The sequence below is a fragment of the Sinohyriopsis cumingii genome, chromosome 7 (assembly GCF_028554795.1).
Source record: "Sinohyriopsis cumingii isolate HCF-2022 chromosome 7, ASM2855479v2, whole genome shotgun sequence".
NCBI lineage: Eukaryota > Metazoa > Mollusca > Bivalvia > Unionida > Unionidae > Sinohyriopsis > Sinohyriopsis cumingii.
Window position 1 is genome coordinate 52,277,073 of NC_142967.1, and position 143,061 is coordinate 52,420,133.

General features: G+C 35.7%; 2 protein-coding genes, 1 long non-coding RNA gene and 1 pseudogene across 5 annotated transcripts; 3 read left to right on the forward strand and 1 right to left on the reverse strand.

Moving 5' to 3' along the window:
* The first annotated feature begins 18,141 nt into the window (after nucleotides 1-18,141).
* Nucleotides 18,142-23,133, forward strand: LOC149795251 (uncharacterized). 2 transcript variants are annotated; one of them, XR_016422099.1, is made up of 4 exons: nucleotides 18,142-18,220; nucleotides 20,318-20,450; nucleotides 22,342-22,393; nucleotides 22,985-23,133. It is a non-coding gene; the product is annotated as an uncharacterized LOC149795251 (long non-coding RNA). The 2 variants fall into 2 exon arrangements; XR_016422098.1 differs by having other exon boundaries at nucleotides 22,342-22,389.
* A 14,357-nt stretch (nucleotides 23,134-37,490) lies between these two features.
* LOC149795252 (uncharacterized) lies at nucleotides 37,491-37,847 on the forward strand. Its single transcript, XM_089963770.1, has one exon. The coding sequence runs from the start codon at nucleotides 37,491-37,493 to the stop codon at nucleotides 37,845-37,847; it is 357 nt and encodes a 118-aa protein (XP_089819896.1).
* Nucleotides 37,848-39,605: 1,758 nt separating this feature from the next.
* LOC149795253 (adipose-secreted signaling protein-like) lies at nucleotides 39,606-68,848 on the forward strand. 2 transcript variants are annotated; one of them, XM_089964977.1, is made up of 4 exons: nucleotides 39,606-39,711; nucleotides 46,074-46,313; nucleotides 55,515-55,646; nucleotides 59,456-68,848. In XM_089964977.1, the coding sequence occupies exons 1-4, from the start codon at nucleotides 39,699-39,701 to the stop codon at nucleotides 59,557-59,559; spliced, it is 489 nt and encodes a 162-aa protein (XP_089821103.1). In that variant the 5' UTR covers nucleotides 39,606-39,698; the 3' UTR covers nucleotides 59,560-68,848. The 2 variants fall into 2 exon arrangements, with proteins under 2 accessions (XP_089821103.1, XP_089821104.1); XM_089964978.1 differs by having other exon boundaries at nucleotides 55,518-55,646.
* Nucleotides 68,849-104,656: 35,808 nt separating this feature from the next.
* On the reverse strand, nucleotides 104,657-107,206 carry LOC149795254 (tyramine receptor 1 pseudogene; annotated as a pseudogene).
* Nucleotides 107,207-143,061: the final 35,855 nt, after the last annotated feature.

Sequence of the window (143,061 nt, forward strand, 5' to 3'; positions counted from 1 at the left end):
TGGGACATCAGACAAAAGTGGCGCTAATAAAAATCCGTATGGCATGCTTCAGTTTTTTCCGTGATTTCAGATACATATCCATTTAAAATCTGGTTTGGAAATATGTCATCAAGTATGAAGAAAACCATTTTTGAGCTGTATCATTACAATGATAGATTTATAGTCTTTCAAAGACAATTTTACGATCTGTAAGATCACACGGTTCTCGAAAATGAGCTATAACACTCCTAGCTAACTTTTCTTCGTTTAACGTCCGCAGCCTTTCGTTTCACAGGAACGACTTTGCCAAAAACAAGACTGGTTATCCTGGAGAAATGTGGTTATCGAGTTGTCATAAATGAATGGTGCACAAAAGCGTTTCAGTCATCCTTTGCCCCAGCAAACAGTCTGTTTCATTTAGTTGAAGATCCTCATGCTGTTTGGCTATAATATTCTTTTTCTTTCTCCACATGAATTTAGAGCCACTCCATCCATTGTTCCTGTCATATTTGAAAGGTATATCATTATTCTTTACTAATAAAAAAAAAGTTTCTAAATGATGCTTCTTTAACAATATTTCAGAAATGCCTACAACATGTATATTATTTTCTAGCGAAGTAGCATAAGTCTTACTTGATCTGTGTTGCCCTAATTCCTTTGCACATGTTTACATCCTAACTTAATAGTTTGATCACTATATTCTAGATATCAGTTTTTAGACTGGGTACTCAATGATATGTCGTTACCTGAAAATGATGGACGTTAACAACATCCACATTGTTATTATCGTTCATCTTGTGCTCGTAAGTTTGCACATTGCAAAATATCATCACATTGATGTTGTGATATTGATCAACATTGTATTATTGTCAACAGTATGATCCGTTTTCATTCATTAATACATGCACACAGATATTATTGACATGTATTGTTTTGTAGATGGAGTCAACATCAGAGGGACCTATTCTATGGTTTACAATTATGTTCACGTTTTGTATAACATGTGCAGAAGGAGTAAATATAATATTGATCCAGTCAAATGATGTCAAAATGCAACATTTGCTAAAGTAATTTGTTTTATAGTCAGAACAAAAGTATGATTGAGTATTATATCAGTATATATTAATTGCTATAATTGTTTCCTTTTGTATCGTTTAGATTTAATCTCTCACACGCGCCTAGAGAGATGTCATCACAAACAGTAATCCATTAATTTTCATGTCATCCGCGTGATTTGCCAAGCCTCAATTGTCCATTATTATAATGGGTTTTATTTTTATTTATGGCCAAAAGCATGATATCTAGCGTTCCTGCCATTGGTGGGTAGAGTTTCACCACAGATGCTGCAGATGAAAGTAGACACTGTAGATACCTTGAAATAAATTGAAAGGAAAACACCTTGAGTGCGAGTACAGTTTCCTTATGACCTTTGAGTGTTTTTTCCATTGGTACATATTGCCACTGATGTGCTTACGTGTCCATAAGTTAATATGTTTACGTTGTAAGCGAGGGGGAAAAAAAACGGTTATCGTCATGCAATATTTTGAGGCCATGCATTTCATGACTGTGTGTATTTCCTTGTAAATATCCTTAGGATTGATTAAGGAATCTTGCACTTATCGAATTGTTACTTCTTTTGTCATTACACATTTTATATTTACGGACCTTCATTACGTCTTTATGTCGTATTAGTGAATACAGTGTTGACATTTAAATATAAAACTCTAAAATTTAACTCGCCCTTCAAAGTGCAAGAGTTTTCTTATTCATTTCTGAGATACCGAATATATGTTTCTTTTTGTAGTCATCGCTAAAACCAGTCAGTATATCAAACCAAACTGAGTTGTGATGGCCCCTAATAGTCCTTTTGGGAAGTATTTAAATTTGACTACAATGCAACACAAGAGGAAGAAGAGAAAGAATATTATCGGCATTTTGTTTCGTGCATCCAAGCCATTGTGTTCTTCGTTCCTATGGTAAATTATGTAAGCTTTTGATACATATGTGCATGGTCAAATATTAATTTATATCACATTCATCTTGCACTTCTGGTTATTTCCTGTCAAAAGTTGGTATGTACAATATCAAATAAACGACATTCATTTTGCCTCTGATCATTGTTTATAGGTCTTGCTATATTATAAAAATCTCTTTGCAGTTTTATTTCCCTTCTTGAGTATGTCGTTGTGTGAGTCCTAGTTAAATATAGCTTTATTTTTATTGAGTGTTGTGTATAATTAAGTCTGCATTATTTGCGGACTTAATGGGTATACCTTATGCACATCTGAATTCTGTACTTGACCTGGTCCAAACTCAAGTCCATGGTGTACCTGGCCAGTGACATTTATTTTGTAAACAGCAGAATGCATAGCTAAACGTTCCTCTTTAATTGTGGATTAAATATTCAGATCATTATTAATGTAAACATGTTTACTACAACTTGTGTTACAAAGCAAGTACTTGTTAAATTTTCACTTTTTATTCTAAGGGAAGGGAAGTAGCTTATTTGTTGAGGTTTACAAAACTTGTTGGCTCTTTTCTGATACTTAATTTAAGACTAGAGAGTCATAACAGAAGATTGGGGGCTCGTCCTTAGGCCACGCATTTTTCTAGATATATCAAAAAAATTCACTCTGTTTAAGCATATTTTAGAAATCTGTAATGAATCAGCAAGCTTTCACGATGTCATCTAAAGTGGAGAACGTTATTTTAAATCCTACCCAGGAATGGTTACAGTTCTTGAAGCAGGGTGAATTACTCCAGCTTGCCAGACAATATGATCTCTCGGAGCAGAAGGCTTCTTTAACAACGCTGGAAATAAATATTTTGTTCCAATATTTGGTGGGAAAGTATTTTTGGGGATAAAAGGGGGAGGAGGTTGGGGTTGGATTTTTTTTACTAGTGAATCTCAATTTGGCTCTGAAATGAAAGTAAAATATTTGAAATTAAAAAACATGATGGAAAAAAAAATCTCTGGTTTATCCCCAGCTGGTGCAGTTATTATAGCTATGGCAAAGAAAACTCATAAGAATGATTTTGATCATTTGATCAGAACATGAGTCACTTAACTGACATATGTATTCGTTTTGCTCTCTCTCTCTCTCTCTCTCTCTCTCTCTCTCTCTCTCTCTCTCTCTCATACACACACATACATTCATAAATAATACATACATACATACATAAATACGTACACACGTACACACACACATACATACATGCATGCATGCATACATGCATACATACATACATACATACGTACGTACGTACATACATACATACATACATACATAACTACCTGCCTACCTATCTACCCCCACATATATATATATATATATATATATATATATATATATATATATATATATATATATATATATATATATATATATATATATATATATATATATATATATATATATATATACTGTATACCTAACTTTATGAAACTTGTTTCATGTTTCACTGTCATAAATAAACTAATGTGCTTTAAGTTTAGTCCTCAAACTATGTTTATGTTGGAGTCATCAAACGAGAAAATTATATGCATCTCTGTTAGTACCACGCCTTTACCCAAATAAATGGTACTGTCAACTTCAGTTTACAATTTACTGGATTAAAATATATCTTGCGTATAGGTCATAGATAAACAGGTTTTTAGCACCCTGAATGCGTATTGTTATTCCGAATATTCATGGAATTTGGAAAGGGCATGTTTATTGATGAGTACTACACAATTGTTAAAAAGTAGGTCACTGAGGCTCCGATTCGTTTTTCATTGCCTTGGGTTCACTCTAAAGCACTGCTCATGCCAGAATCATCAAAATTGGTGATTAGCACGACACTAATACAGCAATAGATGGATGGATTCATGTTTAAAAGCTCATTGATAAGGTGCTGTTTGTGTACCAGCCATGAAAGAAGGTCGCTATGACCTACATTTTATACTTGACTAAGATTCAGTTTGTGTGCTTATTATTACGTTGATTTAGCAATGCTAGACCTATATACATCCTGGCCTTCTCGTGATTCCCTTTCTGATCACTGAAATTAGAAATAGAAATAAATATATTTATTCAACTGTAAACATCCTATATTATTGACTGTACATTGTACATTATTATATGTTGCCATCATTTGGTTCACTGTGTATAGCCCCTTTCGGCAACCTCATTATCTGCCCTTTCTTTTCGAGCTCTTTAGCATATGGGGGTTGCGCTATAAGCATTTCAGGTAGGTATTGCCGTTTGGAATCGGGTCGCAATTAATACATTCAGTTCAGTACCCACGAATGTAGTTCTAGTCTATGTTTAGAACATTTTTTCCTCTCTCATTTTGTTGGTGATATAACAGTTTTATTTATGCTTTTTTGGTAGGGATTTAAAGGTAATTGTTTATTCTTGAGAATATGACCTCAGGGTGTTGTTGTTTGTGTGTATTTCGGCGGAAGTGAAATCTTCTATTCTGCTTGTATGCTGCTATGTTGACAGTCCAGCATCTCAAAAAAGAGCAGGTCAACCTTTGACGAGAACTTCATCGTGAAGTCATCTTTGAAGGTAATTTAGATTAACATATGATTTGTATTGATTGTCACACAGTGGAAAGGTCAGTACTGAGAAACAAATGAAGAGAACATATAGTAAAATTAATTGTGTTCTATGTCCGTTTGTCGACATTAACTGATTGTAAAACAAAACTAAGTGAATGAAATGAATTTTCTCGCCACGGGCAAGCTTTCCAATTAAACACCCTCAATAAATACGCGATAAAGTGATTAACGAATAATTGTTAGGCATAATGGATGCAATCATATAACAGTGGGTATGTGGATAACCTGTGCAGATACTTGCAATTGATTTTTTTTTTAAAAATGCAGAAGATAACTTGGGAATACTAAAATAGTGAACACACAATTCCTTGGCAAATCAACAACAATAACAACACCAACATACAAAAACAGAAGAGTTACAGTTAAAATGAAAGTTGAAAGTATCATTTTATTTAAAGCAATTATGAACCTTCATTCTTGATTATGTTCTATATTATACAAAACGCATAGGCTATTCATCTGACGATGAAATCATTTTGTTAACCTTCCTTAATTAAACAAATTGTTTACAAATAAAATAAAATAATAATTTGCACTGTGTACTTTATTTCCACTGCGTTAAAGCTTTATACTATAAAAAAATTCGGCAATGAGCTTTGTTTAATGTGACAGTTTCTATTTGCATACGATGATTGCATACTTTCTCAAAAGGGCACGTATCACACAAATATTATCGGCAGTTTTTAAAAATTAATTCTTTTTTCTCTTGTGCAATTCAAACAGATATGTATGCATCTGATGATTAAAAACTTCTTTTGATTTTTTAATGAAAATATTATAAACGAAAATAATTTCCATTGCTTATTTTATTTCCATTGGGTTCCATTTTTCCGTTGCGCATTTTCATTGCGTATTTTAGTCATACATATCTCTAATCCACTGATCAGCGAGCGTAACGTGACTAATTTAGAGGACTTATACAGGTCCTTCTTTACGTTATGTTTCTACGGGGAGGGGGTGTAGTGTAACGTGACTAATTTAGAGGACTCGTGCAGATCCGTCTTCGTGTCAATTTGAAAACTACCCGAGGCTAAGGAACTTAAAGATATATTTTAAACACTTTAATTTATCAAAATAAATTATAAACTCCTGATTGCTCCATCACTTCCGCAAACATGTACAGAGGCAGGCTTAATAGTGTTGGGATCCCGAATTCTCCTTCTGGTTGAGTTCACGTCGTACTTCTATTGAAATGTATATTACATTAATTGGTCAGGTCCGTTGAACACTTGACTTACTCCTTTAACCCAGGTTTGACCATAACTGGTAAATCACTGGCAAAAATATTCGTGTTTTTATTTATTTACTTATTACTTACAATTGTATTGCATTTCATGGGCAACTAGATGAACGTCATTACATATGCGTCACCACCGTAACATGTACAACTCCGCTTAGTATAAAGTAAGTCGAAATGAGTACCATACCAGTCATATCCCGCTCTATGCCATAAACTCTCACGGTATATCGGCAGTTTCACAGGTTTACTATGTGAGTGTAATGTGTTTCAGAATTGTTTTTATTTTGATTGTCAAAAATATTTATATACTCGTATTATTGTATATTTACGAGAAATTGATCGCCTGCAGTAATTAAGTGTCAGAAATTAACAAAGCTGTCTTACCTAGCTATGGATAATGATTAAGTAAATTGCAGATAAATGAAATAGGAACCATTTCGGTCATTAATGTATGCGCAGATTATGTAATATAGTATTCATCGTCCCTGTTAAATTTTACGTCGATGATGAAGCTGTGAAAAGATATAGCAGGCTTAGTCAAGATCTGTATGTGCACAGTATCTTTCATTTACAAATTATATATATATATATATATATATATATATATATATATATATATATATATATATATATATATATATATATATATATATATATATATATAGTTACGGCTGTATGGTCTTTAAATAAGTAAAAGAAAAGAGCGAAACCAGCAAGTTTTGTAAGAATCCCTGTGATCAATGCATCCTGAATGACTTGTATCAGGAGCAAAGGTAATCCCATCTAAAGCTGGACCAAGAAATGGGTCAGCTAAAGGAATACTTTCCTAATCAACACTGTTTGCGAATATGTACAATTTGTAATAATAGAGTCAAATGCTGTGTGTGCCATTTCAAATGTCAGCATTTTTTTCTCTCCGAAATTAGGAAAATATTTATCTACTTCTTTTTCTCTAAAAGGGGATACTAACCTAATATTTCTAGTAACACCAAAATACTGAACTTGTGTGTCAAGGTGGTGGGTGGGGTGTTTTCCACGTGCCAGCTCTAATTCTTGTAATCTTAAAGTCACCATTTACACAATTCCTTGCCTCTTTGATTTCCCCATGTACTTGCATCAGTTTTGTTTTGCCTCAAGCTGTATATTTCTCTCCTCAGCTCTAAGGTTCACCGTACAATATGTCCCATAACCTTGTTCCGAAGGACAAAACACAAAGTCTCTAGAACAATTAAAGCTGAGATTGTCTGGCAAGCTGAAGCAATTCATTTTTAAAGGACTCTAACCTTTCCTGGACAGGAGTTCCAAAAAAAAGTTCTCCACTTTATATGAAATTGTGAAAGCTTGCTGGTTTCACTGTTGATTTCTCAAATATGTAAAATAATACATGGGAAAGAAAGCGAATTTCAATTTCAAAAGCAAAGTTTTCTGAAATATTTTAAATAATTCGTATCCTTTGGACGAGCCCTCAGTTTTCTGTTACGACTCATAGTCTTAAACTAAATTAAAGAAGAGACCAAAAACCAACAAGCTTTTTAAAAAAATTCAACAATTAATTTATTTCCCCAGAATAATAAGTGAAAACTTAAAAAGAACTTACAGTAATGTGAAAAATTAAATCCCAAATCGTCATAAAAGTTCTATCACAAGTCTTCATGTATAAAGTTCCAACTAAATTCCAGTGGTTTTCCAAATATGTTCCAATATTGAATATGTTGATGTACATGTAATCTCCAACGTCGTAATGTGTCAGTGGCCTGAAGTGTGATGATTTGCTTAGAGTCTTTTGAAATATCACAATAACATAGTCCCAAATAGTCTTGTCTGCATTCTCTATAATTCCAAAATAATGTTCCAGTCGAAGAATATTACTGATGAACATTTGTATTTCCGGTGAATAATAGTTTGAATAAATAATTACACCCCAAATTAAAAACTGAGTACAACAACAAGACTGATTCTACTTCAAGATTTTAAGGCAAGAATATTTTTTTAGATGAACAAGATTATAAACCTCACTACTTGATAAAGGTCATAATTACCATTTTCTGAAAATACTGCATACTTCAGTCCTAGAGGTTTTTATGTCAGAATCAAGACTGTGTCTTTTAATTCAAATTCAGGTAAACATGTTTACATTAATAACATTAATAATGATCTGAATATTTAATACACATCATTGAGAAAAGTTTAGCTACATATTTTGTTGTTTACAAAATAAATGTCGCTGGTCATGTGCACAGTGAACCTGATTTTGGACAAGGTCAAGTACAAAATACATATGTGTGTAACATATAATCATTAAGAAAAGCCAACAAATAATACAAATTAAATATTCATAAAAGTATATATGGGTTTATGATATAGGATCTGTGTGCTTTGACTGAATATGTTCACAGGCGTATAGCTATATTTTCTCAAAAAAATCAAACCAAGTATATCATGAATCATAATAAGAAATATTCAACTTTTGTTTTATGATGCCCTGACGTAACTATTATACAAATGTGTATTACATTTATATTTGCTTTTCTTACATATATATCATAAATTTATTTGTTCGTTTTTCAATGTGCAGCTGGATTGCTTGCAATATAATTATTTTAGAAAAATAATGTGTTCGTAAACAATGGGAATGATTATGGCATATGAAGGGTTCCTTTTTCACCTACATATGCTATATAACGTATGTACCAGTCTATCTAGTTATGTATCAGTTTCTCTGTCTGTCCTCTTTTTCATCTGTCTATCTCCCTATCAATTCGTAGAGCGTCGGATTTGTAAAACATGGATTGCAGGCTTGATACCCGCCCTGCAAGCCTGCGCATGCAGCCTTGTATACATGACAGTCAGTATAAATGGTGGAGGAAGAACCCGGAGAAACCCCGATAAGAACAACATGCCCACGGGAAGTTACTGGCAAGCTTTCTCGCATACCCACATTGGCCGAGCGCGAGATTCGAACCCACGCGGACATACGTGAGCTTGACGATGTAATGTAGAATTCAGACAACATTGTAAGTTACAGAACTTCATTCCTCGTTTCTAGTGGCGACAGATGTTTGGAGACCGCAAGTGTATCAATAAAGATATATCTTACACGTGACTACTGTTATGATATGTCTTACTTTGAGAATCAAAGTAAACTAAATTTTGCGTAATAAACAGTTAATTAACAAGAAGTATAAAGACCGATCCTTTCATGGGTGGGGGGGGGGAGTGGCGGGGGGCGCGGAGGAACGGTGATATTTGTTTGTACTGCAAGATAATTTTTTTTTTCATCTAATATAATGGATACAACTTGTTTGTTTGGTGCTTATAAATCAGAGCAATAATATTATGTTCAAGGTAGCCGAGAGCCGAGAATGTTAAAACCTGGCCTGCCCCTATCCGAAAATGAAATGTTCGGTCTCTTAACATATCACTTTTAAATATGAACCTTTCGATGCCATTTTATACATTTGTAACCATAATGAAATGTTCCGTCTCTTTATCATATCACTTTTAAATATGAACCTTTCAACGTCATTTTACAAATTCGTACAAAAAACGGCAATTGTTCCAAATAAACGTCTAACAGTACATTGTAAATATTGATACACAGTATCTACACAATCCCAGCGGCCCTGAGTTATGTGAAGGAACCATACAATGCACTTAGAAAATAACTGTCACCAGATTGTAGTGGATTTCAAATAGGCTTTCTTACTATCCCAATAAATATTTATTAACATTTTGCTATTATTAAATTTGACCCGTTAGGTTCTGCTTGGTCCAAGGGTATAACGGTCTCAGTGTGAAAAGGACTTGCAGTGAAGTAGAAAAACAGTTCGATTCACGAATAGCTAATACATCTATACGTTCATACTCAATGCATGCATGGTCAAAAAGTGCAAACAGTAAAAACAGACGGGTAACATTACCTGTATACGGTGGTGCTCCTCTTTAGTTACAAAATGTATCCATAGCCCAAGGAATAGGAAGTTTTCATTTTTAACACCCATAAAAATGAAACGTTTTTACTCATAATACTTCCTCTTAATTTGACATAATTTAATTTTGCTATACAAGTAAAGGATGCGTTTCCGGTAGGAGGAAACATTCGTTTTATTCTGTTATGTACAGTAAACCCTTACAACCTAAAACAACTTGACTATTTTAATAATGCTCAGAAAATTGGAAAGGTACATGCTTGTATGCTTTTCATAACACAGCTTAATATATAAGTGAAGGAGCTGCGTATAACTGAAAATGCTTTGTATACTTTACTGTGGTCTCCATTATAATCAATACCAACTGCAGTTTTTTTGCAGAAGTGATCTTGCTGGTGACTTTCTTATATTATCTGAATGTGTTTGTTTGAGAAGTGTGATTATTTAATTTGGAGTAACAAGGTTAAGAATGTAAAATCTCCTTTTTAGTTTTCTTCCTCTCGAAGTGTTTGGACGTTAAAAAGTCATTTTGTTTAAATCTAACTTTTCAGTTTCTCTCGATACTTCAAATATGTCTGGTCGCTGCAAGAGTCTATTGTTAATCTATTTCCACAAAATCTCTCTACTCTTGCAAACTTTTGAGAAAGTACCCTTTACAAGGTGAACACTCTATTGCATATTATTTTATATTGATGTTTACAATACATTATTTAACAGCAATATGCGTTTATAATTTACTCCCCATAGTCATTCACACAGGATGATGATACGTGTACAGAGTTTATTCGGTTAGTAGAACACTTTAACAGCACATGTTTACATTGAAAACTTTGTTTTGATCATGCGCATGTTTACATTGAAAAGTTTATTTGGATCATGCAAAAGGTCTACAGACGCATATGACCCTGTTAGACCGTATGCCTGGGGAGCTTAATGTGTTCGGGTCATTAGTTCATTTTCGGGTTTGGTTTAGCTTTGCAGCTTTTATGTCATTTCTTAGCACATTTACAGGGAATAATTGTGGTCAATATACTTAGTGGAGGAAGTCTAGGAAACTACAAAATACAAACACCGCTGATATTGCTGCCAATTCCCGTAACTCAAAGCACGGAACAACAACCCCCCCCCCCCCCAGACCAGTATTCTGCAAAGTTAACAAGACAAAAATAAGTATTGATCCGGGTCAAATAAAAGTCCTATTTCCAAGAGTTTTAGTACGGTCTAGTTTGTACACGTGATTCCGTGCCACGTCACAAAAAGTATGACTTATCAATGCTGTAATAGATAAATAATAGGAGGCCAAACAATATATCTAAACCTTAGAACGTTTACAGCTGTCTCGAATGAGAAGCAACTATCCCGCACCGGTGGTTATCAAGACAAAGCTTATCTTTGAAACATGATTCTGTGAAGTTTAATGCACCGTAATAAGCCTAAAAATTTACAAATGTTGACAAAATGCAAAACCTTTGGTAGATTACCAGAATAATAGTTTTGTTTTAGCCTTTTTCAGTGATATCTCAAAGTGCAAAGCTCTGCTTACTCTTTGATCGTATTGCACCCCATCACATGTTGTAGCACTGATTGTTTTCATGAAGTTGCTGTTTTCACATATGACTCTGGCACGACTATTCTACTCTGCAGTGCAAAACATGATCTACCGGAATTTAATAAATGTTGATGAAGCACAGGTAAACCAAGATAATTTTATTTTGGACTTGAATATATCTAACAACTTATGTTGATCTGAAAAACTATGGAGGCAGCATCTTTTATCTTGGCATGAAATGCGTCTTTAAATACTATTTGACTCGGCACATTAAAACTAACAAGAGGTCTAATCCAAGCATTAATATTTCTTCTTCATCCAATCCAGTTCTTTTCGTATTATCTATCTTCTCTTTTCATTTATCCAATCCAATTGTAAGTATATAAAAATGTTTATAACCATTCCAGGGCATACTCCAGCATTAAATGACTATATAGTTTTCTCAATGGCAGTACATACTCCAGTTTTGAATATATACGTCGCATTCTTTTGCTTAAGTCGTCCATGTTGCCATGTGTTATGTATATTTAATTTGCTTTGTTTGTTAGTTAGTTTTATTTTATTTTATTTCATTACATGCTATTGTAATGTAAGACTGTATGTTGGAATTGACCTTGTCCAAAATTGAGTTCATTTCTGCTTGACCCAAATCGACATTGTACTTTTATTCATTGTAAATAACTAATACACAGCTAAATTATTCTTTATATGCATGGGTTTAAAATCATCATTATTGTTATAAATAGAAGTAAATATGTTTATTTGGGTCTAGGTTTTGGAATTTCCTAAGTGAATTATACATGAACAAGGTAATTGTTTTGTAAACATCAGGATCATTTTAGATGTTTTTCCCATTATGTAATGTTTTTTATATATAGGAAAATGCTAATTGTGACCTGATGTAAAGTAGAGAACTATATAAATACAGTGTAACTGAGAGGATTTTATCAGCTGCTTTAAGATCTAGCACCTTGAAATTGTATTATATGATGTGTCCAGTATTTGGGCTAGAAATTTCATTTCTTCAAATTATTGAATTCAAGTGATTATTTTCTCTGGAATTACAAAAGTACTCTGACAAATTCTTGGATAAAGACAATCACTGGAATTTATAGTGTATTCACACTTGGAATTATATTTCAAAAGGACTGTTGGAACATTAACACTATAGGAGCTAAAATAGACGCATCATCGCCTTCAGGTTTTGGATTTATTTGGGACTTCTACTGAATTTTATTAAGGACTTAAAATTACTAGGACATTTTTCTGTAATTCTTGGACTATATTGGGATATAATTCGGAATGCCGTAAGTCCTTTTTTATTTTTACTTTGTATTCTCGGGAAATAAATTTTTAAATTAAATTTTACAAAGCCTGTTGTATTTCACTCTTTACTGTTACTTATTTTAAGAGCATATACTCGTAACAGAAAATTGTAGGCTCGTCTGGGATACGAATTTAGTTTTTGAAACTTTGATTCACCATGCTTTTCTAAATCCCGGATATTATAAAAATGCAAAAAGAGAGTGAAGAGAGAGAGAAAGACAATGACAGAAAGAAAACGAGAAAATGCAAATGCAAAGAGAAAAGGAAAATAGGGAATTTCAAATTAGATTAAAAGAATTAGAGCTGGTAAGTGAAAAACACTCCTCCACTTTTGATGTTTTAAGAAATATCAAGTTAATATCCCATTTTCTAGAAACAGAAGTAGATCAATATTTTGTTCATTTTGAGAAAATTACTAAAAACCTTAAATGGCCAAGAGAGTACTGGATTCTATTATTACAATGTGTACCTAATGTCAAAGCCCGTGATATTTACATTTCATTGTCACTACAGCAGAGTGCTGATTATGACGTGATTATGGAATGTATCTTAAAGGGTTGTGAGTTAGTGCCTGAGGCTTATCGGCAATAGTTCAGGAACTATAAAAAAGTAGCTGACCAACCTATGTCGAATTTGCATGGGAAAAAGCACGACAGTTTGATAGGTGGTACTCTTCTAAAAAGGTTAATAAAGATTACAAAATCTCAGACAAGTCATATTAGTTTAAGAGTTATAGAAGTGCGTCCATAGTGACGTTAAGACTTATCTTGATGAGTATCTAATCAAAACCTTAGAAAATGCTGCTCGTACTGCTGACGAGTATTCCTTAGCTCATACAGTTTCTTTTGTCACTAAGTCTTCCACTCAGCAGTCATCTGGTTAAACATTATCTCAGCCTAATACGAGCCCTTTCATATCTCAGTCTGGCACAACTTTTAGAAATCAAGATTCTGATATGATTGATCAGAAGTCCATATCTCTTCCTACGTGTACCTATTGCAAGAAGAAAGGACACGATATTTCTGATTGCTACATAATGAAAAATAAGCAGCATAACCAAGACAGACCTATTCCAAATGCTCTTATTTCTAGGAGGTAAAGGTCACGGTCTTGTATTGAAAGCAATACATTTGTTGGGTCTAATAAACCCCAGTCTGATTTTAGTATGAAGTATTATGAACCATTCATGTTGAAGGGTTCTATATCACTCATAAATGATTCGGCCAGTTCTATCCTTATTAAAATTTTAACGGACACAAGAGATTTTTGTTATCAGGTACTTTGCCTTTTTCTGATAAGTCTTGTTCAAATGAGAGTGTTCTTATTTAGGGATTAGAATGTGTTAATGTTCCTCTCCACTGTGTAAAGTTGTCATCAGACTCTGTCTCAGGGCCTGTGACAGTCGGAACAGTGTAGTCTTCACCATTTAAGGCAATCATTTATTCTTAGACAAAAACCTAGCTGGAGATAAGGTTGTGGTTGATTTGATCCAATTGTAACTAGCAATCATTGTTTGGATCAGAAAGTCGATCCTATTGAAAAAGAATTCCTCCACAAGCTGGATTTTATTTTTATTTGTAAAATCACTTTTGCTTTAAGGCTCTTAATTATATGTTCAAATGATAAAAGGTGATACATTTAGAGATATTACTTAACATGTTATAAGTTGAAAAGATTTTAATGGGAACTAATTATTTAATATTGGTGTCTTATAGGTTTTACGAGTCTAGGCTCTTACAATAAATGAGTGAATTAGGGTTACAACATTCTGCTTTCCGAACTATTCGCTTAAAAAATCATTTGAAAACGAGCGGAAATCAATAGAATCAATTACTGATCATCTCCAATTTGCTCAACGCTAAAACTATGTTTCAGACATACCGTTTAGATCTATTTATTTTCCATATTCATCGTTTCTAATTATAATTATTCTATTTATAGCACCGCATTGTAACTGCTTGTAATGATCATTTATACTGTAAGAAACGAAGTCCCTACGAAAATAATTTATAACATGTAGAGACTCAGGCAGACATAAACTATAGCCATTTGAGTCATCTTTGGTGTTACTGATTTGATACCATAACGTAAAGCTATTTTTGTTTGAGTGTGGGTGGGTGGGTCCAAAGCCAGCAAACTTTATCTGATACAACAAGTACATGCATGAAGATGAAGTTAGGATATTGTATAATTCTTATTTATAGTATAGCATTGAGAATTTTAGCACTGCGTTTTCGATCATTCAATATGAATACTTTATTTAGTGTCATTATTAGCAGTAATTCCATTTCTGTCTTGCTTCGTGAACATTTCAAGTCTGAAGAAACCATCAGGGAATACAACGGTCCCTGTTTCATCTTTGTCATTGATGTAACAAAATATTTGTCTGTTTTAGTTAATTTAAAGTATTGGAAATCAAAAACACTGTGATCTGTAAGGAAACAAATAGGTTAGTATTCCTCTTACGAAATTAGATTCGTAAATAGATTTATTTCTCAGATAACCATAGTATTGCAATATAGATTTCTATACGTCTTGCAGCAATCTAAATAATCGACAACTGAAACTTGTCACTTCAACTTATATTCTGTTTTGTATAATCTTATCATAAACTCTTACTCCTTTTCTTCGTTCCTTCCACTGAAAGATATTTTTCAGCTCTCTAGTGTTTTGGCTCTGGGCGTTCTTAATTTATTCATGACTGCAGTCTTAATATCTTTGTATATGTTATACTCGCTAACTATTAAATTACTCGTGACTGATATAACTATCACTTATTTCCCAGCTCACTATATCATCAATGCTGTTTAACTCCCTGATAACAAAGCTCACTGTTTCATAGTATTTTAAACATTTGTTATATGGCAACGTTTGATTAATTTTTTTTTAGCAGCAAATCCCCGTAGAGTTGCTCCAAAGTCAAACCCAAACCAAAAGGATAATGAACCATATCTCTCTTACTGTTACTCCTCAACTTGCAACAATTCCAGCGGAAATAATCGCCATGTTAATCTCTACCAAATTCAAAATCTTATTTGCTGCGTTGTATTTCTTTCTGACGCCTCTAAAATATTCGGTCTTATTATCCAAATTATTATTGCTTTTGATATTTTGCAGCCTTAAAGTAATAACGTTTCCTGTGTATAATACAAAGGATGTGCACTTGCTGTTTTCTTGTCATTCTATATGCAGAAAAGAGGCTAAACTTGGGACTAATAACCGATATACAAAATTTCACCTTTGGCTCTGTGACACGTTTGATTTTAGCACTTTCATTTGTTGGCTTTCTAACATAGAAATTTAATTATGCTTAGGTCCACTAGTTCTAATTTGATTAGCTTATTATTTGCCTGGTAGAATATCATGTACTTGTAGATAGTTAATTTCAATCGTACTAAATTAAATGGGAAATATTAGCTTTATGCCTTCATCGAATTCCCTAATTATTTGTGAAAATTTGTTGGTATGTTAAATATCTGTTCAAAAGCCAACATTAAGACCTGAGTTTAGTGCTGCATGGCAAATAGTATTTAATAATTCTCAGTTACAACTTATCACCTAATTTCAGTGTATTCAAGTATTTGGATTTGATTATTCGTTTGTTACAGTAATTCAATACTTGCTTTTAAACAGGTGTCGGAACAGAGTCAACTTCGTTGAACACGAAGAAAACGACTGTTTGAACTTATTTTAGTTTGGCTTTTAAACTACTTTCAGGCAAAAGTTGATTTCTCTTCTTCCTGTCATAACCTCTCTGAAATGGCGTTGTAACATTTCTTTGAACATTCATGACTTTGTGTACCTAATATAACTCAATAAGGACAGTTTGACTTGTGAGAAGACTTTGTTATGGCTTGTTTTCATAAGTGTGTTACACTGGTTATCTTCAATTTATTTCTAACACATTTTCATGCCTCATTTAAGTTCTTAACTAGATCACATTCACTCACATGTTTCTCGTTTTCTTGTTGGTTTGTTTTGTTTCTTTTCCTCTTCTAACTGTTCGCATAATTTATCTCCAGCTTTTTTCTCTCTCCGTTTCATATATTCCTTTTTGTCTTCCCCAGTTTCCTTTCCTATCTTAAGACCTTCTCCCACATAATTTTAGTGCTCTTTTAATTTACGATCTTGGCCAAATGATATATATTTTTTATCGCTGTTACCCGCATCGCTTATCCACAGTCATTTTTGCACTTTTATGACCACTCTCTACATCCTTTGTACTTTTTCCACGTTTCTCCACACCTTCCATGCACTTCTCTCATTTGCAGCTGTCGCATATTACAGTTTATATTTGTAGGTTTATAGAAGCCGATGTTGCAGAAATTGGTAATAGATGTAATATTGAATTATTATTACGAATAGGTATAATAACAAAACACTTTCGTCCTACTGGAAAACTTTGTTTTTAAGAGACTTTGCTCTCGTTATAAAGTAGCTTTACTGGTCGAAAGAAACTGGCTGGGTGTTAACACTGGATTCACTTTACTTTTTCGCGTCGTGCTGTGTTATGTTGAGTGAAAACTAATCGAAGGGGGCATTTGTTGTCTTTCGTGGTTTAATGCCGGCAGGGGTGAAATTCGTGGGGAACTGCTATACCCTTTCCATTTACACCTCAACCAAAATTGTAGTTAGCGCAGTTGAAATTTTCATCTTATTCTGTTGTTTTAAAATGAGTACGGTATAAATGTATTGAAATATTAATTTCCAATCATTTCTTAACGCCAGTTTTAATGAAAAAATGAATTGTTTGCAATAACTTTAAAACTGAACTTTATGCAACTTTTGTATCATGCCGTTTTTTGAAGAATTATATTTTTAATACTGTCTATACCAGTGTGGATAAAAAAAAAGTTTAGTACCAGATGCAGTTTTTCTTGCATCCTCCATTCTTTCCTTAGTATGTGCACTTTCTAATTTATCCTCCTTGGCAATTACCAATCGCTCTTGTACCCTATCTGTACGAAATCTAACACAGTCAAATTTTATTTTAGTCCAACACTTCACCCTCAGTAATTAAAACGGAAACAAATCTGAGTTGGACCCATCCCTTTTCGCCCCACACACTTTAAAACGTGTATCATACGTGTCCATATTTTCGTCCATCGAAAAACAAAACGTTTACTTATGTGCAGATGATTGCACTAAAACTAGATCATTTTAAGAAATAGTAAACTAAAGGATGGCATATTAGGCTAAAATGTTATGTCAATAAACGTTTTAAAACGTCTTAAGGCCCAAAACAGAAGCAAAAACGTAAAATGCTTTTAAATATGGAACTAGTGAACCAACAGCAAACTACGATGAAACAATTTGTCAGACCATATGTATATACAAGAAGCATTTAAAAATAATTTAATGACAAAAATCAGAACTATATAGGCTCTTAGTCAAGTAATAAAATATTTCTTTTTCATTTCCTGAAAGGTGTGTTCCGATTGGACAGGCGTGGCAAGAAAGCTCTAACTTCCGCATTTGGTAGCCACAAACTTCCTTTATATAAACGAGATGTGTTCTCGCTGTGCGGTATCTGCAAAAAGGAAGATTCTCACTGAGATCCAGGATTACCTGGGAAAAGGAAGATGATCAAGGTAACCAATTCAATACTTTATTTGTTTTAATTACCAATTTTGTCACGCACTTATAAAAGTATAAGAGAACACGTGCATTTTGTGCGAACTCTCTACTTCGTTATTGTTTATACTATTAGTTGCCAATATTGTCAAGAAAATTGGAAATCGAAACAAAAAATAATTCGTGTTAAATTCCATGAGGAATGAATATTTTTGAAGGTCATTTTGTAGCCTTTTTAGACATCGCTGTTAATTTTGTTTAACTTAATGTGTTGTAAGGTGATCACGCCAAAAATAACCCATTTTTACTTATCAAGGATGAAATACAAATTGCAATATAGTAATAATTTAGTTCTTTCAAATGATAGTTTAGGCTCCCATTTAATGCACTCATTATCTATTAACACAATATTTCGCTATGTTCTACTTGACATTTCCTGCTCTTAGTTGACTTTCATAATTTATAATGCAAGAGTTTAATAAAGATATATGTTTGCTGTTAAAATTTCTGAACCCTATCAAAAGAGACGTATTATTTTTAATAATTTTAGCTTGAAGTACACATAACCCTGTGGAGTCAGTTTAATGGTTTCGTTCTAGAACAATTTGGATTAGCAAAGACAACCTCGCAAGTTTTAGAATTGAAGACAGGAAAAATAATTAAAGCAATTGAAAACACATCTGTATCTTAGTTACCTTCTATAATATAAAAAAATCAGTATGCATGGTCTTTTAGTCAACTTCTTTCAGATTACCATCTCCTCCCCCTGTACATCTTAACGGCAATGCTCTTACGTATGTCAAAAGTTATACGTATTTGGGTCATATTTTGGAATCCAATCGGTCAGATAATGAAGATATGAAGAGACATTACCGATTTTTGTGTACTCGAACAAACATGCTTCTACGTAAATTTAAGAATTGTTCATTGAATATCAAAATTAGATTATTCAAATCTTACTGATGCACTTTGTATTGTGCTCCTCTGTGGACAAACTTTAGTGACTGTGAGAAAAGAAAACTAGTTATTGGTTATAATAATAATAGTCTTCGTTTTCTATTAGGTCTTTCTGGATGGAACAGTGCCTCCAACATGTTTGTAAATTATAATGTATTCAGTTTTGATGAGAAAGTATGTATTCTCGATGATGACAAGAATATCTAGTTGTAAGAACTGTTTATTGAAATCTCTTTGGAACTATGGCATTCATTTAAATTCTCATATTATTAGCAAATGGAACAAATTACTCTTTAAATGTGCCCCTTAATTTTATTCTTAACAGTGTAGGGCGCAGTTAATTTTTGTAGATGTATCTGTATTCTTGTATGTATGATATATATGTTCTTTTATGAATATTTACGATGTTTTTACTTTATATCTATATTTTAATTTTGATGTATAGTCTATGAAGTATGAAATAAAGAATTCTTATCTTATCTTAACTAATTTAAATTTTGATTCTTGGTCAGAAAATATTCTCATCATTCCATTTACAGATATATATATATATATATATATATATATATATATATATATATATATATAAACAACACTTAAATCGTTTCTTTAAAAATCTTAAACATTTTTATTCAAAAACTACTATAGGAACTAACCATTACAGTTACATAGAAAAGTTTAATCACGGTCTGGTAGAGCTCGAAAAATTGCAGACATGAAAGAAGCCACAAACTATTATGGTTTTCTCTTCCTGGTGCCCTGGAATCTTTTATGCATATTGAAATATTTTTTGAGCTAGACCGATTATGCTTGGGAATGATTTCGAGAATTTATCAATATAATATTGTCAGATTAAATATTATAAAAATCACTGATAAAGCAGACATTAATATTTTCGTCGACAGCAAGGAAGTAATTAATTAAATAAGTAAGTATTAACGCAAGTCTCAAAGAAGGAGCATATATATATATATATATATATATATATATATATATATATATATATATATATATATATATATATATATATATATATATATATGAGTAACTACCCATAACATTATTTGGATAGACATAAGATTTAAAACTATTAAGACAGATGAAAAATTGACAAAAACATGTAGACATTACTGTACGATCTTCGGTTCTATTTTTAGATGAAGCTGCTCTTTGTGATTTCGCTGGCCGTTTTGCTTTTCGGGACTACTTTTGCCGCAACGAGCAGTAGCAGCATAATTAGCTCGATACTTCCTCTGATAATCTTAATCTTCATCCTTCCTATATTCTTTGGTAAGTTAATGTATGCATACCATATTTAATGGTTCGATCAAAAAATGGATAATTACTGCGAATATTATTTCTTTAACAATTTATCGGTAACTTTATATTCTTTCATCATCAGTCTGGTTTTAGGTGGTATAACATCCGCTCATAAATATCATAATTGTGACTATTATTTAAGTATACATATTTGTGTGTCTTAAAAAAGGGAAAGGACTCCTAATTTGTTTTTATTTGGTTTATGATTCACGTGGTAAATAATGCATGTACAGAGTATTAACAATCATATCCGACTTGTTTTATAAAAATAGATTCCTGAGTACTCAAGACATATTTGGAACGCTAATGCTTTGACCGCAGATCCTTCCAACATGTTCTTTGATACCCGGCCAAAATCAGCAAGGCAATTTCATAGGCCGGTAACTAGTAAAATCTCTGTCTCCCGATTAGTTGACTGTGTTATGGAATAAGGAGCAATGAACCAGACTAATGGGAGCGATGCGTCATAATGTAACATGCACGACGATTCCGTCCTTTAAGTAAGTTAGTCAAGTACGGTCTCATAGGGTCGGGAAGTGCGGTGCACTTGTCATCAAAACCCCTCCTGCTCAAGCTGACCTTTGCGTACAATATAATCGTGTAAAATCCGTTTGCAGTTTTTTAATTGGTCACAGAACTTAGTTTTATTCAAATTTTTCATATCAAGACACTGGCTTTTAAAGTTATTCTTGGTCATACTTCTGCGTAATGTTTCAATAATTTTTAATGAGTTTTAACCATTTTATCCCATAAATCAAGATTTTAAATAATCTATCTAGACGATTTAGCACAGGTGTTACATAGTGAATTTACAAGCACTATGACAGGGAGCGAGTAGCTACTAGGCATGTTAACATGTCTTGAAGGGCATATGATAGTAGCACTCTGCTCCATAATCTGACAATTTACTATCCAATTTTGGACATTATCCTTACGTCGAGGAAAACATAATTATGATACGATTATAACAAAATAGTTCAAAACACCTGGTTCCTTTAATTTGTTTGTTGTGATGGCTTGCCAAAGTAATTGAAATATGTCTCGGTTGTAATTTTTACAACGTAAAATTCGTCGAAAACGTGTTAACAGAAGTTTTTACAAAACTAAAAAAAATTGTTATCAAATCTTGGTATCAGAGATGTGTAGTTTTTGGACGTTGTCCAGATGTTCAGTTTCAGAGACATGTCAATCTTGAATGTAGTCGAAAAAATCCATAATGCCTAAATAAAAGCCACATATTTTGAAAATGCCAGAATTTATGACGTTTGAGGACAGTAGTTGTGGTCATATCCACTCAAGCATTTCAGCCACAGAAAGCACATAATTATTAGTATTAGACCCCTGTAATCCCTATTATTGGCTGATCTTACATATGGACAGTCAGATGTGCAAGATACATATGAAAAAAAATTTCAACTTGAAATTGTAAAAATGGTAAATGTACAGTCCGAATATATCCTTAAAATTCAACTCGATCAATTATATATATATATATATATATATATATATATATATATATATATATATATATATATATATATATATATATATATATATATATACACGGTCAGTCTTTGTATATCAAACTAAATTTTATGATCCCAATATTTTAATACAAAAGTTTTTATCCAAACCAATCACGATCTGGATCTACCAGATTATTCAGGGCCGATCTGACCATAAAGGGTGCCGAGTTTTAAAGGACGGTTAATTAGACGGAGGTGAATTTTTTTCGGAGTCGGGTGGGTTGGTGAATCGCCAAAGTCATAGTTTACCCAGGGCGCGAAAACATTGATCCGACCCTGCCTATATCTATCTATCTATCTATCTATCTATCTACCTATCGTTTTGCTCTTTACAGGTGCAGTGGGAGGCGTTGCAGGTGGCATTGGAAAGTAGGATACTTTCAGTAAGTAAGTGTGTGTGTATATATATATATATATATATATATATATATATATATATATATATATATATATATATATATATATATATATATATATATATACAACAGTATGTATGTATATATGTATGTATGTATGTATGTGCGAATGCATAAATGAATATATGTGAATATATGTGTTGGATATCTTTGTCTTCATGTTAATATGTTGGCAATTATGTAGATGGGTAGGAGGGGATGGCTATATATATAGTAATAGAGGGATCAAGTAAAATGGCATTTATGTTACTATGCACTACATGTATATGTCTTCTTGCATATAGGCACAAGAGAACAGATTAGTGAGAAATTGCAAACATTGGTACGAATGTCGAAACTGTATTGAATAAAAGCACAATTAATTCAAACGGTTTATTTTATTGGCTGAGAAACATGTATATAACTTATGATAATATACACTGAAAATGTAACGCTTGGATTTGAGAAATTTAATTTATGACTAAGAGACAAGCTTGAAAAGCATATCGTCTTAAGTCCTCCAAACGCACCTTTGTACAGGTGTGTTTTAATAAAATATATTATTTATTATTTCTGTTTGCAGTACGGGCCTTGTCAAGACTTCTCGTTGAATGCGCAATAACTAAACGAGAAAAAGACTTGCAGAACAGATCTGAAAATAAATGGTGCTTTTTAAGATCAATATATTACTATTTGCCCATAACAAATGAAATAAATATTTTCGTTCACTTCTTCGTGAGTTCTTCGTTTGTGTTACTTTTGGGGGATTTGTTATTTATTCGCACGCGCGCGCGCGTGTGTGTGGGTGTACTGTCTAAAGATTTGCAAAATTCTGTTACTGTGTTTGTGCCATTCCTCTAGAATCCACTTATATTTCCCTCAAAACCTGATCCAAAGGTTCTAAATATAGTTTGAAGTGTGGTTATTTCCAATTACCTTTATCACTTTATTTACTTGTTTAAAACACAGTTTCATCAAAGATCACCACATTTTGTTTTATAGACGTTCTAATTCGGAATTTGGAGGTTCATTTCATACCCGATTAGTAATCACTTTCCCCCAACTCCTCACTAACAGCCCCCCACCCCACCCCACAATAAAAGGAAAACACTAGTGGTTCGACGCTAGCGATGGAAATGATACCCGCTCAAGCTATGAATGCATTGAAAGGCCTAGGTTTTTCTGTAGCATCAGGATGGAGCTTGAGAGCTCAGGATAAAATTACAACCTTACTTCTTATATGGGGAAAACCTAGAAGAAGATACAATGGCGTAAACAACATACGAAATAGTAGAACGACTGTGCCGCAACCTAGAGAGCTGACAGCAAAACAACTTCGAGCAAACCGTCTACAGTCGCCAAACCAAGACAAGAGCCGTACAGCAGCTGGAAATGTCCGTTACACCACCACCGAAGACGAAACAAAAGATACAACCCACTCAACTGCAAGAAGGGTCTACGGCTGTGCAAGATAAACGACTGCAACACCAAAACAGCTTGAAGCAGTGACTAGAAGAAAGTTGACTTTAACTCCATCACCGCCACCACCACCACCTTCAGCACCACTGCCAACATCATCCCCGTCAAATCAACTGGAACCTGCATTAACTTCACCACCCAAGCCGACAGGACCGAGTGTGTATAAACATGACTTGTATCAGGCAAACAGACATGTCGCCTAGGGATATTCGGAAGACTACGGTTTGAAAAACCTGTGGCACAATGTAGCAGAGGCCCAAATCTTTATGGACGAATTAACACCCTCATACTCAGCAAATGGGAAGAATCTCCGAAGAACATAACCAGACCCAGTAACTCCGAATTAAAACAAGCAGTGGCTAAATTAAAAAAATGAGAGGGGAAATACTACAGGAATGTCCAGCCAACCTGTCTGTCATGATTGCATCCTTACTGAGAATACATCATGGGCTGGACGAGCCGTCAATTTGCTTCCCACTTCTAACGCAAGACTGGATACTAATGGATCTGATAGAACCTGGGCCGCTGAAAGATCGTCCCCTGAGACACTACTCACCTCCATCAGAGTATATGTCAGTGGGTGGAATTCAACTAAAATAGTCCTTTTAAGGACTACCAAATTGCCTGTTATCATGAGGTTTTCATTTTGGAATTAAGAAAACCTCTATCTTAAACCTAATTCGATTATTTCGATACCGCCATCAAAATTTTACATACTGTGCATTTTGTTTTATTCCTATGCGTAATAATTGTCATTTTGACTTACACCGATTGGTATTATTTAAATTTAGAGGAAAAAGTACACTTTGTACATAAAATTCCAAATCTTACTATTTATAGGAAAATTATTTTAACTCAATTGATTCGGCTAATTGCATAGGTGGCTTACACATTGTTGGGATTCTTTATTGTCCATTAGTAACAACTGGACTTAATTTGAAATAAGTACGGGTTGGCGTTTTGGGGAGTACACGTCATCCATGGCTGGCTTGCCGAGTTCCTTGCCTCCTTGCCGCACTCGGACATCTTACACTGACGGATATGTGGAATCATTTCCACCCGTCAAAAAAACAGGTGTCCTGATGTGACGTCATCGCTGCCGACCAATCGTGGCGGGCGTTACATTCTGCTTGGGTTGACACCTGGTGCCTTCCATCTCAGCTGAATACCAACTTTTTTATCATGAGTGCGTGTTGGGTTCATTCTCACTCATGACGGACCTACATTCAGGACGTTAGGGACTAATTAGGCCCACGATCTGAAGGCAAAATTAATTACTGTTCTGTGAACACCTAAATGCCTGCAGGATGAGGCACTAATTCCTTCACCCAGGAGTAATCAAACAATCAGCTCTAATTTTCTTATCACGGGTTGGGGCATTAACATCTGTCTGGTTGTTCTATCACGAGCATGGACTGGTGCATTATCATATGTCGGGAAGTTCTATTCCAAGCATCGGTTGGAGCATTGTGATATGTCGGGAAGTTCTATCACAAGCATCGCTTGGAGCATTATCATATAATTGGTGACTATATGACTATCATGATTTGGGGCGTTGTCATCTTTCTGGTGGTTCTATCACGGACATGGGTCGGAGCATTAACAATATATTTCTGGTGGTTATATCACGGGTTTGGGTTGTGACAATATCATTTATCTAATGGTTCTATCTCTAGCATGATTTTGTTCATTATCATATATCTGGTGGTTCTATCATGATCATGAATTTGGGGCATTTATCATTTTCTGGTGATTTTTATCACGGGCACGTGTTCATATATAGGGTGGTTCTGTCACGAGCATGGGTTGGGGCAATATCATCTTTCTGTTAGATCTTTCCCTCTCACTATCATATATCTAATAGTTCTATCACTAGCATGGATTAGGGCATTGCCATCTTTCATGCGCTTATATCAGCTGCATGGATTGAGACAATGGCATATATCTGGCGGTACCGTCATCAGCATGGACCGGGGCGTTACCATCTATCTAATGGTTCCACCACCAATACGGATTTGAACATTATCGTCTACTAATGACTCTAGTATAACAATTATTCGGGTGGTTTTGTGTAGCAAAGGTTGCGACAATAGCATATATTGAGCGGTTCTATCAGCAGTATGGACTGGTACATGAGCATATATCTAGTGGTCCTGTCATAACATGGGTTTGGGGTATTAACATCCACTTTGTGTTCCTGTCAGGGTCTGCATCTTTCTGTCTGTCTGTCTGTCTGTCAGTCGTTCATGATTGTAGATTTTAAGGGTCTTTTATAAACAACGTATTCCATTACCAAAGTTTGCTCATTATTGTAGAGTGAACCTTAAGATAATGTTTGTAAACATGTTTACATTACCTTTTGATCTTAGGAGGCTCTAGAAGCGAATTTATTAACCACATCCTGGTCATCTTATTCGGTGTTAGGTTTGTATATAAGGTTAAAAATGTAAACAAGGTTTTCATTCCTACTATAAGTTCAGCTGTGTTTAGATATAATTTGAGATGACTCGTTTATTTAAAATTTATTCATTAGAATCACAAAGTTTCCATTGACATTTTGGTCTAAATCACTATTTCAGGATTACTATGAATAAATTCAAGGGCATTCTAGATTATATATTTGTGATACATCTTGACTGTCGACATATCTGATCGTCCGAAATTTTGGACATCAGCACATTCAATAACTGCAATTCATTCTGAACACTCTTTACTTGTGGACTTGTGATAGAACTTTTGGGATTATTTGGGATTTGATTCACAATGCTGAAGTTCACACTGTAGTCCAGCTAGTGCAGCTTTCATGTGAATGTGGACTTAGGCATCAATTTGTTCCGAAAATCCAATGTTTACGAAACCCTTTTTCTGCCTCTTTGCCTCGGAATAGCAACTCAACAGATATGTGGAGAAACGACGTAAAGCTGGGTACACTGTACCATCGAGCCGCTTATAGGTCGATTCCAACAGCAAACTTCACATATCCAGATTTGCCTTAGCATCATATAGATCCGAGTCTAAGTAGTTTGTTAGAAGTAATCAGTAAAACCGACCACATGGACCCTGATATACTGACACATTGTACGACAACAGATCAAGGTCTGTGTTGTTTGCAGTAGGACTCATATTATAATCGAGAAAATAGGTTAATTCATTTGCAATCTGGAAATTAGCACACATATATAAAAGGGAGCAACACTTACAGATTGATTACAATAATCTAATTAATATACAAATGTTGGAGTTAATAAAGCTCTTAAAACTGATGTCGATCAGGAAAGTATTCCTTTAACTGACACATGCATTGTTCAGACTTTTGATGAGGTCATTCTCAGGGATAAAAGTGTATGGTACATAGATGAAATAATCTTTTGATAAATGCCAGCAATGTTTTCAAGCGGGTCATTCCTGTGAAGGTGTATTACCTTCATATTTCGTTGTTATATATTTTTCTTTGCATAATTGTTTGTTTGCATTCTCTGTTTTGTTGGCTGTGTCCTTTAAATTGCTTCTTTAAAACTATCAATGTTTCTTCTGAAATTATTGTGTATGGTAAAGAAGTATTGCGATTGCATATTTTCAAACTCCATTTGTGTAATATAATGTTCCTATTCATCTTCATTCATAAAAATTCATTTTTGTATAATTAAAAATACCCTATTTCGAGTAGGCGGCGTCCTAGCAGCATTTACAGTATTTTCTTGATGGACGGGGAGGGGAGAGACCTCTGCGTTAACTTTTTGGCGAAAGTTAGCAAGCTACCTATTGGTTTTCTCATTTAGGAGAGTACCAGTAGCCTTTGTCAACCGAGTTTTCCGACTTCTAGTATTTCTAATTCATTTATCAGCATGGTACCAGTCTTGAACGGGGAAATGAGTGCAAACTTTGGGGAGTCGGGGTGGGGATGGAGAGGCAGATGAGAATGGGATGCTCGGATACCGTCTTTAATACTTCGAGACTAGGGTGGTTTAGGTGAAAATATGAGTATGGAAGTTTATTTCAACTTTCTGAGAGTTTATATCAGTTCTTTTAACTTTTACATGGATTTTGTGTATGCAGTCAGGGCGCTCGCAAGATATATATCTATATCTATATCTATATATATATATATATATATATATATATATATATATATATATATATATATATATTATTTTTGTTGGGGGGGGGTAAGTAGTTTGTTTTGATTATTAAGTCTGTATCAGACTCCAACATAAAAGTAAACAAATTAAAATTAAAACACAAGATGTAATTAGAGTTAAGAAAGCTTGAACTTCAGAAAGAGGAAAGAGAGAGGAGAATGAAACTGGAGAAAGAAGAGAAGAAAATGCAATTAGATGAGGAAAGACATAGAAAATGCTATTGGGGAAAGAGGAGAGAGAGAAACAAACGAAAATGCAATTGGAGAAAGAAGAGAGAGAGAGAAGAAGAAAAAATGCAGTTTCAGAGAGAAGAGAAACAAATGCAGTTACAGAAAGAAAAATAAACGAATTCTATTGGAGAAAGAGGAGAGAGAGAAATAAATGCAGGTACTGAAAGAAGAGAAACAAATGCAAATGCAAGTAGAATTACAGAGAGAAAGAGAGAAGGAAGAAGGGAATATCAATTTAGATTAAGAGAATTAGAGCTGGCAAGTAAAAAGCACATCTGCACTTAAAATACAGATTTAAGTTTTGATGTTATTAGGAATACTAGGTTAGTGCACCCTTTTAGAGAAAAAGAAGTAGATAAATATTTTCCTCATTTTGAAAAAAATTGCTTAATTTTCGAAATGACCATGGGAGCATTGGACTCTATACTTACAGAGTGCACATTTTGGCAAGGCCCGAGACATCTATGTATCTCTGTCAGTAAAGCAGACTGCGGACCATGATCTGGTTAAAGAATGCATCTTAAAGGGCTATAAGCTAGTCCCTGATGCTTATCGGCAAAAATTCAGAAACTTTGAAAAAAAACGAAGCGGGACAAACTTATGTCGAATTTGCAAGAGAAAATGAGCAGTTATTTGATAGGTGGTGCTTAGCCAAGAAAGTTGATCAAGATTATGAAAATCTAAGGCAACTCGTATTACTTAAAGAGTTTAAGAACTGTGTCCATAGTGACATTATAATTTATTTTGATGAAAATAAGATCGAAACCTTGGAAAATGCTGCTCGTAATGCTGACGAGTATTCCTTAGCTCATAAACTTTCTTTTGCAAGTAGGTTTTACACTCAGTCGTCGTCTGGTAAAATAGTATTTTAGCCTAATACGAGCCCTTCCAAATTTCAATCTGGCACAACTTTTAGAAATCAAGTTTCTGATAAGATTGATCAGAAATCCGTATCACTTCCTGCATATATCTATTGCAAGAAGAACGGATACGATATTTATGGTTGATATAAATTGAAAAATAAGCGACAGAATCAGGACAGACCTATTCCAAATGCTCTTATTTCTAATGTTCCTCTCCACTGTGTAAATTTGTCATCAGACTTAGTTTCAGGACCTGTGACAGTCGGAAGAGTGACGTCTTCACCCATTGAGGGCAATCATTTATTACTAGGCAATAACCTAGCTGGAGACAAGGTTGTGGTTAATGCCCTTGTAACTGACAAGCCTTGTTTGGATCAGAAAGTCGATCCTATTGAAAAATAATTGCTTGATTTATACCCAGCTTGTGCAGTTACTAGGGCTATGTCAAAATAAAGCTCTTAAAACTGATGTCGATCAGGAAAGTATTCCTTTAGCTGACACATGTATTGTTCAGACTTTTGATGAGGTCGCTTTCACTCCTTGTTTTGGATCAATCAAAACGTATTGATCACAGTGATCCTCTTTTAGCTACTCATTCTATTTATTCTAATCAGGATGACAAACGACAATCACTTGTCGTCGAATTGGAAAAAGATCATGAGATCTCCTGTTTGCTTCAAAGAGTCATTAATGAAACTTAAGTCACAGAAGTTACCTGTTCATTATTTCATTAAAAGTGGGATTCTTATGAGAAAATGGTGACCTCCCAAGGTATCTGCTGGTGACGAGTAGTAGTGAACTATCACACTGTAATTCCAAAATCATACAGACAGGAAATTCTCAGTCTGGCTCATGAAACTTTTTTGGCTGGTCATTTAGGGATTTATAAGATTTATCACAAGGTCTTGAATCACTTCTACTGGTCAATACTCAAAAGTGATGTGTGATGTTTGTAAATACTGCAGATTTTGTCATACTTGTCTAATGGTATAAACAAGCCATTCAGAAGAGCCTCGTCTGCAACCTATTCCTTCATTTGACGAACCATTTAGCAGAATAATGGTAGATTGTGTCGGTCGTTTACCTAAGACCGAGTCAGGTAACCAATACTTGTTGACCATAATGTGTGCGTCAACAAGATCCCCAGAGGCTATTTCTTGGAGGAATATTAAAATTAAAACAAATAGTAAAACTTTGATAAAGCTTTTTTTTATAAAAAAAAAAAAAACTCAGTTCGGCCTCCCCAAATCTGTCCAATCTGATAAAGTATCAAATTTTATGTCTGAAATTTTCCAGCTAATTATGCTTGAATTTGGCTCTCAGCAATTCAAGTCAAAAGTCAAATTATGGTTTGACAGAACTACAATGGAGGGAAAGTTTGAGTCTGCTGATAGAGTTCTGTCTCTCTTGCTTATTCATCACAGTTTTCTTCAGATTATGTATTTCGGCCCTTACAAAGGTAAGAAGAAAATGAATAAGTAAATTATAATAATAGTAATTCCGGGGTGAAAAATAATTACAAGGAGTACCAGTATGTTGAGAGAGATAGCCAGGTTAATCATGAAATTATTTTAGTTGTACCTGTACCACTCAGAGAGGATCTATGCGAAGGAATGCAATCGGACTCTACTGACTTTGGAGTAATACATCTTCGGAATTCAGAAATTATGAAAAGTCTGGACCAGAAACGTCCACCTTTGCAACAACAAAAAAAGAATGCACTAAAACAATTATTACACACCTGTGAAACAACACCCGTACAGGATGAAACCTCTCAAACAGGAATGCTTGAAAAAGAAATTCAGTATTTGCTGGAGAACGATTTCATAGAGCAAAGCAAAGGTGAATGGAGTTCACCATGTATACTTGTTCCGAAACCAGAAAATAATTTCTGCATGTGCACTGGCTATAGAAAGGTGAACACTGTGACTACAACAGGTTAATTTCCATTACCAAGAATCGATGACTGCATTGATAAAATCGGAAATGAAAAATATGTCACCAAATCTGACCTTCTGAAAGGATTTTGGCAAATTTCACTGACGGTAATGGCAAAGGAAATTTCGGCATTCGTGACTCTAGATGGACTTTATCACTATAAAGTGATGCCGTTTGGGATGAAGGGTTCGCCAGTTACTTTTCAACGTTTAATGAACATGATTACATCTGGTGTAGATAATTATGATGCTTACATCGGTGATGTCATCATCTACAACGACACATGGAAAGAACATTAGGCGACAATTCGGAAATTTTTTGACAGACTTACTGATGTTAGTATGACAATTAATTTATCCAAAAGTGAGTTTTGCCGTGCTTGTGTAACATTTCTAGGACATATCGTGGGACATGGACAAGTTAAACCTATATATGCTAAGGTCAATATTATCTCTGAATTCCCTGTGCCTATCAGTGACAAGCAACTGATGTGATTTTAGGGCATGGCTGGATACTATCGGAACGTTTGTTCCAATTTTTCCATAATTGCTGAACCCCTGACAAATTTATTGAGTAAGAAAAACGTGTTTCTTTGGAATGAAAATGTCAGGAGGCTTTTGACAAAGTTGAAAACCATACCTAAAAGTGCGCCAGTTCTTAACAGCTCCAAATTTCAACCAATCATTTAAACTGTCTGTTGGTGCAAGTGATGTTGGGGTTGGAGCAGTTTTGAGTCAAGAAGATGAAAATGGTATTGATCATCCAGTGTGCTATTTTTCTAAGAAATTAAATAAGCACCAAAGAAATTATTCAACAATTGAGAAGGAATGTTTGGCTTTGATAATGGCATTTCAACATATTGAAGTTTACCTTAGGTCAGCTCCTTCTTCGATTATTGTGTTTAGTGACCACAACCCCCTTACTTTCAGCAGCAAGGTGTAAAATAAAAATCAAAGACTATTAGGGTTGAGTTTGTTGTTACAGGAATGTAAGCTTCACATCGGGCACGTTAAGAGAAAAGATAATTTAATAGCAGACGCACTTTCCCATGCATAACAATATATTATTTCATGCACACTGTGTAATTTATACGAGAAATTTATTGAGGAAGAAAATTAAGTTTCATTGTTCTGACACATGTCAGGAGGCTTTTGATAAGATAAAGGCAATACTTAAGGATGCACCAGTTCTTACAGCACCAAATTTCAGCCAATCATTTAAACTGTCTGTAGATGCTAGTGATATTGGGGTTTGATCAGTATTAATTCAAGAAGAGAAAAATGGTGATGATTATCCAGTGTGCTATTTTTCTAAGAAATTAAATAAACTCCAGAGAAATTATTCCACAATCGAGAAGGAATGCTTGGCTTTGATAATGACATTACAGCACTTTGAAGTTTACATTATTTCAGCTCCTTCTCCGATTATGGGGTTTAGTGATCACAACCCCCTTACTTTCATCGGCAAGATGAAAACAAAAATCAGAGATCATTTAGGAAGAGTTTGTTGCTGCAGTAATGTAATATTTTTTATCAGGCATATCAAGGGAAAGGACAATTTAATAGCAGATGCAGGTGTTTAGAAATATATCATTTTTCATGTATACTTTGTGTCATTTATAAGATTTCATCGTATTATTTTACCACATGTGTATTTGACTAATTGTAAAAAGAAAACTTTATTGCGTAACTTGTTTTCTTTATTAGGGGAAGTGTTATATATTTAATTTAATTGTCTCCTGTTAGTTTTAAATTTTGTTTATTTCATTACATGTTATTTTAATGTAACATTGTTTGCTGGACTTGACCTTGTCCAAAACTGAGTTCATTTCTGCTTGACCTGATTGAGGGGCCCCGAGTGGCCGAGTAGTCTAAAGCGATCACCGTTACGGATCACTGCCATTCACCTTTGTCTGCTTGAGTTCGTGTCTCGGTTTCGGCTGATGTGGTTATGCGAGAAAGCTTGTCAGTAGCTTCTTGTAGGTCGGTGGTTCTTTCTGGGGTTTTCCAGGATTCTTCCTCCACCAATTTTACTGGCCGCCATATATAGCCTATCTTGTGCTAAAATGGCGTATAAATCTATAGAAACAACAACATTGACTTGATTGATTTTTATATTTCATTTATATAAACATCTAAAAATAGCTTCATAAAGCTCTATTTATATGTGCTTATTAACCAAATTATCATTCAGGTAAACAAGAAGTGGTAACTATGTTGATCAGGATCAGGGTTTAGGAGATTCCCACATGTATTTTATAGGTTATTGTGTTGTTTGTAGAAAAAGCTAATGTGACCTGATGTCACACGTGAATTTTATAGGTTATTGTGTTGTAAGTAAACAAGGCTCGTTAGACCATTCTAGAAAGTTATTTTCCGTTAGGTAATGGTAGTTTCAGCAAATGCTAATGTGATCTGAGATCAAGCAGAAAACTATATTATCTTGTGCCTGTGAAGTTTTTACCAGTCGTCCTTTAACATCTAGCACTTTAAGTTGTATTATTTTGTGACCAGTTTGGATTGAATTTTATTTTCTTCAAATTATTGAATACAAGTGATTCTTTTCTCTGGAAATACAAAAGTGCTCTCACAAAATTCTTGGATAAAGAGATTCATTGGAATATATACTGAATTCAAACCTGGAATAATATTTCTGTGATTCAACAAGAGACTGTTGACACATCTGCACTTCGCTGACCATAACATACATGTTATCGGCTTCAATTTTGGATATTATCAGAACTTGAACTCAATTTCATTCATGACCTTTTATTACTAGGACTCGTGTGTTTCATTCTTGGATCATTTTTGGATTTAATTCGCAATATCGTAAGTTCTTTTTTCTCATTTTCACGTTGTATTCTTTGGAAGTAAATTATTTGTTAAATTTTACAAAGCTTGTTGTCTTCACGCTTTTCTGATACTTATTTTAAGTGCATAGACTCGTAACACTAACGATAACATTTCCTAACACAAATTTGCAATTCTTTGCTGATAGGATACGGACAATTCCAAAGGACCTCAAAACATAACATGCTATCGTTGTCTGTCAGAGGTACTCATAGGACTACGGAGATCTGAGATTGCGTACAATATTGAAGTGTATATCTATATACTAAAAAAGATTCTGAGCATCTAACGATTCACGTTATTTTCCAATAATCCAATGTCACATATTATTGCTGTGAAACCAATCTGCTGATGCACATTTTCTGCATACTGCATATAACATAGAAACACGTGTCCAGCACGGGGAAAATCTGAAAAAGTGTCAAGCTTCTATGAGACATATAGGTACATACAAACGCACATTTTACAGTTTTAGGTTCAATGTTCAACAAGGATGTATTTTATAATCATTTTGATGTGCATCTAATACAACTGGTTGTCTGTACGAAATAAATAGCCAATGACATGGATTACTCCGTCTAAAACAAGTAACCCATATGCTTTATGTTGGTAAATTGGTAAATTGATACAATGGTTGAGGCTAGCACTACAGCCCAATGTAATTCTTGACAGGTTAGTCTTGGTGTCAACCAATCGGACCATTTCTATTTAATATTAAATCTACTCAATAACACGTGTGAGATAATTCTTAGAAAAGTTTAATTTGTGAATTTGGAATGGTGTATTGAACATCTATTTGAATATTTATAAATATCCAGTTTTGTCGCTAGCTATTTCTCAGTTGTACTCCTTTTCCAGCACATTATACAATCACTAGACACAGAGTATCTCAGACCAGCAGTATATAATTGATATCAAATTAAACCACGATTTTTCCGCTGGCTGTAAGTTTTATCAAAGCATTTGTTCCCATTATTTTAACTCTTTAGAAAGATTTTAATCGAATCACTTTATTATGTGGTGGGTGGCGCAGAATTAAACTGCTTACGATGTTCTGTCTCTTAAATTTAAATACAAATTTATAACCTTGATTCACTTATGTCAGAACATTTCCTAACCACTCATATTTTCAAACGCTTCAAATTTTCTTGGAGCATGTTTTCATAATTACAAAAAATACACTCAAGTGTCCAGACCGTATGGTAATATCTGGATTGTGCCTTGAATAGAACGGAAATAAATTCAAATGTCTTGACAACACGTATGATGTCACAAAGCTATATTGAGTTAGACTCAACAATTTCAGAAAAGTGATAAAATATTGATAACACAGAGCCAACTATAACAGCATAATGAGATAATATGGTTTATTTGCAAGTTCGGATGGTATAAAAGTTTGATCTAAGTTAGTTGTGTTACAAAATAAAGTTCAAACAAGAAGCATACAAATGTTGATTTCTCCATTCGAACATAAATATGATGCCTGTAATATTGTAGAAAGGATGAAGATTTACATATTACTTATAATGATCATAACACCATGACAAGCACCAACAAGCGCCTTTAAGGTCTAACCAATCTAACCAATCAGAAACTATGACAGTTTGATATTTTACGCTATATATTTCATCCTTGGATGACGTGATATTTATTACATTGTTCCATAAAATAGATCATGGAACTTATGAATGAAATAGTACAGAAATATATGACTCACTCTAATTCTAATTTTACAAACATCCATAGGATCTTAGAATTAAGAACGTAATTAACCAAATGACACCATATGGGGTGTATGGTGTGTTCGGGGAGGGGTAGCACCTCTGGTTGGGTGAAGCAGTCGTACTCCTTCAGGGTAGCTCGCCCACCTTTGGTCCCCACTTGGCACTCAGCTCTCACTTGTGATTCCAAGAAGCTGTGGCGTGCGCAGTGGCCATATAACGGAAAAATGTCTCGACTGGCGAGTTATGCTTTGTCTACCTAGCATGTGAAGACTGGATCCGGCAGCCTGCTCGAAGCAAACACCAGCTGGTCAACGGGCAGAAAGGCGACTCCAAGCAAGGCGCCAAAGAGCGCTTAAAGAGCTCGAGGAGACACGTAGGACGTCCTGGTCATCCACTGCACTCAACTCCGTCTCCGGCCGTCTCAACTTTGTCATGCTGATGAACTCAGATGGCTTTTGGCGAGAGAGGTCGACGAATTGCACAACTCTTCCTCACTTAAAACAAAGTCACCGCGCAAGTCACTCTTGTTATCCACCTATCCCATTTCATCAACCCGAATGAAGTAAAGGTCAGATTATATGAGGATCTTCACTCCGTCATTGCTGACGTTCCAATGGTAGATATGCTCGTCATTCTTGGCGACTTCAGTGCATGAGTAGGCTGTGATCACGTTGCCTGGGATGGAGTGTTAGGAAAGCACGGAGTGGGCAACTGTAATAGCAACGGTCTCATTTTGCTCCAGACATGCGCTGAGCATAAAATGCTGATCACCAATACAGTTTTTCTCCTCACTACCCGTAACCAGACGTCATGGATGCACCCTCGCCCTAAGCACTGGCATCTCATCAATTACGTCAATGTCAGGAAGAGAGACAGGAAGGATGTGCATGTGACCAAGTCCTTGTGCGGTGCCGACTGCTTGTATACCTCCGCCTCATCATCACCAAGCTCAACACCCACATTCAGCCTAAAAGACGCCCACAGTGAACGAAGTCTCCTTAATGACTAAGCGTCACCAAGCTGAAACGCACCAGTACCAAACAGTCTCTCGTGGATGCCTTGGAAGAACGTCTTAAATCCACCCCACTGGACAATCAGAATGTGGAGACCGACTGTGCGGCATTCAGAGAACTGGTCTACTGCACAGCTTCGGAAATCCTAGGACCCACAACCAGAAAGCACCAAGACTGGTATGATGAGAACTGCGACGAGGTCAAGTAGCTGCTGGATGAGAAACACCGCCTCTTTCAAACCTACCTAAACAACCCCAAATCCACCTCCAGGAAAGACGCGTACAACAATATACGTAGAACTCTACCGTCAGATGCGAGGCACATGGCTGAGCAATCCAGTGCTACGTAGACAGGCATGACATGAAGAACTTCTACAACGCAATGAAAAAGTGTATGGACCTACATCCTTTGGATCATCACCTCCTTCTCAGCGCAGACCGGAACAGGTTAATCTCTGACAAAGAGAATATTCTTCAATAGGCTAATCACTTTGACAGCGTCCTTAATCGCCCTTCAGCCATCAACGGTGAAGCCATCAGTGGTCTCCCCCAGTTACCCATCAACGAAGCACTGAATGACCCTCCAACCTTGATCGAGACACAGAAAGCGATATGTCTGCTCTCCAGTGGCAAAGCCCCTGCTTCTGGCACCAACACTGTTCAGTCTATTGTTCTCCGCCATTCTGACTAATGCTTTAATAGATAGAGATGATGGAATCGGAATCAAGGTACCGTACATATGGAAAACTGGTCAACCCCACGAGGCCTCGAGCGAAAACCAAAGTTATGACAGACACCATCAAGTAATTCTTATTTGATGATGACTGTATCCTCAACGCTGGCTAAGAAGCCGACATGCAATGCAGCTTTGACAAGTTCTCTAGCTTCTGCACAAGCTTCGTTCTAACCATCAGTACAAAGAAGACTGAAGTCCTGCATAAGCCGGCCCCTGGAAAGCCCTACGTTGAGCCCAACATGACCGTCAAAGGCCAAAAACTGAACGTAGTGAACCGCTTCACCTACATTGGCAGTACACTGTTACAGAGCGTCACTACTGACGACGAGGTAAACCCTCGCAATGCCAGAGCCAGCGTAAGTTTCGGCAGACTGTATGCCAACGTCTGGAATAGAAGATGCGTCAGCATCCAGACCAAACTAAAAGTCTACAGAGCAGTTGTACTCCCCACACTGCTTTACTCATGCGAAACATGAACGGTGTACCAACGCCATGCCAGGAAGCTGAACCACTTTCACACCACAAAACTCAGGAAAATCCCCAGCATCAAGTGGCAGGACAAGGTTCCAGACACTGAGATACTCGCCCAAGCAGATCTCTCAAACATCCACACCATCCTGATGCAGTCTTAGCTACTCTGGGCGGGACATGTTGTACTCATGCCAGACCACCGGCTGCGTAAGAGACTCTTTAATGGCGAGCTACAGCAAGGACAGCGATCCCACGGAGGTCAGAATAAACGCTTCAGAGACAATCTGAAAACTGCATTTAAAGCCTTCAACATAAACACTGACTTCACGGAGCGAACAGCAAGCGATCGAGTCACTTGGCGTTCCTCCGCGCACAAAGGCTCCAAGTTGTGCGAATCTAACTGGACAGCAGCTGCAGAGCTGAAGAGGAAAGCCAGCAAATCGCGTGCCATCAATCCTCCTGGAGATGTCCCACTCATCCCTTGTCCCTTATGGAAACGAACATTCCGTGCAAGGATTTGCCTCATTAGCCACCTGCGCACGTACAGAACAGAACCAGCCCCTCCAACCCTCGGATGACTTGAGTGATCCTCGTCGACTCGACGACGACAACCTATTTATCTATCTATCTATCTATCTATCTATCTATCTATCTATCTATCTATCTATCTATCTGTCTGTCTGTCTGTCTGTCTGTGTGTGTGTGTGTAATTTTTTCCATTTCTAGGTATCATACCTAATGCTATCTAATGCTCCAAACCGAGAACAGCCACAACATAATACAATTCCTGATGATTATCGACAGCTCCACAACGCAGTACAGAATTTACATCAACATATTGAACAATTTGTCCTTGTTCTTTGTTGTTGCTGTTGTTTTGGTGTCTTTTCTTTCTTTGTTTTTTGTTTTGTTTTCTTGTGTTTTTTTTTTTTTTGTGTGGTACATGTATGATAATGAATGTTACAAAAATTTCTTGAAATATGATTTAAGCAGTTATGTGCAGTTGGTATATTGCCACTCCTCTAGGATATTCCATTCTTTTTATTGATCTTCCTCGTACCTACTTTGTGTGGTGATTTACTTCAATTAAATTTAAGGAATATCTGGGAAGAACTTGATTATTTAGAAAGCCTAGCTGAATATATCTCACGTTTATGTTATAGTGAATGGCTTTTAAATTCTGCAATCCGTATGGATAGTTTAAAGCTTAATGATTTCAAAAGATCCTATTAGAAATGGTTTATGTTTCTGATATACTAACTGCTAAACGCCTGAGCGATTTGAATTTTAGCTGTCATGACATTAAACTTACGCTGAAAAAGAAATTATAGATATTAAAATCCGTTCCTGTCAGGAAAATACTGGGCCTGACCGCGTAAGTCACATAGTGCTTAAAGACACCAATAATTGAAGTACCGCAATAAATTCATTTTAATATGTCGTTGAAAGAATATAATTTTCTAGATAAATGAAAATTAGTGCATATTTTTCCCATTCCTGTAAAAGTAATAGTGATTAACATGAAGTTTCCAATTATAGATCAATATCGCTACCTATCTGTGTCGCAGACATGTGTTAAAAGATGCATTATTTTAGTAAGAGTTAAGAAAAGACAATATTTGTATTTTCTATTTTTATTTTTAATCTGATGTCAAATTTATCATCGGTACTATACTTTTGTTCCGGGCTTTAAAGAAAACCTTGCTTGCTGACTGGTTTGCAGTTTTTTTCTGATAACAATGTAAACAATTTCGTGATGGACAGTTCCAGTCAAGTGAATCGAAAGTAATGGCAACGTTAATGGATGTAACCACACTGCATTGAACCATTAGACTTTAATCGACACAGGTCAAAGAATGAGTGCATCAGGTATCATTTAAAGTCATTGATACTGTTTTATTTGATTTATCCCTTCAAAATATGTTAAACTGTGTATGTTTTGCCTATTTTATGCATCTTATAATCAATAATGACGGCGGTCCAGTTCGAAAAGGAGTAGAAAAGTACAACTATACGGGTCATGTACTCCTTCAGTATCGACTGTTTCATTAATGGCTGTAAATTCAGAAAATATTTTTACGCATAATTTTATAAGGCGATTATTCACTTTGTTTCGATCATCGTGCATCCATATCCCTTGGGGAATGCTTGCAGTTTCAGGCTGAATCTGAATCGGATATGTACAGTGCAGGGCCAGTTATAGTCCTACATGTAAGACCTTGACGCTGATATTTATGTTTTGGGCGTCAGGGTCTTACTGCCTAACTAACAGCGCTATGTAGTGTTTTGATGTCGACTAAGATGGTAATGAAGGTCAAATTTTCAGGAATGTCTCACACAACTGTCAATTAAAATAACGACGCTTTTCTGCAAAGTAAAGTTATAATGTTTTAGTCAAACTTTACTTACTCTGATGTCTTTTCTCTACTAAATTAAAATTCTCACAAAAGAAATGGACCTGTTTTCAAGTTTCGTTGGCCTACATTTCAGTTGACTGGAAAGCGATGAAAGCCGGGAATGCCGAAATTGGGTTATGTTGACATATTATTCTTTAACGAAATGAATAAAAGTATATTATGCCTATTGGAACTGTAAAGCAGTGTTTTGTTTCGTTCAAGAAACATATCTGCCACATGAACCTACTTAAACATACTTTGGCACACCTCAACTACTGTTGCATTGCACCAATTTCAGATGTATGTCAGCGGCGCATGAAAATGCGTCCATTTGCTAGTGTCATATTTTCATTCTGCCAGGATAAAGACAGCACAATAAGTATATTAATTACACATAAATTAGTGAAAGAGTGTTGATATATGCTGCCAAATGTGAGATATTCCTGAAACTTTTGATTACTTGTTCTGATGTCAATAACATTGGAACACGCTATACAAGGCTGTTATTTGGATAGTAAGACATAGCAATAAAACAAAACCACCGTGTGCTATGTCTTACATTGTAGGACTAGGCCAGTTACAGCATAAATTCACCAGAAAAGAGAGAGCCAACTAGAAATTCTGCAGTATTGTTCAAGAGTTGTCTTGAAGCTTCCCACTGATTGGGCGCACACAACAGTCACTCAGTAGATTCCAGTCCACCATTGTTTTTATGAAGAAAGAATTTCTAAATTGTTCTGCTATTGTACTATTTTCTGATACTAGTATTTCTGCAATGTTTATACTTTTAAAATTTGGAAAAGATTTGGCTTTAATCTCGTGTTTATTTCTTAATGGTTTTAAAAATATATTTGGTGAGAGAGCTGGCAATAACCCCTCGACTACTTTACAGAGATATGTAAAACAATTCGTACTAAGCCTGTCTTGGAGTGTTGATAGACTCAGGTCAGTTAACATTTTGGTAATGCATCCTGCTTCTCTGATTTTGTAATCACCAGATATAAATCTTGCTGCTTGGTAATGAACCTTCTTGATTCTTTCAATATCCTTAATGTAGTACGGATCCCAGACAACACAACTATATTCTAACATGGCTCTGACTAGTGCTATCTAGATAGGTAGTTTACCTACATGTCTGCAGACAGTGTCTGAGGTTTCATTTTAGAAATGTTATTGTAATGTTTGCTATTTGGTCAGTTTGATAATATGCAATTCCCATGTGATGTCCTCAGATAGTGTTAGTCCAAGATAGAGTTTTCACTGACATGTTGTAGTATGCGGTTATTTAAGGTGTAGAAGTGAGATGATTTTGCTGTTTTACTGGTCATACACATGAGTTAACATTTAGTGGTTATTGAAATTCATACCCCAATCAGATGTCCATTTTTCGAGGGCTGTGAGATCATCTCTATGATGGTCACTCTGGTTTTGAATTGTTCTGTAAAGGAGACAGTCATCTGCAAACAGCCTGACCTGAGATTTCACACAGTCTGGAAAGTGATTAATATGGCAAAGGAAAAGGAGTTATCCTAGTATGGTTCCCTGATGGACACCAGAGTCTACATTGACTGCCTCAGATGATTCTCTATCCACCACCACTTGCTTGGCAGTTTCAGCACACATTATGGGTAGTCCTACAATGTAAGATATTGACCCAGATCTTTATGTTTTGGGATTTGAGGTCTTATTGTCTGTTTAATGGCACTGTGTGGCATGTTTTGATGTAGACCAACATCATAATGAAAAGTAAAATTTTCAACAATATCTCACACTTGGAAGCCCATATCAATGCTTTTATGCAAATTAAAGTCATAATGTTTTAGTTGGACTTCACTTGCTCAGTTTTTTTTCTTCTAATAAATTCAAATTCTCACACAAGTAAATTAACCTGTTTTCAAGTTCTGTTGGCCTATATTTCAGTTGCATGGAATGTGATGGAAGCTGGGAATGCCAAAATCATATTAAGAATTCCTTTTAACCAAATTCTGTATTCCCAGCTTCCATTGCATTCCAGTGACTGAAATGTGAGACTAAAACATTACGACTTTAATTTGTAGAAAAGCATCACTATGGACTGCCAAGTATGTGAGATATTCCTGAAAATTTGACTTTTTGTTCTGATGGCAATCAACATTGGAACACGTTACACGCTGTCATTATTTTGTCAGTACAACCTCAACCCCAGAACATAAATATCAGGGTCGATGTCTTATTTTCTAACAAGGACTATATCACTAGGAACTGACTAAAGCTTGGGATGGTGCTGTGGCTAGGTTGGGCCATCACAGCAGAATTTGAGTTGATAGAGAGAGAAAGAGAGAGAGCATGTCAGAAACCGAGATAAGGATAAATAACTTTTAAAAAGTAACAATTCTAAGATATCAGTGTGTGCAAAATAATAATTATTATTGTTATTATTAGCAGTATTTTCAGCAATATTTAATAATATTTACATTAATGTTATTGAATAGCAGACATACACACATACATGTAATGTACATACATATATGCATAATTTTACATATGTTAGTAGTTACAACTTCTAATAAGATTATTTTTAGCATGAACATTATCAGTATTGTTTACAGTGGTATGCATCAGTACAAGAGAATACATGCAGGCACATACATACATTACATGCATACATACATACATTTTTACACCCCCCCCCCCCGCATACATAAACTGGATGCACCCCCACCCCCAATTCTATAGAATGGCCCATATTTAATCCATGCAGAAATGATGAAGGATTAATAATATTAGCATGTTTAATAAAATATAGTCCACCGATGTTGAATGTCTGACTGCATCAAAGAAATAAGCTGCATAACTTTAAAAAGTTTGTCTAGTGTCCGCTAAAATTCAAATACCCAATGCTCAGTTTTGTCATCATCATCTTTAAATACCCAATGCTATATTATGACATAATCTCATAATTTTTGACATCATCTTAAAATATCCAATGCTTCATTCTGGCATCATTTCAAAGTACCTGATATTTTTTGGCATCATCTCAAAATACCCAGTGCTCGATTTTGCATTATCAGCAGACTGATGGTGGGGAGATCACACTGTCTAGCTTATCACACTGTCTAGCTCAAAAGAAGCTTCCTATGGTGTTTGAATTAATCATCCAGTAAAGTCTGCAACAAACCATTGCATAATGTTTTCTTTAAAAATCAGACAAACTTAGACCATTCTTAGAGAAGTAGATATGGTAATTAAGATTTGATTTTAAGGATTTATAAAGTTTTGTGAAAAGGTTCCATATTTTCAGTTTGACATACATTGTGTTTATGAAACAGTTTTAATAAGATCAGAATTTTTTATTGGATCTGCATGTGTATAAAGACCACCACTCCAGTGGCCTAGTGGTTAGAGCATCTTTCTCAGATGCAGGAGGTTGTGGGTTCAATCATCAGCCGAGTCATACCAAAGACTTAAAAAAATGGTACTGACAGTTGCCTCGCTTGGCGCTCAGCATTAAGAGGTTAGTATTAGGACTGGTTGGCCTGGTGTCAGGATAAAGTGACTGGGTGGGACATGATGCTACATGTCTGCAGTGCTGGACATCACTATAAACTGCCACACTGCAGACATCGTAGCGATATGACTGAAAAGTTGTTAAAGCTACGTTAAAAATCCTAATCACACACACATATAAAGTGGGCTCATGAATAAAATGGTTGCACAACAATGATTCACACACAGTCCTAATCACACACTGTATAAAAACCAGGGATGGTGGTGATTGTGGTTGTTGTTGTTTTGTTGTCTTTTTTGCTCAGTTTTTTAGTATAGCATGGGGAAAAAGCAACCGCTATGTGGGCTTGTACCATATTTGCCAGCCTATAAAAATCGATGCGGAATATAAGTTGAATGAGCAAATTTGGCAAATTTTCCATCCTTCATCCATATATAAGTCGATACTGAGTATAAGACAAGACCAGATCAATAACTCGGCTTCATCTTTTTCACTTTGTTCCTCACAGCATCCGAATTTTATCCGATCTGTAACTCAGTAACCTTTCCGGTCTGGATCAATAAATGTAGCTAAATGTACCTAATTTGTTTCACAAGGAGTATTTTAAATGTATTATGTACTTTTAGCTACATACAGTGATGCTGACCTGACAATTTATCGAGTTACACATAGGATAAAATTTGCGATGCTGTGTGGAATTAAACTATAATAACTTCTGGTTTCATAAGTACTAAAAGTATCAATCAATGTATGCTATTTCCGATTACAAGCAATAGGGAAATTGCATCACTGATGCTAAAATGTTTTGTCCACATTTTTTTTGGGGGGGGGAGAGATACAGAGAGGTGCATATTTATTCCTTGACAATTTTCTTCTTGCACTCATGATCAAAATAAAATATGACCCGAAATACATATGAGAGAGAGAGATTCGAGGTCTTTTGGGTTTTTTCATCACCTTATTGATCTCATTTAGCTGAAGCTTGTGTGTGAGAGAGAAAAAATTTATAAATTTAAAAGTAAATGTAAACTATAAAAATACATACCATACCCTTTCCTTTAATTATATGGTACCATATTCATAATACCCATGGTTAGCCTCATTTCCCTATTGGTAGCCTCACTAATCTGATCTGGTCTGCCAAATCTTGACCTCAGACAGGTGTTAACTTTGGAAAATCTGACAACAGCAGTAGCACATTTAATAAGCATGTACATACCACTACAAAGCCATGTGGATGATGGAAGTGATAACTATAACTAGAAGGAATTACTTACCTAGTGGTATTACTTGATCAGGGAATATGGTACTGCACTTTTGTACATGAGTATGATCACAGTCGTCAAGTAAGCCACAATAAAAGATTACCGTACATCCATCCATCCATTCATCCGTAAATACATCTCTCTCTCTCTCTCTCATAATGGGGCATAGTTTTTATTTGATCATAACGTGTAGTAAGAAAATTGTGGGAATTCTTTTTTAACTTCTAACTTTTCAAGTCTAATCCACCTGTGTCAAATTAAAACAACATACGTTACAAACAATGTACATTACTAATGCATGCTGCTTTAACGCAGTTACATCTAAGTTAATTTTAATACTGACGATCATGTAATTGTTTCAGATCCTCAATGTGGAGTCCTGTATTTTTTATACACAATCTCTTCCCCAAAACGAAATGTTTGTACTCAGTATTTTTGCGTACTTTTAGAGAATTTTTTCTGTACAAAAAGTTATGTGACATACAATAAAGTGATTTGGATGACAAAATCCACATATAAGTCAATTCAGAGTATAAGACGAAGCTAAGATTTTGTGGTAAAAAAGTATCGTCTATAGGCTGGCAAATACGTTACTTACAAAACCCAGATTTACAGATAGTCCTTATAGATAAAACCTCTAACCGCTGTTCACCATGGACCTGATAGTCCTTTTAGACTAAACCTGAGACCGACGTTCTTGAAAATTCAGCCATTTAATGTTCTAGAACAATTCATGGATAATTCAAGAATTATTCATGACATTTTCATAGGGGAAAACTCTAACCCACTTGGCCATGTTGGCCATGGACCTGACATACCTCACAGATATCCCCTGTAGTCCAAACCTCAAATCCACTTGGCCATGGACCCGACATACCTCACAGATATCCCATGTAGTCCAAATCTCAAATCCACTTGGCCATGGATCCGATATACCTCACAGATATCCCTTATAGACCTTTCTATTATGGATGCTTATACTTCAAAGAGCTGAAATTTTTGGTTGCTTAGCTTGGACACTGTTTGTGCAGTGGGTCCTTATTTTCTTCATTTTTCTAAGAACATTTTAACTTTGACCTTCAGGCACACATGAAGCTGATGGATGTCATGTTAGATTTTCAGCAGCTGAAGTTAAGGCCCATGAGTCAGAAATTCAGCTTAAGTATTCTGAAGATAGAATTGACGTTCACCTGGGATTTTTACAAATAAATCGACGCTATGAAATTCAGCTAAAGATAGAGGATGATTTGAGTCAAGAAATCAAGAGTGATCCACTGCAGAATCTCCACCTGAAGATGAAATCATACTCTTTTACAGAAGATGGTAATGTATTACATATACTATATAGAAGTAGAGTATCAACCCACATTGTAGGAATGTATTACATTTCGACCCACAGTGTAGGAATGTATTACATATTGACCCACATTGTAGGAATGTATTACATATTGACACACAGTGTAGGAATGTACTACATATTGACATAGTGTAGGAATGTATTAATTATTGGCCCACAGGATTTAACAATCTGTAGATTGTTATGTTTTTAGCATAGATGCTTTTAAAACCTATTTTCAGATCTGTTTTTTATTTTTTTCGACCCCATAATTATGTTTGATTGGAAACATTTATGTGCTAGAGATCTTGTGCAGTTTTTTCTTTATATTTTTGGATCTATACTTAAAGCCAGCATTGTGGAATTGTGCCATTAAACTCTATACCTACATGTACACAGACACACACACACACACACACATGCACTAAAATGAGAATTAAGCACATTTATTCTTTCACCATGAATGAGAAATGTCTTTCTCTTTAATGTAAAGAGCTAAAATTAAGTAATATAGTTATCAGAATTGTATCTGTATACAATAACTGATTGTAATTGTCCGTTCAGTATATGATATTTACAACCCCTGGCCATGTTTTAAAATCTCTTTATTTTCATGGATAATAAAACCAGATGGGACAATCCTCTATTATGAATGTGTAATTAGCCCTTAAGGGAAGTAACTTGTGATTCAAGGATCTATTAATCAGATGCAGTGTTCTCCCATGCTATCCTCTTTCTCTCTCTCTTGCTCACACACACACACACACACACACATTTAACAGTACTTTCACCTAACTGAATAATTATATTTTGGCTCATTTAGAATTTTTTTTAGCCATGGCCTCTTTCAGATATTTACTGAAATGTGTATTCCAAGTACTTCTGTAAATGTAAATTGTTTGTTTGTGGAATAAACAGTTACAACCATGCCTACGTCCCATGATATGGACAGTAACATATTTTTCTTTAGCGAACCGTTTTTATTTCATTCCAAAGAGATTATGATCTATGAAAAGAAAAATCTGTGCATGTTCCTTTTGCATGCTTTGTAGACATCAGTTGGCCATAGCAAGTGACAGTTTCACTGCAAACTTGGGTCGTATATTTTATAACAAAGTCAGTTAGTCCAGAGCTCACCAGTAAAGGAAATTATATACCATTCAGCACTGGTAAAATGCAGCTATTTTGCTTACATCCATTTGTACTGGCAGGCCATATAAAATGTTGTGCATTATATTTTGAAACCAATTTTCAGTTAAATTCTCATATAAATGTATGTACATTTTCATTCATTTTTATCTTGCCTCTACCAAGTAGAGGGGAGCTATTTTTATTGTCCCTGGAGTTGGTGTCCGCATCAGCAGGCACACCAGTAATGTGTAGTCTCATTGCATCTCTTGGTCAGTTGTGAGTGGGTTTCAGAAAACTTACCCCCAAGGAAGAAGGCTAAGGGGCTGACTTTGTATATTCTCAGTTCTGGTTTTGCATTTAGCTCATCTTTTTGTACCCCATATATATTGTATCTGAAATCATGAAATTTGGTGAAGGGTTGCATTTTTTGACAATTACTATATTTGTGTTTTAAGTTTATTGTCAAGCTTGTTCAATGCTAGATGCACACTCGCTCAGCTTAACTCTTTTGCATTAGTTTATGTCTGCAGTAGTAAATGATGAAAACTGGGAGTGTAGGATTTTGAAATTTTTTCATTGTGACAGTTGTCCATTTTTGGGCCCTGAGGATACCTAATCACATTATGATTGCACACACTTATATAGATATATTGTTTGATGCCACATCAACACAATGCTGTCCATATAGTGCCCATTTAGGTTATAAAAATGTAAATATAACAAAGTTGAGAGAAAAAAAACCACTATTTAGAAAAAGGGTCAATGTTTAATTACAGTGTACTTGAATCTCAATCTGCTCAATCTGTGGGTGGCAGTGAGACATATTTCTTCTGTCAAAGGTGAAAAATTAAGATCAGTGCAATGTACATAATTATACATTATAATTTCAGTATTATATACTGTAGTGAAATCTATGACCATACCTGCCTATAAGAGGAACCATGTTATAATGAAGGTTCTTATAATAAGGGAAGACTAACAGGAACAATGTAATAATGAAGGGCTTTATACTGGGCGTGTGCTGTGACAGGAGCCATGTTTGTAATGAAGGGCCTTCAGGGATGGTCCTGGCTTTAAAAAAGCTGTCGCCAAAAAAATCGCCAACCTCAATATTTTGTCGCCAATTTTCAAAAAGTGTCGCCAGAACAAGTAGTGTACATTTTTTCAAGTGTTAATTTAGTCTATTAATATAACAGGCAATGAAAATTACAAAAGATGGGTTAGTTAATACTCTAATTACAACAAGCATTAACAAAATGTTACAAAGTGTTACATGAAGATCCATCACGATTTTAGGGCTGCCCACTTGTTGAATGTAGTTTCAAAGTCTAAATTTTCACATCTGTACATGCTGATTCTCATTAAATTCTCAAGAGATGAGATGCAGAGTTTATTTCTGATGTCAGTTTTTATGAGGTTCATCTTACTGAATCCACGTTCACAGTCTACAGTGCTGACAGGTGACACCAGTAGTCTCTCAGCAGCCCCCCCCCTTATGGCTAGCTTCACAAAAGTTGTAGTGAATTGCTTCCTAAATCCCAAGAATGATCAATGAATGCTGTATAAATTTTCTGGACAAGCAAAATAGGATCTCCATTCCCACAAATGAAACTTACATGAGTCAACACCTGGCAATATTGGACCGTATATATAAGCATAAATTCACACCCAATTTAGGGATTCTTTCACTCTTGTATTTTGAGAAATAAATAATTATTATTAATTATGCAAAACCGTTTTTTTTTTTTTTTGCTGTTTCTTCTTGCGGAATTTAAGTCTGCAGCGGTAACACGGATTGATGGCAAAAGGAAAAGATCAACGAGTAAAATGCTGTACTGGCGACAGATATAATTGTGATTGAGATTTTTTCCATTTGCTTTGTATTTATACACAGTAGTCAGTACTTCAAAGGTAATCAGTTTTCTATGAATTTTCAGCAAAACTACTGTATTGGTATATGTAAAAAAAAGAAAAAAAAAAAAGAAGGATTAGCCATTCAATTAATTGTATCTGTTCTATTCGCGTCTTCAGAAGTCGGTCAGTTGTAGGTATAGTTCGGTAGCATGATTGACTGTATCACAGCATACAGTACTCAGCTCAGATGTCAGCATAAGCAGATTATGATGTAACAATGCACTGTAAAGATGGGGTTGTCAATACGAACAAAGGATCGTTTGTGTAACAGATTGATTCCAATGCATTGCTTAGTGAAGTTTGTGGCTTCCTTTCGTTCTCCCTTTTAATTTATCCAGTCCAAATCCATGATTGTATGTACAAATTAAATAACCCAAAAGTATGTCGCCAAAAAAATCGCCAGATGGGATATTTTTGTCGCCAATAAGGAAAAAAAATCGCAATTTGCGACATTGGCGAAGCCCAGGACGATCCCTGGGCCTTATATGGTGGATTGTTGTACCATTAACCATGCTATAATGAAGGGTTTTATACTGGAGGAGTGCTGTAACAAGAACCATATTATGATGAATGGTCTTATACTGGATGATTGCTGTAACAAGAACCATGTTATAATGAAGGGCCTTATACTTTGGATTGCTGTAATAGGAACCATGTTATAATGAAGGGTCTTATACTTGGGTAGCACTGTAACAAGAATGGTGATATTTTTGGAAGTGCCTTATAGTGAGGGGGTGCTGTATTTATGAACATAAAACAAGCATGCACATACTGTATGAATGCATTTAGAGACCATATCTAACATGCTAGAGTCACATATAACAAGTATTTATAAAGAGAATATAATATATACTAACATACCTGTACATGTAGCAGTATAAGAAAACAAATAGCCATAATTGCTGTATATATTACAATACAGCAATATGCCTAAATTTGTATATAACAATACAGTAACATGCCTAAATTTGGTATGTAACGATACAGTAACATGTCTAAGTTTGGTATGTAACAATACAGTAACATGCCTAAATTTGGTATATGACAATACAGTAACATGCCTAAATTTGGTATATGACAATACAGTAACAAGCCTAAATTTGGTATATGACAATACAGTAACAAGCCTAAATTTGGTATATGACAATACAGTAACATGCCTAAATTTGGTATATGACATTACAGTAATATGCCTAAATTCATTGTCAGCATACACATTTCAATCTTGGCATGCCATGTAGGAGTGAAGTGGTCAATAAAAGTTGTATAGAACATTAAAAGTTTCTGGAAACATACAGCCTGGCAATTCGTCACATCGTAACATTGAGGGTTACTGTAAATTAGTAAATATAACATGCATTCAGGTATTACATGCAGTTTTTATATTGTTGTGTTAGAAAAAAAGATTACCAGCAGATATATTTAACCCACAGGTTGAGAATAATGAACTACCAAAATCTGTGTTGGCTTCTTTTCATTATAAACATAGTTTAAAATACTAGGGTATAGTGAATCATCTTTTCTATTTTCCATTGTACCACATTCAAAGCCATTTTAGCCAAACAGGGTCAATTCATATTTAGTTTCCTCAACTTGAGTCCTCTCAAACATTCCATGATGATACCACATGCTCTCATTGTTCAATGCAGGACCTGTCCACTACCAGTAATTCAAAATCAGTAAAATAGTCATCTACCTGTAAATGGTCACCAGGTGGTTTGAACTGCTATTCACAATTGTTTCCGGAAATGTGAAATTCTTTTGGAAGTTGACTTGTCCAGGGATGGTCCTGGCTTTTGAAAAGCTGTCGCCAAAAAAATCGCCAACCTCAATATTTTGTCGCCAATTTTCAAAAGGTGTCGCCAGAACAAGTAGTGTACATTTTTTCAAGTGTTAATTTAGTCTATTAATGTAACAGGCAATGAAAATTACAAAAGATGGGTTAGTTAATACTCTAATTACAATAAGCATTAACAAAATGTTACAAAGTGTTACATGAAGATCCGTCGCGATTTTAGGGCTGCCAACTTGTTGAATGCAGTTTCAAAGTCTAATTTTTCACATCTGTACATGCTGATTCTCATTAAATTCTCGAGAGATGAAATGTAGAGTTTATTTCTGATGTCAGTTTTTATGAGGTTCATCTTACTGAATCCACGTTCACAGTCTACAGTGCTGACAGGTGACACCAGTTATCTCTTGGCAGCCCCCCTCACCCCCTTATGGCTAGCTTCACAAAGCTTGAAGTGAATTGCTTCCTAAATCCCAAGAATGATCACTGAATGCTGTATAAATTTTCTCGACAAGCAAACTTGGATCTCCATTCCCACGAATGAAACTTACATGAGTCAACACCTGGCAATATTGGACCGTATATATAAGCATAAATTCACACCCAATTTAGGGATTCTTTCACTCCTGTATTTTGAGAAATAAATAATTATTATTAATTATGCAAAACTGTTTTTTTCTTGCTATTTCTTGTTGCGGAGTTTAAGTCTCTGCAGCCATAACACGGATTGATGGCAAAAGGAAAAGATCAATGAGTAAAATGCTGCACTGGCGACAGATATAATTGTGATTGAGATTTTTTCCATTTGCTTTGTATTTATACGCAATAGTCGGTACTTCAAAGGTTATCAGTTTTCTATGAAGGTTCAGCAAAACTATTGTATTGGTATATGTAAAAAAAAAAAAAAAAACAACAACAGAAGGATTAGCCATTCAATTAATTGTATCTGTTCTATTCGCGTCTTCAGAAGTCGGTCAGTTGTAGGTATAGTTCGGTAGCATGATTGACTGTATAACAGCATACAGTACTCAGCCGAGATGTCAGCATAAGCAGATTATGATGTAACAATGCACACCAAAGATGGGGTTGTCAATACGAACAAAGGATCGTTTGTGTAACAGATTGATTCCAATGCATTGCTTAGTCAAGTTTGTGGCTTCCTTTCATTCTCCCTTTTAATTTATCCAGTCCAAATCCATGATTGTATGTACAAATTAAATAACCAAAAAGTCTGTCGCCAAAAAAAATCGCCAGATGGGATATTTTTGTCGTCAATAAGGAAAAAAAATCGCAATTTGCGACATTGGCGAAGCCCAGGACGATCCCTGCTTGTCTTTGGTAGCTCTGAATCCAACTACGACAGCAAATCAGACCCATCAATGGCAGTTTAAGATTTTAGTAAAAACAGCAACATTGCCGCTCTTCATAAATTAGTAAGTTATTAAATTGAAGATACCGATTTTATTATGTTTATCTTGTCTTCTTGCTATTATATCATCTTTTTACTTAAAAAAGTGAAGCTGAATATGAATAAGTAACATTAGACTCATTTAATATTTTGAACTTGGTGTGTTGTTTGAAATTGGCATTGAGTCTTTTAAAATATTACTGCATTACTGCAGGTTGGTAACATAAGTAAAAATCAAATTGTATAATATGTATGCATATATACCCAGCAAGGGGTGGTGTGTGGTAGGGAAAAACTTAGATAACCTGCATGTTATATTTGCTAATTTTTGGTAAATCAATCTCAAAAGCTGATCTTAACTTCATTAGCACAACCTTGTTGGGAGAGAAAATGCACTCAAAGTGAAGAGCGCACAACATAGCCAAAGGGAGATAACTCTTCTAGTCAGGACACAGTGTGATGGGAACCCAGCTTTTGACGTAATTGGTGTACATTGATTATGGTCAGCTTTTTTGATTCTCTGGGATGCTGAAATACACATAGAAATAAGTATTTTGGGTGCATGAAAAGGCCAACTACTGAGTTATTAGTTTGCAATTGGTTTTTTGGTGAACTTATCTTTTGTTGGACCTGATTTAACAAAATTGGATCCCATTCATTTAGTATCAGGTTATCAAAAAGAGTAAATAATTGTAAATGGATCAGCTGAAGTCATATAGAACAAATCTTAGTGAAAAAGGAAATTAAAAACACATTTATTTATTGTCCATGCCTTATTAATGCTTTGGTCAATAGAATAATTAGATGAGTTTTTGTGTGCTTTTTCAACTTTTATCAGTAAGCAGCATTCATACACTTTAATCGATGGTACCTTAAACTTATCTATGATGTTTGTAACAAAGTGTATCATAAAACACAGGAAAATATTGAAAAGATGTTTTGATTTTTCAACATTTTCTCCATATAATATAATTGAGTTATTTTGTTTATATATAATAACTCCAGTGTGATCATTATTAAATTGACTACCAATGAGCCTGATGCTTGTGAGATTGGTCAACAGGTAGTATGTAATTGATTTAATTCTGATGTAATTCAGATGTAGAAAACAAAAAACTTAAGAAACTGAGAGATTCGCTGAGTGAATCTTGGATTCTGTCATTTCCATGAACCACAAAACGAGAAAGCAATGGGGTATTATAAGCATATGTTCTTGCAACTTTAGTCTCTAATTTGTTTCCTTCTCGCTTCATACTGAGTTTTGAATATCACAGAAAAGCCACTGACAATTATTATAATGGTAACATGACAGACAAACACACTTTTCACAGTTGTCAGTTGCCTTTGATTTTCATTATTTTATGATAATACAGAACTTCTCACAGTGAGCAAGCAGTGTCAGTCACATGACATAATAATGACAGAACAACATGGACAGCATGCTGTGTAGTTATTGCAAAGATAATATATTTGTTTCATTATTGAAATTTCAGTTTTGAGGGCTGAGAATCCAACATTATTTCAATGACAGAATCCTGGGACTGCCATCTTTCTGTTTAGAGCTCTCGAATTCTTAAGTTTACCCAAATAATACCACATGTACTTGCTTAGAAATTGAATCCAACTGCAAACAGCATACACCCTTATTTGCCATTACATAATGTGCTGTGTCTATGCAGTTTGTTAGGAGTCATCAGTAAAACAAACAACATGGACCCTGATCTACTGGCACATTATGTGATGGCAGGTCAGGTCTGTGTTGTTTGCAGTTTGACTCAACTTAAAAGCAAGTATTATGTTAATTGTTTATAGTTTGCTTTATGGATATTACATTATGGCATATTGAACTTGTTGCAGATCAACTTAAAAATTATCAATTATAAAATCTGTTTTGTTTTATTAAAATAATATAAGCTGGTTGTTGTTGTTCTTGAGTTTAACGCCATATTTCAGCACATGATAGGCTATGCATGGCGGCCAGTATTAATGGTGGAGGAAGAACCCGGGAAAGCCCCGGGAAGAACCACCGACCCACGAGAAGCTACTGGCGAGCTTTCTCACATACCAACATTAGCCAAATCCTAGATTTGAACCCACGCAGACAGATGTGAGATGGCAGTGATCCGTAACAGAGAGTGCTTTAGACCACTCGGGGCCCCCAATGTAAGCTGGTAATTCACTACTCAAATAATGTATGGAATAGCTCTGTGATGTATATACTGGCCTATAGTCAGGACCAACTTCATGCAGCAGAGACCCTGATCTGCTGTCACATAATGCACCAGCAGGAAAAGGTCTGTTTTGTTTACTTATTAGTCCTAACAAACTATAGACAGCAAGTCATGAAACTATCTGAGCACAAAATTTGAACTTGTTCTCAAGTTTCAGGAATTATGATCTGCTATAACTACATGCTAAAAGTGGTTAGAATTATAAAATAGCTTAGGATATACAGATATTTTATATCTCTGTATACATGGCAAATTTCATTGAAATTGAACAATCATAAGTATGATTTTTCAAAATATTTTGGAGTTGTTTCTTTATGAGTTCTGAGAGTGTTGTGTCTTCTATTTATGGTAGATTCCATAATCTAGAACTTTGGAGAATATGACACTCAACCAGAAAGTCATTACCAGTTGAAATTTGGATATATATATGTACATCACAAACTTAAATAAAGAATTTGAGAGGTTTTCAACTCTAAATTACAAAAGGGGCTAGGAGCTTGAGCTCAAAGATTCAATACTTAAAACGCTTTACAATACATGTAAAGTTATATCAGACAAAAGCCCTGAAATATTGGGTAGTCTTATAGGTGAATTTTACATGAGGGCAAGCATAGAGTGTATGTATACACAAACAAAAATGCCAAAGTCCAATCATATTTGGACAGAATTTCATTATTGTATGTAATTGTTAAAATAATGTTTCTTTTTTTAGCAGGTCAAGGTCATAATATCTTATTGGAATTCCATGCTCATAAGGAGAAGCTTGTACAGGAATATATAACAATTCAGGGATGTGATGATACAAACAAGGAATTGTTCTTGGTCTTGCATGCAAGGGTTTTAGGTACGTACAATTATTCTGTTTCTTGGATTATAAATCTGGCACCTGGCTACACGGACATTTTTCCGAATGTATGTGTTTAGTACTGTTTGTGACGATCATGTTATTTATGACAATTAAATTTTCAGAAATGGTATCGCTTGGCCAAATTACTACCATATATACTGGTTTATAAGATGCATCAAACTTCAGACTGCACAGACCCTGATCTGCCAGTGCATTATGCACCAGCAGATCAGGGTCTGTGCAGTTTGTTAGGTGTACTAATATGGCATGCAACACACCTGTTTTTTCTGTTTGGTACAGTTTTGACATTTGCATTTTGACGATGACGAGAGGAGAGGCACTAGTTCCTCATTTTATAGGATATGGGCTTCCAGAAAGAATGAAAGGTATATAAACATAAAACAGTAGACAGATTGTTACAAGTGTTCCACTTGCCTTCATCACACTGTCAGCATCATTTCTGTCAAATGACCAATTAGAATTCATTTTAAAATCAGCTTCTCACGTACTTTACGAAAAAATTCTTGCTCTCATGATTATACATAAAAGAACCTATTACGTCCATTGTATTAGTTGAAGAAAAAAAATATCTTGAGGTAAAAGGAAAAAAAATATTCAGGTTCAGTAGAAAATCCCCCCCCCCACTATTGAACATAAAACCAAACCTTGACTACAAGTACACAAATTGTTTAATGTTCAATTTAATTATGAAACGAGGTAATAAGCAAATTTCAGGTCTGATAAATATAAAAAATACTTTTCGTGTGTATTGATTGGGAATCTGTTCAGACATGACATTGAGTTGTTGAAATCTGTTTTCCTTTTTAAAGGAACAGCACAATGCATACTTGTTTATGTACATAAGCAACACACATGTACAAATAAAATAAGCAACACACATGTACAAATAAAAAAAAACAAAAATAACAAAACAATACAAGACATTCAAAATGCAGCAACTGAGCAGTGGCAAAGTACTAAATCTATGCCCCAAAAGGACCTTCACTCACATATTTTTCTAGCTTGGGTCATTTATATAGCTTCTCTGTCTGTCTGTCTGTCTGTCTATCTGTCTCTCTCTCTCTCATATATCATGGATACTCTTAGATGACTTTATGATCCACCATTTCACTTTTGGAGGTGGGTAGGTGGTAGAGGACACAGCTGCTCAGTTGGTGGAGCATTGGAAGATTGCAGTTGAGATACCTTCCCAGGCCACAGCCTGGGCCATCTGTCTCAGGTGGGATACCTTCCCAGGCCACAGCCGGGGCCATCTGTCTCAGGTGGTATACCTTCCCAGGCCACAGCCTGGGCCATCTGTCTCAGCATTGTCCATCTGTCTCAGCATGTAATTAATAAAGGCACTTTGCTTCCACTTTCTTGGCATTATGTAGCCATCAGTGTCTACATTGTGCCATTAACATTGCCCCCCCCCCAGCACTTTTGGACCACATTAACATGTAAGTAACCAGGTGAAATTGCAGTATTTTAAAGAAAATACTTTGAGAGTTATTTTAACTCCTATTTCAAACTTTTGATGACATTTTATGACATTTAGCAAACACATGTAACAAATAGAATGTAAGATAAAATTAAAGAAATAATCTGAGCAGAATATTCATTAATTACAGAAGGCAAACTAAATTAAAACTTGTATTAAAAGAAAAGATAAAAAAGAAATACAAATGTCTGTGGTGGGGCTTGAACATATACTCTCCAGTATATTATTACGGTAAACGATCCCCGGCCTAGTCATACCAAAGACTTATTAAAAGGGTTCTAACAACTGCCTCACTTGGTGTTCAGTAATAAGAGGTTAGTTTTATGACTGGTCAGCCTGGTGTCAGGATAATGTGACTGTGTGGAACATCATTCTACATCGTCTGCGGCATGATGCCCCAGTGCTAGACATCACTATAAAATGTCATGTTGCAGACATCGTAGCAATATGACTGAAACATTGTTAAAGCTGTGTTAAAAATCCAAATCACATCACACACACTATTGGTAGCCTGTCTAATCTGATCTGGTCTGCCTAATCTTGACCTCTTGGAATGACCGAATACAGCCATAGCATATTAGCATGTAAATACTGCTACAGAGCCCTGTGATTCTTTTCATAATGGAAGTGGAAACAAAAATTAGATTGAATCGCTTAGCTAATGGTATTAATTGATAATGGAATATGGTACTGCACTTGTACACAAGTAAAATCAGTCATCAGGTAAGTGAACAATACAGATTTACAATCATGAATACATCTCTGTCTGTCTCATTGGAGCATATGTTTTATTTGATCATTAGGTGCAAGAAGAAAATTGATGGAATATTCATCTTCTTTGTAAATTCTAATGCACATATATGTAATTAAATTTAAACAACATATATTACAAATAATGTACATTACTGGTGCATGCTGCTTTAGCGCAGTTGCATCTGATTTATGTTAATTTTTAATACTGACAATCATGTAATTGTTTAAAATACTCACAGTGGGATCCTATATTTGTTCATATATGATCTCTTCCCCAAAATGAAATATATTTTGCACATTATTTTTCATACTCTTGGAAAAGTATTTTCCATACGAAAAATGTGATAAAGCGATTTGGATGACATAATCCATATATAAGTTGATTTGAAGCTAAGATTTTCTGGTCGAAAAGTATCGTCTTATAGGCCTTCAAATACAGTACTAAAATAATTCATTAAAATTGAAACAGATGAAGAGGCATACTAAAGAATATTGCATTTTTACTGGTTTCTTTGCTGATTTTCTAAGTTTAATTTATGTGTGTGATTCACATCATTATTCCTAAAAGCCAATATCTTTGAAATCATAGTACAGTATATTATAAATAATAAATACAACTTAATATGGTCAAGGTAACGAAAAAATACACAAGCATTTTTTAAATTACCAACATTCTCTTTTTTCAGACCATTTTCATCAAAAATAGCATTATCGGCTGCTTCTTTTATTGCTTCGAATATCATTGCTCAATGGACTTCTTTAGTATTTGACTACACTCATTGAAATTTCCCAGTTTTGATTTATGTTAAAGAATTACTCAAAATGCAACCAGGAACACAAAGATAAAAAGAAATACATGTATATTATTCCATACAAATAGCAATTGACATTTGAATGTCAGTTTTGTTTAAAGAAACATTAAATGGATTTTTTGTTACAGTGAAGTGGGTCTTAAGTTGTATGGTGATGGACATGAAAGGCGCTCTGAGAAACACATTTTGCCTTCATGTTTCTGCTTATTAATAATGACCACAAATTTGAACATGTATATAATTTTCATATGTGTTAGATGGTTACAAAAATCATCTTCTATCAAAATATCAAATATTTTTTCAAATTGACTAAGTTCAGGGAGGCAGACATATGGCAAACTTTGAGCTTTTCATTGAACACAGACCTATATAGGAATAAAATTAGCCATTAATTTCACTGTTTCATTACATCATGTTTACGTATATTTTATTGTGAAGCTGAGAGTAATTCAGGGAAAGCAAATGAGACTATTTGCTTGGGATATAAATTATAGCTAGTTCCCACTGAAACAAAACCAGGCCAATATGTAAATTGCTAAAATGTATATCAGCTTTTTATTGGACAAGATTGCTTGATCTTAGAACAACAAAAATAACCTGCTTTATTGTGTATATGAAATTAGAATATAGTGTAAACATTGATTATTCAGACTTAAAAACTTAATAATGACATTTATAGATACCTGAAATTGACCTTTTTCACTATAATTTTCAAAAAGACATTTTTCTTCTCATTGCAGGGAAAGGGAAAGGTACACCGGCATTACGCAATGGAATCAAAAGGATTAAAGTTGATGAGGATGAAGATTCTGATACAGCAAGTGACTGGCAAGGGTTTGATTGATTGAAATTGACACATATTTATTATGCATACTGTAACATTGAACTTGACTGTAAGTTGCAACAGCATTATTAATCCAGGTTGTAATTGTACGCGATCCTAGTGATGCACCTCTTTGAGACCATTTTGGTTGATGCAAAAGTACCATATTTAACCTGCTTATAAGACAAGTCCAGCTGCAAACTGCACTGACCTTGAACTGCCATTGCTTTATATGCTTTCAGATCAGGGTTTGTGTAGTTTGTTAGGAGTAATCAGTAGATCAAACAACACAGACCCTGATCTGCAGTTGCATTATGCTACTGCATATCTGGATCTTTATTGTTTGCAGTTTGAGTTAACATATAAGCAAGTACAGATGGTAAGTTCTGGATTTTTTTATGTGTAACACTGTAATATTGCAACTTGAAATTGCAGCACTAATTTGCTATAGTTCACTGGGGAAGGTTTTTGTGGCTGTAACCTAGATACTGGGAAACATTTAACAGGTTGACAGTATTTGGAAATTTTAAAATTTGAAGTCCGAATCTAAGTAATAATTAAGAACTGTGACATTGTGCAACAAAATTTACCTTTCATTTACACTGTTTATCATAGTAATTAGGTCTGTGGTGCCTATTGTTTATGCCTGGCAAGGAAAATTAAACAATGTTACATAACAAAATATGGCCGATGGGACCTTTTCCAAATAAAACTGAGTCAAATGTAGGTAGTAAAAAAATTATTTATTACTGGAATAGCTAAAAAAAATATTCTTTTCATTTTTGCCCAAGCAAGTAGGTTTCCTGCTATTTTTAGAGGAATCAGTGGAAAAGTTAATACATTCTGAAACTTTGGAGAAGTTTTTGGTTGGCAAAATAGAAAAATAAAATTAGCTGTGCTACTTTTGCATGAAACCCTAAACAATCTAAACAGCACTAAAATTTAAGGTAATCTACCATCCTTCTAAATAGTAGGACTGTAATTTTATGAACACCATACTTTCAAAATTCGTAACAATTGTCAGTAGTACATAAAACTATTGGACACCAGGTGTGTTTACTAAAGCGCCTCTGCCCCCTCAACCCATAAAGTTGGTACATAAATCAAAAATGCTTTGCCCATTTTCTAAAACGAGGTGTTTGAATAAGTAGTCATCTGAAACTGCTTTGATACCCATATTATAGCCTGAGTTTCAATGGCCCATTATTCTTTAGCTCTACTGGTTACAGACCAAAAGAGTTTATGGGATGGTCTGTTGTCCATCATCTGTCATCTGTTCATCGTTTGTCTGTCCATTAGCAAAAGATTGTTTTCAGTACTTCTTGGATGATTGCCACAAATTCATCCCATTGGTCTAATTGGTTCTATATGAAATTGGTGGTGCTTGGACATCCAGTATGGCCACCACAACAGTCATCTTGAAAGTCTTATCACTATTCTGCTTCAGTAAATGGTCATATCAACATGGGATTTTCATTAAAAGACTTATTATGATGTATAGTTGATCCTAAATGAAAATGTCCATCAGATGTCCAATATTGCCAACATGGCAGCAATCTTGAAAATCTTTGTTATTGCTATTACTCCTGACTGGGTGGTTATGTCAACTTGGAATTTTCACTGAAAAACTTTCTGTGATTCAAGTCGGTCAAAATGAAAATGGTGCCAGTCTGACATTTAGTATGGCCGCTAGGGCAGCCATCTTGAAAATATTGGTATCAGTACTCTTCCTGAATGGAGGTGGTCATATCACAGACTTGTCAACCCTTATGATTTGATCCTTAAAATATCAATTTATCAAATAATAGCGTGGGTGTGTGATTTGGAATTATAACATAGCTTTAACAATTTTTCAGTCATATCACTACGATGTCTGCAGTGTGGTAGTTTATAGTGATGTCTAGCACTGGGACATCACAGTGCAGACATGGAGCATGATGTCCCACCCAGCCACATTATCCTGACACCAGGCCAACCAGTCCTAACACTAACCTTTTAATGCTGAGTGCAAAACGAGGCAGCTGTTAGTACCATTTATATAGGTCTTTGGCATGATTTGGGGAGGGGATCAAACCCACAACCTCCCGCAGTCGAGGCAGATGCTCTAACCACTAGGCCACTGGAGCATTAAGAATAATAGCAAAAATTATGGAAATATGATTGTCACGGTCAATTCCAGATACTGGTTTTTCGTGTTTGATTCAGATCCAGATTCATATTAGATTCAGTGAGGTTGGACAGGTAACCAGTCTAACTATGCAGGAGCACCTCAGTCACTTTAAACAGCAAATATATTCATTAGATTCAGTGAGGTTAGTAAGGTAACCAGTCTAACTATGCAGGAGTACCTCAGACACTTTAAACAGCAAATATATTCAGTAGATTCAGTGAGATTGGTCAGGTAACCAGACTAACTGTACAGGAGTACCTCAGACACTTTAAACAGCAAATATATTCATTAGATTCAGTGAGGTTAGTAAGGTAACCAGTCTAACTGTGCAGGAGTACCTCAGACACTTTAAACAGCAAATATATTCAGTAGATTCAGTGAGGTTGGTCAGGTAACCAGACTAACTGTACAGGAGTACCTCAGATACTTTGAACAGCAAATATATTCATTAGATTCAGTGAGGTTGGTCAGGTAACCAGTCTAACTATACAGGAGTACCTCATACACTTTAAACAGCAAATATATTCATTAGATTCAGTGAGGTTGGTCAGGTAACCAGTCTAACTGTGCAGGAGTACCTCGTACACTTTAAACAGCAAATATGATCAGTAGATTCAGTGAGGTTGGTCAGGTAACCAGACTAACTGTACAGGAGTACCTCATACACTTTAAATAGCAAATATATTTTCATGCAAAACATCTGCATAGTCAAGCTGTTGCTGATAAAAGTTTCTAAAAATGGCATCAAATAAATGATGCATGCTAAAGAAGGGACAATAAGTCTGTGAAATTGAAACAAATCAAAAGAAAATCAAAGATAGCAAGAAGCCATTGAGCTCAAAAGACTTTGGAACTACAGCTTGTGAAATTGTACTGGAAGTAATTAAAGTTTAAGTGTACTTACAAGCCTTTTAGCTGAACATATTGTTTATCATTGCTGCACCAGTCTCTGATCACATTTCTGAACTTTTTAAATGCACATTTTCCATGTTGACAATAGCAGTACATGATATTTGTTACACCTTCGTGAAAATTGGTCTAATTTAGGAAAAATATTGACTGCCTTACTGAGAAGGTCGTGTTATAGTTGGTTGGTTTTCTTTAAAAGACTTTTTATGATGTGTAGTTGGTCAAAAATGAAATTGGTGCCAATTTGGCATCCAGTATGGCCACCATGGCAGTCATCTTGGGAATCTTATTATCACTATTCCTTCTGAATGGATGTCATGTTAAAAGACTTCTTATGATGTCTGGTTGGTCCAAATTTAAAATGATAATGATCTGGGATCCAGTATGGCCACAGTGGAAGCCATCTTGAAACTCTTGTTATCACTACTCCAGAATGGATGGTTAAATGAACATGTTGTTTTCACTAACGACTTTTATTGTTATCCAGCTTGTTCTAAGAAAATATGGTGCCAATCACTGTGGCCTCCATGGTAGTCACCTTAAAAATCTTGTTATCATAACTGTACTTGGACAGAAAGTCATATTGATGTGGTCATTTCACCAGAAGATTTCTTCTGACATCCAGTTTGTCTGAAATGATTTGAGGCTGATCTGACATAGAGTATCATCACCATTGCAAGGATCTTGAAAATCTTGGTATTGATACTCTTCCTGGATAGAAAGCATTATCTTGAAAATATTTTCTCCAATGACTGCCTTGAAAATGTTGTTACTCCTTCCTTAAATGGATGATCATTATGACATGGGTTTTTACCATAAGACTTCTAATGATGTCTTCTTTTGTCCTAAATGAAAATGGTGCCAAACTGACATTTGATATCCGTAACCTCAGCAGCTAATTTGAAAGTCATGTTATTACTGAAGAATTTCAGTGATGGTTACAACACTTGACAAGGAAGAAATTGTCTTATCTTGAATTCCTGGAAATTCTTTCTTCCCACTAGAGCATCAGTCCCTCTGAAGGATCCTGTCATTTTATCTTTCTACTGGCCAAGAGCACCAGGGATGAACAGGCTTTAAATCTGTATTTCTCCAGGGGATTACAGTATGTTGTCTTAACTAAAGCATTTCAAGTAGTGAACTGCTGTGCAGAGCTGGTAATTTTACTTTCAGTACCTACTATATTAACTGTGCAGAGCTGGTAATTTTACTTTCAGTACCTACTATATTAAGAATCAGACTATACTTCCTTTCATTTGTAGTGGAAATCATATTTCAGAGTGTTTGCATTGCCATTGGTTTGACTAGGTACATGATTGCATGAAAAGGGGCCTCTCATTCATACCAGAAAAGGCAACTCAGTTGGAAATATATATCTCAACTAATTCTCTGCAAACACTTGTCTTGAATGGCAGTATAACAAAAGTAAAAGAATAGAACTGCAGTTTGTATTCTTTTTTTAAAAAAAGAAAACATAAATATTTTCATGTAAGTAACCTCTATTTGCACGCAAGGATGTAATGTATTATATATTAATTTTATTAGCAAGATATTCATGACAATAATTTTCACACTAATTATTCAGACAGAAAGAAAAGTAATTTTGTAATGTCCTAAAACTTAGGTTTTATACTTTTCTAATAATTTGGTATATTCAGTAGTTGATACTCGGATGTCCCTTTTAGTCAACCACCTTACCAAGAGCCGACTTAGCCCAACAAACCAAACTATCATTATGCATCAGAAATGCTCAAAAAGAAGTAGTTATATGAAAACAAGTACCCCACCCATCTAACCTTCTAATGCAGCATGTGAAAAAGAGGTGTCATGAGTAATTGCCATTAAAAGTAAAGTCCTTGTATTTGTTAATTAAATGTAGTATGTATGAGACCTGTCTTTTATAATCTCTAAACCATAATTGAATTTTGTTTTCTTTCTATGAAATAAATTACTTGAAAGTACCATATTTTATATTTTGGCAGTCATTAGAGACTATGTGACATCAGAAAGTTGGTTCGTTTTCATTGGCTACATGTATATGCAGTTAAAAATCATTGGTTACAGTACATGCCACACAGAATAAACTTTTTACTTGCTAGCCAGACATTCCTGATGCTGTAGATAAAATAGGTAATGATGATTTGAATTTTTGGCTCATATCACTTCCACTAATCATTTTATTATCTTTTTACTTTTACCATGTTGTAAAACATCACTAAGTAAAGTACTCATTGTTAATCGATGGCACAGTTGAATTAAATGCCAGCATAACTCAATGCTTAGCATGGTTACATATTTGATTTTATGAGATATTTCAAACACAGTTCTTAGCTGTAGTATATACAGTACTGCCTTGAACACAAACTGACCTCATACTTTCATATCATTTATATGTTTTACCTCTATAATATAGTGGAGCCAAGGACACATTGTTTGCTTTGCTGTATACAGTATAAATGACAATATGCAAATTATGCCCTGTCTTGCACATCTTCACAAAGTCTGTCATGTTGCAATCACACTATTCCGACTTGAAGAGGCCATTTGACCATTCAGGCAGAACATCAGGTCATTTAGCTCGAAATTAGGTCAGACTAACTGCATGTTTGTCTTTAATATCTGTGTAAACATTTATATGTTAGATCGTACAGAAGGAATGTAAATTGGCATCATTGTATACTTGTGAAGATATAACATCTGTATTCTATAGGGTAGAGAACAGTTATGTCTTAGGTAAAAGCTTGTTTTAATTATGCATTGTACATCACACCACCAGTGCTTTATTTTATTGGTTGTACACTTGATATTCAGTGTGTTTTTGTCCTTCATCTTTATATTCTTTCATGTATTTTTGTATTAATATATTTTTTGGAAATATAATGTAGAAATGCATTGAATCATAATTTTGTTTTCCATATATCAGATATTTATCTTTTTCTTTTTGAAGGTAGAAAAATGTAGCATCTAATAATTTAAAATATTTTAAAACAGTAAGCAGTGCAAGTATTTTTTGTTGAATCGATAATATTTTGAATCTGCCTTTTGTATCTCTAATATTGAAATGACAGATCAGTGAAAAAGAGAGTAAATGTTTTGACGTTTTTCTTTTTATGACAGATAAATGTTTTGAAAAAGAATAGCTTGTTTATTAAGTTCATACAGCCAGCAGATCTTATGATTTGGCCCTGTGTATTTTATGCAGAATACATAGCGTGTTTAGTGGCTATGAACAGTTGCTGTTTTAATTTCTTCTGAAAATGTCTCTTGACAGTTAATTTTTTACTGTATTGCAAGTGGTATCTGCAGTTTCAGATAACTAAATTAACAGTGAAAGATAGTTCATTTTATATGAGCATACAGCTGAACTAATTCATACCATATTTTCCCATTTTAACACAGTTTGCATTGAACTTACCCTCAGTATCAAAGGCCTTCTAATTTTAAAATTGATACCATGTTGTCAAATAACACTAAAGTACAAGTTAGTGCTCTAAAGTATCAAGGTAGTGCATCATAGTGAACAAGATCGTGTACATGGCAAAGTAGGTTGTACACCTGAAACATCCAGATAGACATTACCTGAGATATCACAGGTAGTTAGGATTATTGTAAAATAATATTTTCATATGAAAAATAACATATGTATTTGCATATAAGTCAAGTTCAACTGCAAATTACACAGACCCAGATTTGCAGTTGTGCAATGCACTGGCACATCTGGGTCTGTGCAGCTTGTTATGAGTAATCAATAGAACAAATAACATATACAGTACCCTGATCTGCATGCACATTATGCAATGGCAGATCAGGATCCTTGTTGTAGTTTGACTTTTTTTATAGGCGTGTATATATGGTAATGGTTGATGTCTGTTGGCTTGTCACTCTCAGGCAAAGGGTTGTAGAATTCAAACTCAAGTCCTACATTAATATAAATAAAAATAAGTGTGGACTTGCTGTGCACTGACATACTTTAGCAACTTGTTTTAGTTGCTTTTGAGATAATGCATATAAATTTAATGATAAAGTTGTTGATTATCACCATAATTACTGCTGTAATTGCTGTAGTTTATATTATTGTTATTATTATTGTCAGTGTAGTTTTTGTAGTAGTAGTAGTAACAGTTGTAGGAGTGGCTGTTGTTATTGTTGTTGTTGCTGCTATCTCAGACCCGGCATTATAAAATGCAGCATCTTTCTTTCATAAGGGCCCATTATTGAGATACGAGAGTCTTGTAGTAATTGCAACACATCTGTCTCGATCTGTCCATCTGTCTGTACACATTTCTTGCAACTGTCATAGCTCTGCAAACCTTAGACATGATTGGATGCCATTTGGATTGACTGAGTTCTTTTTTCATCAAAATTATATCTCCTTGACATCAGGTCCTATTAACCACTATATCTCAGGAACCATTGATCATATTCTGATGTAGTTTGGTGTGTGCAATGTTTCATAGACCAAGATGTGCCTTCCATATGTTTTATCTTACTAACTCCATAGGGCAGAAGAATTTATGTGATGACTTATTGTCCATTGTTCACTCATCTGGTTGTTATTATTATTACTCCTCATAAACTAAAGCGTTCTCCATTACGGATCACTTCCATCTCACCTCTGTCTGCGTGGGTTCATATCTCGGATTCGGCTAATGTGGGTATGTGAGAAAGCTTGCCAGTAGCTTCTCATGGTTCAGTAGTTCTTTCCGTGTTAAACCATACAACAAAAACAACTTATTATGATTACTCATAAACTACTTATAAGATTACTGTATAACTCTGTACATGCATTTGTTTTCCATGGTATTGTTTGTCTTAAATGAAAATGGTGATGCTTAGCCAGCCAGTATGGATGCCAAGGTGGCCATCGTGAAACTCTTGTTATTACAGCACCTCCTGAACAGAGGATTATGTCAACATAGCAGACTGCTTAAGATGTCTAGTTGCAACTAAATCATGGTGCCAATCTAATATCCAATATGGTCAGCATAGTACCAGTAGTTATTTTGAATATCTTGTTATCAATATTTCCAAAGATAAAGCCATATCAGCATGGGGTTTCACCAGCACACTTCTTATGATGTCTAGTTTACCTTAAATGAAAATGGTGCTGATCTGATTTACACTATGGATGTTATGGCGAAAACCCTGAGAAGAACCAATGACCCATGGGAAGCTACTGGCAAGCTTTCTGACATACCCACATTGTTTGAACCAAGACTTGAACTTTTGTGCATAGAGATGAGATATGAGTGATTTGCAGAGTGGCCATTCGACCACCTGGGGCACACTTTCCTATGCGATGTTGCTTATAATTGACATAGTTAAAAAACCATTCAGCATATTCTTACTGACATTTGCTTTATGTTGGTTGGTCTCTTTAGAAGAATGGTTGCCCAGTGATTGCTCAGACTTTGCTTTCACTTCATATCTTAACCAAGCTTTATTATATATGCCATCAAGATTTTAAATGTGGCTCTATCGTGATGGGACAATGAATGAGTTAAATTTCAAGCATTCCACAATAGCATTTAAAGAGTTATGGCCCCTGTTTGCCCATTCTCCTAACTTGGCTTTCCATAATCTAACTTAGCTTTCCATAACATAACTCTGCTTAAGAGTATTGCATATGAGTTCAATTAATATGTGCCTTTATAGTGATGAAACATTGAATGTGTGTAATTTTGAGGCATTTCACATCATCATTTAGAAAATTTATGTGTGTGTGTGTTAATATATTTATGTATGTAATTTATGTATGTTAATTCAGTATGCATGTATGAGCATATGTTTATGATGTTCATGCAAGTAATTTTATTGTTATCAATGTTTTGTATGTTTGTCTTCAAAGTGCATGTTATTATTTGAATTATATTGGTCTTAAAATAATGTTTTATTATGTAAGCTATGTATCAGTGCATGGTCTATATGCTTTCGGTGTGATATTTAAAAATAACTTTTGTAGCTTTATCTGTATCTGCTTTTAGCTGAGTGTTTTTTGGATTATGACCTCATCAAAGCTAATATTATTTGATGCAAGAAAAACATTTTATCATATTTCTCAGTGTCCTGATTGCCCGTCTAAAACCTTTGCTTTTCCAGCTGATTTCTTTTCCCTTCTGAGCAGATTGTAAAGAGCAGGGACATTTGTGATGCACACATTTATGATAGGTCTAGTTGTTCTGGTGGTGGTGATGGTAGTGATTTTAGTTTAATAAATATTATTCATCCTGATTTTAAATTTTGTTTCATTTCTTCTTATAATTTAATGAAAATTTATCATTTTTATCTCAACTGGTCATTAATTACAAATGCTTATACAATAGCCTGTTATATATTGTCCTTCATCTTCTATCCATTAGCAAACATGTTATTGTTCTTCCTCCTAAATTACTGTGTGCCGTTCGGAGATCTGGTAGAGCCACAAAATTAAGTGGCCATCTTGAAAATCTTGTTAACTTGCAGTTTTCGTTTACAGACTTCTTATGGTCTTCTGATGTCTGCTTAGTCCCAGATGAAAGTGTGTTGATCTGATATCTAATATGGCTTTATTAGTTATTCTTAAATCATACCTCCCATATGTCAACTAGTATCAGACCCTTAATTATTTTATCGCTAGAAAACCAGCCTACTGGCGGGGGACAAATAAGGTACTAAATATTTAATAGGTATCCATTGGCTGGTTAATGGATGAGGTTTTTTTCCATTATTGATTTAAAAAAAAATTTTATATTGTAGTTGACAACACATTATTTGTTTATATTTTGATATTCTGTATTTAATTTCCAATTGACACAATATCACACAAACTCTTAGTGCAAGGTTATGTTGTTAGGTACAGACCAGTAGGTCCCCCCCCCCCTTTAACAGCACTAGGATCAAAAAAGCTCAGTGGAACATCTGCTTTTCAGGCTGAAAAAAAATCACCTTGCAACAGATTAACTATTCTCATTTTATGTCAGATCTTTGCCATATCTTTACTGTATGTACTCATCTCACTGGACCTAACATAGAAATATTAAATGTATTACCCTTTTTGTCACATTGAATCTAACATTTATCATGTTTCTGGTGCTTAATCTCTAATTTACAACTCTAACAGTCAAGGTATTGGTTTGGATTGGTTGTCTCCACTAGTCCATTGTTTGAAACTAAGTTACATGCCCGACTTTTAACACTAAAATGGTATTTTGGATTCTTTTATATTAGTTTTTTTACTGTCTGAAGAGCCCAGACTGTCAGAATAAATGATCTTTGTGAATATATTTTGTCGATGAAATTTTATTTTCTGTTCATATTTGTTTGATACCTACTGTTTTGATTAGCTTTCATCATGAATTAGTGCATGCAAAGTAGCAAGCAAATATATCTTATATGCGTTGATGTCAGTCTACATTAGTGATTTCGTCATGCATTGGTTGTTTTGTTGGAATGTATTTCTTCATTTTCTTATCTTGGAAAAGAGAACTATTAGACTTTTTGTCAACCGTCTCAACCGCACTTATACTGGAACAAAGGTCAGTCCATATTTTTGCCTCTACTGACTTCCTCCTAATTGAAATAACAAGCTGGCTGTTTTGAGAGCAGTTTCTTAACTTCCAGGAGTATGGAAATTCAGTTGGTGGCAACCTGGTTATTCTTGGAGATTCGAGCTTCAGTTTAACTGCCCTGGAAACCCATGCACATTAAATCTCCTAGATTTTATTCACATTTTCAACCTTAAACAGTCATTTTGCCACCCCACCCATAAACATGATCTCATTTTAGACTGGATTGTTCGCAGACCTGATGATGATATTTTATAGTTTTCATTGGCATCCCATGAATTTGCATCAGATCGCCTCTGTGTCTTAATGGCATTTCAATGTATCAGTCCCTTACCCTCCATTTCTGTTTCTACCTAGAGAAACCTCTGTATGATAAATATAACCCAACTAATGCATGCCATCCAAGCAAACCTAACAACTTCATTACCTCCTACTGCAGTACAACTTGATTAGTGCTTGTGTTCATTGCTCGACAAACATGCCCCAGCAACCAGTTGCAGTATTAATTAAAAAGTGTTCGCAATGGTTTAGTAATGTTAGGGATCAGTTTTGCATTGCTGAAAGAGTATGCCGTAAGACAGAGAGGATTGGGCTTTCCACCATCCTCACTAATCATAAACAGAATTGAGAATGTCCCAAACATACTCCATAGAGCAAATTCAGCCAACTACAGCACTAAGATCACTGAAAGTTCCTGTTGCAGAGAGCTCTTTCAGATTATGAACAAGCTAATGTCAAGGAATAAATGTACACCACTAAAACCACTTTTGCAAATTTCTTTGGTGACAAAGTACAATCCTTTAGGGACAAACTTGACAATATAATGTCAATTGACTCATCATTGCCATACGTATGTGATACAGTACTGAATATCAGCAGTGTCTGTTTCTGTGGATTTGGTACATACAGTTATGATGATGAGTACACCAAAGTCATGTGAACTCAGTCTGATTCCAACATCACTGCTGTTGAGTGCTTAGATTCAATACTGACCAATGTTGTCAATACCTCTCTCTCATCTGGGGAATTCTGACCATTTCTCAAAACTGCCATTGTAAAGCCTCTTTTGAAGAAATTGAGACTTGACCATGCCAGTTTAATAGACTATCAACCTGTTCATCTGAATTCAAATAGCCTTTTTAGCAAAGTAAAGTCTTCATATCACCCTTATCAATATACTGAAACTGCCCTTCTGAGAGTAGTTAACAACCTTCTCCCTACTTTAGATAGTGGAAACAGTTCAGTCCTCACCATCCTTGACTTGTTTGTGTCATTGGACACAATAGACCATGATATATTGCTTCACCATCTCCAGCATGTATTCAGCCTTACTACATAGTAAATAGGATTCAAATTTGTACGTAAATTGAAAATATTCCAGCCCAATTTAAAACACTACAAACCTGTTTCTAGCCTCACATTCATGTCAAAAACCTTAGAAAAAGTTGCTCTATCCCAACTTGTATCTCATCTGAATTCACATAGTCTTTTTTGCAATATACAATCTGCATATCACCTTAGCCACAGCTTTGAAATTGTTCATCTGAGAGTAGTTAATGACCTTGTCTCTGCTTTTTAAAGTGGCAAGATTACAGTCCTCACCTTCCTTGACTTGTCTACAGCATTTGACACAGTAGACAATGATATATTACTGCACCATCTCCAGTATGTATTTGGTATTCACAATGTAGTCTTATTATAGCTCAAGTACTGCTTGGTCAACAGGACACAGATTGTGTCTGTAAATGGAAAACATTCCAGCCTATTTGATCTATATTTTGGTGATCAACATGGCTCTGTTTTCAGCCCCATTCTCTTCATTCTATACTCTCAGCCACTTCCAAGTGTCATAGAGTGACATGCATTGTCTCACCAATACACTGATGATGTTCAAATAGACAAATCTAGCTGCCAAACTGAAGTTGAGGCTACCATCCAAGGCATAGAGAGTTGCATTTCTAGTATGAAGTCATGATATGACATGTAACAAGCTGTAGATGAATGATGATAAAAGTGAAGCCATCCTGTTCGCCATGCAAAGGCTTTCTATTTCACATCCTTTACCTCAAACAATAAGTATTAGCAATACCAACATTAAATTCGCATAGTATGAAACCTAGGATTCACTTTCGATAGTACTCTCTCATTATTCCTACATGTCATAAACATATGCAAGGCTGCAAATAAGAAGCTGAAACTCGTCAGCTATAAACTGTCACACTGGAGACATCTTAGCGATATGACTGAAAAATTGTTATAGCTACATTAAAAATCCAAATCACACACTCATCTGCTCTGTTAACAATTTTCTTTTAGTTGATGCCACTAAAACACTTATGTGTTCCTTAATTCTTTAAAAACTGGACTATGATAATTTACTTGTATCTGGTTCACCTCAGTATCTACTATAAAAAGTTAAGAAGTTCAAAACACATATGCTCAAAATAGCCTTATTTTTATGAAGAACTGAGCACACCTCCCCCTGCTCTGTAACCTCCATTTGCTACCTGTTTTATCCAGAATCAAACACAAAATCTGTTCACTATGCTACATTTCATTGACAGGCTCCAGCCCAGTATACCTATTTGACCTCACCCATGTGTACACCCCACCATGAAACTTACACTCCTCTTCATACACTTGTATTCTCATTGTTCCCACTGTTAAAATAAAGTCATATCGACATTCTTTTGTGTGTAACAGGGCCCACAAGGAGACTGTGATCTCACTCATGGGTGCTTTTAAAAGTCACCTATTTTGACAAGAACAGACTTAATGTTTACTTTGGAAATCCTTAATTATTGTCAGCATGCTTTTTTTTAATGGTAATTGCATGGTGTTTGTTCTTGTAATCTTCTTCTTATATTTGTTTTTATGTATTATCTAATATTGTAGTGCACTTAGAGCTTCTAAAGATTAGGCCCAGTACTAAATTATTATGTGTGTGTGATTTGGATTTTAACGTAGATTTAAAAAAAACTTCAGTCATATCGCTACAATGTCTGCAGTGTGACAGTTTATAGTGATGTCTACTAGCAGTGGGGCATAATGCCGCAGACATGTAGCATGATGTCCTACCCAGTCACATCATCCTGACACCAGGCCGACCAGTCCTAACACTAACCTCTTAATGCTAAGCGCCAAGCGAGGCAGCTGCTAGTACCATTTTTTGTATGTCTTTGGTGTAACTCAGCTGGGGACCGAACACACGAGCTCCCACATCCAAGGTGAATGCTCTAACCACTAGGCCACTGGAGTGGTACCAAATTATTATTATTATTATTATTATTAAATTAAATGATACTGCTTTTTTGTACAATTGAAAAATGATGAATTTCTTTTACCTCCTTTGTATGGCGACACCAGCATGCAGATCAAACAGTAAATGTTTGGTATTTGTCAGCCATGAGAACTTGTATTGCATGAAAACCTCCTCACTGTCAGTACCAGATTCTGAACCTTTTTTTATTGTTACAAGACTGGACTTTTAATTGAAAAATCTTTTATATTGTATTGTTGTGATATCCCTCTTTGCATTTTTCTCACATGTTCCACTCATGTTATGGGGAATTTTTCCTGGTTTGAAATGAAGGTGTACTCTGTTAAAATAAGTTTTGGCTTTTCCTCTTTACTTGTGTCATTTTTGACAATATAGTTTGACTGTAATTTTGTATTAGAGTTTAAATTTTTTACTGAGCTACCTGGTTTGTATTCTTTGAATCATATTCTTCAGTGTTGATGTTATTTCTTTGCACCAGTGGTAGCAAGGTTTTGCTGACCAATCATCCTACAACATGTTCAGTTGGTCATGTTTCTTTGGCCAAAGTTAACAGTTATATAAAATTATGTTAAGACATTGTTGAACATTTTTTCATTTGCCTCAAAAAGCCCTTGATGGATTTTCTTCATACTTGCACTGAATCATTATGAAGCTTACTAGACAGTTCATTCAGTTAGACAGTTCATTCAGTGACCTGTATCTTTGCCCCTTTCACCTTTGGGTCAAGGTGACAGTAATGGAAAATTTACATAAAGATTTCGCTAATTATCTTTTATAAATCCCGTGATGGCTTTGTGTCAAACATGAATTGATTCATGATGAAGGTAAGACAATTCATTCAGCAACATGTCAGCTTGTCCATTTGACCTTGTGATAAGAAATTTGCTTTCATGGTTTGATTCGAGTTTAGATCTGCTTATTTCAGGTCAAGGTCAAAGTCATAGAAAAAATTGTAATAAGATGTTGGTTTCAGTTTTTTGTTTGCCAGATTTGCTAAACCCCAGGTTATTTTTTTTTCATACATTGGATAAATTCTTGTGACATTAAAACAGTTATACATGTTTGTAAACCTGTTAAAATCCTGAAGTGTGCATATGATAGATAGGATGATTGGTTTCAAAGATGCCCAATGAAAGGAGACATTGGTGACCTTGAGGATGAAAATGATATATCTGTGAATTTATATGAAATTGAATAGAGATCAGATAAAAAAAGCTGCATGAGGGAGGGAGAGTCATATGGTTATGCAGATTGTATATTGAAGAAGTTGTCACTAAGAGGACATTCTGATTTCTAGATTATTTTTGGTTTATAGGACAATCATTAGAATAACTTACAGAAAATGTAAATGATCACAAATTCACTTCTATGACCCTGAATCAGATATGGGATGAAGTCGAATTGTTGCAAAAGATATGAGTAGAGATCATTTGATATTCCAGGGCATGTGATGCTGCAGTGCTGTTAAATATCTGAGAACAGTATCACTATTACAATAGATTGGAATTCCTCAGATTCTCTTCAGCTTTCAAGCTAGGGGTTGCAAAATGGGATTTAATTCGGTTGTGTGCTTGGAGTGACATCCAGGCAGATTTAATGTAAGCAACTAACAGCAGCAACATTCGCCATAAGAAAGAGCAAGAAATCCTAACCACAAGATGGACAGATGGACCCAGATATTAAGAATTTGTTGTCTCCAGGAATTGACAAACAAGAGAAAGCAGACAGACGCCTCCAACAGTGTTAACAAAGGATCAAAATAAATAATAATGGAGGGAATAATGCAATGTAATTAATCAAATGGGATAAATATATAAACAAATATCTTGAAATAATATTAGCAGGTCTAATTAAGTATCATTTATAATAATGAAAGTTGCAACATTAAAAATTTTACTTTTTTTCCTTAATAAAATGTTTTGTACTTATATTAATAATGTTGATTTTTGTCACATCTTCAATGTAATACTGGCGTGTCATAAATTGAAATTTATTTAACCTTTTGACTTCTAGCAATAATTTTGAAAATGAATTTGTTTAGAATCATAAGGAGATCTGACAAAAGACAAAATATTTTGAAACTGCTACACCTGGAAAAGAGTATAAAATGATTTGCATTGAATATAAAATTTATACTTGTATCGTATCTCACAATGTTTGATATTTTGCACAATCTAATAACACGTTTTGCTCGTAAAAGTAAAAGAGCTACTAATTCCCATATGATTTTCATTAAAATGTATGTGCAGTTCTCCTGCTTTCTTAAAATGTGGAAGAATATTTTTGTGCTGTTTTGAATGGGTGTATTAATACTTTTAGTCTGTTGCATGTTGTATTTTGACATGATTGACTTTTACACCCTCTGCCTGTGTATGTTTGTTTCTCACGCTCAGCTTATGTGTTTATGTGAGAAAGCTTGCAAATATCTTCCATTGGTTGGTGGTTCTTTCCAGGGTTTTCCCTTGTTCTTCCTCCACCAGTTATACTGGCCTCCATGTAGTATAGAATGTGATGAAAAATGGTGTTAAACTCACAAAAGAGCAACAATTTACCCTCCAGACCACAGTGTTTTGAGACGATTGTTTCACCATACTTTGACACCCTCTAGACTTATCAATAAACAGTATTACTTTGCTAAAATAGTAAGTAAATGTACATGCGATTGGTTTAATGCATTAAAATTGATTATTATGGAGATCATTTAAAATGCAACAATTATTTTAAAACAAATGAATAGTGATGTAGATTTTGCAGAGAAATACAAATAATAGTTGTACCTCATATATACTAGGATCCTGAAAGTCCCACTGCAACACAAATATCAATCATTCGTGGAAACAAATTAAATGGAACAAAACGAATAATAAAGACACTGACTTAAAACCATGCCTAACTCAACAATCTACTCGTACATTGCACAAGCATGCACAACAAATTTACATAAAATTTATTTATATTTTATGGATGCCTAGTGGTGGTCATGTTGGCATTCATGCTGAGGCAAAATACAACAGTGGATACAGATATCTGGACAATAATAGATGTCTTTTCAGAATAACCTTGGGATGAGAAAACGATAGAAAAGGGAGATGACATAAAACATGACCATTTCAGTGAAATGTTTTATATATATAAAAAGGAAAGGATGAAAAAAGGAAAAGAATTGTACAACTGAAAGGTTACAGAAATACTGAAGAAAGAAAATATATACTTTTCACCATACTCTGATAAGAAAGCAACTGGAAAAAAAAAGATTTAATAGAATATGGAAATATTTTACCCAAAGTGAAACTAGAAAATGGATAGATGTATTGTATAACATCATCAACGAATATCATAATAAATATTAGAAATCAAATGATTTGACTTAATTGTAACAAGCAACAAGCAAGGAAGACAATAGATCTAAAATACGGATACACTTAGTTGCTTATTAGACATCCAATACATATGCAATGCCAAGGTGTAAAATCGTTTAGGATGCTAGGATCTCCAAATATAAATTCAGTTTTGAAAACAGCTGTCCTAGAGGCTTTTTAATTGCTGAAGATATACATGGAAATAATTTTTGGGGTATACATCACGAGTGTTTAATTATTTATGAAAAACAAAACAGATGTTTAAAGGTAAAATATATTCCAAATATGAAGCAAGTGTGTTTGTAAAATCGATAGAAAATGATTCATTGAACAGTTAAGGCTGCAGAAAATACAGTGTCTCTAAAAAATAAATGGATCATAAAATTGGCTACTCTAAAATTAGAAGAACCCTCTCTGAATAAATTCAGACAGAGCACAGTAGTGAATTAACTTCGTGCAGTCAAACTTGTATCATACTAAAGGAAATATTCTGATCAGAGGAAACGAGAGCAAAAGAATTGCTTGCGTGGAAGAACTATGATTAATGGATCAATGTCTAATCGCAACAAAAGCAATTTTGTACTAATTTTAATTTGAACATATAATACTAACATAAATAGATTCTAAACTTGACGTTTTAAAAATACCTATGTATGAAAAAGAAAATTACAACCACAAAAAATTCATTACATATAGAAAATCATGAAAATACAAATCTAGTATCTATTGGCTTTAGGATTTGTTTGAAAGAGCTTTAAATAAGTATTGATTTTATGGGAAGACTATTGTGATTTATATTTTTTTTTTTTGATAATGTCGAACCACACCTTAAACAAATAGGACCAGATTTTGGTTTTGCAAGAGTCTAACTCGATCGGCGGAATAAAATCAGAAAGGAAACAGTTGATTTAAAGAATTTGTATTTAGAACTAGCTTCAACAGAAATGTAATGGATATGATAATTGATTGAATTTGGGAAGGAAATAAGTAAATATACAAGCAGTAGGACACACACACATACATACATTCAAGCAACAAATGTTTTGTTATTGCTGTAAAATTAATGAGTCATTTATGGAAAACACTATGAACATTTACTGGACAACATTTTAGATTTTAATGGTTAAAATTCTCAGAGAAAAGTGATTTTGAAAAGAAACAGATGTACTTCAGTCATTGATGCTTAGTTTTTCTCCATAATTACTTTTTCAGAGACATTTTGATGAAGTTATAGAAGCCTATTCAAAACACTCTATATGTTTCCCTGCCTTTGATACAAAGCTTTAAAGACCTCGGACAGCAATCGTCTTGCTCTACTGAGAATGGATCACTATCTTTAATATGGTAGTTTGAAAATAAGTAAAGTAGACACACAAGTATGATTGGCTCTGGAATTAGCGGAGGAAGTAGAATGGCATTAATTAGATATTGTAAAACAAATCACTTGATGGTGATGATGCCACCTTGGAAGGTAAAATGAAAGTTCATTTGATTGGGCCATGTGCCAATTAATGCCAGTTAGAAACCATAAGCAGGCAACCAAGGAGAAAATCAAATTCATAGCAGATGGTCCAATGATTTCAAATAAGGGGCACAGCTTTTGTAGTATCGTAAAATAAACATCATATGTATCAATACGTTTACACCACTATTTCATGACTGATCTTTATCACCTGCAATCGTAACTCTACAACAATGTGATACATCACCATTACAATAGCTATCAATACAGGAATTGAACCCCATTATAACTTAAATGATTGAACGTGCTGAAGAACATGAAAGTACACACTTAATCCGATATAGTAATTTGAAGTTGCATGTTCAGCTAGGTTTTAAGCCAGATTAGATACAAAGAGACGAGTTATTCGATTATGGATCAAGTCTTACATAAAATTGAATATAACTTTAACGCAAAATGTAAGCGTTGACTTTAACAAGGGTTTCTTCAAACTCATTAAAATTATGTGTGAGGTCAACAGATGAACAATTCCCGGAAGAGAAAGAATGTTACAAATATGTACTGACGAAAACATATATTATAAAGTAAAGAAAGAGTTTGTTAGTAGAAAGGAGAGGCAGCGAACATTTTTTACCTGACAAATATAATAGCATTCAGGTTCTTGACACAATTGATTACAGATAAAATATTCATTGTTCCACAAATGAAAAAGAATGTAATAGTACTTGCCAAAGATGAAGTATGTGGTGTTCCTATATAAGAGCTAAGAGTCACTGAAGTCAGATACATGCTTCTAGAACTAAAGAAGATGAAAAGAAAATATGCAGGGCTATACACCAACTGTAATCAAGCAGAATCTACAATTAGAGATGAACAAAGACTGTCTATTTAACCAAACTCTCTATTACCAAATGCATACTACGTGGAGTAATGATGCATTAAGTTGTTACGATGACAATATATACTTAGTTGATAAAATAAATGCTCTTCCATATGGCGATGTTCGATACTTGTCTACCTTGCTATCATCAATTTTGTATTCCAACCGCATTAAAAGTTGCCTTGTTGGGATATTTTTATTTTTCCTTTGGTTTTTGTTTTTGGCTTTTCAACCAAATGTTCTCTTCTTACCACGTGTTTTCTTCATACAGTTTCCGTGGGCTTCTTATTTTTGGAGAAAAAATGACATAAATATGCTTCTGTACTATCACCCACACAAACTGGACAGAAATATGTTTCGGTACTATCACCCACATACATATGACAGAAATGTCTATGTACTATCGTGGCAGACACAGAGGATCTCAAATAGGTAATGATTGAATATTGAATTTATGAAACTAGTTGAGTAATGTCCAGCTTTAGCGACCCGTACCTGGACATTATTCAATGAGTTCCATACATTTAATATTGAATCTTTACCCATTTGAGATTCTTTTTAATCAAAAAATGTCCACAATTTCATTGGAAATTATTTAGATAGAAAGAAGAAAGAATAATTTCTCTTATTCTGATAGTCGTTGCACCTTCCATTTGTTGTGCGTAAAAAATAGTCCCAACCAAAGTAGAACTAGTACTGACGTTTAAAAGTAGATGATACTTTTCTTATAAAGCGTAAATTTACGAAGTCATTTTCAACACAGAATGTCAAATGTGTGTGATGTCGTATTGTTGGATGCACTACCCGTATAGCTGACGATCCATGTTTACACAACCTTAACGTGTCACTTTCGCAACTAAACATTACACTGATATTGTGATATTTGAGTGAAAGAAGTTTTACTGGATGCAGAAATTTTACTGGAATGTATTTGTGACCTAATATTTGCAGTGTTTGATTTGGAACAGTAGACTAGAAAATGCAAGCGAATTTAATTTTTACTCGAAATTTGACAAACTTCTGTCAATTTGGAGACCGGTTTGTGTCTACATTCTTCTATGAACAGATCTGAGTTTATTTACTTTTGTAAGTTATTTCTTTAATCATGCTTGTATATAGCGCGGATTCTATGCTTCAGATATACTGCGCCCCTCAACCCTCACCCCACACAAGCAATACCAATAGTTTACCTTGTTGTGATTGTTTTTGTCTTGTAGTTTTAGCCATTTTTATGTTATGATATGTTATACATGACATAACAATCCCCTGTGGGTAAATTAGCCATATTAAAGCAGACGAGACCATTTTCCCCCCGATTCCGTTTCGTGAGTCAATTCAAAAAATGGAGGCCAAAAATGTTCATTGAAAACAAATAATTCCAGAAGGCGGGGTTAAAAAAGTTTCGCACAATCTCAGCCAATAAATACAGAGAATACTGCGCAATAATTTCTTCGGCTCTTCTTGGACCAATCAGAATCACATAAAGTGATATTTTAACGCGTGGTAATATCAAAAATATGAAACTGCACACACTGTAGAAGAACTCTACCTACTATGTGATAAATATGCTTCTGAACTATATCCCATACATATATGACAGAAAAATGTTTCTGTACTATATCCCATACATATATGACAGAAAAATGTTTCTGTACTATATCCCATACATATATGACAGAAAAATGTTTCTGTACTATATCCCATACATATATGACAGAAAAATGTTTCTGTACTATCATCCTCATACAAATGGCATAAATGTTTCTGTATTATCACCCACAAATATGGCAGTGAAATGTTTCTGTATTGGCATACACACAGATATTTACATTGTTTTCTACAAGACCCATTAGACTAGTTTGTCACCAACATCTATCACAATTACATTTTCGTACCTAAACGTTATTTACATTAGAAGTGGTAATCTCTCGCACAGTAATCATTATGTTTTCTATCACTGGACTAAAATTCTTTTCCATTATAGTTTATCCGTCTTTCTTGTGCCGTAGCAAGATTCAGTTCAGAGGTAGCCACCCAAATCTGTACCCAGTTTTTAAAAAGAGGGGAAATGTTATATTCTTTCTTGTAGTATTTGCTGACACCTCTGTAATGTGCAGACTCTTTAACCAAATCACTGTAACTGTTAGTGATCTTCATAACTCGAAAGTTGTATCATTTTATGTTGGTGGTGTAGTTAAAGGCGGTTTAGGATATCATGGTTTTGTACTTGGTACTTGACTTTCAACGTAAAGGTTCGAGTAAGACAGCTAAATCTTAGGCATATTTTGCTTATATTTGAGATTTATATTTGCTTTTCTGTTGTTCTGTTGCCTGCTTAAATTTTACGAATTTTTACGTTTTACATTTTCAGATTGAAATCTTTCATTTATAAATTCATTAATGTTCGTTTGTTTTACGCTGTTTATTGCGTGTGATTTTATGCCCTTAACTATATTGGAAGCAGTGCATTTGCTATTATTTATTCTACTGTAAATGAGCTCATTGAAATTGGCATAATAAACTCTATGACTTTCCAGGTTTCATAGAGGCCCCGAGTAGCCGAGTGGTCTAAAGCGCTATCCGTTACGGATCACTGCCATCTCACCTCTGTCTGCGTGGGTTCGAGTCTCGGATTCGGCTAATGTGGGTATGTGAGAAAGCTTGCCAGTAGCTTCTCGTGGGTCGGTGGTTCTTTCCGGGGTTTTCCCGGGTTCTTCCTCCACCATTAAAACTGGCCGCCATGTATGTGCTGAAAAATGACGTTAAACCCTACAACAACAACAACAACCAGGTTCCATACTTGTTTTGGATCTGTTGAGATATTAAATATCTACTTCAAAAGCATGTTTCAAATAACTTAAGATCAAACAATAGCTACTTTACCTGGTTTTCTTCAACATAATATAAAAACAGCCAATATCTTATGATACATCAATACAAACCTTGGACAACAATGCTACCACCTATTAAGTAATTCCTTTATTTTAGCTGCATGCACTTACATTATCTTGTACTTCTCTTACAAATTTATATTGCTTTTTTACCGGTATGCTTTGGCTTTTTAAAATTATTGTTAATCCTTTCCCAGTTGCTTACTAAATTTGAACTCTAAGTAGATATTTCTTTTTTGAAGTTACCTTGTTTGGCGATTTATATGTAACAAATCGTAAGCGTTTCGTAAGATTTGCTTTTACCACCTTCCATTTGGTTGCATTGTCAGAGGAAATTAACATGAATATAAGACTAGAGTATTTTCTTCAAAACCATTTGTCAACTAACATTTTTCTTGACTGAACGCATTTACTATTATGTCGAAAATTTCAGCAATAGAATTTGGATAGTATAATATTTGTTGAAAACATACCTGCTCATATTATGAAATAGAAACATTCATACCTTCATTCAACCAAGACAGACATTGTAACCTTGTAAGAGAGAGAGAGAGAGAGAGAGAGAGCTGTTGGTTTAACGCTGTTTTTTCAGCTCAATATATGCTACGCATTGCAGGCAGTATAATTGATGGAGGAAGAACACGGGAGATAATCTCGCTAAGAACTACAGACACACGAGTAGCTCTTGGCAAGCGCTAAGCCAATCGATTGATAGAGAGAATTAGGAGGTTATGTGGAATTAGTCGAGTCAAAATTAGAACATATGCCATAAGTTCAGTCGTATGATAGACATATATAGGGCATACAAAAACAAATTAGCAAATATATATCTGCATCAAAGAAAGCTATATTGCAAGAACTAATGCACATTAGAGAAATGCAAAAGAGCACAGTTAGTTATACATTTAACAGATCTTGAAAAACCATAAGAGACATCATTCAAAACAAATTCAAAATGTAAGGAAACGTTGCCATCCGGTGAAAGGTTGAAATGCATGATCAGAAGGAAAGTTTTTATAATTATCATTCGTATTACATCTATAGACATGATTGTTGCAGCCTTTTCTCCATCTTTATCACATTTAGTACAAGGTTTAAGACGTGGTGGCGAGGGAACAAAAGATGACGGTAGTAGTGGTGTTTAAACGGTACTTCAGTCAAGCGAGATATGTAAATTATCGCCAACTATTTGTTCAAGCTACCGACAGCGCATTAATATCCATATATAGTCTCGTTGGTGTTGCAATGTGCTGGCTTTCGATAACAGCTGGACAGATTGTCTTTCTTCTTCTCTGATTATGTAATTTTTCTTATTCTATTATTAGTTGAGTTCCTTGTTTGAATATTAAAGATAACTGTGGACTCTAATAATTCACCTCGGTTATAACAAAACACAGATATGAAGAAATGATATCGGGGATATGTGGGACTTCCTTAGATGTTGTTTACAGGATTTAAGTCTATCACATGATAATATAATTTCTCAGAGTCGTGATGTTAAAACTACTAAGATACGATGCGCCAAACGGCCTAGCAATCTCACACAACAACGTCATCCAGTTAAAGAACAGCTTTTTAATAAGAAAAATCTCTTATTTCTGATCTTTAAGGACAACATTTTTGTTAGACTGCAAGAAGCATGTGGTATATATTAATATTTTTCTCATTTGCTGTATTATATCATGTATTTGTTCTATGCGACTAAGTTTATATTTGTATCTAAAGGCAGCATTCCATACCCTTGATTCCGGAAAACCTATATACATGCTAAAAGTAACAGAAATGAAGAAAAACATATTGTTGGAATGAGGTCAACTAAACTGATCAGTTGTCCAAGAAGGAAAGCGATTGGGGAAAAAAAACTATACCGTTCACATATTAGCCGATAGTAGAGCGCGATATTTCGAGTTTCCGATTCATTATTCTTAGCCTAAAAATGTATACTTTGATCATCCTTTTAAAAACGTTATTCTTTTTTAATCCATAAAATATTCAACAATATGCCAAAGAGATGAGCCTGATGAAGATGTCTTGCCACCTACTGCTATTGTATGACATTGAAATATTTACTTCAGTGGTAGAATGAAAATCTAAAATGGTGACTTTGTACGCAGGCTAATACTATTTTCTTCCTTTATCGAAATCTTGGTCGATTTCCTCTAACCATATCACTTCAAATCATATTTGGCTATTTACTATCGTGAAGAAAAACATTAATTGGTTCCTAATGGAAAGAGCTGCAATTTCGAAGCTGCATAGATAATACAAAGGTCAACGGCCAATGTCACGTGAGAAGAACTCAATACTCTGTATTGATTTTGCGTCTGTATTAGTGACATTACATTAGTTTCCATGTAGTCTTAAATACGTTTTCTACCATTAATAATGCAATAGCACGGAAAGTCTTACCATATCACGTTGGTAGAAAATACAACATTTTATTATCTTACAAATTTGAAATTAAGACAGATTGGACATCAGGATTGACATGATAATAGGTTGTAAATTTCTTGTAATTGGTACCACAAAAAAACTGCTGTTAAAAATAGGCAATTCAGATAATTGCACAACAAGCTGTTTCCTTCGTATGAAAGGTTTTGCTCTATGTTAAGACCACTCGGCAAATACACCGCTGCGAAAATTTCCAACATAATTTGCACGGGTACATGATCAATTGCAAAATATGGGATAATGGGCACAATTTGCAAAAGGTATACATTACTAGTTTTGTCAATTTTATATAGATCAGTTGCTATGTGTATTTGATTTAATTATATCTGATTTAATATATAATTTAATTGTTTGTCAGTTTTTTATTTTTTATTTTTCATTACATGCTATTGTAATGTAAATTTATTCACTGGAGATGATATATTTACAGAAAATCAGTTGACCTGAATCATTCTTTAATAAACAACCACATTTTGACCTAAATCATGACCTTGATTCAAAATATGTAGCAGCCACGTAACTAAGTTCTATTTTTATTATAAAATCATTGGCTTTTGTAAGTGTCATGTCAGGCGTACGTGATATAAACACATCACGTGACCCCCCTTTGATTTTGCAGTTTGGGGGATTTTCGAAACTCCGTTTTAGAATACGATATAACCTGTGTTTTGGAGAAATATTCTCAGTTAGTTGGGCTTTTTCTTTACACTGGAAATTGTCTGTTGTGTCTTTGGAGTTATTTCAAATTATTTGGATTAAAAAATACGTGTGCTTATATGAAATTCTTGATCAAAGACAGCTCTTATAAAAATTTATTCGGATTTCCAAAACCGGAGTGATAGTTCTTGTTTCTAAAAGGACCTGTAGACTTCAATAAACTACAGGTTACAGTATACGTCATCGTCTTCCATCTTGGATTTCTCTTCGGGACTTGAACTTGAAATCCTTCGAACATTTTATTGTTATGACTTCGAACATTTTATTATTATGACTTCTAAAATTTTATTCGTTGATTATTCTTGGATTATTTTTGGATTTGATTCTTAAAACCGTAAGTTCAAAGTTTTCGTTCTTACAAAATTTATTTCCAGAGAAATAAATTATTATATTTTTCAAAGCTTGTTGTTTTAATTCTTTCTTGTCTTGTGTTACTGTTTATTCGAACATAAACACGTAACATAAGAATTGGGTAGCTCGACCCGGATTATTTTGAATTTTTTGACTAGAATATTTTAAATAAATTTGAATTCCCCATGTTTTTAACATTTTTAGTGAAATCGGCAATCTTATTCTAAAATGTGATCAAAAGTGGAAACCTTTTATTCAGATCATACTCAGGAAGAATTAGATCTTTTCAAAAAAGATCTATTGATTCAGCTTGCCAGAAAATACGATCTTTCTGAGGTAAAGGCTTCCTTAACGAAACAGGAGTAAGAAATATTTTGGTTCGGTACTTGGTAGAAAAAAATGTTCTGGATAAAAGTGCTTTGGTTTCGATCAGTAAGTCTGTATCAGACTCTGGCACAACAGTAATGGAATTAGAATTAAACTACAAGATGGAATTAGAGTTAAGGAAGCTGGAACTTCAGAAAGAAGAAAGAGAGAGAGAGATGCAAATGCAGTTACAAGAAAAACAAATGATTAGATTAGTGCCCCATTTAAGGGAAAAAGAAGTAGGCAAATACGTTACTCATTTTGAAAACGTTGCTGAAAATTTGAAATGGCCAATGGAGCATTGGACTCATTTATTACAATGTGTAATCACTGGTGAGGCTAGTGATATTTACAATTCACTATCAGTTCACCAAAGCGGAAGCTATGATGTTGTTAAAGAGTGCATCCTAAGGGGTTTTGAGTTAGTCCCTGAATCTTATCAGCAACAATTCCGAAACTATAGAAAAGAAGCTGGACAAACGCATGTCGAATTTGCTAGAGAAAAAGAGCAGTTATTTGATAGATGGTGCTTAGACAAGAAAGTTGAACGAAATTATGAAAGTCTCAGACAAATACTTGAAGAATTCAAAAACTATGTCCATAGTGACATTAAGTCTTATCTTGAAGAGCATCAGATTGAAACCTTGGGAACTGCTGCTTGAGCTGCTAATGACTATTCCTTAACTCATAAAATTCCTTTTGTAAATAAGACTTCTATTCAACATTCTTCTGGCAGAAAAGTATTTCAGCCTGATATAAGCCCTTCTAAAACTCAAACTGGCACAACTTCTAAAAATCAAACTTCTGAGAAGCTTTGTTCAAGATCCGTGTCTCTTCCTACGTGTACCTGTTGCAAGAAAAAAGGACACGTTATTTCTGATTGCTACACATTGAAAATAAACATCAGAATCAAGACATACCTATTCCAAATGCTATTATTTCTAAGAGTTCAAGGTCACGGTCATGTATTGAAAGAAATACATTTGTTGAGTCTAATAAACCCCAGCCTGATTTTATTTTTGAGAATTATGAGCCATTCATATTGAAGAGTTCTATATCACTCTTTGGTGATTCGGCCAATCATATCCCTATTAAAATTGTAAGGGACACAGGAGGTTCTCAGAGTCTTTTATTGTCAGGTACTTTGCCTTTTTCTGAGAAGTCTTCTTCTAATGAAAGTGTTCTTTTTCAAGGAGTAAAGTGCAGCTTTGTTAATGTTCCTCTCCATTGTGTAAATATGTCATCAGACTTAGTCTCTGGGCCCGTGACAGTCAGAACAGTTTCTGTTTTACCCGTTGAGTGCATTCATTTATTACTAGCAACGACCTAGCTGAAGGCAAGGTTGTGGTTAGTCCACTTGTAACTGACAAGCTTTGCTTGGATCAAAAAGTCGATACAATTGAAAAATAATTCCCTGATTTATTCTCAGCTTGTGCAGTTACCAGAGCTATGGCAAAGAAAGCTCTTGAGAGTGATGTTGATAAGAAAAGTATTCCTTTAGCTGACACATTTACTGGTCAGGCTTTAGATGAAGTCACTTCCACTCTTTGTTTGGATCAATCAGAAGGTGTTGATCACAGCGATCCTCTTTTAACAACTCATTCTCTTTATTCTAATCAAGGTGATAAACGATAATCACTTGTCATTGAACAGGAAAAAGATCCTGATATATCCTGTTTGTTTCAAAAGGACATTAGTGAAACTGAAGCTACTGAAGTTCCTGTCTGTTATTTCATTACACATGGAATTCTTATCAGAAAATGGCGACCTCCAGAGGTACCTGCTGATGACGAATGGTCAGTGAACTATCAAATTGTAGCTCCAAAACCTTCCAGACAGGAAATATTTAGTCTGGCACATGAAACCACTTTGGCTGGTCATTTAGGGACCAATAAAACTTATCAAAAGGTCTTGACTCACTTCTTTTTTTCTTTCTTCATTTTACAGAATTTATTCCATGGAAATAAATTATTATATTTTTCAAAGCTTGTTGTTTTCACTCTTTCTTGTGTTTCTGTTTATTTGAGCCTAAACAAGTAACATAATTCTGCCAAACGTCAACATACGCTTGTATACTGTTAGACTCTATCGGTCTGCAGAAGCAAACAACCCCTCCTAAATGTTTGTCTAAATGCCTTTCTCCTCTAATCTTGAAAAATCCGAATTCTTCTATGCAGGAGTATAATGTTTCTAGGTACAATCGTGATAATTGATATCAAATTAACTGCAGTTGGCTGGCGACAGCATTTCCACTCACTGACATGAAAAACGTATAGAGGAATATTGACAAGGAATTATTCAGCATTATGTTGTGATTGATTAACATTTATGTATGACTTTCCATTGCATTATTTCCCCATACAATTTCTTATACAATGTGCATTTCAGTGTTTATTGAGAAATATCGCGCTTTGATTATAAAGTTGACTTTTTCTTGTTTTTGTTTTCGTTTGTTCTTTATTTAGTGTTTTTTTCCTTCTAAGGGTGAAGGACCTCTAACGTTAGAATCAAGTTGGAGCTAAAGAAGTAAACGTTTCAATGAGTCAGGATAAAACCTTCGTTCCAGTGACTTCGCTCATTCGGTTTTTCTCTGAATGTTTAAATTTAATCCTTTGTTATAAAGTTTTGCGTAAAACAAATTGTGGTGAACTGAATGGCATCAACAAACCTTTATGTATTATATGGACTTTTATAATATATGGTGGTATATTTTTATATCTTTTCTTTCCATACATTATTCACTTCTTATCTATTCTTAAAATAATATTTTCTGGTTTTGCAAGCTGTAGCTGTTTTCTTCACTTCTTGTATTCGAAGTCGATTGAAATTGTGGAAGATGGTCCCCTTGATGGCATCAATAATGTTCCATATTTGCTTAAATACGGCTCTCTTTGACATGGATGTCATACTGCTCTTGTCCAAATGTTTCAATCTGATCTGCAATGTTTATAACAGCTAGAGCGGTGATGAATCTGCTGTTTACTACGATGAGATCACCGCTGTCATCAGTGATTGGATTCCCCATTCGTATATGCATGTTGCGACTGCTCATGATGTTGAGGATGTGTCCCCCTGCTCTTTCTATTTAGACTTCACACTCTCCAATCACATGGACCATCACGTATCGAAATACCATCTAGCAGCTTAGGGCTGTGGGGTTCTCAGTCAGATCCAAAGGCATATTTTCGCTTTTCAATTATTATGTTCCTGGAAAGTTAATTAGCTATCCTGCATATGTACTAAATACTACTATAATGTAAATGGTGATTGATCCACAAAACCATTTGATTACTCCATGTTTTAATTTCTGTAAAGCAGTGTACAATGAATTCTTACATCTTAATCTGGTAATAATTGAGACATCTGTCAGTCTATCTATTTATATATCTATATATGCCAAATGAAGTTTAATCTGACATGGAAGCAAATTTCAGATCTGTAGAAAAATTGAATTACAATGTGTGAGAAATGATTCCATTGTAAATTTTGTATTATTGGAAAGGTACTAATTTTATGGAATTTGTGGTTGCTACACAATTTTAAGACCTACGGAACAACGGCCTTTCGCCGAAAAACAATCGAGCACTGTTCCGGATCCAAGAATTAAAGAACAGATGAAATGTTTTACTAATTAAAACAACGGAAATAATGCCCACGGAAGAAAACGAAATCACAATGCATCCAAAATACTTATTTAGTCTGATCCCCGATGAAACACGAAGAAACACGTTAATCAAGAGGGACTTTAGTACTTATTTCTAGGTTTTATATGTCATCAAGAGAAAAAAGCAAATTTAAAGTTCATTCTAACAAAAGAAACAAAAATACTATTTCTTTGATATATTGTTCCGTTTATGAACTAGTTATTCTCATTTTACACTGTTGTTCATTCAACAACGATATTGCTGACAATTTGCTATCACTCATGTCGATTATCATTTTAACATGCGCATGGAGAGTCTATGGCAAACAACAATTTTTGGGATTCCGAGAAACCCTTGGGATAGTGTTTGAAAATACAGAAGAAAGTTAAGGATTACACAATCTGAAGAAATGGTCAGAAGGAAGCAACTCAAATTATAACTTAGATATAGTTTGAGAATAAACAATAGAATGACACGGAAGCTGCTATAAATGAATAATCAACATATTTTTAATTCGTAACAGTAAAACCTATTTGTAGTTTGATATTTACTCGATATTTTTGATGAGATGGTCACGAGGTGACCGATTTGACTGACGTTCAAAAACTGGAAGAGATTATATGACTTGAGGACTTCACATTCTTGTCACTAGTTGTCAAAGTGCAATTATTCACTTTAAGTCTATAAATGTTTTGCCAAGGAAATCTTTATCCAAACTAGCAGCGAAGTTATTTATTTTTGATATATTTAGATATATTCTAGAACCCAGTGCTTTATAGTCAGTCTTGTCAAAAATATATGTAGTAAATTATATGCTCTTTGGGTAGGACCCTGGTACTACTCAATATTTATCTCTGAGGATCAATAATTTATTCTACTATTTCTGGCACATCTTCTAAATTGTTAGATACCCATTTTACGAAAATTATCTTCAATGTGCAAGTTCTATTATTGATTGATTATTATATGTTATCTTTGCTAAAAACCACTAGGTTATAATCTAGCATGATATCATTTATGGCGGTTAGTTTTCAAGAACTAAATGGGCTAAATATATTTTAATATCTAACTTACCACTCGAGAAATTGAAACCTAGCCACGCACATGGTTTCTAATTATTTCGATAGTGTTAACGACAGCCAAATTTACCGTTCTCAAATATTTGTCGATTGTTACTTCAGGGATCATTATTTGTTCGATTACGTTCTTATATTATAATTACCTTTAGGACAAGTCCGAAAGCACGCTATAGAAAAATAAGGAAACGATTCGTTTGTAGACAATAACTGTCATTATTGGAGTTAGACACAATCTTGTGCCGATAAAGTTTTCCGTAGGCAATGTGATCAACAGTTCGTCCCGATTATTTGACACCAAATACAAGTGTATTTAAAATCGCCTTTTCTTAACAAGCTGATCTAGCTATTTGGAAAGTTTGCCCATGCTGATGTTGTAAGGATAAGGACATGTAACTTTCAAAATTTGGAAATTTCCGAATGTTTGGGAGTTGGATATTTTTGCAGAATTTTCACCAATATTAGATGGTCTCGTCAAGAATATATTCGTATGGATTTTATAGTTTATGTGAAAGCTATTTCCTATATCAGTAAGTATTTACTGTCGGCTATGTTAGCCTTCTCACTATGGACGGATGCATGACACGCAGAAAAGTTAGAATTAAAGCAATTACAGAAAAATAAAGTAACATTTTCGTAACTTTAATTAAAATTGTAAAGTTCAAGATTTCCGTTCGTAATTAAGAACCAGCAGGCATACGAGTACAGGCTCATTGGATATTGCAAGAGCCTTAACCATCTTATCACCATTAACTGCAGAACATTCTTTCATATCATAAGACTTCGCACCCATTATATATTGTGTTGAGTTGAACGTTTCATGTCATATATCATTCTAGATCCAATACATATGTGTTCAAGATATTATTGACATTGGGCAGCACAAAATGAACAGGATCAGATGAAATCTCAGACAAAATTACTCATGCAATAAGCTCAAGCTGATTCCGCTTCACTTGCTAGCCTGGCAATCTTTGCAACTAATCAGAGATTAGGCAGAAGCGATCCCAGTCTTTAAACGTGGTGAAAGAGGGTTTGCAAATCTATATCGTTTTTACCAGTAATATGCAAACAAAAATTTAAAAGCACATCACCCTCCATGATTTGAAGAAATAAAGAAACGTAATCTTCTACATAACTTAAAAATCAGGATTTAGAAAAAATCGTTCATGCCAAATTGTCATTTATGAAGATGTTTAATACATGGTTAGCAATTATATTTAATACGTGACCAACATTTATAGATGACGGGAAAATAACGAGAGCAATTTATTTAGATCTTAAAAGCAGTATATCATATAACACTGATAAAGCCAGTCATGACATACAAAATTAATGATAATCGCAATTGATTCTTGCCTTACAGACACTCAAAAGTATGTTTATTTAGCCAATATTTGTGACCAACACGTCAAAAGTGGAATCCCTACTATATGTTATCTCTACTGTGTTAAGCATATCTATATTTCTTGTAAGTCCTTTTACATGATTTTATCTAATTTTATAAAATTTTTTCATAGCTGTAAATTGTACTGAATATCTGTTTTGTTAAAGTTTTCCTACATGACCCGAGTCTGTTAAGAGCATAATATTACAAAGATCTATAAATAGATGTTTACATAGGTGTTCTCAGTTATTACTAATAATCTTGCTAAAAAGGCTTAATGGCACCTTTGGATTAATTTCTCATTGGCTAATGGGATTTTAGTGTTTCTAGAAGATTCAGTAACTTCCCATTGGTTGGGCTAGGTCACATGAATAGGAAAGTTCGACGCAAAATGAGTAGTGTGATCTGTCACACGAGGTATATTGCGAAATAAGAGTCGTATTATTACGTGTATATAAGAAAAGAAAAAAACAATCATATTCATTCGGATTTTTGGAGTCATGTTCGTTTCTTGTGTTTCTGTTGCAAGCCTGCAGACGTGTTTTATGTTGTACTTAGACATTATTCGAAAGAGAGAAGCATTTCTTTGGACTTTTCAATAGAAATGGGAAGTGAACCGTCATAATACTTTGGAACTATTGTGAATTATTCGAAGGAGTTTTGGATGAAGCCATCTTGACAGCTTCACGATTCTTGGCAGACAAGATCATTTCCTTTTTATAAATTTATACAGAACATTTCATTCATTTAGGACTGTCATATAATTTTCTCAGGATTATTCTGGATCCACATCATACTGTAAGTTCCTCTCATATTTTCATTTATAACTTCGATAATTAATTCTTTGTTAGTTTTTACCAAACGTATGGGTTTTGTTTCTTTCTGTGACCATAGATTATTAACATATATTAGCACTTTGCTGGAAAGGTAAAATAGCAAATATAATTTAGGACATTTGACAGCTTTACTGCGTAATTTTCAAATACTTTTGATCTGTTAATTAACTGGTAGTAGGTTTGATAGCATTTAATTAATACTGAAATATAAGGATGGTTTGGAACGCTTTCAACAAATTGTATACATGTCCCACTGGTCAATGGATTTGTAAATTAGTTGGATGATTGTGTAAAATTGTGAAACTTATGTTTTAATCTCTTTTTTAAACAATACGCAATCCATGCAAGTAGTCATGGGTGATTCAAATCATATCATAATCCTTTGTGAGTCGAAATCGAAGCAAACTGATGGGTATTAAAGTTCGAACAGGAAACTGGTCATCTAAATCATTACTGTATGCGTGTGCGATACGAAGTTAGTTTTGGAGCACCAGATCAACGATGTAAGAGTACATGGGAATGCAATAAATTGACGGGAAATTTGTCTGAACAGAGTGTCCTTAACTTAAATGAAGAATACGATGCTGTATTGATATGTTGCAACTTAATAATAACCAGACTGAAAAGATAACTAAAAGTGTTTTGAATTTCCACATGGCGGTTTGGGGACGTGGAGTTGGAGAATGAAATTTTGTAACAAAGAGACAGACGGGAAGATCTGTCATAGTCATATCACAATATATCCGTAAACTTGAAGCTAAATCATGTGAATCAAAGGAGGCCCAAAATTTAAATATCTTCCTCATTAGCAAACATTACATTTATAAACAATGGACCTATTTAAAGTATGCACATTATTAGAGCTGTTTTTCATTTCGTATATTTAAGTTTGTAACTTATAGTAAAGCTGACATGGTATTATTTGCAATCGTTTATTTTAGCCTTGATATTTTTCGATCATTTGAAAGTGCATTTTCACACCAACAATGTTTATAAAATGGGAGCCTATTAGTTGTTGGGAATTAACATGCCTATCATGCCGCCTGAAAGTCCATTCTGTGATTTTCATTCTGAAATTCAAATCTTGGAAACTAAGTGCCGTATGCCAGTTCCGTACTTTGAGGTAGATTCGTATCATTAGCATTATCCAGGCTTTTGTTCTGATTGACCCAAAGCATTAATAAATTAACAAACAGAAGATGTCAAGGTAAGATAAAGATTTGAGGGGGTATTCTCGCGTCCAGTGTATGGCAATAATTAAAATGCTTAGCAATTTACAATTCACATGATTATTAGGAATATAAAACAATTATACATGCAGGAAAAACAAATGAAATTCTGAGGATTATATATACCTTACTCAGCACTTATGCGCCTGAATGATATAATTGATGCATGCTAATGAGATAATCAGAGAGATAAATAAATAGCAGAGCTAGTTTCTCACCGATGTTACATTCTAGTGTGAGGTACTAAATGCAGTACATTTCACAAGTATTATCTGCCAGACACCTATTGCATTTCACTGCAACGTTTTGTGCAGATTATAGGTATGTTCCGTCTGGATTGTCAGTTTAAAAAAAGTTGTGCCCAATTGTACTTGCGTAAATGTTAAAAAAATATGCAAGAAATTTTTTCTATGCTTCATGAGTGTTTTTAAGATTTACTTTGTAAGGATATAAAGTTTAAAATGTTTACAATAGTTTTAAAATGGTTTGCTTGCACTTCAAGACAAACACGTTCCTTTTTTATTATTGTTATCTGTCTTGGAAATTAAGGCCTACTTAGTTCAATTTTGATATCCTCTTTTTTACTAGTTCTGCCCTCTGTTTATTTACCAACAAACACACTCAAGTCACATCATTCTAATGGGTTCCCTTGCAATTTCCGTCTTGCAACTAAATACAGCTTTTCTCTGCCAATTTTGATAATATCTGTATCCTTTCATATGTTGGGTTTTTTTTATTTTTTATCAAGAATATTGTTGCCTTGTAGGACCAGTATTCATCGACTGGAATTGTGTACATACACCAGCAGAGACTATTTACTACAAGCAATTCGCGGGTATTAGAAACACTTCAAAGACCTCCAGTGAACACATCGATTTTATTTGCTGATACATTTTCATTAGGTCAGACCCTATTAGATCAAATCCCAAGAGAACCCTGCAATTTGCAAATAGAGTATTTATTTGAACCTTGTGTGGAATCCTTCTTATATGAGTTAATAGCATTCTCGACCTAGTGATTAATTCCGATCTTCCAACACTCATTTTGGATCAATAAGACAGAAATCAAGGTATGCAGAAAAAATTACAGGGGATTAGTTATAAAAGGAAGCGAAATCGAGGAAAGAAGTTAGGACGAGTTACAACACAATACTTAATCCCATATTACTATTACGTGACGGTATTAGTACTCTTGTCCTGTCAACAGCAAAGGTTTCACTCATTCGAATCATCGCTGGTAAATGATCTACATTGGCCACTAATAAATATATCCTGCTGTAAAAATCACTTCGCCGTGAATTTTACACTAAGTTAATCTTTGCACAAAGATTTCAACAAGACGTGCTGAAATGCGAACGTTACAGGAATAAAGATAAAATTAGAATTATAGTATTTAAGCAATTCTACTGTGTCAATCAAATTGCATTTCATGCACAGAAGCAACACGTTTGGAGTGTGTGCTTGTTATGGAACAATTATCTTTTGAAGAATTGCTAGCTTTGAGGAGCATATATATATATATATCATACTGAGAAACGAATCATGTTTGATATCGCTCTCCTGACAATCGAAGAAATTGTACTAATCTTAGTGTCTTGATTTTAGTTACATATTTTATGTCATTTCATTCAATTCTACAAGATCCAATGAAACCGATGTTTCAATCGATGTTGTTCAGTCTGACAAGATTTTCATCAAGTACAGATACTCTGTGTAAAAAGGAAAATATGCAATAGCTGCACTTTGATGTACTAGTCTTTGCTTTATCAGTTGAATAACTCGCTTTTTGTTTCTTTTCTTTGCACAACTTACCTATCGCTGAAATTTCGTTTGTTTGATTTTCCTTGATTGAGTTGTGGTATTCAGACCTACATTAACATCACTCATTCATTAAAATTGATATATCTAAATATCTAATTATTTAATACACCAATAAGTCAAGACTAAGGATGCGTGATGATAAATATTTTCTGAATAATTCCATGAATTTAATTGACTTATTTGCTTCTTGCTCTGTATTACAGTTCAATTTTCAAAGAACATGAAGCAATTAAGATCGTAGTGAAAAAGGACTGTGGTGAAGATACCAGGACTAACAAGTTAATAATATGGAATCAGAATCAGGATGGTATTATCAGAGCATTGGTCATATAAGACAATTTTAGCAAGAATTTATCAAAATATATACTTATCTTGAGAAAATACTATGTATTGAAACATAACTTGAAAATTGGTCTTTTTTATATTCATCATTAATTGGAATACGTATCAGTAAAACATTGAATTTACCCATCCTTCTTCATTTGCTAGCGGTTTACAAGGTTCTCCAGAAAATGTCCTTCAACAAACAACTATTATATTCTTTGAAATTTATATTTAATTAAAAAGAAGATTAAATTAAAAGAAACTGTTTGATTGGCATATTTGATTGTGGTGATCTAACTACATTCTAACGTTCGTTCCTTGCAGCTATTTGAAATTGTCATGGACTAAAAAGATGGACCATTGTAAACATTCTAAATAATATATTTCACATGGAAAGTCTGAAGAAATTAGGAGAAGATAGGATCAGGTTCGTACATAAGTACGGAGTGTGTTTGCCTTAAACAAAGTTCAACAAATAAATATATAGTTTTACCTTATCTTCAATTACACGCCAGAGCCCGAGGATCTATTCTTTCAAAATTGTTCTGGTTTAGTAATTCCTTTAAGACAGATGGTAAAATAAAATCTAGAAAAACAGTCTTTTCCATGAATTGTTTAAACCGAATGTATGCATAAAATGATATTCTTAATTTGAATTGCGAAATTTCGGAAGTAAAGACTTTATGGAAAAATATAATATTAACACTAATTCTATTCAATTAATTTTTTTAATCAGCGTTATACCTATACAATGCAATAATAATCTTAAGAACTCATAAAATCGGACGAAATGAGCAATAAATATAATTAAATTCTGAAAAATAGAGCAAAACTGTAATTATACAAAGTAGTTTCTTAACAAAGCTAAATCGGATAAGTTGATTCTCAAGGAACCCGACCATAAACATTCTTTGTGTTAACCTAGCATAAAATATGTCTTATATCATTCATTGTCCTTGATAGTACAATTATTTAAACAATTCCACTTAAACTTCGGCACAGAATTAGTTTTTACTAAGATTTCATTTATGAAATGCATATTGTCTGCGATAGACTGTTGTACATATTGCAAAAATTATAGTTCATGTATTATTTTAATGTGTAGATACAGAATAATATGGCATAGACTTATGTATATGTTTTAACATAAATATGAAATTCCGATCAAACCGGATACATTCCTATCTGAATTTATATATTGGGCAGATTCTGAAAACATTTCCAGCTGCAACATCGTTTTATAGCTATATTTTTATTATTGTAAAATTAAGGACATTGTTCCAAATTTAATTGGAGCTTTAAACATTATTTTGCATCATAAACGTATTGACCTATTTACCAGTTCTCCTACTTTAAAATGACATTCGAACAAGGAAGATCCTTATTACTTACCAATCAACGGAAGACCTTACGCGGTGAATCGAGGTTGTCGAATGCAAAACGGCAAGAACCGTAGTCGCACGCGGATAATTTTTGTTTCCTTCTTGGTTGATTGCGAAAAGTGGTAAATCATATTTATCCAGTGGTCTGTGATTGTTGGAAACACACCATGTAGGTAATGGATTAAATGTGTCCAGTGTTCTCTAATGCGAAACATTATCGGAGTATTCTATTAAAATTGATGTATTGGTACTTTAGTTAAAATTGATGAACTGGTTCATTATTTATCGTTCAAAGTTGTTCATGGACAATATTTGTTTTTCTTCTGTTCTAAAATCGTAATATTCAAATTCTTTATTTAATTTGGAAGCAAAATTTACTATTCATGAAAATACGATATATATTTCTGTATCATTGCTATTACAATCATTGATCTTCATCGTTTCTGATACCACATTTTCTACATGTTTGATGACCAATGCCGCCCATGAGCTTAGCTGTAAGCAAACCTCAGCACACGCAGACGATAGCACACACATGCATATAGGGTTTTATCAAGCCACTTATATTGTGATCTCAAGTGAACAATATTGCTTCATCCCCTAACTCCACCATGTACTATATTTTTGTTTTATTTAGATCTTGAAGGACATTCGAATGTTTATCTTGTCTTTTAATAGCATGACAAATGTGTCACTTATTCAGAAGGATCAGCAGCGACTTGGTCATCAATGTTAAGCATATATGCTGACGTTTTCGAACAGTATATATCTTTAAATTAGTGATAAAGAGATAAGTCCTGGACCATGTCCTTAAATTGTTCTTGTATTTTTCAAACACCAATCAACTGTATTTATAATTTTCCAATTTTCGAAAATTCGTAGGCCACTCTACCTAACATTTTTGAAAATTCCCTAGGACAACCTAATACTTTGTTGTTATTTTGTTTAAAAAAGTCTGGTTTTTATCATAGTCCATCCTACCAAAAACCTTTAAAAGAAAACTCTTAAGCTATCCTGTCCATCATTTCATTGTCAAAAGTCATGGGTCACCATATCAATGCTGTTTTAAAATCCAAGGTAAAGATTAGCTTTCTAATGAATCACTTCATCAAAAACTAACCAAAATAATCATATTTTGTGATAGCTAAATCATTTCAGGACTTATATGGAGAGCAAACATGCATAAAGAATATTTGTTCTGGTCTTTTTTTTGGGGATGGGGGGGCTCAAATACAACATCGCTAAAAGCAGTTTGTAGAGGTGCCTGTTCTCGTATTTTCACTTAAATCGCTCAACTCGTTACGAGTTGTTGTTAGATTTAGAGATATGGATGAACCCAGTGTATTTGAAACGCTTGAAAAGCCAAGTTGTCAGAATATCTCACAAGTGAAACGAAACAACATTCGCCGTAACGGCGAGTTAGTCTCCACATATATTTACATCCTGACATTCAACTGCGACACGATACCTACAATGTCGATTTATTGATGATCCTTGTATACCATTTCATTCCCTTCCTTTTGCTGTGTTTCAGCTGTCAGAAATATATAACACTACAATCACGCGTATGAGAGGAAACCAGTATCTTCTGGTCACGATGGATCGTGATGCTCCGAGAAATCTTTTGTACGAATCGCCAGGGACAATATTTCTCATAATTAAAGGTCAGGAAATTTGTGGATGCCACAGGTCGATTTAACACAGCTGAAACATCCTACACCAGCAAAGCTGAAGTGGAATACAATCTTCCACAAATACACCCATAACCCAAATAAACATTGCCTTACAAGAAGATCAAACTAAATTCAGTCTTGGCACCTTCTAAACCTCTGATAGCAATCATCCAACCACAGAATGAACTAGATACCTCAAATATTCTCTGTGAGTGTAGCAATTATAAAACTAGTCATACAAACAATAAACAACATAAATCTAGCTAACCATGGTACTAATGGAAATGCATGTTCTAAACTAAATATAATATTGAACAAATCTACTAGACGCCCTAAATGATATGAAGATCCATTCAAAATGTTAAATAAGTTTGGAAGTCTAGATTATGAACACCTGAGTGAACCCTGACGTTACACCAGAGAAGCCTCCCAGAAGTCCCGTATTTCCGCCACATTTATAAATATGCCTGATAACTTAATACAATTGAATTATCGAGCACTAACACAAAATAATGATGAAATTAGTCATCTACTCAAAGAACGTAATCCAACATTTATAATGGAGAGCGATAAAAATCTAAGAAACAATTTTGCACGTCTGCAACTGTAGCGAGGATAAACATTTTACGAAGGTATAGAAAACGACTGTTCTTATTGAAACTATTAAAGCTATCTCATGTTATTAAAAGGAAATTATACACTTTGTATAATAGTGTCTCTTGTTATTAGATCAAACTATTTATGTTTAATATTCCGTTTGTACGAAAACAGTATCTGGCAACGTTTGAGATGGTCATACATGGTTCAGAAACTTACATATCTGAAGCAAGAGTATTTCTCTGACGGAAATACATTTCTGATTATTGTAATACCACAAAGAGGGATAATAATTTATTCTCGAGTCCCAAGATTTGACGGATCCATCTTATAAATCTTCTCAAGCATGACATCGGTAAACATCTTATTATAAATTATACATTTTTCAATGTAAATCAGAAAGCAAAAAGTATTTTTTTAAATTTATTTTGTTCTTTAAAACTCTCAGATAAATTAATTATACCTTCTTTTACACGGTAAAGCTCTGCTGTCTAAATAATGTATACGCTGTGCAATGCAAATAACCTACATTTTCCTAGTAAATGAATCCAAGGTACTGTTTGTTCAGTGGTTGCATTAAGTAAGTTCATGAAGAGCCCTTGTGTGAAACCATTGTTCTGATTAATAATGTATCTACGTATTTGTGGAAATTGATAACGTACACTTTAAAGGAACGTACCAGACACTTGGATGCTAATACAATTCTGCCTACCATGTCACATTACCCATGCCGTTTACAATCATATTTTTAGTGTGTTATTTTTTAAAATCTGGTTTAATCCATAATAAACTAGTTTGAACTAGATTGAACCGGTCTGATCAGGAGGAAACAGTTTGATTCGGTTAAAACCAGTAAAATCCAGTCTGATACTAAAAAAAATAGCTTGTAAACAGACCGGTTTGAACTAGTTTGATCCAGAACAGATTCCCTAAAAGGAAACACTATAAACATATATATGCATTTAACACTCTCAACGTAGGGAGCAAATCTATTTCACAAGCAAACAAAGGACTGAGAGAAGATCTATATCAACTTGCATGAAAACACTTCATGGGAATAAGTCTGTCTAAAGTAGAAAGATAAGTAACCTCAGAGGAAGGTTGTACGCTGCTTACTACATCATATGAAGTGTGTACGCTACTTACAAACGAAATAACACTGCAGACAGAAAACCAGGTGCATTGTTTTCACATGACAAGACCTAGCAGGAGAATTCGACATACTCTATAATTTACAAGATGCAGAGCAAACGGAATGATTATCACATGAAATAAATTGGAAATGACCTGGAAAATACATTAAAAGAATAGCAAACAGAATATTTAATTTGTATTTTCTAGGATACTGAGCATATCTAATACTGTGCTGCTTATTGGTATTGGATTTATTATTTACATATTATAGACAAGCCATTCATAGAGAGACACACACCGTGAAATTACAAAACAAAACGAGCATGTTAGGTTTGCTTGAATGCCATGCATTTATTGAGTTCTATTTATCATACGGAATTTTCCATTAGTAGCGAACAGAGACGGAGCTTTAAGGACTGATTCAGTGAGATGGTATATGACGCCGAGGTGATCTGATGTAAGTTCGTGGGACACCAATGAAGTCTGTAGAATATTAGTATCAGACCTATGAAGAATTCAGGCTAAAATACGAGCATGTTTGTTAGTGGGTTGGCTAAATGACTGTCTGAAGTTGAAAATGTGGATATAATCTAGATGTCATGTTGAGTATTGATTTTTAAGATAGCACTGGTCAACAGTGAAATCATTACTGACTTGAAAAGGCCCTAATCTGTAGTATTTTGGTGTGCCGAACACGAATATAACCGTGAAAAATTTGTATTGGCTCTCGTTTTGAAGATATTCATATACCTCATTTTCTATGTTTCACTGTGTAAATTTCTCCAGTAGGACTGCAGCAACATCCGGAATAATGATGTAACATTGCATAATACCATCATGCTCACATCATCCACAGTTGATTGCATCATTTTCTGATGCAATGCAATACTAATGCCATGCGGCTGCTGAAGTAAGTTGACGTCAGCAGTGTACTATACATGTGTAGGCCTATTATACTAATGCCAGGCGGCTGCTGAAGCTGACGTAAGCAGTGTACTATATAAAGCCCAATCAGATAGGTTCAGCATTTAAAATATTTTAGACGTTGTGCGAGACAGTTCAAGCTACTGTTACATAAAACTTATTATTTTATCCATTTACGTACAATAAAGAACAGTAATGCCTCGAAAGTGTGTTAATACCGCGGACAATTTTTGCTATATTTGTGGGGAAGTGACATTTGCCAACCAGAAGAAAAGTATCAATTCTCAAGTGAAGAAGGCATATCATCTTTACTTCGGATGCAAGGTTGGTGACCAAGACAAGCCTTGGGCTCCGCATATATGCTGTGCTACATGTACAACACAGCTTTCACAGTGGTTGAATTGCAAAAGGTCATCAATGCCGTTTGCAGTCCCAATGGTGTGGAGAGAGCCAAGCAACCACCTAAATGACTGTTACTTCTGCTTGGTTCCTCCTCTTTCCGGCGGAATAACGAAGCGAAAGAAGTCGAGAATAGTCTACCCAAACATTCCGTCTGCATTGAGACCAGTTCCACATGGTGAGGGACTTCCTATTCCAGAACCTCCAGCAGAATATTCTCTTGATTCATCTGACGAAGACAAAGGTGAGTCGACCTGTTCTTCTCCTGGTCCATCAGCATGCAGTGATCCAGATTTTCACTGTGGTGCATCATCAACCCCACACAGAATAACACAGGAAGAACTAAATGACCTGATTCGTGATTTGGACTTATCAAAGAACAAGGCAGAATTGCTAGGATCAAGACTCCAACAATGGAATCTTCTAGAAGAAGATGTCACAATTACCGCATATCGAAAGCGCCACCAGCAATTGGAGCCTTTCTTCAGAAAGGAAAGTAATCTGATATTCTGTTCCGATATTGAGGGCCTCATGAATGCTTTACAAATCACTCATGACCCACAAGAATGGAGACTATTTGTGGACTCTTCGAAACTGAGTCTCAAGGCTGTGCTTTTGCACAATGGAAACATTCTTCCATCTATTCCAGTAGCGTATGCTGTCCACATGAAAGAGACATACGATAACTTAAGGCAGCTACTGAATTCCATTGAGTATAACAAGTACAGCTGGCACCTCTGTGGTGATTTGAAGGTAGTTGCCCTTTTAATGGGACTGCAGCAAGGATATACAAAATACATGTGTTTCTTATGCGAGTGGGATAGCCGAGCAAGGGAAATGCACTACATGAGGAAGGAATGGACTCACAGGCAGAATGTAGCCATTGGAGAGAAGAATATCCAACACCCAGCTCTGGTTGAGGCTCAGAAAATCTTGCTACCACCCCTTCACATCAAACTAGGTTTGAGGAAGAACTTCGTGAAAGCCATTGACCGGACTTTGCCAGCATTCCGATACCTGCATGAAAAATTCCCTCGACTCAGCGAAGCAAAGATTAAAGAGGGAGTTTTTGTGGGTCCTCAGATTCGAGAGCTTTTCAAAGATGACCGGTTCAACAACTTGCTGGAAGGTGACGCGAAACAAGCATGGAATGCTTTTCGCCTAGTTTCTACAAACTTCCTCGGAAATGTTAGGGCAGAAAACTATAAGGAACTAGTAGAAGACATGTTGATGAAGTATAAGAAACTTGGCTGCAATATGTCTCTAAAGATTCACTTCCTTCATTCCCATTTGGATTTCTTTCCTAACAACTGTGGTATTGTTAGTGATGAACACGGCGAACGTTTTCATCAAGATATCGCAACAATGGAACAAAGATACCAGGGAAAATGGTCCACTACAATGCTGGCTGACTACTGCTGGACACTCCTCAGAGATGCTCCCGAACAGCTGTACAAGAGACAGGCGAAGAAATCTAAGATGTAGTCAATGACTTGATTTTTTATAGGTAGGCTATTACAGTTGACCTTTTACTATTGGAATGCATTTCGTTATGTAAACATTAATTTCTTGCAGATTACAAAACAACTAGAGCCAATTTTGCAATTTGACTGTCATATTCGTGTTCAGCACATAAAAATTGATAAGAATTGACTAATTTTATTTCAGTAACATGACTTTTGTAAAAATTTGTTGTCCAGTGTAGTCAGTCAAAGTGAAAATTGAAATCTCCAAGAATAGACATTTTGCCACTTATCGAATTTCCATACTCCAGGTAATTGGGAAACTGCTTCAAAAAGAGAGATTCAGATTGTTGTTTCGACTGGGAAAGGCGGTAGACGCAGACAAAGAGAATGGAACCTTCTTCCATTGTGAGTGAGGTTTTCACCAGTTCAAACGATTTGTGTTCGAACTGAATGTTGTAGTTTAGTTAACACGGTGAATAATGGAGTTCTTTGCACTGACAGTAATTCCGCTTCCGCGACAGAGAAGTGGGAACGACTAATAGAGTAACCAAAGGGTGTTTAATCACACTTTTGGTTCATCGCCTGCCGTTTACATTTAAATTAAGATGAATGTAGTCCCAGGTTATTAAATATAGTTCACAATGTAGGAGTTTTATTTAATGCAATTAATGAGTCAAAACGACTGAAAAATTCTAACAGTTTCTCCCACTCTCCCACCCCCACCCAAAAAAAACCCCCAAAACAAATGAAGAAACACACTCCAACAGAACACCTAACGCATTAATAATCACCAGTGTAGATGAACATAGTCAACAAACACATGTGACATGAAAAACAGCGCAAAATTCTAGTGTAGCTGCTTCAAGCCTGTTAAGAATTAACAGTAATTTTAAGCATATTTTTAATATAATAGAGCATACATACTTAATTTAACTTTTTGTATTTTATTCAATTAGAAGAAGAAAATAAGTATATGTTAACTATTTTATATGTTTATGTAATATTTTTACCTTAGACCTTTTCATGCATGTTTATATAAATGTCCACTGAAGATTCTGCAAGACAATGCCTTGATTACATCAGTTACCACCCCCATGGTAAGGCTGATTTGTGGGGGGCATATCGATATCTACTATACACGATCGGAATTTGTGCTCCATTAATTATGAACTTTCTTTGGTTGTTTTCATGACACTTCCTAATGAGCTTATTGTCTATACTCTGTGACTGTTTCAAGCGCTCTCGTGCGTAAGCTGCAAAACTCAAAGTTATTAGATTATTTTATGCCTTGTATTTTATTGTAAACCGTTTAGGATATTGTATTGTGTATTGTGCCAATCGCGTTATTTGATATGCTTTTAGGATCATCATTGCGAAGCTGAGAAGAGCTGTTATACTACCCTGTCGTTGGCGTCCTCACATCTAAAAGTATATTCAGATTTTAAACCGCAGTTAATCTCAGCGATACTTTCTTTCGCTGTCTGCAGTGGGATTTATATATTCTAATATACATAGAATTAAGGAGATAAGTAATTGTAACCCGCCTTTAAGGCTGTATTGACTTTGATTAAATTAACTTTTTTATGTTTATATCACAAACCTTTTCATATAAAAAAATTCATCAAACTAGATGATAGTGTGTACTTGTAACCTATAGATTACATTCCATTAACTTTGGTTAAGAGTTTGCGTTTAGCTCACGACGTAATGGATTTTCTACCCTGTATCCATACCTTTGCAAACATAATCATGACATTTGGTGGGTGGATGCATCTTGATGATCTCTACGCCCTTAACAAAGATAGGTCACTGTGACTATTTTGACCCTTCTATGATTTGGTTCAATGTAAAACATTATCCACGGTAGAGTCAAAGCACTAGATGATTGTACGCATCTATATTGGTACCACATCTTACAGCAAAATGAAGTCACTATAACGTACTAGGATAAGATTTTGTCTTTAGTTCTGTTTGTTTACTTATTGATATATTATATACAAAACTATCGTTCTACAACAAAACATACCATCTGTCGAATCACACTGTACGTTACGTTCTACTGTAATATTGAATTTCAATCATTTCTTTAATAGTAATAATAAATAATAATAATAATGAAAATGCCTCGTCATAGGATACTGAATGCAAAAACATTACTATTTTGTTAATGTGTGCTACATTACATTCTTGATCTGATCATCGTTGACTGGATATATTTCCTATTTAAGCACCGTCCGTGAATCATGTCGCTAAATGCTTTACGGAATCCTGTGTTGAATATTGTGTATATAACAGGATTCAAGGTTGAATTAATATACCCCAGCCAAATAAATAACATTTCTGTTTCTGGTCCAGGATGCATACATAAGTTACAAAATGGTATGATCACATACAATAGGAAAAATGGGAGCCAACACAAAACAAATGCAACCATTATGACTGCCAGTGTTCGTGCCGCCTTTCGCTCCTTGCAGAGAGAAATTCGTTGCTTTTCTTCGATAAATGTGTGGATCAGATTCAAGGCTTTACAACTTTCATCCGTTACTTTGAGTTTGTCCTGGTACAAAAAGCGGGGCGGTTGTGGAGCCGATGGAGCATCAGGATCTATGAGCCTGGGACTAAGTTCAGCTTTCTCTACTTCATCAGTGCAATTAGGTACGGATGCAACACTTACGTACGATGTGTTCTTCACAATGGCTACCTTTGCCTTTGCATTCTGAGCCTGTTCTCGAAGACGTCTCTTTATTGCGAGAAATATTTTCAAATACACAAAAGACATTATGAAAAGAGGAATATAAAACGAACCAAGTGCTGAATATAATACGTATCCCTGCTCACCAGTCAATACACATTTCAGAGTAAAGGGATTAAACAGATGTTCGCCCCTATCGTTCCACCCAAACATAGGTGGGACTGATATTATTGCGCTCAAGACCCATGCTATGAAAATCATTACCAGCACGCGCTTGAGAGTTCTTTTTTGTGCATACTGTATTGGGTCATGAATTGCCCAGTATCGATCAAGGGCAATAGCACAGATGTTCAGAATAGAAGCTGTACACAGTAAAACATCAAATGTCAACCACAAATCACAAAATACATTTCCAAGAATCCATCTCCCTTTTAGAATATAGTTTGCAATGTGAAAGGGCATAACAAGAATGGCTACAGCAAGATCAGCACTTGATAGCGATATTATAAAGAAGTTCTGCACTATTCTCAAAGGTTTGTGAATAAATATACAAGCAATGACAAAAGTGTTGCCCATAATAGCGAGAAGCATCAGAAGACACATTGCCAGTATTGCCAGAATGTTCTGCCACGTTAGCCCAACGTCAACCAATGAATCTTGTGTTGTAGCATTGGTTACAGAATCGTAAACTGTGATCTCATTCATCCTGGATGCAAATTAAAAACTTTGAGCCTGAGGTCCCTTAAAACCGTAAGCTTTGAAATCTGCAAAGAAATGTAGAAATAATAAATGCACGTGAATATCCGTTATGCTGTCACTGTGCATTTGATGCTAGAAGAATTAATACTTAGACAATAATACCTAGACAAAAATGCAGATATTAATGAATATTCATAACATTATGGTAAAAGCAACAATTATCTATAAATTGTCTCTGTGTCAATGACATCAAATGGATTTTAAATATATTACTAAAATATTTTAAGTTGAATTCCATGTTTTTTGTGCATAAACTAGCAAACATTTTAGCGACCAGTAAACTAATTATTATGCAGAAATTAAATTTAGTTAAAAATTTTGAATTCATGGTCACGCTACATTATATTTCAAGGCAAGTCAGGAACATAATTTAAGTATTTGGTAGTAGCATTAATGTAGCTTCACACAGTATACGTGACTGCTGATTTTACCAACCCGAGAATCTCAGCCGCACCTCCCCACCCTAATACTAAGAACTAGTAATTATTCGCAGACTAACAGTGTTTCTCCCGAACGTGTTGATTTCACGCCACTAACAGTGCTTCTTTACTTCTCAGTTTTTATGCAGTTTCCTAGCCTATTAAGGCCTTAACTCGTGATTTCCGCGTGTCACCTTTATGCGTCATGGGGTAGTGTCTTACTTATGATCTCTGTAACGTTAACGTCATGCACGATACATCAACGTGTAGGTCTGCAACACTACGTTATCAGATGGATTTTCTACTCACGTTAACAGATACAGCGGGTAAAAATATACGAGATAAAAATATATGAGAACCGAACTTTTAAGGTCCAAAAATTGCCGCTTTCAGGACCGGAGTTTGTGTCCGGGTTTTATACATGTTGCTCTTGGATCTAAAGCAAACCGTTCCAAACTGCACACGGCATGATTAATATTTGCCAAAATATATGATAAGTTTGCGATTCGTAGTAAAATGTGTCAGCACACGAAAATCTTTGGTCCGAAATGCAAATAAAAAGGAAATCCGAGTTTCACCCTTCTGCACTTGTGGCTGCGAAATTCTTGAGATAAAACATTAGTCGTTTAGACTTTAACATCCTGTAAAACCGATTGAATATGGGTCTTTGAAACTCATGAAACAAGAACTACGCCTCACAATCAATGAAACCTTCTTAAACATTTGACACAAAATGACAATGCTAACCTTAATTTGGTTGCTACAATAACAAACTGAGAACAGTTCTTTCCAAAAAGTGTGTTAATATGTTTTTGCAAAGCGTAAAATTGCCGATGCTTACTGGTGTACTTCCGTTGTCAAATCTTCATTTTCGGATGTGCATAGTTTTGTACTTCATAAAGCTTGCAAATTTGAAAGGTACGTTAATATTGCTTGTAGTTTGCAATCCCAAACTGCCTAAATATAAACGATCAGTTTAAAAAAAGAAAGAAAAGAACTTCTGAAGTTTGAGCAGCTAATGTGACACAGACAGTAACTGGTTTATCTCCCTTGTATAATAGTACAACAAACTTAATCACACTTTGCTTACTGTGAGGCGTTAATCAAATCATTAAGCTGATAATTGTTATTATTGTTTAAGAAAACGTTCCCGCTCAACGTAATCAAGGCAGAGCATTTAAAGAACGATTTGCATTAGTTTTAGTCTTATATTATTGATTGAAGAACACTTATGTTCTTATGTAATAATAGTCTTAAAATCATATGAGTACGATCCATCTGAACGAGAGACGGCTTACAAAACAGGTTACAAATAAGCCATGAATATAAAGAACATGTGTTTCCTCCTGTTCTATTCTGAATCTTTAAAAAGATAATATTTTCAAATACACACTCTCACTCGAAGGTAAACGTCAAATTCTTCTCATGATCTAATTGCAATTCATGGTTTACATTGCGTTGTGTTGGCATGACCCTTTATGAACTAAATTAAATGGTTACAGAATCACTGAAACGCATGCCAAGGGACAGGAAGAAGCACTGCAAAATAAGATACAATGAACAAAATTTAAAATATTTTATTTGGTGAGGGACTCTATAAGTTTTTATTTATTTAAAAAAAAATACGTAATTGTAAACATCTTCAGAATTCTGTTAAATTTAAAATATATCAGCAAGAAGAAGAAAAGAGAAGAAATAAGGAAGAGGAAGAACAAATTAGTATATATTTGTAAACCTGTAAGAAGAGAACATTACCAAATCACGTTCACAAACGTTTTAATATTTGTGACAACTCTACGTAAGAAAATGGGATTACTTCCATTTTTGTTGTTGTAATTTTTTTCTCGTATTGTATGAGTTAATGGCAATGTATTTCACGAGTTAACGTGTATCAAATACTGACCTCATCCAATAAATTAATTATTGATGTCATGTTATTATGTTAACATTTTCTTCCCTTATTTGATCTATATTCAACCTTTCCTCTTATAGCGTGTGTGTTGTTAAGAATGGTCTGCGTCTAATAGCCAGCAATAAATAATAGTATTATTACAAGATAACCTGGATTAACTTCTCTCCATTTATCAAATTCTTTTCTGTTTTAAAACATTAGGAGAGATTCGTTTTGATTTCAGAACAAGAATCACACAGTCCGCACTTACAGTCCGCATTTACAGTCCGGGCGAAGGGAGGGAGGGTGAGGGCAGTATATTGTATCAGTTGAAGTAATTCGAAATAGCTGTAGTGAAAACCTACAAATTCTACATTACTGACAAATTAGTCGTGTAGATTTAATAAAACTCTGGGAAAACTACATATACTTCAGAAGCAGCAACAATGCTACCTTAATTGTCATCTAAAATGCGATCTGAAGAAGTATCGAAATGTGTCACCAATACAAAGCTGTTAGCAATGTTTAATGATACTGGGATTGACCACTCGCTTCCACTGCATGACCGTGTTATACTGCAAACCTATTTGTTCTGCTAAATGTACAATTTTAGTTGATAATAATATTCAACACTTAACAAAAAATTCTTAGCATATAATTTAAAAATATCAATAATATTGAAAATATGCTTCATATCATTTTACCCCGCCATGTCATTTCTATACCAGAATATGATTAAATATTTGTGACCGTATCTCTCCTATAACAAAATATGATTAATTTGTTGTCCGTACATATATCTTCTATACCAAAATATGATTAATTTGTGGTCCCTCTATATCGTTTTACCAAAATATGATTAATGTGTTATCCCTCGATATCTTTTTTTTACCAAGCAATATATTTTCAGCTATTGAACAAGATGCAATAGTAAAATATCACAAGGAAAAGTTCTAATAGTTTTAGTGATTAATATTTACATTTTGAGCAATGTATATTGAACCCAATTTTCTGTACCAAGATAACTGATCTTACAAATAATGATGATGAATAAGTAAAAGAGTTCATTTAATCTAAGTTACCATTCGAACACGCACAGAGACATTTGTGTAGCTGTTGCTTTATTTTTCTTGACATTGTTCTTGATATTTATGAAAAATATTATCTTTCGAAATGCAACCAAAATACAACGTGAACACAAACCCACTAAAAGTTTTTCGTCAGTTATGTGTCTTTACCATCCTGTCAGCAAAATACATTATTTCATTTTAGCCTGGAAATAGAATCTATTAAGCTCCAACGATAATACTAAAACTAAATAATGTCGCATATATTGGTACTTGAAGGCATATTCTTCAGAAAAACTACTGGAATTGAGCATTTCTCAATTCCTACAGAAAAAAAGTGATGCTATCCCGTCAATCTCATTTTGCAGAAATTAACTCATCAAGGGAGATAAATTGCTGATCATAGTCGGAGCATTGAAGATAGTTAAGAACTAGAGTTTCACACCGATTTGAGCATACTCAATTTGTACTTGTTTTATTGCATTCTTATTCCGCGCCATGTTTTAGACTAAGCAACAATCCCGTGCAAAAATCTCACTAGCATACCGGTGTCCGTAAAATAAAATAGTAGTAGTAGTACCAGTAGTAGTAGTAGTAGTAGTGGTAGTTGAAGTAGTAGTAGTAATAGTAGTGGTAGTAACAGCAGAATCAGTAGTGGTAGTAATAGCAGTTGTAGTCGTAATGGAAGTAGTAGCAGTAGTAGGAGTAGCAGTAGCAGTAATAGAAGTAAGGATCAAAGTTTAATTAAATCAGCAGTCTCGTCTCAAATGAGTGATGTTTTGTATGGAGGCCACGGAGGTTGTTCCACAGTTGCAATAATGTCATTAATGATGTCACTCCTCCACTGTCATCGACATCTCATGAAGAACTGAACAGAGCAATTTGATTTTCTTTCCGCTCAATGAGAGAGAGCTTCCGTACTTCAATATGTATTTAGATCTAGAGATGGCCTCATGCGACTATCATATGCGTAGAGACATCCGTTTCATTTCAAATGAGCGAGGTGTTTATATTGATGGCGAGGTGGTTGCATTAAGGTTGATGTTATTGTACTGAGACCGTGACACTTGTACTGAGGCTGAGGTCATCCATTTGAGATCTAGATTATTCGTTTTAAGTCTCAGTTATTGTATTGAAGACGTTGTGTTTGTTTCGAGACCGAGGTTATTGTATTGAAGACGTTGTGTTTGTTTCGAGACCGAGGTTATTGTATTGGAGACGTTGTGTTTGTTTCGAGTCCGAGGTTATTCTATTTAGTCTGAAGTGAATTTTAGAGACCATGCTCATTAAATTGAAGTCAAGAATATTTACTGAGGCGAAATTATCGTATTGACGCTGTGGTTTTTGTAATGAGGCCGACGTGATTTTCTTGAGGTAGAGGTTATTGTTCTAGCTGAGGTTATATTATATGACGCCTAGGTTATTCTACTGAGGTCGAGATCATTCTACTGAGGCCGAGATCATTCTAATGAGGCCGAGATCATTCTACTGAGGCCGAGATCATTCTACTGAGGCCGAGATTATAGTAGAGAGGCTGAATTGACTGTATTGAGATTGTTGTTCTTATTTCTTCTTCTACAAATTCAACTTTAACAAATATTAATTTATATCTGTTCAATTACTCTGTACATAGATCCCAAAACTCATTAAGGAAAGTCAGTAAAAGTTATTGGCTGGCGGGTGCCAATAGGTTACAATTACAGCCATATGAATATTGGCACTGTAAGCAACTAAATGTGAAGAAAAGATCAAATAAGAACTAGCGGTACACAACAGAAATACACATATATGTTTAGGAGTAATCAATGAGATATTTTACAGATTCTTCGTCTCTGTAAGTGCACATACATGCGTTCCTCTCATTTTCCTTTTCCTTTTTGGTCACATTTAGTACGTGTTGGCCATTTTCATTACGTTTTGGTCACATTCAGTACGTGTTGGACATTTTCGTTACATTTTGGTCACATTTAGTACGTGTTGGCCAATTTCGTTACATTTTGATCACATTCAGTACGTGTTGGCCAATTTCGTCACGTTTTGGTCACATTCAGTACGTGTTGGCCAATTTCGTCACGTTTTGGTCACATTCATTACGTGATGGCCAATTTCGTCACGTTTTGGTCACATTCAGTACGTTTTGGTCACATTCAAAGACTGGAATTTGCACTGAGACTATCATTGTTTCTAAAAAATGGTCTACATAAATTAACAATTCATATGCTAATTTGGTGTTGGGGTCATTACTATTAATGCTACTGCTACTCCTACTACTGCGACTACTACTTTTCTGCCATGACCTTCCGTTGATTTGTAAAGCAAAATAATGCGATTCTTAAATTTTGATTTATTATTGATATCCAAAAATATGAACCTTTTTGTCATCACTGGTCTACTGTATTATTTACTTTTGTAATTTATATAATAGCCAGGTAGATGCGGCATCAACTCTGTGCATAAAATTCGTCCATTGCGCACTTAAAATAACAGACGGTATTGGAATTCTCAGAAGGGTTCCTGAATCGTATGTGCACAATTTGAGAGACCGATTGTAAATTTTCGAGCTGCGCATTGAATTGTTCATGCGCGGTTCGAAAAATCAGGGCAATTTAAATACAATATTTCCGATTTAGGCTAGCGATAGACGATATACGTGATACAGGTCATAACATAGCTAGAGGAGCATGCTAGTAACCAGGCATAAACATGTCTTCTTTAGTAGGTAGTAAGTCAAAAATATGATTACAATTTCGCATCGTGAATTTCCTCAAAATGTACTTTCTTAGTTTGGCAAATCCGAATTACATGAGCCATGTCATGAGTTCTCAAGCTTGATTACACATTTCGAAATTGTACAGTAATTTCGACTATATTCGAAGTGCAATTACATCCTCCTTACTGAACTCAAACTTAAATGAACATTATATTCCATACCATCTTTTTGATACTTACAATTATAAGAGTTCATATTTTTCTCACATTATGATTCCAAGCATTCAATGACAAAACAGAAACAACATGCAGATTAGGCATGTGGAACAGGCACAGATACATCCAGTCCATAATCACAAAATTTAGTTGAATCGACAAAAATACTAATCTCCATTCATTCCAGATCAAATAAAAAGTTGTTGCAATGCATATTCATTCACAATATGACTCTAATTTCAGTTAATTTTAAGTAGACCAAAGAGGCAATTCCTCTTGAAAGGGATATCGAGCGCACAACTAAGTTCAAATTGCGTTGTTAGTTGTGTCTCGATCAATCTGCGATTGTGTATTTATTTAGGAATACAGCGTAAATTCAATTACTTTGCTCCCTGTAGTGTATTTTTTATATAATTAAGTCTTACGTTGAATAAGAAAATGATTATACAATAAAATGTTACAGCATTTGTATGGAAAAAATATGAATTCGTTTCGCCTGATGAATGGATACTGCACTCTACAAGGTCGTACAGTCTCCATCCGAAAAAACTTATTTTCCATACAAATTCAGTAATATATATATATATCCACATGTCTTTCAGTTCATCATGTTTACCTGTTGGAATTTCCGAATCTTGGTGAGAGCAGCGGGGTATCTGTAGGTATCGATATAATAAGCAACCTATTTAAAATCCGATTAGCGCAGTTTCATGGTCTATTCCATCACCAGCTAAAGTTACAAACCTCTAAAGAAGAATTGTTGCAACTTCTGCTACTCAATATTGCATTGTTGTCTGTCTACACGAGCAATACAGCCCGTGTCTTCTGAACAATACATCATATTGAACTGAGAAAGGAGACAATACACAAATAAAAGATTTGAATGAAAGCTAGCCGCAAAATGCACCACGAAATGAACCATACATTCCTCTTCTATCACTCCGATTCGTTATAGTAAACTTATATATGTTCGATTATACATAGATTTATATCAGAGTATCTGATATTCGATTTCTTGCCATCCAATCACACGACTTCACTGGTATTGTAAGGCTTTAAACTTGCCCTCACTAGATGCTGTCGTCATTGTCAGAACCTATCTTGATCAATTTGCTGTATAATCGCTAAGAAAATGAACCAACATTTTCAAAGTAATAAAAGCTGCGTAATGTAAAAAAATAATTATTGACAACTGAGATAATGGCATGGCATGATTGTCTCGAAATTGCAATGAATAGTGGTGAAACTACTTTGAACAAATGAACGTTCGAGAATAAACTTTTAATGTTAGTAACAATAGATTTTGGGAAGAAATTCCGCTTTAAAAGACAAAACTAATCCATGGATATAAAAAACTTGCCAAGCTTTCATGAAATATGACAAATCCAGGTTGTTCAAATTGTTCTATAAATTCTTGATTTTTTTGTTACTATGATATATGCACTTAAATTCAGCCATTTCCTTCGTTTTTTTCTGTAATGGTTTTTTTTATATCACTGAGCACAGTTTTATGAAATCGTAGTATTTAGTAGATTTTCTCTATTCTTTTGTGGAAAAAAAACACAAACATAACATTTGAAAATTACTGCCACACATATTCTTCATTAAACAAATATGCTGGCATCCATGTATAACCAAATAAAATGATGTTCAACGCAACAACCAACCAAATTAAGAAGTTTTTATCCACTGGGGTCAATAGACATTGATAACATTATAACCAAGAACTTTGAAGGCTTGTAATTTTCTTGGTCTAATGGTAGGTGTGATCACATATCACGCTTGAGTACCAAGTTCGAATCGAACAACTTGCTATTCGTTTTCTTTTTGTTCGTGTGCTTGTATTATGCTTGTAACCCGGAGTTAGGAAAGATAATTATATTATTACAGCTATTTTCTGTGTAAATATACAGAAAACACAACATAAACTAAATAGTGATCAGCTGATATTAGCAATCACTATCTACTACCTCCATTTGTGATACATATTGATAGCCAGTAAGTTTGATCATAACATAAAAATATGCTTGTATCGAGTGAATTACAAATATATTTGACCAAGTGGCAAAAATTAAACATATCCGTTTATGACAAGGCTGAAATATATCCGTGTATCACAAAACTGAAATATATCCGTTTATTACAAGACTTAAATATATCCGTTTATCACATGATTTAAATATATCAGTGTGTCACAAGACTGAAATATACCCGTTTATCACAAGACTGAAGTATATCCGTTTATCACAAGACTGAAATATATCCGTTTATCACAAGACTGAAGTATATCCGTTTATCACAAGACTGAAATATATCCGTTTATCACAAGATTGAAATATTTCCAGACAAATGTTGAAGAGTGTGAGTGATAGTAGAAATCACTGTCTGACTCCAACTGTTCTTAGGAACCAATCTCCTATACTATAATTGACGAAGACAGCAATGCTGGCATTGTCACAGAGGTGTTCTATAACCCGCACCAGATTTGAGATGATTTTGTACTTGCTCATATTTGCCCATTAGGCTGAGTGCCATACCCTAACACATATTTGTTCTATGATGCTCATTTCTGCTCAGAAGCCTGCTACTATTCAGCGACAATTTTCTCTGCTTGAGGCTTTAGCATGTTGATAATTATATTCAGCATGATTTTGATCGTGTGGCTCATCAGATTGATGGTTCAGTGGTTTTGGCATAGCTGAAGGATACTTTTCGTAGCGAGCACGATGGCCAGTGTTTGAGTCCATTGGGGTTGCCATTCTCTTGTCTGCCATTTCTTCTGGCATATTGTTGTTAAGACTGTGAACATCTTTTCTCCTTCTCCTTGCATGAGCTTTGTTGGTATGCTGACAACTCCAGCTTATTTTCCTTTCTTCAGTCACCTAACGGCAGTCCCTAATTCCTCGAGAAAGCCAGAGTTATCATCAATTTCTTCTGTCTGAGAACAATTTATTATTGTTGGATCCCCTTAGGTCTTCTGATTGTAGATTTGACCCAATCACTTGAGGATCTATTGATCTTCTGTGAGGCATGTACCTGATTTTGTCTTGGTTGATGCTAGTTTTCCCTTGTTTCATGGTTGTGCGATGTTTCAACAGTTGATATGCTTTCTTGCTGTTGTTTCAGTTCGGAATGTTTTCGATTTCGCAACATTGTCTTTCTATCCAGGACTCATATGCCATTCTCATGCTTCTTCTGATCATGCTAATTATATCACTGAATTTTTTAGCTCCCTCATTTTCATTGTTTTTTCTATTTCAGTTTTCTTCCTTTGTCATATTGTTCAAGGACATCAGTTGTGACTCAAAGTTTATATTCCCGCTAATGTTTGCGATCTCATTTACTGTAAGTGTACTTTCAGAAATCAAGGTGATTAAGAAGGATTCCGATTAATGTCGACCTTTCTCTTTAATTATACACGTACGCAATGTTACACAGTTTGGTATTACTTGCTTCGGAACGTGCACACCTTTTTGCTCTCGCTAGAAACAATAATTAAAACAGTTTTCCATTTCATGGGAAGTAAATCTTAGATTGATATAACGTGTTCTTGTACGATGTATTCCCCTTGACTGGGTCTCGTAACGGTGGTCGACCAGTGATTGACCTGTCCTCATTGATCACATTCAGTCTGCGAATTTACTTCTGAGTTAAAATTATGTAAAGTATGACTCAGCTTGAATAAAATTTGGTAAAATTGTAATTTGCGTATGAAATATGGTTTCTCTTTAGGAAATTGTTTTAAGAACAACAACAAAATGGAAAGCAAGCTGTTAGGTTTATATAAATATAAATGTATCCATGTATGTGTGTGTATGTACGTTAGTGTGCAAGTAACTACGTTGATATATAATGTGTAAGTGTATATATGCATTTATGAATGTGTATGTGGATGTGTGTATGTGTATGGAAATATACATCATTTTCAATAATTGAATACAGTGGCGTCACTCGGGTTGGTGTCACCCAGTGCGATAGCTCAGGGTGTCACCCCCATGGTCCTCCTTCCGTAACAGACCATACAGAATCCTTAGTAATGTCATTTTGGTGTCACCCCCTCTGATGGTGTCACCAAGTGCAGTCCGCACCCCCCGCATCCCCCTAGCGACGCCACTGCTGTGCCTGCTAGTCATGTATTTAACTATGATCGGTTATCCGCTTATGAAATCCGACTAGACCGAGCAGTGTGTGCTCTGTAAAATTTGCAATTTTTCATTTTGGTGTCACCCCTCTGAGATGGTGTCACCCGGTGCGGTCCGCACCCCCCGCATCCCCCTAGCGACGCCACTGATTGAATATTTGTTAATGTGATAGATTTGTTTTAATATATGGTCAATCAATTAAATAAGATTTCGTCATGTAAAGATAATGTCATTTGTGCGACTCGAGTCTATGTTTCGCACACAAAACGTATGAAATTTTAAAATGCGTTCCTTCGTAATCTTTGAGAGCTTCGTTTCTTCCATTCCTTGTACTTTAAAGATATTACGCAAATTTTCAAGATTTAATATACTTTACTTTTATTTTATTATGATGATTCCTAAATTAACTTTATTTTATATTTTTAACAATAGTCAGATTGCATCAAGATTTGCTGCCCGAAAGAGAGAATGTCATGCAGTTGATAGACTTTAAAGTAAGAGAAACTGTTTTTCTTGAACAATAGGTACGCGAAATCCGACAGGGAAGTGTTGTCTTGTCCACAGACTGGTAGAAAATATGCTTGTCTTGAATGGAATTTGTTTTGAATCAAAAACCTCAAATCGTTTACCGGTACAGAAGAATCTGGACAATTGCATGTCGCACGTTCATATTCCATGGGCCGTAAACTTAGTGCTTTGAAAACCAAATATGACTATGTGCTCAAAAGACGAGTACATCGTCAGCAATGTTAGTCTATGTTCAATTTTTAAAGAATAAAATGAATATGACGTTTGTTATGGAGTGGAGCATAAGTTGTCTCTGAGTGGAGCATAAGTTGTCTCTGAGTGGAGCATAAGTTGTCTCTAATCTAGCCACCCAACTGAAGTTGATGCTACCATCCAAGGTGTATAGACGTGCATTTCTGATGTGAAATCATGGATGACATGTAACAAGCTGCAGATGAATGATGATAAAACTGAGGACATTCTGATCACAACACAAAGACTTTCTCATTCACATCCTTTACCTCAAACAATAAATATCAGCAGCACCAACATTAAATTCACACAATCAGTACGAAACCTAGGTGTTACTCTGGACAGTACTCTCACATTGCACCAACATGTCATGAACATATGCAAGGCTGCATATCTTGAGCTGAGACGCATCAGCTCAATTCGCAAATATCTTTCAGTTGATGCCACTAAAACACTTGTGTGTTCATTAGTACTTTTAAGACTGGACTATTGTAACTCAATTCTGTCTGGTTCATCTCAATATCTGCTCCAGAAACTTCAGAAAGTTCAAAACACAGCTGCTCGGATGATACTTAGAGTACCACGATCAGAGCACACCTCCCCGCTGCTCTGTACCCTATACTGGCTATCCATTAGGTCCAGAATCAAACACAAAATTTGTTCTCTGTGCTACGTTTCAATGTCGGACTCTAGTCCAACATACCTATCCGACCTCACCCATGCGTACACACCAGCAAGATACTTACGCTCCTCTTCTGACAATCGTATCATTATTCCCACTATGAAAACAGAGCCATATGAACAGCGTTCTTTTGCATACCAGGGCCCAGCAACGTGGAATGAATTGCCCACTGAACTTAGACACAAATACACAGAGATCACTTTCAAGAGTGCTCTCAAAACTCACTTATTTCGACTGCAAGAACAAACTTAAAGACCTAATAATGTTTCCTACCTTAAATATTTTCAGCATGTTTTTTGTTTTCTAATTTCATGGTGTTTGTTTTTGTAATCATATCATTATATATGTTTTTTATCTTATAGTTGTTGTCTAATGTTGTAAAGCGCTTAAAGCTTCTAAAGATTAGGCGCTATACAAAGTCCTCATTATTATTATTATTATTATTATTAACTTCACCTTCAAGAAAGGATTTGAATTGTCTCCATTCAGCAAAGGAGTTAGCTCACTTTGACCAGGTGTCGCTTGCACGGTTTTGAACCTGACTCTCCATCTTGTTCCCTAACGGCACCTGATGCTTTAAATGGTCAAATTAAAGTCTGAGTTGTTTAAATATACGAAAACTGTACACCGCGCCTTGAGGGAATGCAAACGAGTTTTTATTTGTTCATTAGTTGGACATGGAATATGTCATCGCAAGCATTGAAAACAAAATGGCACACAGTTAAAGTAATTTTATTCAAACTCAGAATCAACTCATGATCCTGTTGTTCAATCACATTGTCAAACAAATTAAGTCAAACACCAAATTTCAGTTTGTGAACCCATGTAAGTCTGTCTAACGTCAACTCTCAGTCTTTGAATAACGTGAGTCTATCTAATGTCAAATTTCGCTTAGTTAACCAGCGTAAGTTACCTAAAATTTTCTGGAAGTTGCGATTTTCAATTGTGGCTTTGGTAGGTATGAGCCTTATCATAGAGTAAAATATGTTACCAAGGCAACGTAAAAATAATGTCGATCAGTCATAACAATAAGTCAGCTTAGCATAAGAAATCATAATTTGCGGGAAAAATGTGCGGGTAACATTCCCACGCTGTCTTTGAATGTACACTAGGAAAGCCATCACGAAAGTGAATGTTCCTTTGAATAAATCAAAGCTCTCTCGAGGCTTCTGAAAATGAAAGTCCAAGATAGCTTTTCATCCAAAACCTACTCAAGTATAGTGCAATTTGTGAAAACTGAGGGTTCAGAATTAAGGCTGAAGATTCTAGAAGCAGGGACAATCACCTCAGAAAGCTCCTTAATAAGTCATATTAGTAATATCCTTACAGTACACTGCTGTAATAGTGTATCTCTTATCTCAAAACATGACCAGTTATGATTCTGTTTTATAGACCATGTGTTTCTTCTGTCCTAGACGTCGCTTTTTACTTCTTGGCTTTCGCTATCTCCAACACAGAGCCATATGCATATAAATCATCATAATAGAAATAAGAAATTGGCTATCGATTTGTTATGGCAAACGTTTTCAAGGACTTATCTCCATTTTAGAAGCAACCTAGTACAAATATTGTTAGCCAAACATTATACGTGAAAACTGCCTTCTTCTGCCAGCTATCCAAATCGTCTTCAAAATTTGTATCTCGCTCCTAATACTAATGTTTCTAGTTTTGTAGTTTTCATCATCATCTGTGGCTGATCATATGTCTATGTTGATCATATGTCCGTCCGATACCTTAGTACATGAACAAGCGTCCCTAACATTTTGTTATCTGAGTTCACAGTAAGCTAGATATTCAAAAACAGTAAAGTATACAAGAATTTTTTCGCCAACGGTCCACATCTTGAAACTCTTTATATTGGTTACAAATGGGCATATATATACCTGAAATTCACCTTTATTGCACGAAGCTGATTTGGTTGTTTTCCTATCCAGGAAACGTGCATAAATCGAAATTAAACTATTTGCAACGGAAGAAAAGCATATACTCAGATTATCATAAAATGCGGAGGTACCTAACTTGTCTCGATAATGTTTGAGTTGTGTTTTGCTCGGAGAAAAAAATATGTCATAAAAAAACAGAGTAGCTGTAAATCAAATTTATTTATTAGCAGTTTCGTATATTCAGACATTTTTAGAGTTCGGATAAACAGCGTTGTACTGCATTTTTGTAACATTCGTGACTGAGCCTACGCAAGATCAGCGCCACCTGCATAGAAATTAATTTAGCATTGTACCATTTCTCCTGTCAGACATAGTTATCTCCTATCCCTGCAGGCGACATTCATGTGGGCCACTGCACCAGGCAAAATGTAAGAAAGCACTTTAAATAATATCTGATATAAATGTGATAGCTTTTCTCAAAAGCCTTTTGTCATGTGCTGCAAATATACTCGTTTTATTTTAATGTTAAATCTTTAGAACGACAAGATGACATCTTTCTGCAGGATTGACAGATTAGTTCTAGGATTCAGAGATAAATATTTCCTTTGGTATGACGTTTTGTTTCGTTGTTGTCCACAGTACAATTGCAAAGCGGTATAGATATTTTTTATTAGAAGCATGACTATTAATTAAAGGTTATTATGCTCTCATGAAAATCCTAAATCTTGTGGACGTTGACTGCTCTCAGCGCTATCAAAACACCTTTTATGTCTCGTATAAACAACAAAGCACACATGTGCGACAACATGTCACTACACACTTCTCCGTGTAGGTGTTGATGCTTGAAGATAATGGCGAGTCCTGTCTCTAGCTGTCTGGACAGTAAGATGGCAAAGAAATCAACTACTGCCCACGCACTTCTATATCAGACCAATATGTATCAAAGTTTACAGAAATGCTGAGTTTTTAGAACGTTGGCTTTCAACGAACACTCCAGAAACAATCAATATTTTGTATCAAGACTTGGTTAATTTTCAATCATCTTTACTCGAATTGTATGGTGTTTTTCCCCCGTGTTTTCAGGAAGTCAAAAGGACCATAGGTTTATAATTGTAATGTAATGAGTTTACAAAATTTTATTTTCTGTTTCATTTATTCTAATGTGTATCTCGTCTTTTCAGTTATATACAACTCCATGTGTTTAAGTTTGCACTTGCTCGTATTCCACTGGAGTTTTGATTGTGATATTTCTGTAAATCTGAGATCCTTGCCTCTCCTTGTATTGTCCATGGCTGACGTACACCCATGCACAGTGAAATAATAATAGTTTATGCGATGTGTATCGCAACCTGTCTATTAACATCACTGAAGAATCAAATTTGTTTAGTAATTGGGAGCATAAACTGACAAACATTTGCGACATAAATGTAGACGTATCAGGGAGAACAGCAGCTGCTTGAAAATGCGACAAAGTGAGAAGAATTATATATTGTTACAATGATATTGTACAGATTTTTCAATACTGGGGCACGTGCTGAGATTTGTAATCATGTTTACCTTTTACATTCTTGTTACTGTTTAAGTAGAAAATAAGAAGAAGTGAGCATAATCATATTGTTTGGAATTTTCTTATCTGAATATATCCAAATGATTCCTAAAAATCTTGTTCGTGATTTAGAAAGAGACTGAATTTTCTTTTTGTGCAGAATTTATGTTTAAATTGCCATCTTTAAAAGTTCAATGCATCAATAGTTTTATGCGGTGAAAACATAACAATGGACACTTTGAATGTATTGTAAATTCATGAGCTTTCTGTATAAGATTAAATGTAGTTAATTACTGCAGTAATGTGAAATCTGTATTTGACTTGTAAGTATGGTGTATACAAGAAGGGTCACTTGTACGTATGGTGTATAGAAGAAGGGTCACTCGTAAGTATGGTGTATACAAGAAGGGTCACTTGTAAGTATGGTGTATGGAAGAAGGGTCACTTGTAAGTATGGTGTATGGAAGAAGGGTCACTTGTAAGCATGGTGTATGGAAGAAGGGTCACTTGTAAGTATGGTGTATGGAAGAAGGGTCACTTGCAAGTATGGTGTATGGAAGAAAGGTCACCGGTAAGTATGGTGTATGGAAGAAGGGTCACTTGTAAGTATGGTGTGCAGAACAATGGTCACATATAAGTATGATGCATAGAAGAAGGGTTACTTGTAAGTATGGTGTATGGAAGAAGGGTCACTTGTAAGTATGGTGTATGGAAGAAGGGTCACTTGTAAGTATGGTGTATGGAAGAAGGGTCACTTGTAAGTATGGTGTATGGAAGAAGGGTCACTTGTAAGTATGGTGTATGGAAGAAGGGTCACTTGTAAGTATGATGCATAGAAGAAGGGTCACTTGTAAGTATGGTGTATGGAAGAAGGGTCACTTGTAAGTATGGTGTATGGAAGAAGGGTCACTTGTAAGTATGGTGTATGGAAGAAGGGTCACTTGTAAGTATGGTGTATGGAAGAAGGGTCACTTGTAAGTATGGTGTATGGAAGAAGGGTCACTTGTAAGTATGATGCATAGAAGAAGGGTCACTTGTAAGTATGGTGTATGGAAGAAGGGTCACTTGTAAGTATGGTGTATGGAAGAAGGGTCACTTGTAAGTATGGTGTATGGAAGAAGGGTCACTTGTAAGTATGGTGTATAGAAGAAGCGTCACTTGTAAGTATGATGTATAGAAGAAGGATCACTTGTAAGTATGGTGTATGGAAGAAGGGTCACTTGTAAGTATGGTGTATGGAAGAAGGGTCACTTGTCAGTATGGTGTATGGAAGAAAGGTCACTGGTAAGTATGGTGTATGGAAGAAGGGTCACTGGTAAGTATGGTGTATGGAAGAAGGGTCACTTGTAAGTATGGGGTATGGAAGAAAGGTCACTGGTAAGTATGGTGTATGGAAGAAGGGTCACTTGTAAGTATGGTGTATGGAAGAAGGGTCACTTGTAAGTATGGTGTATGGAAGATGGGTCACTTGTAAGTATGGTGTATGGAAGAAAGGTCACTGGTAAGTATGGTGTATGGAAGAAGGATCACTTGTAAGTATGGTGTATGGAAGAAGGGTCACTTGTAAGTATGGTGTATAGAAGAAGGGTCACTTGTAAGTATGGTGTATGGAAGAAGGGTCACTTGTAAGTATGATGCATAGAAGAAGGGTCACTTGTAAGTATGGTGTATGGAAGAAGGGTCACTTGTAAGTATGGTGTATGGAAGAAGGGTCACTTGTAAGTATGGTGTATGGAAGAAGGGTCACTTGTAAGTATGATGCATAGAAGAAGGGTCACTTGTAAGTATGGTGTATAGAAGAAGGGTCACTTGTAAATATGGTGCATAGAAGAAGGGTTACTTGTAAGTATGGTGTATAGAAGAAAGGTCACTTGTAAATATGGTGCATAGAAGAAGGGTCACTTGTAAGTATGGTGTATAGAAGAAGGGTCACTTGTAAGTATGGTGTATAGAAAAAGGGCCACTTGTAAATATGGTGTATAGAAGAAGGGTCACTTGTAAGTATGGTGTATAGAAGAAGGGTCTTTTGTAAGTATCGTGTATAGAAGAAGGGTCACTTGTAAGTATGGTGTATAGAAAAAGGGTCACTTATAAGTATGGTGTATAGAAGAAGGGTCACTTACTGGTCTAAACGAACGTTCCTCTAGAGAAGGAAGAAAAAAATCAACTTACATGTGACCGCAGTTTAAATGCCTTCATATGTTCTGTGCAATTTTTTTTTAAAATTCAGAACTAACGAGCAAATCACCATCGAAGCAATAAAGATGGTCCGATGACACAATTGCACGGTATATTGCGGCCTGGTCCCGGTCACGAACATGAAGATTTTTCAGTGGATTGTACAATATCTTTCTTAAAACACCAACTGCATAATTAATATTTGTGAAAGTTTCATTAAAAATGTTTTTAAACGAAATGTGGATGTGCATTAAATACAAAGCTACAAACATGCTTTGCTACAAGTCTGGCGATAAAACTCTTTTGATGCGGCCTCGATATATTTCTACACTGCATTGTACTCGTTCTTTCCGTCTACTCAGAACCAAACATGTTGTGTTAAAGAAGTTTGTAAAATAATGGTTTGTTGAAAATACTAAAACACAGAGAGAGCAAATTTGACAATAAATTGACATCTATTACGCAAAGCGGACATGAAAGAGCTAACAAAATTTACGAATCACAAATACTGGTGGATGAGAACATAAAACGTAACTTACTATCTGCATGCATTGTTTTAGATAGATACCGGGTCATTGTGTTGTTACTGTTGTCAGTAATTAAGCAATTACAGAAAAAGAAAATATCAGATGATGAACCTCGTCGCCAAATGCTATATATCCTGACTGGACAACACCGATGGAGGACAAGGATTTGTACCTAATATTCAACAATATTTACTGCTAATCGAGCAGATGCTATAAAATCGATATTTTATATAGAACAACAGAGAAAACAGTTTTAAAAACAAAACGTCTTTCATATATAACAGATTTTGGCATTAGTTGGTAAAACTGAAGGAAAAATCGAGAACAAATGAAAACATAGGGACCTTCAAAACTGAATTGAACATGGAAATATGTGTAAATTGCTTTGATTTAGGCCTTAAAAAGGATGAATTAAAAGGATATCACGATAATAGCAAACTTACTTGTATCTCTTTATTGTGACTTTGATCATTTGAAAGTTCATACAAGGCTTGATTATGATATTAAATATATAGTCATTGATATTTCACTTAAATGCATCTACGTACTGTCGTTCTGAATATATGTAAATTCTGTCTATACATTAGATTAATTTCCAGCTTGTGCACTGATAAGGAAGGTTGTATTTTCTCACTTGCTTTGGTATTGGTGCATCAAGTAGTGATGTCTATTTCGTAATATAATACTTGATTTATTTAGCTAAAACATTTTAATATGTATCTATTATAGTTTATGGAATAAAACGACATTTAATTTATGTTGAACAAGTATTTGGCTTTCATTTTACGTCACAATTTTATGTGTACAATTATGTCACTTTCTGGTGTGCAGCTACGTCATTATCTTAACTTGTGTTTCACTGTTTATGTGTCATGCAACGTACAAAAGGCATGTAAAAATAAATAATATTCTAATTTTAAACTCGCGCAGTTTATCAGTTTTAATGTGTAATGTATGCAGTGCACAATTCGAAAACATATGCATAACATATCCGATACCAGCGGCCTTACTTAGTTGATTACACTCGTTTTAACTATGGTGCAGCTAATACATGCGGTTTATTTGCGGTCCTCAAAAAATTACGGATAGATGAAACTATAATACTTAGTTTGTGTTTGTTATTGTAAATGTTTTAGGCGTGCCACAAAACAGAAAATAATGCTGTATACGTTCAGTTTGTTTTATGGCCTGCTAGATATTTACGATATTTTATTGTCGTACTAGCACCTGACACAAAATAAAATTTACTGATGCAGATTTTATTCAAAACGATGTTTAAGGAGGTATGTTTAGAACCATGCTTTATTGGGATATTCGACGGTTAACCATTTCTATGGGCTATAATTTCATTTAAGCACTGTTCACAACTTTATATTCGTTTATGTTTGCTATTTAAGATTATATGAAAACCTGCAAAGCAATTTTCAGAAATATATTTTTAGTTTTTATCTACTTTCTTTCATAAATAACGTTCGCAATGACATATATTAAATTCAAATATTTGTGTGCGACATGTAATTGGACAAGTTAGAGCAATTGCAATAGGTTACCTCCCTTACAAGAGCAGTGAATCTCACATTAGTCCTAACATGTAAGCCATCGACCCTAATATTATTATTATTTGCGTCGAGGTCTTACCGCCTAAATAAGGGCACTGTGTAGCGTGTTCCGATGTTAATAACGTTGGAATGATAAGTCAAAATTTCAGGAATATGTCACACACTTGGCAGCCCATATCGTAGTCCGAGTTTCCTCTTACCCTTGCTACCCCATTTTCGATATTAGGACATTTATGTTGGGGTGTAGGGTCATAGTCCATTCCCTTTCGAAAAGTTGGAATTAGCCGACACCATTTGGTGTCGGCTCGGGGTAGCCGCTTACTAGCCGGCCCAGCAAATTTGAACGACCTTTCATCGAGATATACCTGCATGAAATCGATAGAAATATGATTTATTTTCTCAAACATCGCGAGCATGGCTTTCGTCATGTCTTTAATCCGCTGACAGACGAGACGAAAGTATATCGTTGCTGAAATTTGACCTGGATCTGTCCATTTGCATTCCGTGTCACATGACTATACAAATCTCGCAACCTACATGTCATAAAAGTAGTTAATGGGGATAGTTTACTGACAACGGAAATTCGAGTCAAAAAGCAGTGGGAACGTTTACGGACAAAGTTTTTTCAGATCGCCACTTGGAAATTTTTGGACAATTGGAATTAACATGGGGAATACTGCAACTGTATACGGACAAAAGGTTGGAGTTGTTGTCTAAGGCCAATAGGAATGGAACAGCTGAGGTGACGTCACGGTAAAGAAGATTGGTAACAACGTAGCAAGGGTCTGACCTCAATAGGACCAAAGAGCATGAAAAAAAAACAGAATGTTTGGCTGGACAGAGACATACAGCACATACAATATACAACGTACAAACAAACAACTATACAACCGACTAAACAAAAATTAGGCAAGAAAGCAAATCTTTTCGAGGCATATGAGTGGTCCTGAAAATGTGCCTTTGCGTTTTAGTTAACACCATTTTGTTAACATAGAGGGCATCGCATAGGTCTTCTTCTCTTCCTCAAAATTCTTCTGACTTCTGGTCCGTAGATGAGGACTCTCTTTAAACATGTCTCTCCACATAAATTCTTCTTTTCCAAACATTGGTATCGGTAATCGGGATAATTGTCCATGAAGATTTCACATACATGGGTAAATCCGTACGGAACAGCATCGATGATTCGAGGGTAGATGATTCTACGTTCTTCCACATCTTGTGACGAGAACAGGTGAAGGGAATGAAATGAACGGGGTTATTAATAGTGGAAGAGCGGATCGACACGGATTGAGTTTTTTCGCAAATCACAATATGTGTTACAAAATTCAGTCACAGCGCGCAGTCTGTCTTCCAATCCGAGGAGAGTTGCCTGTGAGGTCACATTCCCTATATCCATGCACTAGTGTCTGTGCGCAGTGAATCAACGCGACAAAGTTTCCAAACATGACGGAAACTAAGAAGACGCTGAATTGGGGTGCATCGGCCGTGGAGACGAGAAGCGATGGTATAGCAGCGGCTACCAAACTCAACACAGTCCTACTTCCAGAAGAGACTGATTTTAATTGGGATTTAGTGGATTTTGTCTCTTTGCAAGAATTTGTTCCGGTACCAGCACCTTCGGCACCTTTTCCCCTTTCCTTACCGCACATCGATGATTTTAAACAGAGACAGAAAGAAGAATTGGATAATGTTTTACATCAGCGGAACAAGCTTTTCTCCTTCAACAGCAACAGCAAGAAGAAGGAATCAACAGGAAGAAGAAGAAACAGAGAAGAAACAAGGTATAGGGAGAAGGAGGAGAGTGAAAGTCAAACGGTGACGATACTCTTAGATATTTTAGCAGAGTAAAGGAGCCTGAAACAAATGTATCAGACTTCCTTAATACGACCCAAGAGAAAAAGTCCTTCCCGAGCCAAACAACCCAACCCTGTTACTACGCATGCAATACCACCCCTAATGATTTCTACCAGATCATCAACGACAGGAGCAAGTCCAGAAGTAGGCCTTGGCCGTGGCAAAGGCTTATGGCAGTTAAAGCTGATTACAATCCGTTCCTGAGATTACTTTTTAAACAAAACAAACACCTAGCGATCCTTTTCAGGGCAAACCACTTCTCTCGAAAAGAGATATCATACATTTTGCCAAAATCAATTACAACTCAAAATCCTTTTTTTGCCTTATGATGAACGTGCGTGTGTGTGTGTGTGTGTGTGTGTGTGTGTGTGTGTGAGAGAGAGAGAGAGAGAGAGAGAGAGAGAAAGAGTAGGTTCTTATTCTAAAAAACCAAAACCAAGAGACACTTACGTTTTATGCCTAGTGTATTCTGGTACAAATTTATAATCCAATTCATAACACAACACAACACAACACTTTAAAAAGTTCATAGACTTCTTCTGTGTCTTTGTTCACTCCCTCTCTCTCTCTCTCTGTTTTTTTAATTATTTCACTTTCACATGTTTTTCCTCCTCTTCGTCCTCATTTTCTCCTCGTCTTTTTTCCTTCTTTTTTTCTCTTTTTGGACGTGTCGGAGTTCTTCATTTGGGGTGGATACCTTTCATCCTCTTCGGAACCCCTCTCTTCCTCTTGCTCCTGTTGTTTCTTAGGGCATTCTGAAGACCAATGTCCTTTTTCTTAACAATGATAACAGATATCTATACTTTTGTCTCTTCTTACACCTGTCTTGCTTTTTTGACGGTCTGGACATTCTGTAGCCCATTGTCCTTTCTTCGTACAGATATAGCGTGTATATTAAATTTTATTTCTAAAGGAAGGGGAAGGTCCGCTGGCTTGTCTGAAGAAAACTTTCGTATGATACCTCGCAAAGTTTTGATCAGAAATTTGATCTGTGTGTGCTCTTCCATCGTTCTGGTCGGATTGAGAGTGAAATGAATACTAGACAGGAAGACACCGATCATTTATATATACACTGGTCTGACATGGGTATAAAGGGACCCCTAGCGTTTAAAATGTAGTCATTTGACTTTTTCAGTCAAGATGAAACGATCGCATCATGTCGTGGAGAAAGAAGAAGAAAGTAAGAAACAGAAACGTGATTTATCGCCTCGCACAGGAGCTGAGGTCTTGGCTCAAATTCATGCCAGTGATTTTGAAGATGACATGAGTGAGCCAGAATTCAGACACAGAGACGCTACACCCAACCAAAGTTCACCACCATTATCTCCTGAAAACTACTACCACTTTCGAGAGGCGGAAAAGCGGTCCTCCAGAAAATTTAGAACCACGGCTTACACGTACACGGTGTAGTTTAAAGATTTCAAGTCCAAAGTACCGTTGGAGAAATCAGAGGGGTTTATCACCGAGGTCTGGAATTCTTTGCTAACCACACGGAAATAGGAATGTCAAGCCAAAGAAGACGATCGCTGGAGACTTTCCATTCATCACGACAATTTGAAGTCCCCGGTTTGGACCGAGTTTAGCAGTCCAGCAGAATTAACATCTTCCAAAGTCATCGACAAGACTCAACACGTGCAACAATCCCATGACAAGTTTCACATTTCCGATGGAAAAGCGAAACTGTTCATGACCCACGTATGTCTTTCCGAAGGGACCCGACGAAAAAATGTGCTATTGGTGGACGAACTTCGCAGCACCAAACAGAGTCTCGTCCGAATTCACAAACCTCAAGACCAGATGTGTTCAGCCCGTGCCATCGTGGTAGAACGAACGTATGCCGACAAGAACGACACGGTAGAAAGGAAAAGAGCTTGGCAATTCAAAAATGGAACCGAGCCAAACAACGAAAAGAAGCAGAACTCCTGTTACAGCAAGCAGGATAATCCAAAGACACACCCATTGGCATTCCTGAAATACAAGAAATTGCAAGACGTCTTAGCTTCACGCTGCACCTTGAAAGTGCACCCTCAAGAAAAGCGTGGACTTCTGTTGTTTCAAGGCAAAGATTTCAAAGACGGAAAATACATTCACGTCTATCATCACGATGAACATTTCGATACTATCACCAGTATCACTGGACTCCTGGGATATGGCTATTACTGTGAGAAATGTGATTATGGCTATAACAATTGAGAGCAACACAAGAATTGTGGATACAAATGTGAGGGATGTTTGGTCTCTTAACTCTGTCTGGACGAAGGACAAGAATGAGTGCATTGTCCTGCTTTGCAGCGCACTTTTGTCAGCCGTATCTGTTACCAACAACATCTAAAGTCGCAAGGTTCACAGCAGAAAAGTGCTTGTTAATTCCTGAGATCGTGTCCTACTTGTGGGCAAGGCATACGTACCAACAGTGCCAAGGCACGCGTATGTTCAGGAACGAAACGATGTCACATTTGTCACCAAATCGTAGACCTGGAACACAAATCCTACATTCAAAAATACCATTCCAATCATCAAGAGTAAGACGATGACAGAAGAATAAGAAAGGCAACTTCATCTTTTTCTATTTCGAATGTATGCAAGAGACCGGTATTCACATTCCTAATTTCTGTGAGAAGTGTATCCAAGAGTCTATATTTAGTCATTACCCTGACTTCAGCAAGATTCCTGGAGGACGTGAAAAAATCTTTCTGGGACCGAACACGCTAGCCGATTTCGCCCAATGGATTTTAGACCCTATCGACGAGGCGTGGAGCCAAGATGACATCAAACATTACGGATATTGTCATCGCCATGCCACGGTCATGGCTCACAATGTCTCGGGATACGATGGACAGTTTCGTTTGTGATACTATACGAAACAAGGCATCGAACGTCCTAAAGTTACTTACAACGGAGCCAAAATCATTTCCATGAAAGTGGGACAAGTACAGGTTAAAGATTCGATGAGTTACCTGTCCATGCCTTTGAGTCGAATGGCTAAAACGTTTAGAATGACAGAAATAACCAAAGGCTATTGTCCGCACTTTTTCAATACCGAAGCTAATCAACACGCCGTTCTACCCCATTTGACTGAGGATCACTACTACGACCCCGACAACATGCGCACCGAACAACCTCGGACCCCTTCGACTTTCAGGAAGAAATGCTAAAATATCGTGGTTCCGACCTGGACATTTTATGGCGTTGCTGTGGAAAATTTCGAGAACTGTTCGTGGAACACGGAGGAGTCGATCCTTTGAAAGAAGCCCGCATCATTGCCAAAGCGTGTTCCTTAGTGTACTGCCAACGATTCATGCCCGAAAAAACACTGGCTGTCATCAGGTCTCAAACGACGAACTTTCTCAAACGTCAATACTCGCTCTAAGCCCTACGCTGGCTACATTACTTGTGCGACAAGGAAGACAAATGGATCCAACATGCCCGAAACGGAGGAGGCGAAAAGATTATCGGAACGTGGAATGTTACTAGTTGGTTGACCCACTGAATCCGCGGGATAGTTTGCACAGAGGACGTGCAAATGCCACCTGTTTGCTTAAACAAACCGACGAGAAGAACGGAGAAGAAATCAAACACTTGGACGTGTGTTTGCTGTATCCTTACGTGTGCAAATATTGTCGCTTTCGTGCATGGCACCCGCAATTGCTGACGTAACACGTCAAACCTGGACAACATTCGACAATACGAAGGACTGATCAAGTGCAAAGTCTTGCCTCCCACGGACTCGTACTATCCTGTTTTACCTCACCGTTGCCAAAGAAAACTGATGTTTCTCTCTTGCTGTACTTGTGACGAAGCGTACAATCAAGATCAGCCTTGTCAGCACATCCAGGAAGAACGCCCCTCGACGGGAACGTGGGTCGATGTGGAATTGTATAAAGCTCTGGACCTGGGATACCAACTGTTAGAAGTCTACTAAATTTACCACTTTTCCATGACAGAACAGTACCACAAGGGTGACGAGACTCAGAAAGGCATTTTTGTGGACTACGTGGATGCCGTTTTGAAACTGAAACAAGAAGCCAGCGAATATTCTTCCAGTTGTCAGACTCCCGAAGACCAAACCAAATTCAAAGAGACATACTGGAAGTAGGAAGGCATTACTTTAGACCACATCGAGAAAAATGAAGGAAGGCGGTCATTTGCTAAAGTGATGTAACATTGATTGTGGGGCAAAATAGCACAACGACTGTGCTTCCCCAAGACGGAGTATTTGACAGAACCTTCCCGTTACTTTCAGATGATTCACGACAAAACCAAATACATCAAACACGTGGACATCGTTTGTGAAGAATTGATCTTCAAACCAATGGTACCTGAATTATATAAAAGAACTAATTCAATTGAAATCTTTCCAATGGTCAGACTTTGTTCAACTGGACGAGAACAAGAAGACTTTGGTAGGTACTCATCCTACTTGTTACAAGTTGGCCATATTACAACGAGTACCAGAGGAAGAGTTAGTTGGTTACTAAAGTATTTTACGCAATCGAATTTTGTCTCTAGAGGAAAATTCTGTGCGATGTGTAGTGTGTTAACTAGTGGCTGCAAAATTTGGTTTGGCTACTGGAGTGCAGTCAATTTTGTGCAAAAAGTACACTTATTACCTCCAACAAAAGAGGGTATAAAAACGGGCTACCATGCCATAACATTTGTCACTCGTGATTCAACACATTCCGTGGAAGGAAATCAATTACACTATTCAGACGGTAGACCATTACCTACACTTATTACTAGAACTGTCTCCATTGAATTGGGGTCAACATATGGTGTGCGTCTTATTGACTTGCTTTCTGAGATTTTGTTTACCAGCCGATTCCTTGTGGACTCTTTACGAACAGTACTTGCCACCAAATAAAACATGAATGTGGTCCCTTTAAATGTCCACGAGAGACTCATTTTATTACAAGCATTGCGGTTTCATCTGGATACTTCTCGACCTCTACGGTGAAAAAAGATTCGTCAACTTTTAGGTACTGAAGATGTGTATGACGATGTGTGTGTAGTTTGTGGCTTACATCCTCACTGGACAGGTGTACGTGAGTGGAAAAATTGGGGTTTCGATGCTTGGACGAAAGAAGTGGCCAATTATGCTCAAGACCTTTGATCCTCAATTCAAACGTCCCGGAAAAAAGTAACTTTGAATCCTGTGTTAGTGACAGTTCAAGGAGAAGAACCCGTCACCGAGGACAACCACTTCTTTCAGGACAGGACTGTCATAGACATTCCCGAAACACCATTCAAGGGAGGACACCTGTGTGACTGTACCTAATGTAGAGACTGTAAGAACATTACACACTGTCCTTAGGACACCTTGGTTACCAAAAACATGTTGTACGATGACTTTTTTATATTCTACTTTGATCGTTGTCTTTCGTATTGTTACATTTTAAAGTACTGAAAAAAGTATATAAAAAAAAACTTTTATATTGTCTGTTTTCGTGTCACAAGTGACATTCCTTTCACTAGGGCTACCTCTACTGTCTCTGCTCAGTCTTCCTCCACTTTCAAAGTGATTGACGAACACAGATCGTGCCAGTTGGGAGGCCTTTTATTTTCGTCATCCCTTTAACATCTTAATTGCTGGATCTAGAGGTTCAGGCACAACCGAATTTGTCAAACGTTTGATCGAACATAAACATCATTTGATCAATCGTTCACCTCAACGGATCGTTTGGTTGTTGTTGTTGTTGTTGTAGGGTTTAACGCCATTTTCAGCACACGATAGGCTATACATGTCGGCCAGTATTAATGGTGGGGGAAGAACGTGGGAAAATCCCGGAAAGAACAACTGACCCACGAGAAGCTACTGGCTAGCTTTCTCACATACCCACATTGGCTGAATCCGAGACTCGAACCTACGCAGACAGAGGTGAGATGGCAGTGATATGTAACGGAGTGCGCTTTAGACCACTCGGCCACTCGGGGCCCACGGATCGTTTGGTGTTACAAAGAGTGGCAATCGGCTTACAGCCTCTTGCGAGACATTCAAGGCGATTTCATCGTGTTTGTGGAAGGCATTCCTAGCGAAGGCGTCGGAATTGTATCCGACCCCAGTCAAACCCTTCTGGTCATTCTCGATGACATGTTAGGAGAATACGAAGAAGAAATTAAACTCTGGTTTACACGCAAAGGACATCATGATTACGCCAGTGTCATTTACGTTATCCAAAATTTGTTTCAACAAAGTAAAGCCCATCGCACCATCAGTTTCAATGATGATTATGTGGTCTTGTTTAAAAGCCCCTGAGATAAATCTCAAGTGCATGTCCTGGCCAAACAGTTAGAAACCCACCGACCCTCGATTATTTGCGATTTCATACCCATCTGTTTCACCACAGGTGCCAAGACGGAGGGCCTATCGTGTACACGTCCTCGTTGTCGACTTAACAAAAAAATCTATAAAATCCTCTGACACTTTGGATCTGTCTAACACACCATCAGCATGACGTTCCTTCAGTCTCATTTTCCCGTCAAATTGATTCGAACCTTGTACGGTATCAGTCGCGAAAAAATCCACAAATACGTGCTCGAGTCATGGAAGCCAATCTCAAAGATGTCTTACGATGGTTTACGGTGACAACACGTTAATTACTGCAATGTATTATTCACATTCCTCATCAAACGAAACGCTTTTTAGAGAGAAACAAAGTAGCCTTGACGCAACTGGCCGATCCCCGAATCGACACTCAAACCCAAAAGCAGATCATTTTCAAACCTCGAGGTATCGATTCTCTAAGAGGTGTGGTTATTCGCTCCCTCTTAAAATGGGATTCTAATGCCCTCAAAATTCTCCCCAAGAAAAAAGTCACTCCCAAAAAAGCAAAATGAAGCACAGTGAAGAAAAACGACAACGGTGTCAACACCAGGTCACATCCCCAGGAAAAGGAAAGCACACACACACACACACAAAAGTCCCCAGAAAAAGAAAAAAAAAACCAGAAAACAGCTTCTACCCGCAAGAGAGACATTCGGCCACAACGCAACCTTACTTTCGCAAAACCACGACCTGCAGCGACGGTGGTCGCGTCTCCACATCTCCGTTGTTGGTGATGCATGCCAAACCCAATTTGACACCCGTTCTTCCTCATTTGATGAAACAGTGGAAACCGACGTCTCCAAAAACGTCTCCTCCAGCGGTGACACCATCCTCCTCTTTAGTTGCAGTAGCAGCTGCATACAAAGTACCTGCCCCCAAGGTCCATGATAGATCGGGCATGTTACATAGTTTACTGGATTTCTCCAAACAAGAACTGTCCCGATTTAGTCCGTTGAGAACCAATCAACGACACGTGATGCCTGTCATCAAGTTGATACGACGTAAGGACAATCAGTGGCGACGCGTTCCAGTATAAAAAGGACCTGAGGTAAAGAATGGGAATCAGTGTTTAAGTACTCCTGAACACCCAAAGATGTCAACCCCCAGAAGTCATCCCTCTTCTAACCCCAAAGGAAAGAAAAGGAAATGACTGCCTCCTCGATCCATCTTATCCCGCAGGTTACGGAGGAGTTTAGACATTGTATCGTGCTTCCAAAATCCGTCTTAAAGGTCTCCGTTGACCTCAAGTGCAAAGATGATTACACGAACAAATCAAGTACACTTTACATAAACCCATTTGACGGAAATGTTCCAGAAGTCACACCCGAGTGGAGGGCATCGATCATCAATGGCAAGCCGATTTAGCCGATGTCTCTCGTTTGGCTACCTACAATCGTGCCATTGACTTCCGAATCGAGCAGTGAATTAGCAAGCCCTCCAACTGGTGTTGAAACAAAGTGTTCGGCACCCTCTTCGATGGCAAACCGACAAAGGCACCGAATTTCTGAACCAAGCTTTCCAAAACGAATTAAAGAAACGTGACATTCATTTTTTCATTACCGAGAATCGAGAAACCAATGGCAGCATCGTGGAACATTTTAAACGCACCTTGAAAGAACGCATGTGGAACTATTTTACTCATCACCACACTCTCAAGTACATCAACGTCTTACCACACTTGGTTCAAGCGTACAACCAGTCTTACGAAATAAGCATCGGACGTGCCCCCCCCCCCAAGAAGTGACTCCCGACAACAAAGTGACCGTTTTTGAGCGATTGTTTGGTTCGTCCGGACGGTGGCTGTCTCCAAGGAAAGTGGAGTATTGGCAGTAGGAGATTAGGTGCGTATTGGCAAAACCAAACGCACTTACGACAAAGGTTACTTACCCAACTAGACCACCGAATTGAGTGGCCGTCATCCTACCGTCTATAAATTGGAAGACATGAAGGGGCAAGTCTTCAAAGGAACGTTTTACTTGCCCGAGTTTCAACGCGTAACCAGAGAAGAAGACGAAGTGTACGACATCGAAAGCATTCTCGAATGAAGTACACGTAGAGTGGAAAAACGACGTGTCTAAGAAGTCAAAGTGCGTTGAAAAGGATATCCTCCCAATTTTGATTCTTCGATCGACGCTTCGCAAGTCATCGAATATAAAAAGAAGTGATCATCATGCCCTTCCACGCAACCTTAGCTACCGCTACCACCGCAGTGACCACTCCTTCAACAATTTCTTCTCTGCAAGATCTACAAAAGCAACCCTTGTGGGTGTGGTGTGGAGAACGTGTACCTAAAACGTAAATCCACTTTTTCTGCCAAATCTTTGCGTTGTATTGTGTCATCGATGCGGACGTTGCCAATTTGAGTTTTCAGCAAGGAGACATACAATTGTGGACAATTTTACTAAGCAATTTCATCGGTTACCTTCTTCCCAATCCTTCCCTGAAATACTCCTCGAACGGGAAAAATGGGAGTCTTGAACTCTAGAATTATGAACAACAACCAATTTTACTTGCCATTACCCAGTGACAGTTTCATGGATGTGTTTCCCAACAATAATTTGTGTTGTTACACGACCAAATTACCTCAGGCCATCCAATTAGCCCACGAAGCCCGCTGGGAAGTGGCTTTGGTGGAAATGATTCACCCGACACAATTCCAATACATAACGAAAAATCAAAACACTTTTCACGTCGAATTCCTGAACGAACAATTTCAGCAAGAGTTGATTGCTGAAGATAACAAAAATGTACAAAGACAAAAAAACATCACTAGCCAAAGCTACCTTAAGCATCTATGAAATGGAAATTCCATTAGGCTATTGTTTTAGTGGTGAAGATTTGATGGACACGATTGCCAGTATTTTCAACGCTCAGTTTGGCAACGCCTTGGACAAGTTTAAAAAGTGTCACCATTGAGTACCATAAAGTAGCTCGTCGCCTGCTGATGAAATTTCCGAATGCCAAAACGATTGGGCCCCTATTACCATAGACGATAACAACAACGATCGATTTTATAAGTATTTTAAATCCGCTGTCGAACTAAAACGAGGACAGAATTTGATCTTTTTGTATTCCTATGTGTTGGAGTACAAATTGGTTGGACACACCTCCGTACCGTTACTGCGTGTCATTCCTTTCAAAGTGGAAACACCTATCGCGTTCACCAGGAATTCGTACATCCTCACTATCTGTCCGTCAGTAAGTCGTATTTCGACAGTGTCAACATTGCTATAAAAGGAGATCTTGGACAAAATATTCCCTTAACCAAAAGGAAAGTCACGGTAAAACTCCATTTTCGAAAACGATTGTCTAACGACTTGTACGTAATGTATCATGTGTACAGATGCACCGCTCGACAGCGAGGACACGGTTTAGGATACATATTGAAATCGGTCTTTCGATCGGTTGCCCCGGTGTTGAAACCGATGATGACACGAGGATCGCACCCCTTGAAAGATGCCGCATTGACGCAAGGCTAAGATTTTCTCCAAAATGTCATCATCGACAAACAAAACCTCAAAGAACCTTTCTTGAGAGTAGGCAAAATATCTTGATACAAAGAGGCAAAGACATTTTGTGCCGACGAGAAACGCCTATAAATGCCATGGACGCTGCCGAGTCAGGTATTCCTGCTTCCCTAGCGCCACAGCAAGGACAAGGCCGAAAGAGACGACGAAGAAAACACCCCTTCAGAAGTCTTCATACTCATAACGCTAGAAAGACTAAGGAAAGAAGAACCATCCGAGACTTAAACAATTTTAATTATTAAATCACAGAGAGAAAAAATGATGCACCGAGAGTCTTGCGCCTGTTCCAAGTCTGAACTGGATCTGTTTGTCATGCCACCCACCATGATGACGATGCAAGAATCCCAATGGGTCGAATTAGATCCCGTTTCCTCTGTCAAAGATTCGGGATCAACCCTCATCGAGTTTTAAATCAAAGGATAGCACGAAGATTACATCGATCGGAATATCAGTTACTTGTACCTAAAAGTCAAAGTTCAAGATCAAAATTGAGATAGACACTGAGGCGGTAGCTCCCGTCAACAATTTTATTCATTCCTTGTTCAGCTCAGTGGATCTGTATTTGAATAACAAACTGGTCAGTAGCAGTAAGGATACTTATCCTTACCTAGCGTACCTGGAAAACCTCTTGACGTACGGAAACGAATCCAAGAACACTCATCTGAACGATTGCGTTTTATGGAAACCTGACACGCCAGGAACATTTTAACGAAACCGAAACGGATTAAACTAAAAGGCACAACGAGGGATTTATAGAACGACAAAACAAAATCAAAGATGGGAAGAGTTAGAACTGATGAAACGTTTGCATTTGGATATGTGGCTACAAGACAAGTATTTTCTAAACGGTGTGGATGTCTGCCTGAGACTGAATCGTAGTAGTATCGCGTTCCATTTGATTGATGAAACTGATGCCGCTTACAAAACCGAAATCGATGAATCCAAAGTCTACGTGCGACGCGTAACAGTGTTACCTAAAGTGGGGAATGCCATCAGTCGCACTTTGAGCAGAACGAACGCCAAGTATCCGCTTCGACGTGTGGAAGTGAAAACTTTCACCATTCCCGCTAACCAGCGATCCATGATCGAAGATCATCTGTTCCAATCAGTTACCCAAACGATTAATCCTTGGTATGGTAAGCAATACAGCCTTTCGACTTTTATCACTACGACTTATCCAAAATCGAAGTCAGTCGCGATGACAATACCTTGTGTACCAGACCCTTTGAACCAACCTATAAAGAGAGGAATTACTTGAGGTCGTACTTGTCCCTGTACGAAGCCTGTACGAAGCAAGGGACCAACACGAGTCACGGTATTACGTACGAAGATTACGCAGAAGGCTACGCTTTGTGGGATTTTTATTTTACTCCAGACCAAGGCAGTGATGAGGGACATTTCCACCCTATAAATTCCGGTCAGATTCGTGTGGAACAATAATTTGCAGAAGCTTTACCCCACACGATAAACGTCATCTTGTATGCCAAATGTGATAATATCATATAAATCAACAATTTGAGAGAAGTCATTCTAGACTATTGGAAACTATGGAAGCCTGTAATTCCTCTTTGAATAGTAGAGGACCTATGGACATGGAATGGGAGGACACCGTGGAAGTAGAATCCCAAGACAAAGACAAAAAGGACAGCGTGATGAAGTCCAGATGGCCAGAACAAGAACAACATTTAGTCTCCTATTTTGCCAAACACCTGGCAAAGAAAATTACGGAATTGGTCAAGAAAAATTGATATGGATGTCAAAATGGTTATCCCAGTCAAATTCAACACGATAAATGTCTGATGATGAGTCAAGCAGAAAACTTGGACAAGTATCTGGACGAAGCTTGGAGTCTCATCTCGGAAAAAGCCGTGTTGCATCAGTGGTATAAAGACTTGCGTGATCATTCCTCTCCTCCAGTGATGGCTCTAGACATCGATCACATCGAAGCTTTCTTGGCTCATAGTGAGGAGACGAAGCGAAGAAACGGTTACTTGTCAGAGATTTTCAAGCAAAATGTCAGGAATGAATGGATAACATATCCTTACATGTGAAGAAAACCAACAAGAAAAAAAGAACGAAACAACGTAAATATGGATAACTGGGAACTGTATTACCTTTTGTCCCACCGTTCGTACACCGCTTCTTGGAATTCTGTCGTGTGTGGTAAAGATGTCTGCCTCATCGCAAACCTCAAGACCATTAAGCTTATGTCATCAACACTGAGGACAGTCATCTTCCAGTAACCCACTGGGTAGCCGTCTACTTTCCTAAAGAAGGTTGTGTGGAGTACTTTGATTCGTACGGATTGCCACCTTTGGAAGACGACAACATCGACTTTATGAGAAGAAATGCCTAAACGACACGATTCAATAATGTGAAATTACAAGGCACAGATTCCATGGTGTGTGGACAATATTGTGTGTATTTTCTTTATCAACGCAATCTTGGATATTCTTTAGAACATTTAGTAACTTATTTTGATCGTCAGTCTTCTAGAAACGACCACAAAGTAGATCGATGGTTTTGTGACCATTATGGCTATCTTTTGTCTTTAGCTAGAAAACGTAGTATACATCAATGGCCCAATGACTTCCAACAGTGGAAGTCTAGCTTCACTTCACAACGTTGTCAACCTTGTCAAAAATAGGTTGTTATTTGAAAAATGTTTGTTAGTTTGTTTGATTGTTTGAAAAATGTTAATTTTTTGTTGTTAGTTATTTGAATAAAAAAGTTACATTTTGAAAAAATGTAGAGTGTATAAGTGCGCATACGTTTGTGGGGATAGTAGATTTTGGGGTTTGTAAGCGTTCGCGTACATTTCTGTGGTTAGTAGATATTATAGTTTTTGATAGTATAATTTGGGTCGTTTTTCCTCCCTCTCGTATGTGGATAGTATATTCTGGGTGTGTTTTTTCTCCTTCCCCTGCGTGGATAGTAGATATTGAGGTTTTTGATAGTATAACTTGGGTTTGCTTTTTCTCCTTCTCGTGTGTGGATAGTATATTTTGTTTTTGTTTTGTCTCCTTCCCTTGTGTGGATAATAGGTATTGAGGTTCTTGATAGTATAATTTGTTTTTGTTTTCTCCTTCCCGTGTGCATTGATAGTAGATAATATGTGAAGTGAGTGTAAGGGATGTTCTCCTTCACGTCCGTTCTTGACAAACATAAAGTCAAAGCGTTCGTTGTTTGCGCTAAAATATAAAACTAAAGTATCATAATTAAAACATCCATAATACAGTTGGTCATTTCATCACCGGAAGCCCCTCTTGGTGTAAATGGGTGGGGAATTAGGTGTGAGGATAGCATACCATTTACCGCCCAATATGAGGTGTGTACCGCCAAGCGCGGAGTGGGTGCTGCACCTGCAACTATCACCCACTGCAGCACTCTGGGTTGAAAAGATGTATGACCCGCTTAATAAAAACCATCCAATTAATTATAACAAGGAGACAGGGTAACAAACTAAATTTTAGGAATAATACGATCTGATGTCTTTGACAAGTCTTAAGCGACCCGAGTATTCCACAAAGATATATGTCTTAACAAAATAGACTTAGCCTGAAAATAAAATAACGCCATATTAATAGCTCCATCCATAAGCTAGAAAAATGATCAGCAAATAATAAGGGATAAATAAGACCTAATATCTTAATGTAAATAAGTGTAACTAGAAGAGGGAGAAAAAAAATCACGGAAGGTCTTGTGGGGGAGCAAAGTGTGAACCCACTTGTGGGAGGCGAGGTCAGGCAAGACCCTCAGACGTGGTTATCGCCTATAGCCTGGACTAACCGGGGGGGGGGGGGGGGGCGGTAAACAGACTGCTCTTCCTAACTCTCCAAATGTCTTTTTTGTTTTAAAATTCCTTTATATTTTCATTATACTTCTTTAGCCTTATCTATTCATTTCTTTACTTTGAAAAACCCCTTCTTCTCTAACAACCACCATCAGGATGTGCACTAATAACTCCATACCTCTGAGAACTCGATAACACTCTAACCAAAGGTGACAGCTATAATACTATTAAGGGTACTAGAACACCTAGAAATATCGAATAAGACCCGAAAACTAGATCATATAAGGTGGTTCAACACCCAAGACCATCAGGCCCCGCCACACAACGTGGCACTTCAATTACCACCACTATAAAAATAAGGCCCTAAATTAGCACTTATAAGGTGGTCTAAACACCAAACACCATCAGGACCGGCAGCACAAGGCTGCAATCAAAATAGATAACACCTGATAATATGACACCAAATTTAATCCAAGAGTAAAGGTGGTCTAAAAATCCAAAGAACATCAGGACCAGCTGCACAAGTCAGCAATCATCTCAATAAAGCTGTCATTCTAGGTACCTCGTCTTAACTCTCAAACAAAAAAAACACAGAGCTATTTTCCAATTGTGTAAGACGGCAAATTTAGAATAAAATACAATGGGGTCTAGAAGCACCGACCTGTGACCATGGACCTGACCTTCCCGCCCTCTTGTCTCTTGCCACGGCCGGACATCAAAATCTGTC

Bases quoted from the DNA above. Each gene is read 5' to 3' on its own strand.
- LOC149795252 (XM_089963770.1), top strand. From the start codon at position 37,491: ATGCAATGCAGCTTTGACAAGTTCTCTAGCTTCTGCACAAGCTTCGTT.
- LOC149795253 (XM_089964977.1), top strand. The intron at 46,314-55,514 runs GTAATGTATTAC...TTCTTTTTTTAG, and splicing joins ATACTCTTTTACAGAAGATG to CAGGTCAAGGTCATAATATC. The intron at 55,647-59,455 runs GTACGTACAATT...TTCTCATTGCAG, and splicing joins CTTGCATGCAAGGGTTTTAG to GGAAAGGGAAAGGTACACCG.